This window comes from Ptychodera flava, chromosome 6 (genome assembly GCF_041260155.1).
Source record: "Ptychodera flava strain L36383 chromosome 6, AS_Pfla_20210202, whole genome shotgun sequence".
NCBI lineage: Eukaryota > Metazoa > Hemichordata > Enteropneusta > Ptychoderidae > Ptychodera > Ptychodera flava.
Window position 1 is genome coordinate 18,634,587 of NC_091933.1, and position 144,179 is coordinate 18,778,765.

The following is a 144,179-nucleotide window of genomic DNA, read 5'->3' on the forward strand; positions in this document are numbered from 1 at the left end:
TCCACTTTCTCGTAATCCCATGGAAAGTAGAAAAATTGATATAATCTGCCTAGTAGTCGTTTTCGGGGCAAGGATATGGTGAACAGTTGGACATTCGTTCGCTTCATCGCTTGTCAACACTCCACGCCTGTTGCAAATAATCTGCCATGGCGTAACCGACGCTAAAGTCAAAACGTACCCATTGACTATTGATACCGGACAGATGGTTAAGTTTTTAAAAGCAGAGGGTATGCAGGATCAAAATATCAGAAAATAAAATCTTCTGGGGATGTTACTTTACATTGCAAGTCATTGATGCTATGCTCGGACATAGACCCTCGAGGTTCTATGGCTCGGAGAAGTGTTTTGGCATTCACAGCAGAACAAGGTCGATCGACACTCTTTAGCATGGAGGTAGACTTTAGCAACAGTAAAATTGTGCACAGACACACGTCACTGATATGAAAACCTAGCTTTAACTAATGTTTTACTGCTTGGTAGTGTGCCTTCACGATAAGTGCAGGTATAATGTGATTAATAATGTGATTATAATGTGAAAAAGTCTATAGAAATTTGCCGTGTAAATTTCCTCCTGTGGTACTGTTTGATGCGGACCATCGCTGATGCAGTCAGTCAAAAATAAAGTCGTAGACTTACACCGTGGAGCTAGAAACGGATCTGGCTCCATGCTTACACCGATACGTTGTACCGCTGTATAAGCCGCTGATGATCTATACACGTCCAGATACACATGGTTAAGTGCCAATCTACTCTTGCATTGCACGGCCAAAACCGGTATCGATTTATCACTGTGACAGTCCCTCCTCCAAGCAAGAGACGTCCTTTTCCAGCTCCATGGGTCAACCTATGGAGGTAAGGGTGAGCTATAGTCCGCATAGTGTTGAGGGATTTAGGGTGAGCATATCATGGTCCGCGTTGCCATAATGCTGGCCAGAAAAATTCATCATCAATAATCCCCTCATTACCTACTGTGAGCAAACTAACCTCATTTACACTTCGCCGCGAAATGCATACAGGTGGCGCTTTTCGCATCTGATTAACAGGCGTTAATAGGTGTACAAGTTAGCATCGGCGAATTTGTAATGACCGATGTCAAAATACGGCTGACGTGACCATGCAGGTGAGCTACGACGTGTAAAAGACTGGATCGCGATTGGCAAGATGATTTGATTTTACTTTCAAAAACTGTACTCTCCATAGCTGATACCACTCTACGATTTACTATTTATTGATTTATCTAGCCCGTATTAACCTTTGGCTACGGAATACAGTGTCATATAAATGATAAAATTATGTTTTCGTATACTCAGCACAAGTACGCAATTTGCTTATTTTAAATCCTGCTCCCGCAGGTTGACAACCGGTCTCCTGGTCCCTATACGTAGCCAGAACGACAAAAGACTATCGACAATATCGCAAAAGTATGTTACTTAGTATATAGTTCGTCTAGCATGTTAGAATTAACGATAAGCATCATATTTTCTGCAACAAAATAAAAAAGGATATGTCATGATGTCATGATCTCTCATTTTTGTTAAACTGCAAAAGCCAACTTTTTCGGGATCTGACACAACACAGAAAATGGGAAATGTTTGTTTGGTATGATACTTGGGTCGCCGTATTGGAATTAGTTCAGGTTATAACCACAGAGTTTATGACTTCCAACACCATAAAGAAGGCTGATAATTGATGTTCCACATCAGAGGATACACCAAATATAGTCACAGTCACTATGATAAAAGTCAAAGTTCAAATCCATGGTCGGGGGAAGCACAAATTAAATACACATTCTATCTTCTTATATGTCTTTTCCTTTCGGTGTCTTCATGTTGAACGTAAAGATTATTATACCACCTGTTGGAGGAAAGTCAATTCAGCATTTTGTTTAATTCGCCCGTATTTCGTTTGATGTGCAAAAAGGATAAAAATGTAATGCTGAATGTACGCCAAGTTGCAGGCATTTACACGTCAATTTTCAAAGTTTTGAAAAAAGCAATTACACACTAATCATATGTGAAACTTATGTATAGTTTATATGTGATAAAATTTAATAAAACTGTAATTGAACGTAGAAACGGATCTGAATTAAGAGGTTGTCCACAATAACGTGTTTGGAGTATAAGTTGCACTGCATCCATTACTGCCGGATACCTGTAGAGCATGTGTTCAAATAATATAAATCTCAAGAGAAGCAATTTTGCATTTTGTAGGAATACCCAATTATTTCTAATGTTTCATAAAATATTTTGAAAGCTGAATTTCTTCATCATGGTGCAACTGAATTCCGCTTTAAGCAGTGCACTAAGTCGTTTGCGTTTACTAAATTAAGCAAATTATTTCCTATCGTACTAACCAGCAAGTGAACATCCTGCACAAAAATAAAAAAGACCAATCCATCCGATGCGTTCAGACAGGGTGCTAGCAAATAATGCTCCTGATACTGAAGATACCACTACTGCAGTATACAAAAGGCCGTAATTTGGCCCAGCGTTTTCTTCACCAAAGGACCTGCAGTGAATTGGAGACATGCATACTATTCTCTACATGTATAGATTAGGTAGGCGTTGAAATGGAAAATATTTGGTCCTATATGAACAATTCACCCGTCCGGCGTCTTTTGTAAAGTCAATCTATCAGTTTAGGCAAATAAACCCGACACATATAAACTGTCTATGCATACATTGTCGGCACTGAGCGTGTTACAGTGCCAACGAACTAAAGTCCCTTTGAATACAGCCTGACGACTACACTTTCGATTTGCTGTACTGGGAAACGTGCAATCATCGTATTTATCCATGGAAATTTATCTAAGTGGTTGTCGTTGGAAAGTGGAGCGAGACAGTATATGATTGATCTATATATCACTGCCTCCCTCTAATTGATCTTTAAGTACACTAGTGGTCACTTAACTGTCCGAAAGGCAAAATCAGGCTGAGCTCTACCAAGAGTTGTAAATAGGAGATTACGATTGACACCCTTCCTCTCTTTAAGATTAAGATGACATAATTATGGCTAACGCTGGTCCATATACAACTCTTGTTTAGACAACATATTTGTCACAACTACACAAAGTCAAAAGGAAAAACTGGTATCATTGTTACTTACAGACTATTGTATGTAGACCAAATATGACTTTTCTTGCGTATAATTTTATCTATATCACAGAGTGTAAAATCTAAAAATCAGTGCATCTGATAACGATACCCCAAGACAAACAAGTTTGTGTAACGCCAATAGCAGTGATTGCATTAAAAGGTGCGGTTGCTTCAATACGCTCAGCTAATTATTGCGTAAATACTTTAATTTACAGAAGTGGTATCTTATGTCGCAAGTCACATACCTTGCCGTTGCCATTGGAAAGAGTGGAAAATTTCCAGACCATGTGAAGAATATGGCACACACCCATATAGCAAACATTGCTTTTCCAGCTTCTTCAGTGGCTATAAATGTTACCAGGAACGCAACACTGAACGTACATAAACCTAGCATTGCATCCTGTGACCAAAGAGATAATTATAAATTATTTGCATTAAGTACCAATAATTCGAGATTCTCCTATATACTGTAACACATAACACACACACACACACACACACACACACACACACACTCTCTCTCTCTCTCTCTCTCTCTCTCTCTCTCCTGACACACATGCTCGCACTGTTGTCTTATCGAATGAAAAAGCTCTAAGAATTTACTTAAAATGTCAGAGAAGGACAGACGTTTGATCTCATACTTACACGGAAGGAAAATCTGTCACCAAGGTATCCCCAAAAAACACGACCAAGACCGTTGAAAATCAATGCAAAAGAACCTACCAGAGATAAGAAGTGATCATCATGGATGAAGCTCTGCCCAAAAACCTGAAGTAAAATAGAATCCCAGGTAGGTCAAAAGAAATTAAAGGCAATTGCCCTATATATGTGATTATCGCCCGAATAACGCCATTGACGAAGCTGTATCCAGCTCCAATTTGAAACGTGCGTTAGACTTCACAAAACACCAAATTCGGCAGGTAAAAATCAAGTTACAATGCTGTCGAGGCCCTCACAACATAGCCAGTGAGAAAATCTTTACAGTGTTCAAGATGATTTTCGTTCGTCGATCACAGCGACTTGACTCCTGCTTTGTTTGTTACCGAATGATATTGAAGGATAATAAATATATGTTGTTCTTCATGTTTTTTAAACCAGTTTTGTGGTTTTTAATACAATGCAAGAAAGAATACAAATATATGTCAGAATAACGTTGTGTCTCATATGATCCCCAAACGACAACAATATTGAAACAGTGACCATGCAAAACGTGAATGTAACGACGGAAAGTTTGGTAGATTGATTGGGATGTATAGATGTTTGTTGGTAAGGATTGAGGGGAGATAACCCGAGAGATGGAAATCTCCAATTTTTAGTAGGCTTTTAGACGATAGCGTGTAAGGATATTGTTTTACTTTCACGTAAACAAACATCATATAATAGGAAAAGTAAAGAGTTACATAAAACGCTAATAAAACCTCACACCTTGTACAAAGAGGACACCACGATATCGGTTACTATGTTGAGAACAAACGTGAACCACATTGTCCAGAATGCCCTGGTTCGAACAGCTGCGCTCGATTTCAAATTCCAGCCACTACATTTCGAGTCCATTTCTTCTCTTTCCTCATCGGGTAGAGGGAATAATCTTTCAGATTGATTCCCGCTTTGCTGAGAGAAAATCTTAGAACGGAATCAGAAAATTATTGTTTTTGTACTGAAACATCATATACACCTATTATGGTAAGAACGAAAATAAAAGTATAAAGATTCAACGAAACAGTCTACGAGTATTTCAGACATGGTGCAAATAAATAATTGATAATAATAATTATTTGAGAATAAGCAACTGTTTCTTGACACTAATTTTTGACTTCCCATTAGTTTATATAAATTGGGAATTAATTTTTGAAATACTGTTAGAGGAATTCATCAGGGATTGTTTATCTTATTATAATTGTGCACGTAATTTATATAACAATCTCCTTTAGTGCAGCATCAAAGGCTCATAATATTGCCCAATCTGTTGCCGACAAATTATTTGAGGAGATAAATGAAATCCCAAATTCCTTTAAATAAAAATTCCTGTAGCCTTAGATTGATGACAAGAATAAAAAATATTGCATTGTTGATTAGGAGGTGAATTTCTCGTCGATACTATAAGAGCACTACAAGTACACATAACTATGCTTACTTCATTTTCCGGAGGGTCGACCACGAACAGCGTCCCAATAAGTTGGAGAACTATGTAGCAACCGCCAAGTAACAAGAAACATGTCGGTGTTCTATCTAATATTTCCTTTTGGTTAAAATATCTGTTGGACAAGTAGGTTAAATGTAGGTTGTTATTATGTTGCCTTTTAACAGACGTACATTTTTGTAATAGTTTCAGTGCCATTTCTGTTGACATGCTCATTGCCTAAAATTCTTATTTCACCTTTTTATGGCTAAGATTTGCTGATTCAGTTTTGCTTAAACTTCTCCATAAACATTTTGCTATATCTGAGTCTTAATATATGTCAGAGGTCTTGGGTCTGACGATTCTTTATCTGAGATAACAAATTTGATTTTCTAGAAAATATTTCCGATAGTGCACGATATGATTCCTTTTCAACAATATTCTAGGTTGAAGCGAAGACAGACTGAGTATACGAAAGTGGCTTGGATACTCACTTTCCGAAGGGCGTCTCTGTCGGCGAGAGATTTTCAGGATTTATATATGCAGTCTGCACTTGGTTGAATATAAAGGCCCCGCCACCGTACCCAGCCACTACTAAACCACTAATGACGCCCTTATGCTTCGGAAACCACTGTAAGAGGGTAAGATAAGCATTATTGAAAGGGCTAATCAGTATCACCGTGTTCATATGAATGAATGTATGTATGTATGTATGTATGTATGTATGTATGTATGTATGTATGTATGTATGTATGTATGTATGTATGTATGTATGTATGTATGTATGTATGTGTGTGTGTGTGTGTGTATGTATGTATGTATGTATGTATGTATGTATGTATGTATGTATGTATGTATGTATGTATGTATGTATGTATGTATGTATGTATGTATGTATGTATGTATGTATGTATGTATGTATGTATGTATGTTTGTGTGTGTATGTGTGTATGTGTGTATGTATGTATGTATGTATGTATGTCCGGGGGAACAAAGGTAAGGAACTTTCCTAATTCGAGTGATATGCTCACAAATACTGTATCAAATTTGATGAAACTTGGCACAGATGTTGATCTCAATGACACTAAGCGGTATCGTTTAAAATAATTGCTAATTTGCATTTACATGATGAATTATTGTTTTTATGGTAAATGTCCAGAAAAACTGCATCAAACTTTATGAAATATGGTACCAGCGGTAATCTGTCACTATTAAGTATGATAGGGTGCAAAATGTTTGGCAACATCCTGTCGATTAATTGCTAATGACTCATTTAATGACCTTTTGTAATTAGGATGACGACCTACTCGATCATTCTCAGCCATTAAGCCCCATCTGTATTGCAATATTTTTAATTACAGACCTATTTAATAAAAAGAACTCTATTCTCTCCGAGGACTTGTAATTAAAGCACCCATTAACAAGTGGGGACTGTGTCATCAACGATGACTTGTTGAGGATGTGTTGTCAGGGTCATGTTCCCTTCGTTTGCATAACCACTAATATAAATAAAAAAGGAGCACCTTCATCTCTTACCCTCATTCCGCAAGTGATTGCTGCTCCATATGCCAAAGCGACACCCAAACCAAATATTACTCCGTATGTGATTATTACCAGGTAAAATGAATACTTGATGCTGAAATAGGTTAGGAAGACACCAGCGCTGCAATTATAGAAATAATAGCAATGCTTTGTCGTGAATGCGTAAAAAAGAGGATTTTGGTACTGATTTGTAAGCAAATAATAGTCGTTATGATGTCTTTACGGTACGATCTCAACATATTTGCACAGGTTCAGAAATAATTACACACTCCCGTATCCCTAATCTGCCAGCATAACTAAATATCCTAAGGACGCTGTTATTTCGACTTTCGAGTACTCATCGAGTTTTGCTACCCTCCTATGAGGGTATACTTCTTTTTAAAAGAATCGTATTAAAAGCGATCAGGTTTACCCTCATTGTCACACGAATTTTACACTAGTTTTTTCATAGCAAGCATTAAAGTGTAGGACTTTTTCACCTTTGAATGATACTGCCGATTAGTATAGTCGGGCGTGCTCCTAACGTCTTGTCCAATAGACCACCAAAATACATTAAGCTTCCGTGTGCGATGTTAGCTGTCGCAAATATCCACATTGCCATCTGAAAGTTTGTCAGAAAAAGGCGAAATTAAATGGTAAACTTAAGATACTCATTCAATGTTATAGCTTTGTGAGATAACTTTTAATTATAAGTAATTCCTTACAAATATTAACCAATGTGACCATTTCCGTCCATTCTCCAGATGTTAAAACTCCAAGTCTTCAACTTTAGAACACTCTTAAAGTAAGCAGTCAGTGACGTGTGTTGATTCAAATTAAGGTGAAGTACTACGAATTACGTCAAAATTAAGTTGTGGTGTCATTTTCTTGAAACTTTGCACAAATATTCTTGGAAGTTGTGCAAGTGCAAAAATGAAATAAAAAATGGGGGTCACCACGCTCGTTTCCATGGAAACGGACGTTAAAATGGCGTCCTTAGAAATAAATAAAAATGATATAATTCACTTAAACTAAAGGAAGCAATTATAAAAAGCTTAGCAAAGGAGTTAATTTTCATAAATACCAAGACTTAAGATCCATATCTATCGAATGTATAGTTTTGATGATGTTTGTAAAGAAATGTTAACAGAAGTATCGATTACAAAATGACGATATCAAAATTATATCACTACATAATTTCCGAACTTCCTTCCTGTCGCTTTGAATGGTGTCATTTTGACCAAACTTGGCGATAAAAACTCCTGACATAATACCATTTAGTTTACACTTATGATGAAAGGGTGTCACCACGCTACTTTTTACAACATCTCCAGGTGAATGGGTAATTTGCGCCATATAAACGGGAGAGAAATGTTAATTTTTCGCTCATATTGAATAAAAACCAGCTTCCTAGGGGGTCAAAATATGACAAGGTTAGAGGTCACATGTATTTCTAAGACACTGGGTCAAAAAATTAGGTAAAAGCGCAATTTCAACCTTGACAGGTGATGTTAAATACATGCGTTACAAAATAACCCATTTGCGGCAGGCTGGAGTTAAATCTGCGCAGAAACGTTCTAAGCGTGTTTTTTTCAAAGTTTTTTAAAAGTTAAACACTGTTTTATCTTGTCCAGTCCAAGTGTAAACATGAACCGAAGTGGGTGTGCCCAACTGTACTGTAGTTTACTAATGTTGATTAAAACATTTTTTTCAAATGCAAAAAAGCAATACAAAGCATGGCACCTTCCTCACCTTTGAGACTGAAACATTTTATTTCTGAAATGTAAAGTTGCACAAACTTGTGTCTCACCTCGTATGTAAGATTGGATGGTTTGCTCCGTTCCCTAATATATGAGACGAAGTATGGAGATAGGTTACCTATACAGACCAGAAGAAAACAAGGCTTATTTAAAAGAACAAAGTGACTTCCGTTCGACAATTATTCACTAATTTTGTTGCGAATGAAAAGTTACTGATGTTGTTAGACTTAGTGAAAGGTCACGGTGTCTAAAAACGGTCGACCGTGGACAATTTCCCTCACATTTGAGTACACAGTATACAAAAACCTCGGGTCAGGGGTTAATGCCAGGCTTGTATTAACCCAGTTTAATATAAAGCTGAAAGCATGACACACCTGAATATGAACTTGTACACAGTATCAGAAGTCATGCTGGAATTTTTAACAAAATTTTTATTGAGTGGCGCCTTTCAAATAAACAATGACAGTGGCTTTCATACAATGTAGCAATATTTGTCTCTCAGTACACCCACTGGAACAAACACACTGCCTGCGTAAAGCACATGGAGGTATTTTTGAATATTTTCCAATTAATTCATCAACATTATTTGATGGACCTTTAATATATTCTTAAAATTGCATAAAGTTCAAATGATAGTGACTATGTCTCTTATGTACATCAGAGAGGAATGTATATAGATAAATGGCAAACAGTTATTTCATCGCAGGGTTGCTGCACTCAACGTCAAGTTATTTATTGAGTTGGTGATCGCTATTCTTAAGTGATATCATAAATAATTTTATTAGTATCGTACGAGTTTCAATAAAGAGAATTTATCAGTTTAGTACAAATTTAACGTAGACTGTCTCGTGAAGTTATCAGAAAGACATACGAATGTACCTACCAAAAGTGGACATTGTACCTATTGTGATATGGATCAATATTCCACCGACAACAGCGACCATTCCGCGCCATTTTCTGCGCCTCAGACCAATATTGGACATGTTTGACGCTGACACAGGAGAGGAAAAGACATGATGCGTGTAACGTTTAAGATGTATAGAATGCATGCACAACTGCGGTCTTAGAACAGATTCTACGTTATTCGCATAGTGCTTTATAACGGACTGTTCTAATTAGGGATATATATCTGGATTGACTTGATCAAAAGTGAGAAAACTTGCTCATTGAAGAAACTATAAAGACCAAAAGTCGGTTTAGATATTTAAGAACATCTGATTTATAATTTGTATATTCAACGAATTATCCTAATCAGACATATATATCTTGATTTGCTTAATCGAAGTTGACAAGACGTGCTATTTACATGACGATACTGCGATTTAATATTATTGAAGTCATTTAGCATTTTTATTCACCTAATTACTGATTGCGTATTTAAGGTTCCAAGACAAGAATTGACCATTTTAAACTAACAGTTCTCTAGTGTTTAATAAGCTCAGAACCCCCGTAAATTTTATATTTCGGAAAGCCTAGATATAGGGGAACATTTTGGTTACCATAGTGTCACCATTGTTCACATAACTATCACGTGACAGGTAATTTGCATATCCTTTCAAAAATCGGTTTTCCCTATGTTTTGTTTCAATGCTTTGAGATATGTGGCTGAAATTCATGTGAGTGCAAGCTATCCTACAGGTTTTCAAAAGTGTGTCTCAGAATTTTTTTAAACCTTCTTAAACAGTTTTTCCTAATTAGAGACGTATGTCTGGATATAGTTTACCAAAGTTGACGAAACTTGATATGTATATTTTAGATATTGTGATATTATATTACAAAAAGTCATTTTTTATTTTGTAAATCATCTTATTATACTAATTTACATATTTAACGAACTATTCTAATTAGGGACATATCTTGATTGACTTCATCAAACTTAATGTAACCTGCCATGTACATTAAAGAAAGATAATAAAATATTAATGAAAGTTGTTTGGCATTTTTACATTAGCAAGTTATAAATTTCCATATTTTAACTAACTTTCTCGATTAGGGATTTTAGACTGGAGGGACTCTTAAACAAATCATGAAACTGGCTATGTATATTAATCATGTTTTGAAAGATATTTTGCATTTTATGTCATCTAATTTATAATTTGTATTTAGAATGACGTTTCACCGTTTGGCATATATAGCGTTACGGACCCGAGCAAAGGAAATTACACTTGCTATATAAGTGGTGAGACAGTGACAGCAGTCAAAGAAATTCAGTATTTTTATATCAGCTAATGGCATATTTATACACTTAATGACCTCCTGGAATTAATTTGTGATGGATATTGTTCATGATGTTGATCATAACAATTTGAATGAAGTTGAAAACATGCAAAAGTTTAAATTCACAGACAATTGCAATATATACCGAAACACGTGAGCATTTTCTGTTCATATAGGGCCTAATGGTTCTAATAATGTTCTACACAGGCCCGTTGCTCAACAATTTTCAACAACTAGGTAACTTATTTTGTCTACTTGATTTCTGTTGTCACACGGTAATTCACAGCTTTTTTTCAGTCTGGTTACAATTGCTCTTTTCATGTTGTTACATGTACATGGCTCTGTAAACATGGTTCTACCAGCATTGTTTCTTAAAATCCTTGAAGCAAGAGGGAGAGACAAACTCATCAACATAACAATTAAAGAGAGAAGAGAGAAATTCATAATACAGAGAACACAAAAATTATTGGGAGAACAAGGGGTGGGTAGTGTTCACTCGAGTTTTGAAGCAAAGTTTGACGACGTCGGCTATATCGTATTATTCAGGTGTGGCAGTTATGTCTGGTGTATCCAATACTGCTTGTATATTCTCACCTCCTGAATGAAGAAGAAGCGTTCTTCTCTGTTGCTGATTTCTATCTGTGTCATCCTCTATAAACCGTGTCCTATCTGCATTCGTTGAGAAATCTTTGATCCATCTCTTCAACCGCGTGCCAACACTGTTGGTGTCTCCCTTCGACTCAAAAGGGGTCAGTCCCATTATGTCACAAGTGTTGATTCCAGCTATTTCAGATCGGAATAGTTTTGCAAGAACGTTTTTGCTTTTATTCGTAGCGTTTATCCTCGTCGCCAGTTGTTGAGTCTGCGATCGACAATAGGGACAATGGTATCGGATTCAACCACAAACATGTACAGCAAGACAGATATCATCAGCCACTTGTTTAATCTATTATATATCACTCATTGATTTGATCTATTGTATTACTCAAAAATCCCAGCATGCCACGTACTGGCCAAACATAGATGTTCACGCATACACCTCCAGTCGAAGTTTGCCTCCAAGCCAGAAGCTTGTCAAGAGATACATTTCAACGTGGGCAGGGTATATACGCTACTGAGCGCCGAATTCTGCATGATGTCACTCTTTAGCACGTCTGTGTTCCTTGCTAGTCGAGTCAATTCCACTGTGGATAGGATATTTGGCTATGTAATCGGTGTATGAGATTGTGTTGCTTCAATGATCGGATATCCATGTCAAACTACCGATAACCTATGCTTATAACCAGTCCCCGCTGAAACGGGGATATTGATTTTGTTGCATCTATTCTTGTACAATTAAGTTAGCTTTATCTCAAGAATAACTAAACGTACTGCGATGTAACTGTGCCGGTACCCATACTGTTCAACGGCCTTGTTATTTCAAACGTTTGATTGCATGGCTTACATCTTATAAGGTCATTTGCATACACTTTTGAATTATTAAGCATAAGGCCATACATGAAAATTCAAAGTTAGCACTAAACTTCATTAGACCTCTGAGTTATATTGAATAATACACTAAATAAAATTCATGCACTATCTGGTTGTTGTCCGTTTTTAGTTAATATAGGCTTTCTCGACTGTTCCAAATTAATTTAAATATATTCTCTGTGTTACTTGTCCTTTAACGCAGTTTTTTTATAATATTCATAGGAATCAAACCGATTATATTTTGCCATGTTTCTTATGCATAACATCTATATTGCGTACACATATAATATCACACGGGGTCATGAAAGCCTTACTTTCGCTATAAACATGTAGTCATTATTTATTTACATTGCTGCGTCAGCAATCCACTTGTTCTTCCGGAATATGAAAGTATTTTTAAAGAGACGTTTTAGAACATGTGCTGAAAGGAAACGACAATGTGTAAGTCTCAATGAACTTAATATATCTGATGTAATGCTATTGTACAAACTTTTGTGAAATGCTCGAGTACTACTACAAAATCAACTACTTCAGACTCAATATCGACTGAATCAAAACTGGAGCATTGTTGCAGGGTTTCGATCCTGTGAAGGTGCTATAATACATCAATACTTCTTTACACAACTGTTTTGTCACCTTCAGCTAAGTTTGATTTCACTAGCACTGATCTATATTCAACTGGTTTCAAGAGAAGAAATGAAAGTGCAATGCCTAGTTTTCTTCTCGTTTGTGTGATATCCGTTCCGAAGTGTACAGCTCTGTGGTACCCTGGTCTCACAATCGACAAATTTTGCAGAATTTATCCGAAAATATATGCCACAAGGCCGGTAATTCATATAACATGGCGTCCAATGTGTCATTAAGGTAGCTGAAATGTTCCTATGATTGATCATCCAGCGACCCGAGTTCCGTTGACTGGTGATCGATCAGGGTAACCTTAGCTTGTACACTAATCAAAATTTCGTTACAAACTGTCCACAGAAAGCTTGAGCTTAGGGCCAAAATTGCGATCTTGAAAAATTAAAGGTCAATTCGCTCGTACACTTGAGGTGGGTCTCATAACTGAACAGATTACGGCTCAATTATATCACGACCGGCCGAGCTCATGTGATATTTTCATGAACTTTGTGCTGTTCTCACTAAAATACCACAAACCCGTGGTCTAACCTTGCGAAGTTTTACCTGAGCTAATCAAACAAAGATATTGGCATTATTTTTCACCGGAACTATCTTCGCAAAGATACAGGAAGTGACGAAGTTGTCTAATACATAGTGTGTCAATTAACGTTAACGAATAAATGACAGGTGCCTGCCATTGAGCCCACCTTGAAAACATATACGGGAAACTTTAACAAATTTCCGTGTTTAGATTCCAAAGAAACCATCAGATAAATGATTAAAAATCCTAAAATTGAAGGATAGGCCTCTTCCTCTAAAGCGAGAACATTAAACCTAACACAATAACAAGATTTGCAAGTTTTAATCATTAGCGCTGGAACCACGACATTTGAGCTGAGATTGTTACAATTGGAAACTGTAAAGGAAGTGTGCAAAAATTAGCTGACATGTCAATGTAGGATTTCACCCGTCAAGCAAAACTTGCTGCGACAAAGAAAGACCGCTGCGCATCATATTTCAACAACTATTTTTCGCTTATCTTTATCGGTCAAATTGTCTGTACTGTCCCGTGTTCTTCGTCTAGGCGCGCTAAGTACGAAACATTTAAGATCCTTCAAAGACGTAGTGGGAAGCCAACTCTAACTTTCCTGATGACCTCACCTTGTGCACATTTGATTATTTATCAAGGTTGTAAACATTCCCGTTGGTGTTGATGTTAGTAGCAAATAACTGTCGTAAATCGTAAGCTTTTCATTGTGAAAACTGATTTTGTTAGCGTTTATCATTTTCATTTGGAACACTATTGACCAAAAATTACATTTCTGATATCACTGCACATAGATAACACACTAGTTTTGTATGTTTGATTTAATGCTCGTAGCTCATATTTCTGGCGTTGAGCTTTGCCATAATTGATCAAAAGCTGTAGCCAGCTTAAAGTGACACTAAGGGAAATTTAGGACGGAATACGGCTAGTTTTCAGTCGGGTTCGAACTCACAACATACGACATCCAGTCGCCTAGCGGAGAGGCAGCAGATAGAACCGCTCGGCCAAATCCCCACTCTCAAAAAAAGAGTGGTTCAATAACCGGGCTAAGTTGTTGCATTTTTATGCCTGCGACCACTCCACACGCTGTAAAGTTCTAAAGCATTCACGCTCGTAGACTCACTATCACACATCGCACACAATCTTTAACGAAACAATGAATACATCGCTTAAACTGGGCGAACGACAGTCCCGGGGACAATTCTGTCCACCAGCGGAAATTATCATCAACAGAAAGATGTAACTATGCTTTACAAATTTATAGGTATAGATGAGACACTAAGGTAGGACCAATAGTGTTGAGGTTGTATGATATGTATGATAAGCTGTAGGCAATATTATGAAGTCATTACATGCTATGCTTCGTTGGGTCGTATTGCCTAGGGTGAGGATGCAGGATGCGGCCCACATCGTTACGAGTGATGAGATGACCAAACATGATGACATAGGATAATCTATATATAATATGCCAATGACCGCAATTTGAATGAAACGTAAAAAAAAATTGGGAAAAGTATGACTTTGCTCGACATATTTCCGTATTCTTCCGCTGGAGTGAGCACATTTTATTCCAGCATTGTTTACATCCGATCATTGAGGCCACCTTCGTGAGAGCGTAACTATGTTATGTTTATTCGTATACAAAGGGCTAATGCCACTGTGTATTTTACTAAGTTAACTCATTTACGCTACTGGTGGATAACGCTTACAGGAATATTACTTAAGTTTGAAATCACTTTCATAATGTTGAACTCATGTCAAAATACGGCTGACGTGACCATGCAGAGGAAATATGACGTTTAAAGGACTGGATCACAATTGGCAAGATGATTTGATTTTCCTTTCGAAAACTGTACTCTCCATAGCTGATGCCACTCTACTGTTAAGTATTTATTACCTTATCTATCTCGTATTACTCTTTGGCTACGAAATACAGTGACATATAAGTGATAAAATCATGTTTTCGTATACTCAGCACAAGTACACAATGTACACATGCTTCCACAGGTTGACAACTGGTCTCCTGGTCCCTATAGGTTGCCAGGACGGCAACGGACTATCGACAATATCGCAAAAGTATGTTTAGCTTGTTAGAATTAACAATAGACATCATATTTTCTGCATCAAAACAAAATAAAAGGCCATGTCCTGAGCACTGTCATCTCTCATTTATCTTATACTGCAAAAACCAGCTTTTTTCGGGATCAGACATAACACAGAAAATGGGAAATGTTTATTTTGTTATGATACTTGGGTCGCCGTATCGGAATTAGTTCAGGTTATAACCATTGTTGAACGATAATGACTTACAACTCTGCAAAGGGCGATAATTTATGTTCCATATCAGAGGAAACACCAAATATAGTCGCGGTCAGATGATAACAGTCTTAGCTCAAATCCACGGTCGGGGAAGCGCTTCAACAAATTTAAAAAAAAAACATATATTCAGTCTCGTGCATCGCCTTTTCTTTATATCTCTTCCTTTCGGTGTCTTCATGTTGAACATAAAGATTATTATACCACCTGTTGAAGTAAAGTCAATTCAGCATTTAATCGCTCTATATTTCGTTTGATGTGCAAAAGAGGTATGCTTAATGTATGCAAACTTGCAGGCATTTACACGTCAATTTTCCAAGTTTCTGAAAAACTATTTACACACTAATCATATGTGAAACTTATGTATATTTATATGTGATACGTTCAGGTAAAGTTTTAACTGACCTTAGAAATGGATCTGAATTAAGAGGTTGTCCACAGTTGCGTATTTTGAGTATAAATAGCACTGCATCCATTACTCCTGGAAGCCTGTAGAGCATGAGTTCATTTTGTAGGAATACCCAACTATTTCTCATGTTGCATGAAACATTTTGAGATAGCTCATTCCTTTAACACGGTACAACTGAATTCCGCTTTGAGCAGTACACTAAATCATTTGTGTCTACTCAATTTAGTAGTATCGTACTAACCAGCAAGTGAACATCCCGCACAAAAATAAAAAAGACCAATCCATCCGATGCGTTCAGACAGGGTGCTAGCAAATAATGTTCCTGATACTGACGAAACCGTTACTGCAGTAAACAAAACGCCATAATTGGGCCCAGCGTTTTCTTCACCAAAAGACCTGCAATTGATTGGAAACATATTTCAGTTCTCCACAGGCGTTGAAATACAAACAAGATTGGTAGTAATGTGTATAAATAATTCATAAGTTTTATGATAACGGTCAATTTACCATGTTCTAGCAATTAAATCCGATACATTTTAACTGTACATACATACGTTATTTGCAATGTGCATCTTAGTGCCATCGAACAGCAGATCAGTTTAATACAGCCTTATGACTATACTTTCTATTTGCTGTACTAGAAAAATTGCAATCGTCGACTCGTCCTTGCCCGTGGAAATCAATTGAAATGGCTGTCGTTCTCCGAAAAGAAGAGGGAAGTAGTCTACAATTGATCTTAAAGTCACTGTTTTCGATTCCTATATCAGTCTCAGCCTTGAAGAGGGTCTGTTGTTACTTTGACAGAATAATTGGAAAAGCTGAAGTTCATTTGTATCTCACTGTCCCCTTGTTGTCTACTCTTTTTCGATCTCCCTTTGTTTTTTGCATGCCTATCCTTGCTCTCCTCTCTTCTTTGCTTAAAACTAATGCATTATACACAGCTTCGCTGCGATGTTCAAGATAATTAAGCTATAGGTGTGGTTGCTTTGTCAATTTAATACTGATTAACATCGGACATGTTGATTGAAAAGTCAACTTGTGATCATTATTATACATCAGTGCCTGCTGCGACTGCTGGCACACTTCGCCTGAGTACTTAACATTTTACCATAGCTCAATTGACCAGCCAAACGTATTGTTTATTGGAAACGGGGAAAATTCCCTAAAATATAAGTATGCGCATTTTGCTACAATGACCAGAAATCTGAATCAGGTAATTCCTACAAGCCTGCATACAAAATCGGAGAAAGAGATTGTGGGAATTTTGATTATTTTTGGAATGTTTTGACGTAAAAAGAGCAAATCTTGCCACAAAAATAAAGTTTTTGAGATTTTTTTGCGATTCGTAAAAGAACGAATCATCCCTAAGGACCTTCTTATCAAATTATTAGGAAAGTTTTGACCAAAAACATGAAAAACATACATTACTGAAAAACAATCCAACACACAACAATAACAAATTTCAAACCAATCGGATAAGCATTTCAGAGAAGAATATTTTTGACCAAAAACAGGGCAAAATGCCCATAAATACAAATATGCAAATTTCGCCATGATTTGAACAAACCTGACGATGGTGACACCTAGAAATCTGAATAACAATTTCAGAGAGGAAGATGTATTACTAACAATAGAATAGATTGTCCCAAAAATACAAATATGTAAATGTTCTACCATTTGAAAAAATATGACTTATGTCACCACTAGCAACTTAGATGCATATGGAATATCAGAGCAATGGGTCGATTGATTTCAGAGAAGAAATTCTTTTGCCATGCATTAGAAAAATTGCTGCAAAAATACAATTATGCAAATTCTGTCACGATTTGAACAACTCTAACTGAGGTCAACCATACAGAAATGAATGCTTATTTTCAAAGCAATGGAACCAGACGTTTATGAGAAGAAGATGACGGATGGAAGATTCAAGACAGCGGACAATCCGGCTTCCCAATGAGCTCCGCGTCATTGACAGAGGAGATAAAATATCTTTCAATACTCCATTCGCACAACAATATTGACAAACATTGACATTAAATATACTTCACTATCTTGCGTACTGCTTAATTCATCATTTAAAATGTTCAATTATTCAGTACGAAAAACTATCAAACGAGCAGCTTCAGAGAGGTGTACTTTTAACCCCACTAATGTATATTTAACCTTGGGATGAGCGACTTTTTCAAAGAAATCTTTTACAAAATTTCTAAAAGAGTCCTAAAATTACAATAGTGATAATATCATCATGATTAGTGATGATGAGAACTTAGACGTTCTTGAAATTGCTGTTGAACCCTAACACTGAATTACCATAGATGTATCATTTCATTACTCTTAATGGAAGGACATCCATGTATGCATGCATGTATGTATGCACAAATGAAACAAGGCTCCGATGCAATACAAACATATAGCAAATAGTTGACACTGGAGAACTCTCGTTTGTCCAAGATTTGGCTATTATCTTTACGGTATAAAAGAAATCGTTTTACACCAGAACACAAATTGTGATAATATAGTTGAAATAGCTGTTCTTAGAGATGTTCAAGTTAAAACATACTCTATTCACTAGTTACATACCTTGCCGTTGCCATTGGGAAAAGTGTAAAATTTCCAGAGAATGTGAAGAATATTGCACACAGTCACCCATATAGTAAACATTGCTTTTCCGGCTTCTTCGGTGGCTATAAATGTAACCATGAACGCAACACCGAACATAGATAAACCTAGCATCGCATCCTGTGACCAAAGAGATTATTATCAATTACTGTGTATTACAGATTGTATCAATATTTTGCGAGCGACTATATTCAAGTATATACTCTACTAAATGTCTCTCTCTCTCTCTCTCTCTCTCTCTCTCTCTCTCTCTCTCTCTCTCTCTCTCTCTCTCTCTCTCTCTCTCTCTCTCCTCTCTTTCGCTCGCTTAGTAACACACAAACGCTCATTCATACACAGATGTACATTTTCATGAATTTTAAATTCTTCTCGAAAGCTTTGAAGGTACTTAACAAATTTTAACAATACACAAAAACAGAAATTTGATCTCATACTTACACGGTAGGACAATCTGTCACCCAGGTATCCCAAAAAAACACGACCGAGACAGTTGAAAACGGACGCAAAATGACCTACGAGAGCTAAGAAATGATCATCAAAGATGAAGTTTTGCCCAAACGCCTGAAATAAAGTACAATCCCAGGTAAGCCAAGGAAATAAAGTAAATTCGTGTAACCTGTGCTGTCGAGACATTGACATACATTCTCTTAATTAATCCACTTGTAGTACTCACTTATTTTAGCAAGGATTATTAAGGCTTACAAAGATGATGCTAAAACCCTACTTAAATACACAACTAAAAGACCTGTGTATATACATCTTTTATTTACACAAACGCTACAGGCAATGACAAACATTCGACAGTGTTGAAGATTTAGCGAATTCAAGTTCCATTAGGTTTTTCCTTAATGGATAAACTGAGGTATCAGGATAACTTTATTCAATATGTTATAATTGAAGTCATTTGGTATTCTTTGGTAAATACGGGAAAAAATACAAATATTTGAAGGAATTACGTTATGATCGATTATTACAAGTACTATGAGCATAAGCAGAACGGTTGGCGATATGCTGTATAAGCTTTCGCATGACCTTAAAACGTCAACAATATTGAAAGAGTAGAGTGACCATACAAACATGTGAAATTTCCATCGGATGGTAGGTTAGGTAGATGGGGATGTATGTAGGTTTGTTGGTAAGGATGGCGGAGCGAGATGCTAAGAAAGACGAAAGCTAAAGAGCTGAATAGGCGCTAAAACGAAAGTGTGTAAAAATGTTGTTTTTCTTTCACATTAACAAATATACTGTGTATATTAGGGAAAGTAGAGAGTTACGCAAGAGGCTAATAGAACCTCACCTTGTACAAAGAGGACACCAACACTTGGGTTTCTGTGTTGAGAACATACATGAACCACATTGTCCAGACTGCCCTGGTTCGAACAACTGCGCTCGTTTTCAAATTACTGCCACTATATCTCGAGTCTATTTCTTCGCTTTCCTCATTAAATAGAACGGATTGTCTTTCGGATTGATTCTTGCTCTGTCAAAACAAGATCTTGAAACGAAATCAGAAGAACTATTCAGAGATGAAGGGCAAATACTAGCGTTTTTAGTTTGAAAGCGCCAAAATCAAATTAGAGAGATTCCACGGAACAATATTCGATTATGTCGGACACGATGCAAATAAATTAAATTTCACAGATGAATTGTTAGAGGATCAAATAAACCACTTTTCTGCAACCGATAAGTGACCCCTCTCCCCGATCAGTTAATTACGAAATTGGAATCATTTGTAAAAGACTTCCCAGGGAATTTATCAAGGACTGTTTTCCTCAAAAGCACTGTGTACGTAATTTACCTCCGTCCTCCATGAATTATCTCCCTTCGTGCAACATAAGCAACTCTGGAAAATCCTAAATCCTTTAAATGCGGTTTCCCTACAGCTGTACGTTGATGGGAAGCACAAAATATTGTTTTATCAACATGGAGATTAATTACTCGTTGATACTCTCACAGCTCTACAAGTACAAAAACATGATGCTTACTTCACTTCTCGGAGGGTCGACCACGAACAGCGTTCCAATGAGTTGGAGAACTATTTAGCAACCGCCAAGGAACAAAAAACAATTCGGTGTTCTATCTAATATTTCCTTTCGGTCAAAATATCTGTTTTGAAGTAATTGATATTTAGTTCCATTATCGACGATGAATAAACGTGCATTTCTGTAATAGTTTCAGTGCCATTCTGGTAATGTTGACAAGCCATTATTTATCTCTAGTTAGAACTGAAGGGAAATATTTAGTGTTTTTACCGATAGGCCTATTGTTTGGAAGTAACAAAATCAAAGTAGAGAGATTCAAATAAACAATCTGCGGTTATGTCAAACATGATGCATACTAATTAATGTCGTTGATGAATTGTTTCGGAACCAAATATCTCTGAAAAGTAATTGAATTGATAACAATGAGTTTCATTATTAACAACATCAACTTGCAACATAAACTTCTGTAGTAGATTCGGTGCCATTTCTCATACCGTTGACAAGTACATGCCTAAGATTCTTATTTCATTGTCACTTTCAGATTTGAGATTCCGTTGTGATAAAATAGGTGCATAAAAGTTTTTCCCTATATTTTAATCTTATTCTACGCAAGAGCTCAAGGATCAGGCGATAATTTGGTTTCTCTGAACGGGGTAAGTGAAAGAATACAACACTAGATTAACAACCAATCATAAAATTCCTGTAGCTACTTCTGACAGTGCCGAACATGATTCCTTTACAACTCTACTCTATTCGTTCCCTTATATATGAGGTTAAGTATGGCGATAGGTTACCTGTGCAGACCAGGAGAAAACGAAGCATATTAAAGTACATGCCGGAGGGAGGTAGATGAACGGCAAAAAAATTATCCCATCGCATGGTAACTGCATTCAACTTCAAGTTATTGATTGAACTGATGATCGTCATTCTTCTGTGATGTCATAAATAATTTTATTGGTATCCCATCGGTTTCAGTAGACGTGATTTGTGTATTTAACAGAAATGTAAATGTGGATTGTCTTGTGCAATACTCAGAAAGACAAACGAATGTACCTACCAAAAGTGTAAAATGTACCTAGTGTAAGATGAATCAATATTCCACCAACAACAGCGACCATTCCGCGCCATTTTTGCGTCCAAGACCAATATTGGACATGTTTGGCGCTGACAAAGGAGAGAGAAGGACACGCCGTGAGTAATGTTAAAGATGTATAGAATGCATGCACAATCTGCGACCTAGAACACATTTCAGCAGAGCTCTAAGCTTTCTATGAGAGGGACAGCAAATCCATCGATTTCCATAAGATTTGACCGCAGTAATTTTTCATGCAGGTATTTTGAAAACATATAATCTAGAGCGTTAAGGGAAAGCTGTTCGCTTTCTGCGAAGATTTGAAAAAACAACATTTCTAGTCCGCTTGTTAAAGCAAACATGGCCAATGCAGCAAGTCATCGACGATGGCTTGTCCCCTCCGAATTGATTCAAATGTGTTGGGCACTAATGATCCCTCTTTGGATTGTAATGGTTCTTGTCTCTGATTGGTGAACTACAGTTGATTACAATTTGGGATCAGAGAGTCATTTAAAATTCATTAAATGCTACGAGCACACATAGATCGAAATGTTTCCTCATTGAAAGATATTAATGGTGTTAAATTGGTACAACATATTCCAATTCAGAGGGATTTTTGATGAATATCCAGGGAAAGCCCTAAATAACATTATAAGATAGACTTTTTGAGTGGATTATACTGCAACAATGTTGTGTTTCATAATAACATCCTGTTGCGGGTTGTTATAATAACTGTGGAATTCACGAATCCTCCACGAACAAATGTTTGTAAAAAGAAATCCATCATGATTCAGTTTGTAGTATTGGAGATTACTATTAAATTTCTGTACTTGCAGAGCCTGACGTCTTGCCATGGGAATCATCTAATCATTTTATCTCTTGCTTACAACTGTTAAAGTTTTACTCATCTGGAGGTTACGTCAGACTTGTAAGTGCACCTATATATGTTAACACCTGAAACCCTGTAACTCGAGAACTCGAAGTCGAATTTCATCAGGAAACATGAATTTTGTTTCTCTCTCTCTGGTTTATGCATTTTATCAAGTTTTGCACTCCCCTTGTATGTTAGAAAAACTGAGCTGAAATCCGTGACCTACTCAGCTAGTTTGCAGACATCTTTGGGATGTTACGCAGCCAGCTGCGTAGATCTGTCACAGTTTCCTTACAATTAACATAAGCTTTAATGTAGATCTGAAGGATCGGTATAAAGGTATTTTCTTCCTTTTTTTCTTATAATTTTCTACACCGACTAGCTGCTCGACAATTTTCAGCAACTTGATTGTTCCCGTGTGGTCACACTGACTTTTAAAACTTGTTTCAGTCTGATTACAACTTAAAATTTCACTGACATGTTGTTACATGGCTTTCAAAACAATGTTATGGTAGTATTGTTCTCCCAAAAGCCATAAAAGAAGGCGGAAGGCAAACTCATCAACATAACAATTCATTTCATTGTAAAAATTTCCACGAAGAACACTCGATATATAATGTTCTCTCGTGTATTGAAGCAATTGTTGACAGCGTCAGCTCCCTTGTATTCTTTAGGTATTGCAGTGTTATATAACATCTCCAATATTGCTTTTACAATAAAATATAATCTAACTTAACTAACTGTATATCTTGCCCAGCTGAATAGACAAGCGGGTGCTCTTCTCCGATGTTGATTGCATTGACCCTCCTGGTTTTGGAGGGTCTATGTGATTGCTATCCGTGCCATCTATCTGCATTTATGGAGAAACATCGAATTCGTCTCTCCGAACACATGCCAACACTGTTGGTTCCTCCGCTGGGGACAAATAATGATGTTAGTCCCATGATGTCACCATACAGTATTGATTTCAGCCATTTCAGAATGGAATACTTTTGCCGGAAAATTTATGTCTGTGTGTGTAGCGTTTTATCGTCAGGAGCTGTTCAGACTTCGATTGACAATAGGAAGAATTGTAGCGGATTCCACCGCACGCATGTACGTTGGCCCCTGCACGCCAGTGAAATTATATTTCTGAGAAATACAAACTCTTATTTTTCTAGACAATATCTTTAATATGCAGGAGATTTTATTTTCCCCAAAAAAAACTTAAATATTTGTTTGATGTAACTAATTTTGAGGAACAAAGCTCTATTTGTGACGGACTACACGTTCTAATTTTGACAATACAACTCTACTTTTATTAGGCACGACCCATAAGGGAAACGAAACTCTAATTCTGGTGGACGCAACTATATTTGGCATACACAACCCTCTATTTTTTAGGTTACAACTCCAACGTACTTTGCCTAATTTCATTTTCAAGGTAAGCTCTTTAATTCTTGAAAAAAATTATATTCTTTCGTAAGTAAACTTTTAATGTTTTATAAAAAGTTATGCTTTACAACGATTAAGTTAACGTGTATTTCTGAAGATTTTTTTTTTTTTTTTTTTTTTTTTTAAGATTAAACTTTGAAAAGCTACGTTAATAGCAATGGTTTATTCAGAACACACTTCTCATACTTTGAAAATATTGATTTCAGAGAGGAAAAATTTAATTTTCAAAAGCCAACTTTGGTTTTTCCAAGACTAAAATTTCAATATTTTTCCGAGAATCTTTTTTCTTCCCGAAATAAATTTTATAATTGTTACGTGCAGAGAAACGAACAAAAGGGTGAACTCAGCAGTTAACGTTTAGAGCAAAATTTATTACGAAAATAAAACTAATTGCTAAGTCAGGGATAGAGTACAAGCTTTAAAAGTGTACAGACTACTTATCTCAGCTGGGACGGCAAAGCTCCAGTCTCAGAGTTGTAACAGTCAGTCGGATGAATGAACAGTCCTTCGGCTTGCAGGCTTGTAGTTGCACAAAGTCCACAGAGTAAATCCAGCGTTGGCAGTGAAGGTCTTGAAAAGTCTTGAGAATGACTACTGCTGGAGTTTAGTAACACACAAGAGACACGATCCCAAAAGTCTGACTAGAAGCTGTGCACGTCCCTTTTTATACACATGGGCTTACATAAGGGCATATAAGAACAATCTAGAACTTTTATTGACATGCTAATTACTGTTCTAAAATTATCTCTCTTACACAACTAATCAACTTTCCAGAACATTCCAAACATGACTAATTGAATTCAAGGTTGTGAGGTCATTAAGGGCAGTGACCTTGAGAATGTTCTAGACTAATTGAACTCAGGTCATGATGAGTGTGGGGGGGAAATGACCTACATAACATAATACTCTGGAGAAATCTGGTGGTTTTCGTGCTAAAAATCGTTTATATGACATGGAAGTCTTTTATTTTAAAAATATTTAATTTCTTAAGGACTTTTTCATTTTTTAAAGGAAAAATATATAAGTGAAAATTTTCTTTACACCGGTAAATTTTGATTTCAGGTCTCACAACTTCTGTGTGAGGAGGCGCGCTCTGTCTATTTTACTGACGAAGTCTTTTATGTGAGAGAGTAGTTTCAGGTTTCAACGTGTAAACTTTCTTTTGAAATGACAAAATACATTTCGAGACAGCAAAATACTTTTCTCTTGGCGGCGGAAGTGAAGTTATCCCACAATTCCCACATTAGGGGCCTGTTGTAGAGAACACACTCGGCTATGCTGCATGCTGCACTGAGCGGGTTCAAGTTTATTTCATGGCCTATTACCTCCATGCCTATTTCGACTGACTGACGTTACCTCGGGTAAGCTTAATTCACGTGCCACGTGCCACGCGCCGCGCGCCGCGAGCCATAAGTAGGTGCATTTTCACTCCAATTTAATTCATTGATTCATTTTCATGAATAAATCAACATTCGGGCTTCAACGCCGCCTTCTAAATGCATGAACTGGGGACCAGCGAATGACCAGCGAATTCTGTGCATATGCAGAAAGGGACTCGAGAGAAATTATAGGGAGGGAGGGCCAGTATTTTTCAAAATCACACTGCACGTAAATTTGTAACATTAAAAATTGATCAATCAAAATTCTGTACATTGATTTTGTAGACCATATGTTAAGGTTGCTATATTGCAAATATCTAGGTCCTATGGTGTCTATCGAACTGTGACTGGTATGGGCGTAAGCCTATTGACAGGTATCAATCAAAACGTTACAAACAGGTTTATTTTGTGGACAAGTCCACCATCCTGCCAATTTGTATCAATCAAAATGTTACAAAAACGCTGTATTTTGCACGCGTGCAAGTAAACCACAGTCCCACCACAACACATAGGCTGCGGGTAGGCCTACCAAGAACCAAGGCACGCGATAGGCATACTCGTGTCAGGCCAGGTCAACATTGATTTTCGAAACACGATACAGTCTTGGCCAGTCTTGGTGTCCTAATCACGGGCAAAAGACGACTCTCACTTTATACCTCCATGCGTAAACAAAGGCATTTCCAGTTAACCACTGCACTGTGACGGTAACCACAGACTTTCCTTTCTTGTTCAACGAATTTCAGGCTGGAACCACGGTCCCTCCATAGACGTACATGTGACTGAAGGGCCCACTATCGCATAATGGTGATAAAAGCCTGTCGATTCGATGCATTTTGCAGGATCAGCCGATTTTCAGTGCTGTGGCGTTCCAACGCATAGGGCGATACTATTCGTTAAGGGGCAGAAATCAGCACGTGTTGCAATAAAAAGCCGCTAAAATTAGAAATGTCATATGGACATTCCCATAGAACAAAGTGAATTTTCCCCACTCCAGACATGCCGCATATCAGATCTCGGGGGAATACTGTTGTTGCAATTCAAACTGGATTAAGTAAACAAAGATAGAGTGCGTTATCACGGTAAATACAGGGGAATGTTGATAACAACACCAAGCGGTCTTCCTACATGAATGCTGCTCTCTTCCCTTTCAGTCCATTGCACGTTATGGAATACGATTTTCAGTATCTCTTGTTTGTGAGGCCGGAAATATTTCTACTCTATTTTTGTCTCGAGTAGACTATTTTGTGTTCTAAATTTTAGCATGGCTGGTAAGATTAGTGCTTGTGACAGAAAATCCATGGCTTCAAAAAAGCCATGCTGATGGTTTGCAGTATTCCACAGAATATGCAGCGTTTTGTGACGCAACTCGCAACATTGCGCCAAAGGCGGGAAAATAGAGAAAAACTAAAATTATCAGCCAATAGTATTTCACTTTGTCTTTTCGTCATCGACTTTGAGTGTGAATTGCTTCCGACCTAGCGATCACGTGAACGGATAGCGTATCCCGTATGTCTCCATCTGTAGCCAACTTTTCTACCTACACGCTGTGTTATTACCGTAACATTTGTTGTTCCGCATTACTTCAATTTACTTAAGCAATAATGCACCCCCTCCCGGCCCATAATGGACTCAAGCAAACTTTGCACTTCATAATGTACGAGGCGAAGCCGAGTACATTATGAAGTGCAAAGTTTGCTTGAGTCCATTATGGGCCGGGAGGGGTGCATTATTGCTATTATTTTATAGTTTTGGCAATGCCAGTGAATTGTAGTTGTAGAAAACGAATAAAAAAAGAAATTTAAACTGAGTTTGAATCCAGTGAGCGTCGTCCGGCATGATCAGCCCGGACTCTGTTACACGCGCTCCACACTGCACTGCACTGAACACGCACGTTCAACACAAAAAAATGAGCTGCACTTTCACGGTTCTATTTGGAATTAAAAACGATGTATTTCGAAGGAAATGAAAATTAATTGCATCCCTACCGTCTATATCGAACTTGAAACATCACCTTTACATATCGTGCGATTCAAAAAGCCGACACGGTGAAATGCCAGACATGAAGAAAACGGAATGTTCATGCATCGACATCAGCATGATGCAGCAGCGAGCTGCATGTATGTATCAGCTGATCAATACGATCATTATTATGTCGCTAGTAGTACAGCATTCATTGCAAACGATATCAACAGAGTTCAACAATGATATTCAAATGTTTAAATTTCATTAATAATTGTGACTATAAATTAATTTTCGATGGATTCTTGAGAAGAGCTATTTTATTTCGGCGAACGAGAAAGCTTGACGTAAACGGGTGCTCGAAAGGTGCAGTTGACAAAACACACTGGAGGGTTTCCGTCGCGATATCGTAAACAAGGCAAGGTGAAACCACAGACAAGGAGAAAGATGAATGAAAGTTGTCTCCGATTACAGTCAGTGCATCAGCATTAGGTGGCTGAGATGATAGATCAATGGAGAGTCCACGGTCGTCATGATTGTTGGCAGTATCTGACCTTGGACCGAGACCCAGACACTTCCAGTCAAGGTTGATGACAGCTGCCGTTGTTGGCCTGTTTATGGCTGGTTCGAGTGGCCTTTCACGCTTGCATCGTTTACATAGCCACTGACATACATAATATGCCATGTGTCAAACCCAGTATCGTCAAGGAGTTTGCAAACGTACTGAGTTCTGTTTCACCTGTACGGCAACTAAGCGAACCATGTTGTAAACAAACGTAGTAGTTCAACCAGCGTATCGGAAGGTGGAGTGCATGCTGGGCGCGAGCCAGACAGAGCAGACGACGAGTGCATGCGGGAGGACAAAAAAATTGATAAATCGTACGGTAAGACATTATCGTGCACCATTATCAAGATTTATCGTTTTGTGTATTACATGGTTTATCCGATACTTTCCCTCCTTTTAAATGCGCAGTCTTTTTTTCGTTTTCCCCCAAAAAAACTTATTGTTATGCTCGCTGTGGTGCCGCAATGCTGAATAATGGAATACATTATCAGTAATAATGTATGGATGTGACGTCACAAAATTCACTGGTATTGACAAAGCTATAATATAATAGCCATTTCTGGTAATGAAAACAATTACTGACACCCTTTGCCAAATATCACTGTGATTCACCATCAGTTTGTCAAAAAGATCGCAAAGGTTTTGTGACAAAACAGTCTCTACATGCCAATAAGTTTGAATACAATGAGAACACAGCCGTTACAGGCAAACTTCTTCGCTCTGCGACAACTCGGCTCCGAGACAAAGTCGGCCTCTCTGTATGTAGAGGTGTCGAAATTGGTCAAATTCTAAAGACTTTATTCCATCTAATTAATTTCAATCCCCGACTTATGTAAGTTTGGCGAAACAAAGGTAGTGTTGAGATGGGTATTGTGGTGTTGCCTGAATATACTCTGGGCATGTATAAACTAACGCAATTCCTAGATTCCGTATACTCTTTTTAATTAGGCCCTCCCTCCCTCCCTATAATTTCTCACGAGTCCCTGGCACGCGGCGCGTGGCACGCGGCACGTGGCACGTGAATTAGGCTTACCCGTTACCTCGGGTCAGCGGTTTTAGGTAAACCACCTAAAACCCCGACCCAAGGTTTTTTTCACACAGTGTAGTCAAGATGGGATGGAAGATGTCTGTGATCGAACATTTTTAGACATCTTTGAAGGAGTCGAACAACATCAGCAACTGCTCGTTTGCAGCAATAGTGGTGAAAAAGGTCAAAGGATAGCGATAATTGGGAGGCATCATGGAAAGGATGGTGAGTTCGAGCCCCGGCATGGCTGTGGTGTTGTGTCCTTGAGCAAGGCACTTTATTCCTCATTGCTTCTCCCCACCCAGGAGTGATGTGTACCTGGTAGGACAGAGGTTGTTATGTGTGCGTTTAGCTCTGCTGCGCTTATTGGCTGCACATGTGAGCTGTTGTCTGCTCCCCAGGGAGTTGAGTGGTATCATATTAGGTCCAGTGACCAGGGGTAATAATAATTGTAAAGCGCCTTGATCACATCTACTTGTGGATATGTGCGCTATATAAGAACCAAATATTATTAAATATTATTAATGTCCCTTTAAACGGATGGTCTCTTTTCATAGGATGTGGTGGCCCTGAAAAGGGCCGTTTGGTTTTTGATCATCTAGTGATCGGATCTATACTGCTTTAGTATCAGGCCATGGCCGGCGAAGTATCTCAAACATCCCGTGGATGACATCAATGTCCCAGTTCACGAGTCAAGAAGTCCCTGCGTCCGCGGACGCAGTCTTCTTAGTCTCCGTGACCGGGGACGGGATTGTAATACTTTGGCCTTGTCGATCATCAGTCGGCGTCGCTGGCAGTAAAGATTTTTTAGCATTACCAGGAGTAGCCCTGCGTACAGGTCTATGTGTTCCCGGCGTTATACGGCCTCCACCACAGCCCAGCAACGGTCCATAGAGATAGCTGGCGAGATTCAAAATGGCGATCTCCATGGGTAAACAACTTGTCGAGTACGTTATGTTTCAGAAAACGAGCGGTTTTGGACGTTAGGAGAAGTTAATCGCATCTTTTAGGGGGTCGGTTAGGAGGTAAGGTAGGCAGGGTGTCGTACCTTCAACGCCATAGTGAATGGTATTCTGATCGTGTACACATGTGTACCTAGTCATTTGCAGAGTTGTGCGTTTTTTTATTTTTAACTTGGTCTTTCATATTATTGAATTAATAGAAAACAATGAAATATTTAGACTTTTAGGCCAGAATACCATTGTTCTCTGGCTAAGTCTTCGAGGTCTGAATAGTCCGCACCGTTCTCTCTGTCACTGAGCGACATTTTGTTTGGCTCATATGACTAGACGCCCTCTGACGGCAAATTTGAGAAATCGATTAACAAAATAATTCTGGGCAAAAGGTGTTTTTTAGACGTTTTCTTTGCACCTTTTGTCTCTACTCTTCTTGTGCATTCTTAATACGTGGAACAGGGTAACATTTTGGCGTATTGTTTTCTTTTCATTTCACCTTTAGAATATTATTTTGTCGGCAAAGATATGTGTAGCTATGTGGGTTTGGGAGGATCTAACCTGATAGATACAAAGTAGGTAAACTGTAGCAAAGGAAATGCAATGCTGTTTTAATCATGGTGGGATAGCCTTGATCGGTGATTGGTTGGAAGTTTCCAAGGAAACATCTAGAGGCCGTTGATTGGCTGTGACTGTGGAAGTCTTGGATGAAGTGAGGGTACCACACGAGGTAGCACCAGTCCAGACACACGCTTCAACTGGCTGGGGTACTGTGAGACACCGAGTCCTCCGTATCTACCGAAACAAACAAATTATCCCAGTAACATGTCTATGAATCGAGACGGATCTCCGCATTTGCTTCACAAGGTGGGCTGCCAGAATTCTTAGACCGTATTACTACAGACAAATATATGACAGACTAGCAACAGGCATTTCTCAAGGTGTGAAGCGGTTACGTAAAGCCATCCATGTTTGCCTCGCCTCAGGAAGCTCTCGCCTTTCTTTTCCGAAGAGTGCCAACCATGCACCCTTCCGTAGTTTCCGGATTTTCGCTAATTTTTAAGCGAAAGTGTATTCGGCAAAGTTCGTGTTGTTGTTTTCTTGTTGTGCTGAGCAGAATTGGCGTTTGAACTAAATTTTAAAGTCTTTTATCGATACTGTCAGATTTTACTCAATGGTTTACGGTCAGTCATACCGTCTTTTACACGTTCGTCAAGGAAGGACATGTTTATGAAACTGCTGGCGTATTATGTTTTGATTGGCGTGAAGCAGTGTTTCTGCCCTGAGAGCTCACAAAGTAACTCTGGTTGCTAGGCGACTGGCAGCACGATGCCTTCTTGTCGTAGTTTTCACATAATCTCATTCAATTATCAACCACAAACAAAAGTCTCCAAAAGTTTAACACCTTTAACCGTTTAATACCTGAAGCTCATTTTAATATGAAAAGGCCATAGTCTACCGAGACGACCATGGAACAAAAGGCAAGCCGCGTTGCTAGTCTGTTCTATATTTGTCTGTGGTATTACCTCCGAAGTGGGCGCATGGATGATAGGCAGAGACGAGAAACTTTTACATGACATAGGTAGACTGATGGATTCGAAGCTGCACGACTTTCGTAAATAAGTCAACGAGCGGGCCGATGAGAATCTAAACGAAATCCGAAGCCACCTGAAGTACAGAGAGCCAGGACATTTAAGAAGGAAGGCTGCAAGAAGCAATTCAAACACAATGACCAAGTGATGGACTGTATCGAAAAAGCAACAAAGAAGATTGACGCCAGGAAACTGGAGAAGGCCAAAGAGACACTTTAAGTATGTACAAAACGTATCCACGATAGACAGAAGTTAGTGATGGAAGACGGCAGAGAATATGAAACCCACGAGCTTGCCTGCGATGAAGAGGATGAGAAGAGACTCTGGAAATCGGTTCAAAGGGCTGAGAAACGAGCAAAAGAAGAACAGAAAGAAAAGAGTAACAAATGCAAGAGAATAAAGCACGTTACGTGGAATGTAGACTAAACTAATGTCTTGTACTTGTCGAGAAAATGTTTTTATTATTATCCAGAATGTTGAGGTATTCTGTTAGTCGCTATTCGGGCTAGTACCACGCTAAGAACTACGTCGATGATTAGTCAATAAAGAACAATAAACAACAGAACCAATAATATCCTAATAACAGCTATCTTTTGGAACAATTATATCATAATTATATCATAGTATATCATTTGTTATGATATAATTGTTCCAAAAGATAGCTGTTATTAGGATATTATTGGTTCTGTTGTTTATTGTTCTTTATTGACCAATCATCGACGTGGTTCTTAGCGTGGTACCAGCCCGAATAGCGACTAACAGAATACCTCGAATGTTACACAGACAGCCGTACTTGAAAGAATTTGCTATGCATAATAGGTAGTTGCGCCCTCACAAGTGTTTCTCCTGAAACTAAATTGCGCCCTTAAGAACAGCAAGTTTGACTGATTCTTTCTTTTTCTTTACACAATAGAGCTCACACTTAAATCTATGAAAGCCCATAAGTATGAAAGCCCGTAAGGGACATGTTTGAAAGCAAAAAATAAAAAAATTATCTTGTGCTCACGAGATAGTTTTTTTATTTTTTGCCTTCAAACGTGTCCCTTATGGGCTTTCATAACAATACGATCAGTTTACTTTGTGTAAAAATGAACAAATACAATTTAAAGTTGACATTGATCAAAGTAAAAGTAATATAAAAATACTGGTAGCACATTATATTAATGAATAGAGTACTGTCAACTAATAACAGTAAATGAACTTGACTGTGTGATTGACAAAGCATTATTGTTGATCTCGGCAAGTCGAATTTAGAAGCCATTCAAACCTAATTTTGGACAAGTGAGAGTATAAATCAGATCATTAAAACATCGCTGATTCCGTTTATTATATAATTGGCATGAGATTTGAAATTGTAGTGTCATATACTGCCTCTGAGCTTTAGATACATAAATTTTAAACTGTATGGCCGCAAAATGCAAGGCCTGGAATTTTACTCCCTAGGCTAACCACGAAAGCACGATAAATTATCTTGTGCTCACAAGAAACTATCTTGTGCTCACGAGATAAGTTTCTCGTGATCACGAGATACTATCTTGTGCTCACGAGAAACTATCTCGTGATCACAAGATCTTTTCTTGTGCTCACGAGATAGTTTCTTTGCTCACGAGAAAGATCTCGTGCGCACAAGAAAAGATCTTGTGATCACGAGAAACTATCTTGTGATCACAAGAAAAGATCTTGAGATCACAAGAAAAGATCTTGAGATCACAAGAAAAGATCTTACGATCACAAGAAAAGATCTCGTGCGCACAAGAAAAGATCTTGTGATCACAAGAAAAGATCTCGTGCGCACAAGAAAAGATCTTGTGATCACAAGAAATATCCCGTGAGCACAAGAAAAGATCTTGTGATCACGAGATAGTTTCTTTTTTGCCTTCAAACGTGTCCCTTATGGGCTTTCATATAAATCATACTCAAATGTAGAAAATGTATCTCAAAGGGATTAATTATGCTTTCTTCGGAAAATAATTTCGTTCCATTAAAATTAGTTTTATTCCATGTATTTTAATTTGCCGCTGTGAGAAAATTTGTTTTCCATTCAGAAATTAATTTTATTCTAGGAAAATAAAACTTTTCTTTAAACAATGTAAGTTTGCTACGCTGAAAACATAAAGGTTATACCATCGTGCTCAGAAAAAAATCCTAAAAGTTTTGAGTTGGTCATCTTGTACAATTTTCACTTCTGTTTTACAAAATAAAAATACTTTTGAGAAACAAATATTTTGCTTAAAGTTAAAGCTAAATATATTCTTTTAAAAGTTAATCTATTTATTTTTGTTAAACTTTTTTTAAAACAGTTTACCCCAAAATAAAATTTCTCGTACAGAATTAAATATTTGCTTCGGAGAATTGAAATCTATTACAAATATTTAAGATATTGTCAAGAACAATAAGAGTTCATATTCTCGTTAATAATGTTCCTTGTGGCGTGTAGGCGCCACGATACACATGTACAGTAACCAGACAGACATCATCAGCCGTCGATGGCGGTTGATTTAATCTATGGCCAAAAAATATATAAATAAATAAATTGTGCCAATTCTGTTGAGATAACATGGTTTTCTAAACTAGGGTAGGTAGGCAGGGATTTTGTTTTTCCAAAACACTTTTATTTTTAAATATGCACTTTTCAGGGGGTTCAGGGTGATCAAACACTGGCCACAACATTTCAAGAAAAACGCACAATATATATTAAAGGAATGAAAACATTGAAGACGTCCTCCTTCAAACAAAATCAAATGCTAGGTAACGAACATGTGATTTACGGAATTTTTCTTTCTTTTTTTTACTTCCGTGTTTACGTAGCTCTAAAGAGTTTAGGGTCGGCAGGTAAAAAATAGATGGGTTATCGGAACAGCACAATTTTTTCCTTCGGCCTAATATTCAAAAATCCCAGCATGACATGTACTGCAGTACAGGCAATGCATAGATGTCCATGCATATCATGTCCTCTAAGGTCATGAACTCAACTACAGAAAAAACCCCGTTCGAAGTTTGGTCCAAGTCTGAAGATTGTCAGTAGACGCTGTTTAACGTCGCGGGGATTGTATAATGCTAAGCGCCACATTCTTGCTATCACTTTAGAGCACGTCTCTAAAGGCCCCATCGGTGTCACTGACCTCAAAGGTTCCAATCTTTCATGTTATAGTCGAGTTTGCTGTGGGTATAGGATCTATGGCAGTATGTAAAGGGCGTGTTTTCATTACTGATTAGATCTCCCAGTCCTGATACGGGTAGGCTATGCATTCAAATCCTGATTACACTGGACAAAAGGCAAAGTGAGAGCAAGTTTGGCTGGGGTCACACAGCTCAAAGATACACAAGATAGACCGGTGTCTTGGAACAGTAGGAGATATTTATTACTCATAAAAGATGGCACTACAAAGGTCAAAGGTTTACCCCGTTGAATGAAAAGGCTCTCTGAAAAAGGTGATAAAATGACTGCTGGCTACGGGGTAAAGCCTTGTAACTTAACTAAAACTAACTACTACAAAAGTACTACATCTACACAGAAAAATCCCCCTAGAAATTACAAAGTACGCAATTAGCAAAAAGTTCACATAAACTCTCAAAATGCCATACTTCCGTTAAATTACAAAAGTTCAGCATGAAATTACTGAAAAGATAACATTACAAGAAAATTGTCTTACTTAAGTCTGAGAGTGGCAAACTTCTATTAATTACACAAAACCATGCAAACAGGTTTATTAGGAAATAAACGGTTGGGAGGGAGGGAAATTCGAGCAGGGCTGCTGCTTTGGTACAGTATAGCACCTGTAACTGCTGCTGCTGGCAAAAGCTTGCTGAAATACTTCCAGAAATGCCTGTTTTATACAACCTGACTGCATACTATTGCATATTTGTTTATGCATGCTAAGTTTCCGATTGGCTGGCAATATTGAAAATTTAGCTTAACTTTAAAAATGGAAATGTGACTTTTCCAAGATGACCCCTCCAGCTCCAGGGAAGCTGTCAAAGATTAGCAAAGCACTGTAATGCAAACATGACCATTATAATTTACAATTATCAGAAATGAACTTCATGACCTTCAAAATGGAAATGAATGTAAATCTTTTTGTGAAACCCCCCCCCCCCCAGAAAGCTGCACTAGGATTTGAAACTAGTGAAAGATATATTATGCCATTAATAAATCTGATTGAATACGATATCAAGGCCTGACAGCACTGAGGTAATATAGACTTCAAGTGCCCAAATGATATCAGAGTAAATTTACAAAGATTTATAAGGAGTAAACTTCAACAGACTGTCGCGTTGGTTTGATCGCGAAATTGAAGCAATATACTTTGGCAGATGGTGGGGTTGACACACAGCTTGGCCAGACTTAGCTATAGCTTTAATACGCCAGAGGAAGCCATACGACTAGTGGTCTACAGGAAATGCAAACTATGGAACTTTTCATAACTTTGGAACTGCTCGTTATCATTGCTGAAACTAGAATACGTATCAAAAGTTAACAGAACTTATTGAACTAACGTTCAGTGTTGGTTTTTGTCAAATAGGAAATAGGCCGTGCAAAATTTATCGCATAAAGTACTTCGTTGTGCAGTCATAATGTCATATATTCATAGTTATATGTTGGCAAAAAGTGCGAAAAATGCTGTAATAAAATATTCAATGTTGCGTATTATTTGAAGTTGTAGCAGACTCCCAAAACTTTTAACTCACGTGTTCAACAAGACGTGTTCTACTTGTCTGACGTTCCAATTGCAGCCAAGGCCGAGCCAGGTAGGGCAAACGTCTTGAACATTAGAAGTACATACACGAGAATGGGTTTGCCGACAACATGGACAAATGAAGGTTTGACACATCATATGACTTTCGAAATGAGTTTAGATCGACAGGAAATGACAGTTTGTAAACATCCATGACCCCAGCTGGAAGTCTTTGATTAGTTTGCGATCCTCCATAGCTTGTCAAACACAGTTCGCCCGTGTGTGACAATACAGCTCTAAAGGAAGGTGTCTTTGAACGACAAGGTAGTCTCATAAAAGTTTGTTTGATCTTTTCACGGACGTACTATGCTTGTTATCGGACGAATTTCACTTAAAATACACTACCGACTGCACTGTATGTTGCCATGATACATATCGAAAAAGCCTTCAGTCAGTTGAAAGCATTGTTTTGCACTGAGCAATTAACAGTCATGCCAAGGCTGAGAGTCAGTAGAATGAAATATGTACATCGTATGACAGTCACATAGCGTTTGTATGGTGGGCGTTGTCCGTCGTTTAAATCGACAGCGGTCAGCATAAATTCTGTCACAGTCCACAATGGGCATCGATAACAATGGGTTTGGAGCAAACCCTATGGTTGTGAAATGGCAACATAACAGTACGAGTGGCAGCTACGTCGATCTATTTAGAAACCTGAAAATACAAATTGCCTTAGGTGGGGGAGCTTTGAAAATAACATAGTGCCAAAGAGACGAGGCGCAAAAATCGTTAGTACCAAGCTCACGGAAAGTAAAGCATACTTGGCAAGAGTAAGAAAATGATTTCATTGAAACACCAATATCTAAAATCTCTAATAAACTATCCAAAATGGCAAAGTCGCTCTTTATTTGTAATAGGGCTACACCGCATCATGTTCGGGCACAGGGCGGCCAGGAAAGAACAAACGAACAAACATACATACAATATCATAGAACGTTGAATAAATAAACATACAAACAAAATAAACAGACAAATGTATACACACATGCATATATGTGTGTATATATATATATATATATATATATATATATATATATATTATATATATATATATATATATATATATATAATATATAATGAAAGATATCAACATGCGACGGCAGTACCACTACTCCTATGGGGAAGTATATGTTTGTTTATTTGTTTTATTTATTTATTTATTTGTCTGTTTGTTTGTTTGTTTGTTTGTTTGTTTGTTTGTTCTTTTCTAGCCGCCCTGTGGTTCGGGGGCCTTAAAAACTGGGACAAAAATGTGGCTAGCATTGCTTTTCAAAAGCTGACATATGAAGGGAAGGAAGTCCTGCGGAGAAGCGTTCGGTTTTTATGGGCGGGAAGGGCCGACAAATAAGGGGAGGGGGTAGTTTTAATTTTGCAAGCTGCAAAGCCTTTGAGGAGAATCACGTATTTCTCAAACAGGACATATTAGACTTGCTTAATTTTCAAAATGTCCACCTGGCTAAAATAGCCTTGTTTCATTCTGAGAAAGATGGTTCATTCTGCTGCGTTAGGGAGCCTTCAGTTATTATGAGGTGTGTTATAAAACACTTTTAACCTGGCCTTTATTCGGGCTACAGCGCCCGTTTATTACCCTTAGTGGCCGTCTCTTACCAGAAACACATCGCTATTTCCCTCGACCTACAGCCTCGGGGAATAGCGATGTATTTCTGGTAACGCACGGCCCTTTGGGGTAATAAACGGGCGCTATGGCCCTCATGACCAGTAGTCAGTGTTTAATACTGAAACGAGGCTATTTTGACTGGATGGACATTAGGGAGCCGTCATTATTTATGGCCTGGGGGTCGGAGGAGTCTGAGGGGGGTCACTCAAAAAACGAAAGCTACAAGGGGGTCGCTCAAAAGTGGAGAACAAGAAGGGGGCTACTCAATTTGTTGATATGTACTGAAGCATTTAGTGAAGTTATGAATTAATACAACAATAATAGTAAAGAACAGCAATATGTATGCTTGATATATATATATATATATATATATATATATATATATATATATAGGTGGTTTCAAGTAGAAACTAAAATCTCATTACACTATGTGTTTCACGTTATTGTGATCTTCAGACGAGAATGATCAGCTATTCGACGTGGCAAGCCTTATGTTAGAGGCTAGTACTGAGTACATTTTTCAGTATTTCCTGATTAAAGATTGATATACTTGCCTGATCATTCATGAGAAACGTCTGCTTTCTATATTCTACATTGTATAGGTTACCGATAGGGGAAATGTGTAAAGCAAGCTAATTCTGATTCTATAAAGTTTAAAACCAGTGGAATGCCTTGACAACAAACCCATCTTTTATTGCAGGAAAATAATAATAAATAATAAATGTGAATAAATGTATGTCTGTCGCTATTTTTTCGTTTTCAAAAAATGTAATCTTCATTGAAATCAGTGAACTGGAATATAAGTTTTGGAATACTGTCTCAGATTTCTGTTCCTTTGAGTTTTTTATACGAAAAAAATCTGAAAAAATACTCCCCAAGTGCCACCAAATAACACCATTTTAATCTCTATTTTTCAAAAGCTCCAACGGCAGGAGGGGGGACCCCCCCTCCTGACCCCCCCCCCCGACCGCTTGCGCGGTCGCTTGTGGTGCTTTCGCACCACATCTTCGCCCTCTTGTAAAAAAATCCTACGGAGAACACTGCATGTCATCAGAGCACTGGACACAGACCTGTACATCAGCCCCTGTCACAGCAATGGAACCTCTTTCCGACACAGACCTGTACCACAGGGTTTAATCAGGGTCTGTACAGGGCCTGTCGCAGCAGCAATCCATTTTACTGTATAGATATTTAACTTTCCCGATTTTTTTGGGGGGGGGTCACTCAAAATTTCTGTAGCAGAGAGGGGGTTACTCAAACACGTCATGGTTGGCAGGGGGGTTACTCGAAATTTTGGAGTTTCTAAAGCAATTCCTCCGACCCCCAGGCCGTAAATAATGATGGCTCCCTTCTTGAAAATCGGTTGACATATCTGTGATGTGTGAAGAAAGCTATCACATTGCAGCTTCCCAATTAAAGATGGCTCTCCTGGAAAGTTAAGTTTTGCTTCCCTGCCCCTGCCATGATAAGTGAACCCTCCATATGACATTAGGAAGTGAAACCATCTGATGACGTACTAAGGCTTCGTTCACAAATAACGATTGTGGGGGCTTGAGGAATCGCGATTAATTTTTTTTCAGATCCCCCTCAATACCCTAAAAAAATTTCAAATCCCCCTATACATCATCAAAGTTTTTCAAGGCTCCCCCGCCCCCCAACTATCACAAACCCATGTATCAGTAAAGGATGTGCGTGCAGAAAAAATAAACATGTTCTAGACAACCTGTTATTAGCAGTTTGGAAAGTCATATTCCTAAGGCAAGTTCTTAAATTGATTCATTTTAAACGCACCAGTGAACTTTTTGGATTTATCAGTCTAAGTCAACTTGAGTTAATCCAACTCTGAAACTCTGAAATTTTGGGTATAATAATGACTAATTCGGTTAAAAAATAATTCAATTTAGTCACATATATTAATTTTTACTATTCAAAGTTTTACTTTGTATTTTTTTTTATGGTGAGAATGTAAAATTTAGAAAATCAAGCATGGTGACCCTATCTTTTTTCTTTAATATTTGATTATTCTCATATGTAAGAATTCAAAAAATCCCCAATAACTTATACACTTAATTAGTCTCCTCGGTCTTCCATGTGTTGCTCTCTGGCCTGATCTTGTGTACAAGTATGTTTCACTGTCATGAGCGTTATTTGACCCAAACTCTTCTTCAACTACCATGTACATCAGAGTCAGAGCTATCTCTATCACTGCTCAGGTATGCAGTGACAGTGACACTGCAGTAGCAGGGTAGTATCTGATAGTGACACTACCCGTAGGGAATAGGTGTATTAACCTTGATAATTTTGACAACATTTTTGTTCAGTTTATACAACTGTGTTCTTGTTCTCCTCCCTACAGCATGTTGAACTGTCCAGTATTCAGCTTGCTATCACAGCGTGATGTGTACCATGCATTTGTATCATTCACTGACAACTGACTGTCAGTCTGGACTCTAATTAAATTATCACCTAATACATATTTATATTTACAGGCTTTGTCGACAAACTGAATATTGTGTGTTTGAGCATGCTGTAGGGAAACAGCAAGAAACTGTAGTTGATATATTGCACAGAAATATTGCAAAAGGCATCAACAGTTGCAGCTTCTGCCCTGTTACTAGGCTCAAGTTTGGTTTCTTTTATGATTAGATTTTGCAAGATAAAAGTCATGAAATGTAACAAAATATGGTTCTAGATTTTGTTTAACTATTACAAACATTACAACAATTGGATGACATAAAAATGGTATTCATTTTTCATTGAATTGCCTACAAAAACTTGGAATTGGAAAATATAAAACGTAAAAGGCAACCGACAAATTTTCGAGTTCCCCCTACAGGCAGAGCAAAATTTTCAAGTCCCCCTCCACTACCCCTAAAATTTTCGAATCCCCCTGAATTCCTCCAGCCCCCTAAGCATTTTGTGTGAACGCAGCCTAGCGTCGCAATGTATTTGTGTATGTCTGTCTTTATCAGAGTCATTCTGTTTTTCAGTTTACCAAATTTGTGTTGTTTTTGGGGGGTTTGTTGTTGTTGTTTTCTGTTTTTTGGAGGGACTGTTGTGGGTTTTTTGCTGTTGTTTTTTAAAGACATTTATTGGAATCACCAATCAAGGTTTACAGTACTTATCACAAAGGTGTAACACTCCATTTCTCAATTAGACCTACCAGTCATTGCTGGTATTTTAATCAAGTTCCATCGATGCGTGTGCATTTTTACATTCTAGGTGGCTGCCGAATTTAACTTGTAGCAAATATATATACAGCAAACGATGGTTTCGTGTAATTCATTTTCATTCCATAAAGAAATCCTTTTGCTATGTATAATTTGCTAGATAATTGAAGTAACTGGTGCATCTGTATCTATACAGCTTCACAACAAGAAAATAGAAATCATAAAGTTCGTCCCAATGCTGGCATTTGTCAGTCATGTGCACCTTAATAAGCTTATATACAATAAAGTTACAAACTACACTATACTATGCGGTCTCATTTGGCCATAACCCGCGGTGACGCAACGCTTGGATCAACCATAGACAGTAGAGTGGGAAGCCCCTCTCTACTAAGCTTACTGTCTATGGATCAAGCAACCAACAGACTGTTTTCAAACGAAAGGTTTTGGCGTCATCACATTTGGCGATGACATTAGAGATAGTTTTATGGCTTTTCAACATGGTTTCATGGTAAAAAATGTGGAACATCGTTTGTTTATTATCAATGTGTGTGTGGTGAGAGAGAGAGAGAGAGAGAGAGAGGAGAGAGAGAGAGAGAGAGAGAGAGAGAGAGAGAGAGAGAGGGAGGGAGGGAGGGAGGGAGGGAGGTTCTTTAAAGAGCGCCGCCACAGCTTGACTTGGGTAATAGGCCGTGGTTAACATTGCGCACGTTCAGTAAATAGTAATGGCTGCCTCCATTAGGAAAGTTGCAGCCAAGGGTGTTCTCCTGGGTTCGACATTGAAGCGAACATCAACTTTGCCTAGTCTGTGTAAGTTTTAACATTTAATAATGCAGTCTTAAGTTACCTTCCAAATACACTTGTGGCGATGTTACGACTTTCATATGCCTTTCTCATTTGAGATCTTAGTTACAGCAACGAACACAAAACGCGTTTCAAATTCAACGCTGCGCACAAGCGAAGCGCTCTCCTCACACATGTTCGTACGGGTATACGGCTTGACAAATTAGTACAATCGTAACATTTAAAGTTTAAGGAAGACGTGTGAAAGGTAGGCAATCATATACATGGTTGACAACGCATTTTCGACTTGGATTATGCACTCTTGAATGCTCCTAATACCTTCCTGAACTGAGTAAATCGGTACTCCTGTAGTAGCTCTGCGGTACCGGCTATCATAGGCCTCCCACCACGTGTGTATGGTGTAGTAAGGGACGATTCAGAATTTACTTCCATGGGGGGGGGGAGGATTTTCAGGGGGGGGGGCACCCATTTTTCCCAAGAAAATTAAGGGGGGCCAGACAAAAATACCGCAATCTTTTAGGGGGGGGGCCAAGGAAAAAAATCATCAATTCAATATTTGCCCAGAATTTCTGATCTCTACAAAAGAGAACCATAGATGCTACCTGGGTGACAGATAAACTCAACGTGTTTAGTTAAACTCCTTTAGCTGCCAAATTCGGTAATATTCACAGTGGTTTGTTTTATGCATCTACTGCAGTATCTTGTTCTCCTCCCTGAAGCGTCATGAATGTCCAGTATTTAGCATGTCAACACAAACCATACAGTAAACAGTATACACATATTGACTGGCCGTGAGGGCAACAGCATACGTCTGTACCCCGAGGGACTGTGAGTTACCCCCAAAAACAGACTGTTTCCCGAGGCTGTAGGCCGAGGGAAACAGTCTGTTTTTGGGGGTGACTCACAGGCCCGAGGGGTTGAAGACGTATGCTGTTGCCTTAATGGCCAGTCAATATGTGTTTTGTAACACACCTCATCCATAGTCATACATAAGAACGTACCATACACAAAAGTTGTGGCATGTAAGCTTATGATGTAATATGTTGGAGTGGTTCAGCAGAAAAGTTTTACCCGACAGGGTCGCAATACTTCTGCAAAACGTTCAATGCACCTTTGATTATCGTCTTCGTTCGTTTCGAGTCCTTGTTTGAAACCAGAGCATTCAGTTCTTCTTCAGAAAGTAGGATAAACCGAGAAATTTCTCGACTATCGTTTCGCTCGGCCGCAGACGACATCTTTGTTTACATTCCATTCGCGCATGCGCAAGTGTTTATTTGACGTCAGCGGGCATCATTTTTCGGAACTGATGCCTGGCAGGCAACAGTTCCGACAAATGATGCCTGATGACGTCGTTTACGTGGATCAGCACAAAAAGAACGTATTCCACGTGACTATCAATTGGCGAATTAGAACACAGACTGCGGATGAGGTGTGTTACAATCGGGGTTGTTTTTGTTGAAAAGAGATCTCGAATCAAGTCCAGGCTAGAATTCATTTATCAACAATAACAATGGTCATTTATGTTCACACTGGTATGTTGCTAAATACAGCATTGGGTGTTCTATGTAGTGATAGAATAACAAACAAATGCTGATACACAGAGATGAACATTGAACAAATGCTAAAAATTACAGCAAATATTCAGCATCATCAGGTTGGGTTTACCTTGTAGAGCAGTGTAAAGTGCATGATAAAGAAGTGTAATTTGTGACAAGAGTTTATTTGTGCAAATGTATGCAAATCACCCGATTTCTTGGCTTCTTTGCCTCCCAATTTCAAAATTCCGAAGAATATAACTCCACTCCGACTGGGTCAAATTTTCTGAAATTTCACATTATGTTTTTTATAAATGCTATATAACAAAACGACTATCAATTGGTTTTGTTTGGCAATAAAGCTCTTACATTTTTAAAAAGAGGCATTTTGAATAAGAGGCATTTTAATTTTGTTGATCATGATTTTAATCAATTATTAGAGTGTCAGTCTTTAAACCCCTACAATTTTAAAATGAGGATGGATAATGCCAAATAAAATAGTCGTTTTATTCTACATATACTCTCCTTTCAAGTGAAATATTACATTTCAGAAAATACTGTCAAGTTTTTGACTTAAATTAATTTTTATCATTAATACCAAAATTGAGGTTTTTTACCCCAAATATACACCCACTTCATCCTTTGAGTAAACTACTGCTACCATACTAAACTTTAGAGTCTCTGCTTTTTGAAAATATATGGTATGAGGGAGTTTCCTTGTCATCTTTGATGAGAAATATTGCTTTGAAAAAAACTGTGTTGGCAACATGCAGCTCCACCTTAATTCAAAACAAAACGACTTGCTACTCTGCCACTTCTTAAAGTAACATGGTCACGTTGGTTCTCTGGGATTTCGTCAGTTCAGTGTCTGTGTCACTATTATATTCAGAACCAACACCATCATCATCACTCTCAATGACTCCATTGACAGAGATTTCCAATTCAGAGTCACTGCTATCTGACTCTGACTCATCTGTGACATAAGTTGTTACATCTTTCCCTGACAGTTTTCTTAAATTGAATGAAGGTTGTGCATGTATATGTGCGGTTATAATTTGAACTTTTTCAGCTTTCAATTTTTTTTGTTTTGGTAATTTATGTTTATCAAGGTATTTATCTAATTCTTTTACATTTAAATTTTGAAGGTTCCCACTCAAGAGCAACTTTAACCAGTCATAGTCCTCGTATTTTTTATCCTCTCTTCTTTTCTGCTCCTTTTTCTATGTTTCATTCTCATCAATTTTACCCTTTCTAAATTTTTTAAATGTTCTACATAACTTTTTACAGTGCTTACATCTACTATAAACTTTTTTGAAAATAAATTTATGGCCGTCTCATCTTCAAGTTGCTTTTCAGCGAATAGTTTTTAATGTTGAAAATAAAAATATTATGTATTACTGTCAAAAATATATGGTGAAAAATTTACAAAAGGGTTGATTTTCCAATAATCCTGTATGTGCATCCAGAAGATCATGTGGCTCTGCATCAATGCTATGGTGTCGGATTGTTGAAATATTGTGTACACAAGAAATTTGCTGTAGTCCAAGAAGTGATCTCAGTGTGTATGAGGCTAGGAGAAATATGGATAGGCTTACACATTGTGTATTGATGCTAATACTTTTGTGTCCCATTCATTCTGATATGTATAATCAAAGATTTCTCAGTGGCGACTGGCAGAAAAGGCAAAAAAACAAATTAACATGTATTGTTTCATGTCATCTGAAAACATGTGCATCATGACTATTTTAAGATTAAAGTTTGTTAAAAAAATTTGAAATATGAATGCTCTGTCAATTTGAAAAAATACTGCTGACAAAATGTGAACTTTGACTTACACAGGGTTATCTGCATTTTAATATGAACATTGGATTGTTAATGGAATGAGCAGAATAACATGTGAATTCATGTTTTTGATAAGGTGTTTTGTTCAAGAAATGATCTAAATATTCCTCAGCATTGTTGCTTTCCGTGGCAGCTACTTGGTTTTATGACAACCAAATTAGAAAAAAAGAGAAAATTAAAAACAAGTTGGCTTTCACCAATTTTAATTCCTAATGTTTAAAACTTCACCGTGAGTCTGCATTCAGCATCATCAAATGAAAATGTATGCTGAACTTGTGCATGTACATGTACATCTTACTTTCCAAAAATATCTGGATATCTTCAAATGATGTACAATTAAACTTCAAGATATATATCACTTTGCCAATTATCTGCCTCCTCTGATTTCCTGTTCACCATTTCTAACTGACATCCTTGCTTGTCTTTGTGTGCATCATATGTATCAGTGAGACATAACGAAAAAACGTATCCATATTTAGTAATTAACTTTTCTTCAGAAATTTACAACCAGATATGTTTATTGCTACCCTTTCCAAAAGTGTGCCACTTGCAGTCCCTGCAAATCATTCTTTTTATAGTCACATAACCCTGAAATGATTTGTTATATCATCGATTAAATGTCCACTACAGTTCCTGCAACTTGTTAGACTGGATATGTCTATAGTGTATAAGCATGCATGTATATATTAGGGGGGGGGGGGGGGGGGGGGGCCATGGAAAAAAAACACGAAAGATGAGGGGGGGCCATAGATTTTTTCTATAATTACTAGGGGGGGCCTTGGAAAAAAATCACCCAGAAAATAGAAAATCCTCCACCCTCCCCCTGGAAGTAAATTCTGAATCGTCCCTAAGAGGCCTAGACTATAGCCGGTAACACACAGCCCTGCCATGCAGAGCTACTCCAGTAGATGCATACACAATTTCTGTATTATACATGATTAAAAAAAATCCGAGGTCAGGTTATAAGTACTAGTTCTACGTGAAAGTACTAGGATGGTGTAAGTATCAAAATTAGTTTCACCGTAGCCGTACACAAGCTTTACACAAGAAAAGAAACATTAGATTTTTACATTTTGAAGATACATTCAGGAGGTACGTCAATTTCTGCCATACTCGTATCATTGATGACTAACACGTACAGATGTCCCTCAGACAACCTGAATTTGTTGTCTGCGAGATCGTCATGGTGAGATAAAACCCCTGGGGGGGGGGCCATGGAAATGGTAGGCCATGGAGGAGTGGTAGGGGTGTGCAGCCGCATGTAAAAAAACCCGGGGCCCATTTTAGACCTAAAATCTCGTTATTTTAGGACCCCATTTTAGACCGTATGACCTTTGACCCAGGTCAAAAGTCATAGTGTCAAAATTTGGAAAAACGTAATCGGTAAAAAGCAAGCCTTTGCGTGACCGAGCTACCGGCAGAGCTTACCACTATACTGCATTTACGGCTATGTTGTTGCTGGCCAAGCCATGATTTCCCAAAAACATTTTTGGAAATACTAAAAAAATTGAGTGAAAGAAACTACATGTATCTTTCACCCTCACCAAAGTTTTGTCCAGCTTCTGAAATTATCACTTATCTGCAGTTACAGTCTAACTGGTGGTTTTTTAAATTCCAAACTACAAGCAGCCTCGCCGTACTTCAATAAGGCACTGCCAGTTTTCCCATGGTCGACCTGTTATGAGAGTAGTAGTAGAGCCACTTTGTTTTGATATTTTCTATTGGGCAAAATTCTTCCATGCATGGAATTCTGACCATTAGTGACAGTGTTTTAAAACAAAGTCTATATTTATTTGGCTAAAGCCAGGGGGTCTCTTTAATGGTTCCCTGCCACACAAAAAGATATCGATGCTTATTGAGTGCAGTTCAAAACCCTGCTAGGAAGACGGGAACTGACAATTGGAATTTTGTTCTTGTGTGGCACTCAAAAATCGACCCCATTTTAGACCCTGGTTTACTGTGAATTGATACCCCCAATTTAGACCAAGTTGCTGAAATACCCACCCCATTGGGCGGCACGTATACATATTGACAAGTAATGGAAGTACCACCCCCCCCACCCCCCCCCCCCCCCGGGGGATAAAACTTTACAAGCAGTGCAATGTTTTCTCATTCCAACTCTCTCCTCTGACATACAGGTCTGTGTGGTCATAGTAGACATTTTTCAGCCACAATTTGTGCCAACAAGGAGCCCTACATCAGGTAAACCTGTTTATCTTTATTTTTGCTTACATACATTACTAGATGATTCAAGTGGGTGAATTTTTTTGAAATAAAATCATTAGCAACAGTTTCTCTTGTGTCTTTTGTATTTCATGCAAACTCATTTGAAATTTGGCAGCCAAGGTCAGGTTTCCTAGCAATAAATCATGTTACGTTTGAGTCTACGCAGTAGCGAGTTAGTTTCTTCCAGGTTGGGTGAAACTCTCCTATATCGTGTACATCCAACTCATCTCATTCACCCCACTTTAATAGGTTTCACATGAAAACACAACACAAGTCATCGCATTCACCCCGCTCAGACATATCACAAATCACAGACTTGAACTATGTCTACTGGTGCATTTCAACACAGGAAATAAGCCTTTTTTCTCACTAGAAGCAAATTTCACCATGAATGTGATGATGAGATGCATACAGGTCGCTGTATTATATCGGAAACGGATTGCAGAGCACTTGTCCCCGTGGCTAGTAAATACTACCTGGGTTCCCAGCAACCATGCAATCGTATGAGGGGACAACAGGACTTAGCTTTAACCCTTTCACCCCCAGTTCCCTGTATACAGGTCCAACTTTACCATAGAAAACAATGGAGTTGGGACAAACCATGGTGGTGAAAGGGTTAACCATCATTACCTCTCTTCCCAGATCTGAGCAAAACCACTCAGGTGCAATGCATAGTCCATACCTCACTGTAATTATTCTTCATGTCTTTGACAATCTGCTATTGCAGACATTTTCGTCTTGAATACTATCAAAAAGAAAGTCTATTGCTCTATAGTAATAAAGTATTGTGTTTAGGTCTTTCATCATACTATTATGCGTTGTAACATAGACCCTCAGGTGTATGGTTGTAATAACCCAGCTATGTATGCCGGAGAAGCCACAGTTTCTCTTTCTCGATGTGATGACTTGAGACCCTGAACGCTGAATAACCAACAAAACTGAAAATCTGAGCGTTTGATTTGCTGTGGTATGATGAAAATTATTGGCTACATGCACTTAGCATCTGCAAATTTCAAAATTCAAAAGAGTTTAACATTCATGGCCTTATGTTAACTGTTAGCTGTAGAGTAACAGCTATAGTGTATAGCATCAACATATGTTGCATAAATAATCACCTTATTTAACTCAGTGATTACCTACATAATATTCCAATTTCACACAAAAGATCTTACACATGCTACCAAATACCCCCACTTGCTGTTTGTGTATGTAGCATCTATTTAAGGCTGTATATCCTTCAAAAGTGAAAGACTTAGTTTTGTTAAAACCTTTGTCATGGAATCTTCCAACCATTCTCTTTCAAGATCAAGAATAAACGTTGGTACTAGAGAAACTTATTACATGCCTTGTATATCGAACGTCGCGCGCTCCATAGGATTCAATGGTAACTCGTCGATGATGTCGCGGGCCGCATAGTCATCATTGGACTGAAAGTGAACTGGAACTATTTTCAACTTGACAACTTTTTTATGTAAAAATATCGAAATTTCATGTTTTGCACAGGAAATCCGGTTTTGGAAAATTTTGCAGAAAAAAAATTGATAAACCACATAACAGTAGTTTAAATATATCATTGCGCCATTCGATGATGAAAATCGTTCCATTGCTAACGGATTTTTGTCTAAGATAGAAATAAAGCATTGGATTATCATTTGCCAATAAATCTAAATATTTTGAGTGAAAACTGTGTAAGAGAGGCATGTAATAAAAACATTATAGCCCAAACATGGGACTGTGTACCCTTGGGGCAGGAGACCATTTGCCCTCCTTAAGTCGGGCAAATGGTCATCTGCCCTTGGGCACATATGCCCATGTTTGGTCTATAATAATATTAGCAAAGATTTGAAATTCAAAATGGCCACCATACCTATCTGGACTCCATGGAGAAAAATAAAATTTCGGAAGAGTAAAACTGAACATTTTTCTTACACTAAGATTTTTAAAATGAGCCTCCACAAGTGGTAGATCAGAAAAGAATTGTAAAAATGTGAGAGTCCAAGCATCTGTCCCTGAGGCGTATTCTACCTTAACTACCTTAAAGAACTACAACAGTCAAGTTATTGTAATCACTCTGCAACAGACGATAGACATGACGGCATGAATCATGGTGGTTGGCAAATTTAAGGCATTCATTTGTACAGAGGTTTGGTATAATTATTTGAAATGTTACAGCAAACACATCTCTAACACTAAGTGCGGATGTCTGAATTCAAAAAAACCAAGCCTTTGATCAGACTGGAATAGAGAAATATGTTTCAATGGTAAGACTTTCTAATCAGTTTATGAAAACAATTGCAATCCCGTTACAGTGCATGCTAACACACATATGAGGAAAAGTGAAGATGGTATCACTTTGTCAAGCAGATGAGTCACTTCCTTGGAAATAACAATTTACTTATTTTTTTCTTTTATTTTTCCAGCAATACAAAGCCAGAGGTAGTAGTGTCCAAAAGCGGCAACACTATTGTATGTTACCATCCTTCTGAACCTTTCCCATATGAACACAGTCGAGTGAGTATACACAAAAACAAATTTTACAGAATGACCATCAAATTAAACCCAGTATATCGGAATTCTCTTCAGACAACTCATAATATTTCTGTGTAACCATAGACTTTAGAGAACTGTGGTACAACAAACATTATGTTTCTAACTTACATTTTGGTGCCTCATGGATGAATTATTTGGGAAAAAATTTTAGAGATTTGTAAAATTACTTTCTGCCAACAACCATCACCACTAGTGGTGCAATTAATGATATCACTTTTAGCAACCATAAATGCAAATGGTTTGTCTCATTAAATGACTATTTCCATTCTTTTACCAGCCCATTGCAAGGCCGGACCCAACAAAACCAGAGCAGACTCATGAGGATGTGTTAAGGCGCAGCTTTGTTAAAAACCTTCAGAAGGAGAGGCAAGGACCTGATGAGATAGAATTAGCCAAAATGTTCCACACAACAAAACACAGATGGTTTCCTAAGTGAGTATCTTGCCAACGACAAAATCCAGCCGTGTACATGTACAAGTTTTGCACGCAACAAACTCATTCATTACAAAACCACACAGAGAGTCTGAGCTCTCGTAATTTGTCACACTCTGACCTTAAGGCTTACAACATACAGTAAATTCTGAAAATGAAATGTTTACTCACGGGGTTCAGTAATTTTGCTTGTTCTTTCCAGGTACACACAAGTGCCAAGTATCCTGCATAGCGCTCATCAAATCTACATTTAATAATACCAGTTCTCTGTAAGACTATTTCACACTGTGTGTACCCCATATGTATATTTGTGACGTACCATCTGTGTTTCATGTCAAGCAGTGCAGGTTAACATAGAATGCTACTTTTTCATATATACAGGCATTTCAGTGTGAGAATTTCATGTGATACAGTCAGTCATGTGATGTTTATTATTGATAGACAGATGCTGTTCTCAATTGGTGGACCATTTCGGTTATCCGGATTATCCATCAGGAACTTGTGCATCTAACAATACGGCTTCCCTGCTCATCTTGGAGTATTTATTACAATCCCTGGTGTAAATGCTCAATACTGTTGCTTTCAGTAGCATTATCAAAATATACTGCAGGGGAGGCTGATGAAATGCGCAAATTAGTAAAAATATACCATATTGAACAATTTATTAAGCTTAAAATGCAGGAACATCACACAAGTACAGCTGTTTTGAAACTCTATGCATAACATATCAGACAACATGGACGGTTGGGGCTCCACTGACACGCCCCTGCTGAAACAATGCAAGCCACATTCTCATACTGAGCTTGTGATTTCTCTCTTTTTTTTCTACACTGATTTTCATCAACAGAAATCAAAAGTTGAAATGGCAAAAGAAGAACCCACCAAGAGATCGAGAGGGTTGCTGATGTGCTGTTTTCCGTACGTGTGTGTGTGGCAAGGATCTGAAAAACCACCAGTGGATTCCAAGAGTTATTCATACATTGATATTTCCCTTAAAAACATGTACCGGCGTGTGTGCTGATAGGATTTCAGCAGTTTTCACCGTATGTCAATTGCAGTTGCATGTCATTAACACTTTGCCAGTGGATGGTCACGGTGTCTGTAGTGAGGTATCATACCAGTGCTACCAAAAGGAAAGAACAAGAATGCCAATGTGTAGAGTGACAGCACTTCTTGTGCCAACATCGTGTTTTTGTTCATGTTGACATGACCAGACAAATTTGTGCACATAGCTTTTGTATGACGCTGTCTAAAACTGCAGCTGAGGCAGGAGTAAGAGGACAAAAGAGAACACTGTGATCAAAAAGTTGAAAAGTCTTCCAGAATGCACAGTTCATCTATCAAACCAAATATACTGATAATGAAAATAATCAATAAAGCAAGTGTCCAACCAAAATCTGAGATTATCATGTCACATTGCACAAATACAGCTAATGAAATTCATTCATTTGGTCAAAAAATCCTGACCGACCTCCCCCCTTTCTAAACAAAATATCAAAAGTATGGTGGTGACCAGAGAATAAAAATGTGACCACCATTACTATAATAAATACTTTGATATAACCCCAATGGCATTGTCCTGCTAATGACTTAAGAGGCATGGTTCTCATCCTTATGCATTTCAATCTATGCCAGCAACATCAACCTATTTTGTACGTGTTTGCTGAAAAAATATATGTTCTAAGAATCACTCATGTACAACCTGTACAGTTCTGAACGGTGAGGTCACCATCATGATCTAGTTGTATGTCAGATTTACTTCAGCATGTAAACATTTTGGTTTTGTTTTTGCATTTTTAGCTCCCATAGCCATACATTATGTATATATGGCAATGGAAGCTATTCTTATAGGCTAGGGAAATGTCTGTATGTTGTATGTCTGTATGTCAACATCAAAAACTCCAAAACCGCTGTACATTTCATCTTGATATTTGGTGTGTACATGGATGATGGGCTGTCAATGAGATTTCGTTCAAATGAAGTTGTCATTGCCAAAAATATGCAAATTAAGTGAAAAAATGTAAAAACAGTCAAAATTGAAAAAACTCAATAACCACTGAGCAGATTACATGAAAAATTAGCATGTAAGTACTTTGGGCTGACATGAAATGATTGTGCACATCTTGGGTCAGTATCTTGGACTTGCTATTTTTCATGAATTTTTTTGTAATTTTCTCCCATTTTGGTCAAAAAATCTCCTGCTCTGATGAAACCACAAGTCCGATTGATTTGAAACTTGGTATGGAAGTGCATAGGAGTGACCTTTCCCAAATTTGGGCAAATCGTGGTGAAATTTGCATATTTTTAGTTTACACGTCCATAGACTCCCATGTATAAGGCAGATCTCCATAGACTCCCATGTATAAGGCCACAAAAAATAAAAATTTAGTTTCTCATCGTATTCATATTGCAAAAAGGATGCAGTGACACATTTTTAGTCCCCACGGATGAAGTCCAGTGAGCTTATAGATTGGGTCATGTCCGTCTGTTCGTCCATCCTTGAGTCCATCGTTCACGCATATATCTCGGATATTTTGACAAAATGTCATGTGACCTTGATGACCTTTGATCTCAAATATACATATTTGTCCATAACTCAGTAACCACAAGTGCTACCACCCTTCATATATGGTATGATGGGACAGCTTATGACACCACATATTGTACCTTATTAATTATGCACATATCTAATTTTGAGCGAGCCAATAGAGCTAGAGGTCTGATTTTTGGTATATAGGGATAATTTAGCAAAACAATTTTTTTGACAAAATGTCACGTGACCTCGGTGACCTTTGACCTCAAATATACATATTTGTCCATAACTCAGTAACCACAAGTGCTACAGCCTTCATGTATGGTATGATGGGACACCTTATGACGCCACGTATTGTACCTCATTAATTATGCGCATATCTAATTTTGAGCGAGCCAATAGAGCTAGAGGTCTGATTTTTGGTATATAGGGATAACTTAGCAATACAATTTTTTTGACAAAATGTCACGTGACCTCGGTGACCTTTGACCTCAAATATACATATTTGTCCATAACTCAGTAACCACAAGTGCTAAAGCCTTCATGTATGGTATGATGGGACACCTTATGACGCCACATATTGTACCTCATTAATTATGCGCATATCTAATTTTGAGCGAGCCAATAGAGCTAGAGGTCTGATTTTTGGTATATAGGGATAACTTAGCAATACAATTTTTTTGACAAAATGTCACGTGACCTCGGTGACCTTTGACCTCAAATATACATATTTGTCCATAACTCAGTAACCACAAGTGCTACAGCCTTCATGTATGGTATGATGGGACACCTTATGACGCCACATATTGTACCTCATTAATTATGTGCATATCTAATTTTGAGCGAGCCAATAGAGCTAGAGGTCTGATTTTTGGTATATAGGGATAACTTAGCAAAACAATTTTTTTGACAAAATGTCACGTGACCTCGGTGACCTTTGACCTCAAATATATATATTTTTCCATAACTCGGTAACCACAAGTGCTACACCCTTCATGTTTGGTATGATTGGACACCTATTGACGCCACATACTGTACCTCAATAATTATGCGCATATCTTATTCTGAGCGAGCCAATAGAGCTGGATGTCTGATTTTTGGTATATAGGGATAACTTAGCAATACAATTTTTTGACCAAATGTCATGTGACCTCGATGACCTTTTACCTAAAATATATGTTTATGTCAATAAATAAGTAACCACAAGTGCTATGTCCTTTGTATTTAGTAGGATGGGAGACCTTATGACAACACACGCTTTACCTCATTAATTATGTACACATCTAATTCTGGGCAAGCGAATAGAGCTAGAGATCTGATTTTTTGGCATATAGGGATTAATTAGCAATATAATTTTTTTTTTCAAAATGTCATGTGACCTAGATGACCTTTGACCTTGATTATACATATATATGCTATTTCAGTAACCACAAGTTCTATACCCTCCAATTTTGATAGGATATTAGACCTTAAGATGTCACATCTTGTACCTCATTTATAATGCGCATATGTATTTCTTGGCTGGCCAATACTGCTAGAGGTCTGATCTTTTTTCCATATTTAGAACCATAACTTAGACATGCCGCATGTGTTTCAAATTAGATCTCAACATATACACTCCAGTGATACTTCTTAATGACCAAATTTTCCTGCCCCATCAAGACTAATACTCCTATTACAAGTGGGGACTATGTCATTGTAAATGACTTGTTGAGTTAATGGTTGTATCACAGTATTCGATATATCTAATTCTGTATTTTTTCCATTTTATATTCTGAATAAATTACATTAAACATATTTCACTGTCTCCAGTACATTTCATTTAAGTATTTTCACTTCATGCACTTTATCCCTTTCACACATGTTCAAATATCTGACCAGAGAACAAACACTAAATAGTCCAGGATGGGAGCTACAGTGTCATTGACGCTATTTTTGAATCCTGTCAACTAAAAACAAAGAAAGAAAAATAACATGTTCTATCGTTTTTGTGACAAGCATAGGATGAGACACAAGCCTTTAATTGTTTTGGGGCGTAAATAAGATTTTCATGGTAAATAAAATGTGAAAGGGTTATTCAGTAATGGTTTTCGTATAGGACTGTTTGTGTGTTTGTTGTCTACTCAAAGTGTGAGTAAACACTTTTCAATGCGTGTGAGTGTAGAATTGCCTATGAATTTGGAGTCTTGGCTACACGTGCATTACTGTAGTCCAACATTTCAAACTTGTCTTTCGGCTTTCATAAGTTCATCGTCTCGACGAAGGCCGAACGACAAGGTCCAGATGAGACTAGAGTTATTGTTGTCATGTAATGTGCCTCTAAAAATGGCAAAAATCTCTACAACTTGAGCGGGCTGTTCTACAGTATTTAGTAGAGTAGTGTTACACTGCATTATCACGTATCTGTATGTTTGTACAATGATACAATCATAGATTGACACATGTTAAAAACAAGGTGGTCCAATACTGATCACAGACGTCAGCTTCTCCAGCAAGAGATACAGACAGACCCCCTAGCAAAGCTTCAAATATGATATTGTTCAGCACAGTACCGTTGTCACGAAGCTCCTGCTGGTCAAACGGACCATATAGTACTGCAAAACTCTAGATCCTTCGTGAAAACTGTGGTCTCTTCAGACAAACGATCTATATTGATAAAATTAAAATTGTGGCCAAAGCCTTTCACATCGTTCCGACGTATTCTTCTACAGAGCGGCCATACAACTTTGTAATATCGGGTGAAGTATCATAGCGCCTCTCTAATACTGGTCATGACATGAGCTGTCACATGAGCAAAAAATGACAATCACTGAAAATAAACCTGGTGTAGTCCCTAGTGCATAGTGAAATTCCAATATATCTGTTTTAACTCGTAGTTTAACCTATAGTGAAAATAATTTAATAGTTTAGTGCAGAAATATCGAATTGATAACTCTTCAGTTTGCAAGGAAAAGGTCATCATGTTGATCATATCATTATAAGGCTTACAGTAACGGAGAAAAACGCGGAATTAAGTATAGTCGGAGTCGTACCCGATAACAACTCGAAAAACTTGTCGGGGAAGTTTTGCGGTTTAAAATTATAGCACAGCGACCAGTCCCGAATTTCCGCCAGTCGAGAAGTATCGTGAAACGATCTCAGCATCTATCTTTGGCCATACGGTGGCCGAAGGTGAAACCAGGTTGCGGTGAAGTGAGACACGTGCGACAAAAGTTTCCACATATTGCCGACGTCTAGAATGATCACGGGGAATGTTGTGTTCGGAAAACAATATTTCTATGAGACCAACTGGTTGTGAGAGTAGTGGTCTGCAGGATTTTTCTAGCATGTGTTAATTGCGGGTCGGTCACAAGGAACAACGGCATAGCAAATATCCTGATTCTTTGCAGGAAAATAGTCGCTCTTTACCGCAGGAATGACGTTAGTCTCCTACGCTGGTTCAGCATGAACCCTGGAACTAATTTTTCATTGCTGCCCGTAATACTTTTTCCTCGAACTTCTGATAAGTGCGTGTACAGTACAAGTCGGGTACATGCACCGTCAGTTTGTTCAGTATCGACTTCCAGGAATGTTGTCAAACAAAACAGTGTACGTCAAATACGTGGCTTATGTTCGGCTTTGAGTTACTGTGGTAAACGATAACATGAAGGAGGTTTTTGTACTGGCATGTTTTAGTCGCTGTCGGCGTCTATTTTGTTTACCGTTGAAAGGTTTACTGTTCAACATCATTAAGGCCGTGGGATGCAAACGCTTTTTCTCTCCTAATCAAAAATGTAGGTATGATATATTTTTATGTCATAGGTAAGCAATTGGTTTGCCTATATTCCTTCTTTTTTTATTTCTCCACATCAGTTAAGGCCCCCTTGTGTCCGAGCGACTTATCGTAATATCTGCTTTCCATATAAAATCGCTCAACATTGCCATTACAAAGTCTAGTTCATCTACTTGTTTTTTCAAAGTGTTTGCGCAGGGGAAAGCCCCGGTTTTCCCCTTTTCTCCATACAAGGATATCCGGGACCCAGAAACATCATGGCCACTTGACAGTATATGCATGCAATGCCATGCGTAAATACACTCATAACTCCAAGGCCTATATATTATCACAATAATCGTAAACCCATATACATATATATTTTACACAGTTTCAACCTTTATATCTTGGCGCCATCTCAAAGTATAGCGTTTGTGAAGCCACATTCTGAAGTGTCCGTATCAGAATGCTTGCAATTTACATTTTAGCGCAAAGATAAAAGTCACACGTCTGCAGGCTCTGGCCTGTCCTTAGTTGAACCTATTATTATCATCACAATATTATTGTTGTTGTTGTTGTTGTTGTTCACTTTAATCTAGACTGGTTAAAAACCGTCCATAGGACAAAAAATTTCAAAGCAGGCAAAAATTAAACCACACTACAATACAGGACAAGATTGAACAATCCTCAAAAATCTAAACCCGGCGTGCGGTATAAGCTGTCTCTAGTGATGTTGCAATCCAAAATAGTGAGCATCATACATGAGTAAACTGTCATTAAATTGCAGTCTACGGACAAGGCTAACTATATATACTACAGAAATTGTTGACACGTATTAAAATTAAGAAAGTAAACTGCCTTCGGGAGTTTCGCAATGAACTCTCATTCACCCAAATTTTCACTGCACTGCACTTTTAATATATATTTCCTAGGAAAATTGATCACTCGTATATGAGGGTTACTTTTTAGATACTCCGCACGTATGACGGTGCTGGTGTTCCCATCAACTGGTCTGAAGCCTGGGCCTTGCCACAGAAGCCCCATTTCACCCAACTCCTATGCAAGGGCACGGTCCCTTTTGTTGAGGGACCGTGGCAAGGGTAAACCATGTGTGTATCAGCCCAACGCGTACGTTCTTTCAAGACGCTATACTTCAAGTGATACTTCATGTGGTGCAGACCACTGTCAATTTTATTTATTTATTTATTAACTTATTTATTTATTTATTTATTTATTTATTTATTTCGTGTTGCTAAAAGCGCCGGCTATGCGCTGGCCCATCGGCCGCGGGCACAGGCGTGATGTTTTCTGGGTAGTTTCTAAAAGTATAGTTATGCTACGTTCCGACGTTCTCTTCCGTAGCCTAATCAGGTGATTAGGCTACGGAAGAGAACGTCGGAACGTAGCATAAACTATACTTTTAGAAACTACCAGAAAACATCACGCCTGTGGCCGCGGGCTATGAATTATTGCAGCCATCTACAGTATGTGCACGGTCACGTAAACAGTGAAAGCGCGTCGTAATATGTGCAATGTCATCGTTTACATGGTGTGATGACGTAGGAAGTCACACGACTACCCTTGTAATCATTTCACCAGAATGATTTACACGATATTTCCATTTTCCCTTTACAGCCGAACAGCCGAGTCGATCTACTAACCCCGTGATAAGCAAAGAAGAATAGCCACATATAAGATAAAAGCTGTACTGAAAATGTTGTACTTAGTTTAACGTTTAAAAAACAGTTCGTGATGTAAAAGTCTTGCTCTCGTTGTTTAGGTAAATTTGGTTTCATGAAAGTTCATGTTGATCATACGTTCTGCATCACCACAGATCGAAAGCGGCTATTCGTCGGATAGTAGTTTGTGCTAATAAGGAGGCGTGTCCTAATAACCTCTGACCTCCAGACTGTTATTGCGAATTGCATGTGAATGCGCATGCATCACTCGCAAAATGGCCACCAAGGTAAGTTGTGCGTGTGGCGTGGGCTCCTCTTCTGTGGCACTTTTTGACTGATTTGAATTGTCCAATGAAATGTGTAACTTTGGCAGTTTTAGACATTTGCTTCACAAACAGACATGCAGACGGTGCGAACCTTCAGTTCGAACCGGTGAGAAATTTATTGAATCAGTCGGTGTATTATTACCCTCCCCCCCCCCCCCCCCCCCCCCGGCGATGCTGTGCTCTGCATCCTCAGTAAAAGATGTTCTTCTGGTATAAAGTAGGGGGCTCTCTAATTAGATCTTAGGTTTCGGGAGGTAGGTTCTCAAATTTGTCTTTGTGATGCCCAATTACAGCGTGTTCAATCGTAACATGCACGGTACCGTAATATCGTAATCCTACCTCCCAGTGCAGGCCTGCGGTGCGACCATTGTCGAATAAAAAGCATGGATGGTCGAATGTTGTAGAAAGGCCTGTAAATCGGCGAGTGTGTATGCTTCCCACAGTTTTCGTTTTGCATCAACCCCAATGGTTGATTAGCTTTCATGTTAGTCTGAATTTAACTGCCTCTCTCACTCTCACGTGACACTTCTCTCTCTCTCTCTCTCTCTCTCTCTCTCTCTCTCTCTCTCTCTCTCTCTCACACACACACACACTCTCACAGGCATTTGACTCAATACAAGCAAACCATCACTGATGCAACCAGTATTATTCTATTGCATTAGTAACGGTTTGCCTGCATCGAATCGAAAGCTTGTGCTTTCTCCCTCTCCGAGGCTCTCTCTCTCTCTCTCTCTCTCTCTCTCTCTCTCTCTCTCTCTCTGAACTATTGAAGGACATAATATAATCTGCAATTCCAATCATAGTATCGTAGTTTTTTACTTATCGACGTTGTTTCATTAAACTTTTACCACTACTCTTTTCTTATAATTATTATCCAAGGTTGAAATCGGAGATTGTATCAAAGTTTACAGAGAATGTGCCAGACCTGCCTCAGTCGTCAGTGGTCGCCTGTTGAAATTGGAAAATACCTGCAACTTGAGCACACAGTGGACACAAAGGGATCTGGAGAGATCTGAAAACATCAAGTTTGAGAGGAACCACACCGTCTTGTGCGGTCATAATATCATCAGAAATGATGTTCCAGTAGAGCTTGGTTCAGAGTAAGTTATACTTTTCTCAAGGCTTGCTAAGGCAGTGAGTTTTTCAGAAAAGGGGCAATAACAGACACTGCGCAGATATCTAGCATGGGGTTTCGGTGGTGGGTCTGAGAACACAAAGAACAGTGAAATGTGTATCTTTTATCTAAAACTCTCGTAGGGTCTCAGCATTACAATGATGATGCACTCCATATTTAGTCCAAAAGCTGTAGGTCACCTAGAATAATAAAACTAGTTGATACATCAGAAAGTAGAACATGGGTTTGTAAATTTGTGCCGGTTCTTGATTTTTGGACAAAGGAAATGATGAAATGAGGGCAATGATATGTAAATAGTGACTCAGCAGAAATGCAACACCATCCATCAGTTGCATCAGAAAGAGTGTGCTTTACGTGGAAAATGAAACTAGAGTTGGAAAAGCAATAACTCCAACCATTTCCTAGAATGCAGGAAGTGAGTCATCTGATAAACAGATTTCTTGTTTCTGTACACTTTTGATATGTCACCCATTTTTCGGGCTAGCTCCTATTGGTTATTGTGCTCACTGAGTACTCCATAGATGTCCCACAATAGGTCTGCTTGTAGTTCATTTTGTTATTCAACATTTGTTTTTTGGGAGACATTTTTTTCCTAAAATTAGTCTCAGATGCTTGATGATTCCATGACTGGCATAGTCAAGATGTAAATTCATATCAATAAAACTAAATGAAAAATGCTAGAGATATATTTAACTATCATTTGTCACACTAATTCTCTCTGACCATTATAAACTTCATCAGAATCATACTTGTGATAAATACGGGAGAGCCTGGGGAAGCTAGGTGTTTACGTTTTAAATGACTGAAATACTGAAATGGGGGGTTTTCACTAGGCCTACAAGTGATCTATTCTCTCATATGTATTTTCTCTTATGGTTGTCCAACTTGCTGATGAGGGGGCCATTGATCATAAGATCTGATTAAAAATGTAATTCCTTAGTATAGGGGGAGAGGGTAAGACCCTATATGTTTCGCATGTGTCAAAATCGCAATAAAAATTCTGCTCTAACAAAAAATAAAATTAAGAAAAATGACATGAAAGCAGAACGAAAGGGAACAACTAGACAGAAGAGAAAGAATGACATTACAGACACTCTACATGTACTCGTTGGCGGTTTTGAACGCGTAGACTCAACTGCATGTTCCGTATTTAAATGAGATAAAAAAAATCATCATACGGCTCTGATGCCATATTATCTCAGAATTTATCGAGTAAAACTGGGACACAAATTACGACAACCTGAAAAACAAGCAAATAATTTCAACTCTGATAGAAAAACAGACTACTAGAACATTGAAATGGTATAATTTATGGGTAACATAAAGTTTGTACATATATATTCATGTGTAGATTAAAAGGACAAAGTCGGCCTTTTTTCATGAATTTCGTTTGATACGAGATACTACTTATATTGTTTGATATGTTGAAAGATAATGAATAAATTGGTGACCATACATATATTCAACCCCGATTTAAGACAAATTAAATGAAACCAATGTGAGAATGAATAATTGGTCATCACTATTAATTCTTTCTCGCGCTGGTTTTGTGTATAGTGTCTAAAACCGGGGTTGAATATATGCATGGTCACCCATTCATTATCTTTCAACATGTCAAATGATATAAATGTCAAACAAAATTCATGAAAAATGGCCAACTTTGCCCCTTTAATTGCACAATTTGTGCGTTAGAGACAGGTTGGTATTCTCCATACATGATTAACAACAGTTTTCCTGAAACTATTTTCACCTTAAGTTAATTTGTTTTTGTTTTTAGGGGAGGGGCTTTGACACCCAAACAAGGAATTAAAAGTTGACAACCCTAAGGTGTGCCAATATTTGTAATTATATTTTAGGATATCCAACCATGTTAAATGGCATTGTTTGACCTTGCAATCTGGTTAAGTGAAAGGATGAAGAAATGCTGACTTGTAAATTTGAATCATCAAAATACATGACTTCTAGGCTTTTAATGTTCGTTGATTGGTGTACTTTTTCAGGTTGATACGGAACACTTCCCCTTCTGGCAAACTAACTGCCATTATTCGTAAGGTGATGCCAAAGAAGGGCGACGAAGAGAAGCATTATCTTGAGGTATATTAGTTCTTACTTCAATGTTAGCTTGAGATCTTGTGAAATTTTTCATGTCAGGCAGTGCAGTATTCAGTTTTCCTCCTGGGCCCATCAAGTACATTGGAATATCAAAGAATTATTGTGGAAGGAAATTGTACCGGAAATCAGTAATTATTAAATATGGCTACTATGAATTAAAATCACATCTACATGTTGTTAGGATAGAGCTTTTCCACACTGATACAGTTAGAAAATCGTTGAATTAGTTGTAAATTAGAGACAGGCCAGCCAGTAGCTGCTACCAAAAAAAGCCAAGCGACTAGGGCCTGCAGCTGCCTACTCCCATATCAAGTAGGATTCACTTATGTTGTTGTCGTGCTCATTTAGGTCTGGAGCAAAACTCATAAAGTCAAGAATATTGATCTACTAGCACAGGAAAAACATGGCAAGGTTTATAATCAGGATGGTAAGTATCTCACATCTGTGCTGAACTGATCTTCAATTCTGTGAATGACGTACATGTACTTAATAAAATAAGTTGTTCATTACTTTCTGGGGGAAAAAGTAGAAACTTGAGCCACCTGTTAAAAACAGAATTCAGAGGAGGAATAAAGAATTACTGTACATGGTACTAGGCTGAGCTTGTTACGTTTGTGTTCAAAGTTGTTATACAGTGTTGGTAACAGTCTTGTTATCAAGGTGTATCTGTACAGTCAGTTCTAAAGTACCAGTTGTTGGTGGTTGTATTACAGTACATTTACAATAATGAGTCTCCAGTTTATCGTTTTTCCAAAACAATTTAGTAAGCTAGCTTGTTTTGATGATCGCAGATAGGAAAGTGTGGGCCTTTGCAGTGGTTATGCCAATGTTCTAGAACTTCATACACACACATTTGTGAATGGTGTACAAGTATTTATTGAGTATAGTAATGTATTTCTGTGTGCCAAAATGATAGAACATTCACATACCAAAAGGGAAATTTCAGCATTGTGACTAGCGCACCCTCGGAAAACTTAAGAGATTTTTAAGTAACTCTGATAATGTGAAACACTGCATTATTGATTTGTTACGCTGCTGTTTTGAAGCGCTTTACTTTGAAAGTGTATTTCTCTACATTACAGGTCAGTTTGGGTGCTTGGAGTGGTCATCCAGTGAGAAACAGTTGCTCTACGTAGCCGAGAAGAAACGGCCAAAAACGGTGTCATATTTTGAGACGAAACCAAAGGAAGATGGCGGTGATGAAACTGCGAAGAAAGATGAGCCAGTGAAGGTAAATGTTGATATATGGTCAGAGCTCAGGGATAATTGAACAATTATCAGGACACCCTGTGATAATGCCATGATTTCACTGTTCATGAAACAGACTAGTCTGCAGCCCTTTCAATTTCATGACAAAGTCCCTACACTCATTTTGGTTCGCTTTCAAAAACATGTCAACTGTTCAAACATTCTGTCAGTTTAATTTTATGTAACCAGGTTTAGTGTCATCAATCATTTCGGGTCAGAGGCCAAGGTAATTGTGTGATATATTTTAGCGGGAACATGATCCTGTCACTTGAGTTACTTTGAATGCTGGGATATTTTCCCCAGCCGTAATGAATCACTGTACGCCCAAAGCGTCACTTTGTGTTGTTATTGTTACATCTGTTCTGTACTTCAGGGAGAGCAGTTTGTTTACCAGGATAACTGGGGTGAGCAGTTCACTTCGAAGAGTCATCCAGCAATCTGTATTGTTGATATTGACTCAGAGATTGTGAAGGTCCTTGACAGTTTGCCTGAAGACATCTCAGCCGGGCAGGTAAGTAACACCTTATTTTTGACAAGGGCAAAATTTTCTCCCATATTTTTAGCATAAGCACACAATACAATAAATTACCCACAATTCCATTTGATTTGTACCAATGAAGCATACTTTTCACTTCTGCTTTTAAGCAATAATGTGAAGCATCTGAATAATTCTTTAATAGCATTTAGTAATAGTGCATTTGGACATTTCAGTATAAATTTCAAAATAATCATTAAATAACCATAAAAGTCACATTCTGCAGGTACTACAAATGCCATACTTTCTTGAAGCAAATTATGACAAACTGAAGAGGTCATTCTCTGAGAAAATTTAGCATGTAAACTTTTCTTGTCATTTCCCATTGGGAAAAAATCAATAGCATTTCGTTTCATGAAACAGGTAGCAAATAGTCTCCCTACTTTCCATCACATTATTTTGTATGGCTGACGACACAATCAGTGGAAAAAAATGCTATCTTCTCTCTCAATATGGCAAAACTTTCAATATCATTCAAAATGGGACTTAAGAAGATTTGTGTACTCAAAAGTACGTTTTCAGAAAATTTAAAACGAGTCTATGAATTTCATATTTTTCTACACATTGGAGACATGGCAGACTCCCCAATGAATCTCCACTGGTACAAATCAGAATGAATCATGGGATATCTCCAGTACAGTGATAAGTGGATCATATTCAAAAATTAGACTGACTTACTTTGTACCAGGACTTCTACCAAACAATTCTGTGTGATTGTACTCACAGTTAATACCTGCTGATAAAAGTTCCTACAGCAGATGTTTTTAAAGAATATACAGTAGATATGAATTTACTCCTCCCCACATGTATGCTGTAAGACCTACAGTCAAATGACATTACTTCAAAAGATCTTCACATCTCATCCGTGGGTAACTGTTTTCAACTCTAGTTACAATGTAAACAAGCCTTTCAGATAATGCTCTTCTGTTTGGTTAATGGCAAAAGAACTGTCATGTCATGACACTGATTTTCTCATTTCTTACAAGGCTTTATGGAGTCCCAATGACAAAGGCATTGTCTTTGTAGGTTGGTGGCATGAACCTTTCAGACTCGGAATCATCTATTGCACAAACAGGAAGTAAGAATTCCTCTTTTGATCTGTGACAAACCATCCTTAGTGGAAGAATTTCCCTGTCTGTCATGTTTGAAGATATACACATGTACAAAATCTCAGCACAAAATTCCTCTACATGTGGAATTTTCAATGCATGAATTTTCAATACAGAAATTTTAATCTGGCGTGCCATACATTTTATTTGAAGACTGCCCTATCAACAACTTTTTCAAATGAAACTGAGGATCAGGTGTGTCAATGTTCCATTTACCGGTATATGAAGATAACTTTCATCCATTTTACCAGACAATATTTTCTCATTTTTCTTTCTTCAACAATCAACTGTACATGTCTATTAAGTTGCATCATCCTTCATTCCCAGTACGGTATATTTTACATTTATCTGACAGGAGTGTGGTTTTCCATGCTGATATAGAAAGTGGCAAATGTGGTGAGAATTCAACCCTTTTAAAAATCCTATTGGTGTACATTCACGCAAACACAATACCATATTGTCTCTGTGATTTATTTTTGGTCTCTGAAATTTCCACCTCAAATTTCTTCATATCTGCAATTAAATGATATGAAAGTTTATAAGCTACATGTGCGCTGAATCCAGGATCTGAATCCTACACTGTACACGTGCTGCAAACTGACACTAAATTTTACTCTCAAAGTTTCTTGACATAAAATTTCCATACAGTGCCTCTCCAAATTACCAGTACATATAAGTGTATGGGGTAGTAGAACTCATTAATGTGGCACCAACTCACAGATAACAGCGAGAGTGAGGAAAAATCTAACAATCAACTGTCACTTGACCAAAGTTTGTTCATTGGTAGAAATGCTGAGTGCGGAGAACAAATCGGTGAGATCTCCGAGATTCAACGCTGATAAAACCAGACTGGTGTACCTGCAGAGTAAGATGGGAGGGCCACACTATTCTAGCTGTGAGTTAATGATGGTGAGTCAGCACAAAATTATCAAAACTCCTCTTTCAGTTTATCTCTCATCAAGTCATGTCAGAAAAACACCTTCTCATGTTTGGTCAACCATTTCTTTTAAGAGCTTAAAATGATATAGCAAAACAAGTGATGTTTATTATCAGGTTAATACATGTATCAGGAAGTGTACTGAGAGAGGCATATGGTTATCACTTGTCTGATGCAATAATTCTGTCAGTTACATGTACTTATCTTTTTACTCATGTATCAACTCTCTCATAAATACGTATCAACTGTGTGCACATGTGGTATATGTGGACTGTACCATTGCCAAAATAAACAATTACACACTTGATATTTGTTATTGTCAAGTACACTTTTGAGGCTCAATTACAGTTGGGTAACAAAACAGTGATCAGTACCACCTCTTTTCATTGTGTTTTTAGTACAACTGGGAAACCAAGCAAACTTCAACAGTGGTACCAGTTGTTGACAAACCATCAGGTACTGTACAGCTTTTTTACAATCATAATTGTATTATCGTCAAATCATATAAAAAAGTCACAACTTGCGTACTTTGTTATTGATCACATCTGCAAAAGCCACTGAATAATAAACCAACATGTTCAAGATGTATGTATCAAGGTAAAAATGTAATTGAAAACTGGAAGAATAGAATTGTTCTGCGATGAAATGTTGAAATAATTCCGTCAACTTAATATAGAGCTAGGTAAAGAGTCTGAAATTGGCATAAAGTGGGCCATTGTTTTCTTAAATTCATGTTGGTAATCGCTGCTGTTGCAACAAGTGTTTATTCAATTCTTGATATTGTTGACTGCAGAACCAAGATCGAGACAACAATAGTCAGTTGACACATTTAAATGGCCACAGTTGTAGTGGTTGTCCTATGTGCAAGCTTGCTCATTATAACAGCTGGGCAGTTAACCGCTAGCTGCAGTGGTTTTAGATGTAAAGACCAGAAAACTGCCTCTTCCCTGAAACAAATGTCAGATTATTCCAAAGTAGCTGATATACGTGTAGGGTGCACAGTAAAAGCCAGCAAAGTGGTTACATACATGTACTATGATTCTGAAAATGCTTTGTCATATGGCCATTTCTGAGAACCATTCATTTGTCAACATTTCAAAAGAGAAAACAAATATCCCTTTGAAATCAGCCATCTAAAGCAGACTTTCAGTCATGCTAGACTTGTGAACGGCACAAAATGATAGCTCAGTTTACAAGGCACAGATTGGAGGCACAGAATGATAGTGCACAGTGAAATACACCAGTGAACTTTGAGGGCGCACTTTGTGTATGCCCATTTCAGACTGCTTACATACGGTACATGTACCCGCAACATACAGTAGGTGTATATAGTGTTGGTTAAGGTAACTTAACGGTAATATTGCAAGTCAAAGAGCATTGTCAGTGATCCTCACATACAGTAGGAAAAGTTTTCAAACATGTGGACAACACAAATGAATAAGCAGGAAGCACTCACTCATAAATGTATGTACATGTACTAATGTGCTTCATATACAGACATATGCATGTACTTTACTACCTTGAGTTTACCTTTTTCAGATGCTGATGCCTTTCCAGGGCTGTTTCTTGTAAATTTACCACAACGCTGCTGGTCAACTGATAACATAAGAGTTGTTCTGCCAACAGTGTGGAGAAGCAAACAGGTCAGTGTATGGACACACATCACGGACAAGTACATGTAATTGCTATTCATAGTCCCTTGACATACACTTGTGTACATGTATCTAGGTACACTTTGTAATACATTGTACACTAAGTGATTTTTTTTTCAACGGCTTCTCTGAGGATTTGATGTGAGAATATGAACATTATATGTAATATGTGTTTTAAATCATTGTCAAAAATCATAAATGATATCTTGGATGTCCTTTGCTTGGTGTTCAGGAGTTGATCTCAGTGAATACAGACACTCATAAAGTGATCAGACTGACCAATGACCCTGACATTGGGTGTTGGACCCTCATGATATCTACAATGACTGCATGGCAGCTACTTACAGTTCACCAAATAGACCCTGTACCATGGTAAGTAAAAACAGTCCAACAGCCAGATCCTGTACTCTGGTAAGTTAACACAGAGTCACCATGTCACACAGTCATACTGTAATAGTGAGTAGCCTGTGTTTGTATGGATGTTTACAGTTGGTTTCAATTCGGTGCCACAACTGTGTGTGTGTGAGACCGTTTTAGCTGGGAAAATATCTTCATTTTTATGAGCTCACATTTGGTGTACCAATGTGAGGTTATGGTATAAGCTGAATCAGTTCATTTGCATCTGATTTGCATGTCTGTATGTCTGTATATTTGTTGGTATGTGCAGATGTATGTCTGTCACACACAAAGGCTCCCATACCGCCAAAGCTACCATCTCAGTATTTGGTGTACAGGTAGATGCAGGGGTTAAGAATTGAATTTGTTCAAATTAACACATCAGTGTCAAAATGTGCAAATGAGGTAAGAAAAAGTGAAATCCTGCAAATGTGCAGGAGGCATACCAGTGAGAAACAGGCAAACTCCACTGATCTTGACTCATTTCCTGTCATTGTTTATGAACTGTTACATATTAACAGACCAGCTGCAACCATAGACAGTAGATGGGGGAAGACTGTTTATACTAAACTAAGAGGGGCTTGTTTCTGCTATGCATGTTGCTAAAGTTGACCTCCAGTACCTAAAGTTAGACCTTAATTACTTTTGTCATTCTTGTTTTTCTGGTTTAAATATTTCTTACTGTTTTTCTGGTTGTACTGTGCAGAAATCATTGTCATAACATCAACGTAGAATTTCCTCCACTGAACAGATAGAAACAATATTTATTGTTGATCATGGTAACCCATACTGGTATATACCAATTCTGATCAAATTTGAGCGACACCGTATAGTTGCGGTATTTTTAATCAAATCCTGACATGCTGTTTTACATCAGATTGAATTACAGAATATACACAGAAAAATTATAAAAGAAATTTTTGTCATCAAAATCCCACCCTGATGTTTTTCTTACTATGATGATGAATGCAAAGTCGGTGTATGTGACCTCAAATGTTGTTTGAATATGCCACATGTATAGTATAAAATCTACATATTCTGTGCAATTTAAATTTTATACCTATCAGATAGAGCTGCCAGACGACATGATTTTAACTATTGTGAATATACTTCCAGAAATTATGTGAATGATACTTTTACATGTATTACCATGAAGGATGGTTAAAAACCACAAAAAATCAGATATCATTAGATTGAGTGACTTGCTGCAGCTATGAAGAAAATTTGTTCAAATTCTTTTGGCAGCAAGTGAGTTATGTACTTGATGCCATAAATTCAGTGTACACTATGATTAGATCAGTGCTTGTACAAGGTTTGCCATATGTACATGTACATGTATGTGATGCTGGTACTGTATGTCTTCATTTGACGTACCACAATGAGAAGTAATGTGCCGTTATTCGTTGTTGTTAAGTACCTCATGCACATCACATCATGGTAACTCCATAGCATGTGGATGAAGAGAGTTCCAACATAACTGAGGAGAGACACCAAGCTCTGTTGTCTAACTTTTCACAGGTACTGGGCAAGCTGGCACCAAACGACGATGCACCAGTCAACAGCACTTGGAAACCATTCGATGAAGAAGTGGTCCAGTTCAGTGACATCTCGTGGGAAATCAAATCCTTCAAACCAAAAGTCGATGCCTTGGAGCCAAGATTTGGTCAGTACTTTTGTCCATTCTTTCATTGATTAAACTCTTGCAACCAGATTCCATACTAAGTACATGTACCGGTACATGGAGGTTGAATTCTTACAGTTCAAAATTCACAATATTTAAAAGGGCAGGCATGAAAACTTGGGTGAATAAAATGTGACAGAGAGAACGTGCATTATTCTGACACAGAGATACAGAAGAAAAACTTATTTTTGCTAATTGTAGAGAGCTAATAACAGAACAAGCACCTTTGTTATTTGTCACATATAGTGATGCACAATATGCCAATAGCCATTAAAAAATAGTAAGCTTAGAGCATTTGCAGGAATGTTGCCTTGATTACGGCAATATTGGAAAATATTCTGAGGATAAGTGAACATCTTACATGTATATACATTGTACATGCTTCATATGTACAATGTTCATATGTTCCACATACAGTAAGTATTTGATTGGAAGATTAGAACAATACACGAAAGTGATCACTGCTATTGTGTTTTATTATCACAAACAGAGACTTTATAAAAATCATGAAACGATGCATGATCACTGCTAGAATTGATATACAGAGTCGTACATTAACCAAAAATTGTACAAGGGAGATTTTCAGTCATTGTGAAACAGTCCAAGTTGCTGTAGCTGCATGTTGAGTTGAGATGAGTCAATTAAGTGTTATATTTCACAATTTATATTGCACATTTGGCAATGTAGAAAAACCGGAAAGTGTTGTTTAGGAATCATGGGTATATGCATGTACAATTATTTCTGTAAAAAATTTGATCTTTCTGTATCTTTTCTCGATAATGATCATTTCATCCATTTCACAACATATATTCTTCACCTATCAAAGTTTTTGATTAAAGAATGTTATACGTGCTGTACATTGGCTTGGATGTTCCCAAAGTCAGTTCTGACATTTCACTTTCTTGAAATGTTGACACAGCCGGGCTAGATTATGAAGCAGTCCTACTGAGACCGACGGAAGCAAAGAATTCATCAACTCCTGCTCCACTGGTAGTGTGGCCACATGGTAAGTTTTTAGAAACCTAAAATGCATTCAATCTCTACTGTGCAGGGCATCAGCAAATCTGCAATATGAAATTTCAGTCATTTGGTTGTTTTCCCCACTATTCCACTTACATGTTGTTAGCTTCATCGTGTCAATTGAATCGAGACTTACATTGTACATCATGTAACTGTTTAGTGATCATTTCACGGATGAGTTTGTAAACATGTATGCAAGTGTAATATGATAGTATTCATTTATGCAAACATGTATCAATAATAGTGCACATAAACGCACCTCAGATTGTGCCTCACACGGAACACCATCTAAGATCACACCTGTTGATTTCTTTACAGGTGGACCTCACAGTGTCCATCTTGCAGGATACAATCCCTACCCAGCCACCTTGTGTAGACTTGGTTTCTCTGTGCTGCTTGGTAAGGAACATATTTTTCAAAGCTACATGTACAGTGTGTGTACCGTTAAGACAGAGTAATTAGTGATGTGCATAGTGTACTGCTGTTGAAATAAGTTTGTCTTGTTTTACAAAATGAGGGACCAAACAATTCTTGTATTAAGCATAGCCATCCCTTTACTTCATGGTTTTTCTAAACATAATGTTTCTATAAATGAAATAATGCATTTTCTTGTGTAACTATTTTATTCATAGTGAACTACCGTGGGTCCATAGGCTTCGGTCAAGCTGGTGTCTACTCATTGCTCGGCAACATAGGATGTCAAGATGTACACGACGTACAGGTGTGTTTTGTGTATGTCCCATTGAGAACACACATTAAATATATGCACGCACAGAAACAGGAAACTATTCAACCTTTTCAGAAAGATTTAGAAAAAAACTTTGGACCTTTCTTGTTGAATCCTTTTCTGCTTTTATTTCAGAATGTAGTCGATGCATTAGTAGCAGACGGATTGGCAGATGAGAACAAGCTGTTTCTATGCGGTGGTTCCCATGGCGGTTTCTTGGTAACACATCTGATTGGTCAGTTTCCAGTAAGTAATCCAATCTCAGACAAGGTTGGAATCCTCATGTATGCTACCCCAGGATGCAATATTGCAGTGTACAGATACATGTACTCTATACAGATATGACTATTATATGACACAGTAAATAAATAAAAAAGCCTCAAAGTCATACAAAAAATGAGAATTCATTCACAGAGTTGTAGCTGTATTTTGAATTGCCAAAATCAAGATAAAACATTGTCCCATATTTGTGGAATCCCAGACACCTGTATTGTAAGGAAGTAACAAAGATGTATTAACAAAGTGTTGCAGGATAAAACAAGATCTGGTTTACCATTTTCATCATATCTGACTTGCATTACTCAGTGAGGTTTACATGTATCTATGGGTCAGTGTGGAGCACCGTAAAAAAAAATGTTGTATTGACTGTGTGTGACTTTCATTTTTTTCTTTTCCAGGGCAAATATAAGGCTTGTGTGGCTAGGAATCCAGTTGTTAATATTGTGTGTAAGTCACGGTTCATTGTTCGCCCTTGGCTTCTTTGAAATAAGTACGTGTCAATTTCGAGAGGTTGCTATTTGACTCACATCTTTGGTTTAAGCAAAATGCAGTGATGTCATCACACTTACTGGGATGTCACTACATGTAGGCTTGAAAGTAGACTGCAACATTTGGAACATTGCCAACTGAATGGATTGGGGAACAGACCGATGAAGACGGAGAGATGGGAGGAACTGTTTGCCAGCTGTAATCTACACTACTGATGAATAATATATCAGTGTATCAGTGACACTGTCTCACAATCACTTTATTGCAAGCCAATCCCTAATACTGAGTATGTCCTTTTCAGAATACGTCATCTTGAAATTGAGAGAGAACATCGTTTGCAACCAAAAAAATATCTTTTTTGTTCAATTTTTTTTTTTTGAATGTGCTCTCCATGCTCATACGTGTACAATACTAGTGGTGTATGATAACAGACATATAGGAAGCTTTCATCTTTTTTTTTCTTTTTCTTTATACATTAGCAATGATTGGTTCAACTGATATCCCTGACTGGTAGGTTTACCTTTCTTTTAGTCAGAATTGCATTTAGCAAAATGATTTTCTCCGTTTTAATGTATCCCATGGACTTTTTGTATAACTCACATCATTACACCTAAACATTTTAACAAAGGAAAGGTCAGAGACTTACAAGCCTTAGCAAGTTACTGAAGAGGAAAAGTAGACTGTATCTTTACATTCGACAGCTGATACACAAACTGTAAACTGAGACAGTGAGATGTTCAGAAACAGCATGACGATACTGTCATCCTAAACAACACATCATATACCAGTTAGACTCATGCATCTTACCCACCCCCCCCTACACCCCCCTCCAACACACACATATATTGCTTTAATGACTGAGCTGAAGTTCACTGTGAACTTCTTTGATAGGTGCATGGTTGAAAATGGTTTAGAGTATGACTTCAAAGATTTGGCCAACCCCAAACTCTGTGAATCACTGTTGACAAAGTCACCGATACACCACGCGCACAAGGTAATGTAGCTTCATTTTCAAGTTTACAGACGTTCTTGAGGGGGCGCTGCACCAAACATGCCTGTTGATCAAAAATTTAATGAAAGCCCTGTAAAGAAAATCTAATTTATGCAAAAGTATGCAAATCATTCAGTTTTGTGGCTTATCTTTTATCCCAATGTCAAGATTTCCAAAGGATTTAACTTCACTCTGGCTGGGTCAAATTTTCTGAAATTTTCACATCATGTTCAATAGATGTTCTATAACAAAAGTAGTATTTTGTTTGGCAATGATGTTCCTACATTTTGAAAAAGAGGCATTTTAATTATGCTAAATCATGATTTTAATCACTTTTTTGAGTGTCAGTCTTTCAACCCATGCCATTTTAGAATGAGGGTAGATAGTGCTAAACAAAATTGTAGTTTTTTTAGCTCACATTTGGTGTACCAGTGTGAGGCTATTTCTACGTACACTTGTCTTTCAAGTGAAATATTTCATTTCAGAAAATAGTGTCAAGTTTTTGACTTAAATAAATCATTAATACCAAAATTGAGGGTTTTTACCCTAACTATACACCCATTTTATCCTTTGAGTAAACTATTGCTTCCATACTTAACTTTAGATTCTCTGTTTTTTGAAATATATAGTATGAGTGGGTGTCTTTGTCATCTTTGATGAGAAATATAGCTTTGAAAAACAAACTCTGTTGGCAACATGCAGCTCCACCTTAAAGTGAAAATTGACTTGATGCTTGAAAAACCCAAGACAGTGAATATAACGATTTAAAACAGACTCTGGAGAAGTTTCTTATCTTTCACATTATAAACACCCTTGATGTTGATGTATCTCACCAACAAGCCAGTATTGCAATGGCAATTGCACAGCGGTAATTTTACAAGGAATACTCAAATACATGTACGTAGTGTTCAACTAGAGACATTTAATAGCTACAATGTAGCAAAGTTCATATCCAATGAAAATTGTAGCTTCTTTGTATCTGTGATCATTACCAATGTTACTTTATGTTTTGAAGATAGCCTTATATACATGTATACTTTTGCCAGATCTGTTGTAATTGTTGAAATCTGTTGTAATTGTTGAAATCTGTTCCTTACTTTTGGCAGAATTCCTCTGAAACTGATGACAGTATTTTGCCATGCTAGCAACAGATCTGATCTGGAATTTCTCTGTTTTATACCTATAGGTGATAACACCAACCATGATAATGCTGGGTGCCAACGATGCAAGGGTGCCACCAAAACAAGGTCATGAATTCTACAAAGCCCTGAAATCCAGAGGGGTCAAAGTCAGGTCAGTGAAATTTGTCACATTAGAATCTGAAACATTGCCTTCGCTGCTCATCTTTAGTTCATTAATTACCGGTATCACTAAATTTTGACAGTCTTTTGATTACGTACTGTGTACGCCTGTGCAAGTGTTACATGTACCTTGGTGGCCAAATAAGCAAGCAACCATGGTGAGAACAGACAGTTTGGCCATCATAGAGTTACAGTATACAAGCCCCTGTGTGACAAATGCCAAATTCTGCCTTTGGTACTCACAGCACTAGATGGCGCTTGTTACAGTAAATCTAGACTTCGTGCTACAAAAAATATCACAGTTGTTCTATGCATACAGCAACCATATTTGCATCGCAATGTTCCTACAATGCATATTCTTTGGAAAACACCTAGCAACTTTCATCAGTGATATCATTATACAATCAATATGACTACAGTGTTATGCACAGTCAGTCTTTCTTACCGCCTTCATGACCAATCATTTTGTCAGTGACAATTAGTGATGGTAAATACAATGTTTTTCTTTGAAATAAGTGATTCAGTTGCATGACCTTGAACTTACAATGGGGAGTGCATGTTTGATTTTTGCACCAGTAAATGTCTGTTTGAAAATACTCATATTCATGTGTCAAGACCCATTGAATTCATGCCACTTTACCCAAATTGGAATGGTTTCATCCATGAAGGGATTTTTACTGGGAGATTTTTAGCACAGATAGTACACCACAGACGTAGTTGACTGTCCCTCATAAAACACTGATCAAAGTTCTTCGCTGTTTTCCTGGAGATATTGAAACATTGTGAGGAGTATTGGTAGGGACCTATAACAAATTTGGTATGCAAATTATTATGGCAGTCGCTGCAAATAGCTGTGTAGTCATGTGTGTTCATTTTTTCATCACAACTGAATGATGCAAAATCATCTTTAACTCTCCTGTTAATTTCCGTGATGTCAAAGTCCAACCAAACTGTGAGATCAGCCATTATGGTAGACTGTCCGATAAAATATACAAGTACAGTTTTAAGCATTGTTTATATCACCTGTTTACTGACATAGATTACATGGTCTAGCAAGTTACCCGAGACTTTGCATACTTCATGTCGTCTCATCACACACATTAATTTTGATATAAATTATACCACCAGTGTGCGCATCAATTTCTGATGATACAACTTTCACCAACTTCTTGATGATACAACTTCCACCAACTTGATCGGTTTTAGTCTGTACATCAGACACTATGCTCTCTAATTCCAGACCGTGTGAAAACAGTGAAAATGGCCAGATGTCAAAACATTGTATAAATTTGATTTTTTACATTTCTTATTACATTTCTTATTTCACAGACTACTTGTGTATCCCGAGGATGAGCATCCGATTTCGAAGGTTGATGCTGAGGCTGACGCCATTGTCAACACTTTCAAGTGGTACTCTGAACACCTAGGATAAAGTGACAAACTCTTTAAGCTTGTTTCTTTCAAAGAAACGAGCAACTTAGAAAGCTTTAATGCCATTTTGTTTCATTTTGATCATAAGTAACTCTGAATCATGATTTCAAATCATGAAGTAATTGTGTTAATCATCGTAATTTTATCTTTAAGGTATATTGCAATCGTATTGATTTGTATAAATTAAAGGCAATGCAAGTATGTGAAGTCTGGAATTGCTAAAAATACCGGCAAATGACAATAGATCTTTGAGGGTGTATATGTTATTGAACGCTGCCATAGGAGAGTGGAGAGTACATGTAGACTTGAGTGTATTCAGGCCCTCTGCACAGGCTCCACTTTCAACGTTTGCCGTGAACTGATAATGTTTGGCAATTCCCAATGTCAAGTAATTTTACATTGAGTAAAGCAAGGTACAATTTGTGATTAGTTCTTTCAAATGATGTTTTTTTTTCCATTTACCATCTCAAACCAAGTGTGGGTAAATTTCTGGAAAGGGCAAAATTTAGGCATTGTTCAGATGTTGATGGTGACAATATAGTATTGTTGACATCTTCTCTGATTTCACACAACCTAATTCACTTGCTGTGTGACAACTTGTTTTGACATAATCAGTGGTGACAACTCTTGTGTAATTTTGAGTGTTTCACATTTTGGAGCCCACATTTATAGGCTATCGATATGCTAATTATATGTTTTACTAATATCTTCTGTAATCACTTCCCCCCCCCTGATGTTTAATAGAAGCGGCTTCTGTAATAAGAATGAAATGGCATCACATGGAATTTCTGACTGCAAAACCTGACATACAATGTCAATTTCATCCACAGTCAAAGTTTAAGCATTTTTGTCATGCATCGTTGGAGCATACAATAACACCTATATTTCTGACACTATATATTGTCATTGTAAACATCTTTTATGTTTAAATCCTCTTCCTGTGTTTTGTAATTTGTACGTCAGACATCTATTGACTTAAAATAAAGAGAACTTGCATGGTTAATAGATAACAGCATTTTTTATTCGCTGATTAGCGATTATGATGAACAACACTTTCCCATTGACGTCATTCGCCCATTGCGGGAGTATCAGCCAAACATGGCCAGCTCAGACATACTCTCAGTTCTATTCACTCCTTGCTATAATTTTGATGATGATTACAAATCAAGTCATTTCCCGTCGCAAAGGCTCTGAATTTGGCAGTTTAAGTTGTGATAAGCAAGCATCCTTTTGAACAAGATCTACAATTTATGTTCAAAGGGAGGGGGTTGTCTCGTTTGCGGCTGTGCGACTTTCTTGTCCACACAGTCCCTGTGTTGTTCATAAACACTCAAATTGGCAAAGAAATGTGTAGAAAAAATCAGCATTTGATGCATGTCCATAGTTCACCAGTTTTGTAGCTTTCCAATCACTGCAAGAGTTTGCCAAATAAACGTTGGTTGTATCCCTTCGTTTATATAAAACTACTACAGTCGCGCACGGTCACCAGTTTCAGTACGGCCGCCGTTTTAAAATTGTGTGTATGCACGGCAAACATGACAACCCGGGATGAGCCGGGACATCGAGGGAAATGGCTCATTGCGCCCTCACAGTCCGACACCCATTTGCTCGAAAGTCTCTTCCTACCTCTATGTTTGCACCAACACTGTATCGATATAATACAACATATTATCATGTGCTCATTTTGTTAATGTCAAATTTACCGTAAGCATTGATAAGATCAAATCATGAGTGACATTTAGCTGAAATAGCGTAAGCTTTCCTTTTAATGCTAGTTGAAATTTGGTTCTTCAGAAGGTGCCGTCTCTGAAATTCATCAAATTTTTTAGAGCGACGAATACGCCTACCCAAAATAATGTTGAACATCGACGCCTCACGGGCGAGCTTAATCGTATTCACATCATTACGCAAGTAACGTAAAGAAAGATATTTTTCATAGTGCACAACAGGAACTCTGAATACAATCAAAGGAAACGTTAGAATTTTCCTAAATGTGGTAAAGTTATTTTGCTGTGAACATGAGCAGTGTGGATTGCCACGAGAGAGGACGGTGCGTCAAATATGGAATTACGCGTGCTGACATAGGTGAACTAGTCCACGGCTCGTCTCGGGTTTTCATGTTTGCCGATATTCACAAGGGATGTTGGGATATGTTGTGTATAGCATCTGACTTGTTGTATGGGTCCCATACGCACAGCCGATCAACCCCCTCCCTGTGAGCTTTAAACACCAATATCATGAACTCATGCTCATTAGCCGTGGCAGGGACATCTTACTTTATTGAAAAAGAGAAGTTACTATACTGGAATGTATCCACACATACCTGTGCTTCCATAAAAAAACTTGACTACTAATTTTCACTGCTTATCACACCAAAATCCTTCCTGTTGAAATAGTTATGTTCCATTATATTACGTGTGTTTGGGGTGAGAATACGTAGATTCGTTTAACTTTTGTTTCTCAAAACTGCTCACACATGTTTAAAGGGATACAGTCGTCGGAACTGCGCTCAAAGGCCGTATGTGACCCATACGACCAAGGTAAACACTGTAGCCAAGGTACAATTGTGATTGATGAAAGTTAAAACATGTTTGTCATAATCTACATATTATAGATTGGCATATAGATTTATATACATGTTTGTCATAATCTACATCGTATATTTTAAATGTAGCAGCGATGATGATAAGGTGTATCTAGATATCTTGCACGAAACACATTGTTTGTAAACAAGAAAATCGCACAGGCGCAGTTCCGACGATGGTTTCCCTTTAAGGTAACGAATATATTACCTCAATTTGTGCAGAGTTGACTGTCGCACACAGAAAATCTGAGGCTTGTCTTGAAGATTCATAATGTCACGATCAGTGTTGTTTATATACACTGTTGAATGTAAGTTCCCAGCAATTGGCAGTTAGTTGGAATATAAGAAGTTTCAGTGACATCTTTCAGCTGTTCAAAGACACGTTGATTTTAGACTTTACTACTTTGCACCACAGAAAGTCCCCGCTTTTTCATTGTTTCCCTACAACACTCAAGTAACATCTCAAACATTAATAATATTGTCACCAGATCTATTCGCGAGAGTGATGACCATTGTCCATCCTACTTGAAGACAAACGTTTTGTATTGCCACCGTAGATTCTGCACGTCCGGGTTCAATGATTCCAAAGTACTGACTGCAATGTCATATTTCTGAAATATCGATTGGGGTCTCTGCTCAAGAAACGAGTGTCAACGAAGTGTGCGCCACCACGGAGCAAAAGCGTGCGATTCTTTTGTTTCTGTTGGCCTGCAAAGTCCAAATACCCGGTATCTCCTACAGGACTCGGTTCAAATCATTAATAAACAAACATTATGACAAAAATTGTGAATTTCCAAACTCACATGCCGCAGAAAGTAAATAAACAAGCGGAAACTAGTGACACCTTCGTATTTAGTAAAGTATATGTTGAGTAGGCCATGTAAAATCAAACTACCCAAAACATTTTGTAAGGCTCATTAAAGAGCTCGCACCGCGGTGATACACCTACCTAGACTTCATCCTACATCACAGAACCCGATACGAGACAAATTCCTTACGTACGAACAAATTCACCATAATGTATTTCATGGTAGACTTAGTTCAAATCTCTGGTTTTTCAACGAATTAATGGGATGAACGCGATGATTTTTGTTCTGCTTTCACATGAAACGTGTGAGTGGGGTGAACGCGATATTGGGGGATTTCACCCGAAATCACAGAAACTAACTCACGACTGCGCAGACTCAAAGATAGCGCGTCCCATATCGCTTGGAAAACCTGATCTCCCTGGCTGCCAAATTCCAAATAGGTTTTTATGAAACAGAAGCGACACGAGAGAAACTTTTGCAAGTGATTTTATTTTTTTTAATTCACCGACTTGAACCAAGTCCAGTTCCATGGTTAAACGCTTTCTATGAAAACAGGCTAACTTCAAACCTCCCGAGATATTGTGGCATGATCCACTTTCCTGGGCATTGACTTCCGTGATTTACCGTTTTTGTTACGGCTGTCAATACTCTCAAAGGATCCAGTCTCTCCATGATCTCCCACATTGCCAATTCTTCGTACGGCGACGTGTGTCAGTTTTATTTTATTATTTATTTATTTATTTATTTATTTATTTATTTATTTATTTATTTATTTATTTATTTATTTATTTATTTATTCATTCATTCATTCATTCATTCATTCATTCATTCATTCATTCATTATCCATGCATTTCCTCGTTGACTCATTCATTCTTTCATTCATCCATTCATTCGCTCATTCATCCCTATACTTGAACGCACGTGAAGGAACACCAGACGACTGAATGTTATACGCAGTCGCAGTTTGTTCCTGATGAGCAACTCTTCAGAAATCAGAACAAACATGTTATATCAATGGCGGAATAACTGACAAAAACCGTAAAGAAACATGCGCGCTTTTTAACGTAAGCGTTAAGAATGCACGTGGTTTTATTCTAATATCATAATACTGAAATTTCAGCGTTCTCAACGTTCACGGGAAAGATCTCCACGTTGTCAGCAAGCTAGCGACAAAAAAACCTTTAAATTAAAATTTACATCAATATTGAAGTTACATCTCTCTCTCTCTCTCTCTCTCTCTCTCTCTCTCTCTCTCTCTCTCTCTCTCTCTCTCTCTCTCTCTCTCTCTCTCTCTCTCTCTCTGTATTAAAGTTGCAATACACACGACGTTCAGTTTGCTATCACCGTGAGCGTAAATTTAAATGTAATGAACAACAAAATGAAGTACTTGAGATGCATTAACGATGAAACAGAAGTCTGAGTGGATAAAATCATGTTAATTTGAGGTGAATCCGATTAGAGTGTGTAACGACTCATGTCCCTGCAGCAAAACTATTTTCCTGTCAGCAGTTGTCATCCTATACTCGCCAAGTAAATGGAATGAGCGAGCACACTGCACAGAACTCTGAGACAGTTCTCGGAGACAGCATACATGTCGGACTGCGGTAGGAACGGAAATGAGATGGGCTTGAGTGTCCAGACTTCGTTGACCAATGTAACTGACATGTATCACGATAAGACGGATTTGAAGATACAACACGGTTTAGTAGAGAAGCTGGGTTAATCTAACCATATTGATTTTGCGCTTCGATTCGCTGTCAGATGTGACTGACAGGGATAGCCAACAAAGCTGTTCGTGCAAAATACTGTTTGTACGTCATTTCTTGACGAACGGGTAGGCACATTTTTCCGTATCACCGAGCGGGGAACGGACAAGAGCAGGTTTTCCTCGTCAGCGGGAGGCGGAATTTCATTCTGCTGCTCACCTGACAACTCGAAAAAGACCCACTATTGCGGGCATGGAGTTCGATTCGGTTGTTGGGGGGATTTTGCTAATAAGCAGAGGAAAAGCATGTGGCAAATAGATGTGTGTGTGTGAACTGCGAGGTTTCTCGAGAGAGAGAGGGGGAGTGAGGAGATTTCCTGACGGGGAATGCGTAGCTGAGGAGGGATAACATGGGCACGCGGGGGGATCGACCATCAACTGCCTCTGATCAGAAGGCCAGCATGAAACAGCAAGAAAACTTATTTTGAATAAGTTGCAGATGAAACTACAATGCAACAGTTTTTGTCCGGCACCATTGGCCTTCTTTCTGATTCTTAACAATGTAAAAGTTACAAGAGAATCGTAGCATAGACAGATAAACAAATTAAAACAAAGCATCTCACACGAAATACGGAAGCTATGCTAGTACACAAACGTTCTGTAAAATCGGCTGCCATACCATGAATGCATTGAAGGTATTGGATGTGTCCGTCAAACCTCCTGCCTGATACTTCAAAGAGGATGGTTATCCAACGCGGATGTTACAAGGGCACCACCGTCCACATCCGTGCATTTCTAAATTTCGCACATCATTTGTATGTTAATCTGGAAATTCTATCATGTAACTGGACGAAGTCCAACGTTGCCCGATAGTAATATATACCCTCGTCGACACGCGCGCGATGTCGCCGCCCTATCCCACCTAATAATAATCACTATAATAGACCATTCTCCCAGATCGATCGTGGAACGATCGCGGAAAATTGTTTTTAGGCTTTCCGTCTTATTGCTAAAGGGAATGCCGTTGCAATTCCGTGATGTAGATTTAACAATGCGAGACAAAAAAAACACGGAAATAATCGAAACATCTGTTTTCCATTGAAGCTGTCTGTGATACTGTCTGAGAGAGATTCACTTTCAGATTACGACCTGACACTCCGTTTTGTATCATTTACAACAACAGTTGTACATATAATGCGAATGTGCGCCGCGATTGTTTCGCGGTCAATTGAGTTGCCTGGCAAGCTCTGCCTATCATGGTAACCGATATTGCTACGGAAATGTGATCCACCATCGCACATGGAAAATAATTTGATAAAAAAAGACCTGAAGATGACTCTCAGACACGGTATGAGCGGAGATAGTATCTCAGATGAACTATACGAATAATGACTTTGCGACAAAGGTAATACAGCAGGCGGTGCAAGTTTTAGAGATGTGACGTGAAATAGACAAGATAATAAACGATTATGGCGGACAGTTAAAGGTCAAACATTTCATACGTGGCCGGTTTTACATTGTGGCGAGGATGATCCACCGACGGCTGTTCGATGGCAATCTAGAATATCAAATCTGGGTCATACGGTCAGTACTTTTAGGGATAGAAGTTATTTCCTGCATTTGATGGTGATGAAAGATCAGCGGCAATTAGTTTTAATCCTAGGATGAAGTGCGTGCGTCAGGAATAACATGCAAAATGACGGTCTGTATAGTTCTTAAGTCTCTGAGTCGAAAAAATTTCAACGTGACATTTTACGGCTGTCACTGATGAAGGAGGTAGCTTAGCCCCTGTCTTCTTTGAAAGTAGTGATATTTTTTACTGTAGGCGCGGCGAAATTAGAGAGTGTAATGTTGAAGTGGTATCAATGATATATAGAGTTTATGTGTTTTGAAAATGATATTGAAAATCACAGGTAACCACAGATGAAAATGAGCTATAAACAAGAAGAAAAAGGGTAGTAGGGTCTCTGTGTTTGACAGTACAGTGCTCCAACATTCTTCTGTTGTGGAAGTAAAGATTTCACCTACGAAATGGTTAGTTCAGTCCAGAGATTTACTGATAACAAAATCATCGTCTGCATCAGGATCAATCATCAATGATCGTCTCCCTTGGCGGGACGACATATCGCCGTTTGCCAGGGTTGACACGAGAAGCAGCGTTTTCCAACTGCTTCGTTTGGTACAAGCGATGGCGCTATAGTCTGACTTAACACATGAGCTATTACGTAGTGTAAAATGGTTTTATTACATGCTTCAATGTGAGTGCAAATTGTTGCATTGATTTGAATAGGAACATCCGGGCAGTTAGCTGGCAGCGTGAACGATGTACGGACCGGTTTCCATAGTTATCGTGTCCGATGAAGTCCTTCGACTGGACGTTTCCGACGCTAGACGTTTTCGACGTCAAGGTATAACGCGGCAAATGTAAAATATCGATGCGCACACTGCTATTTTGACTTCATTAAAATCTGCTTGGTGCTGGTCGACTATAGTAAGTTGTTTGAGAATGCCCTGCATCATAAGTAAATGTCATATAGCGTTAACTGTGAAGAGGCATGTAATAAAAATATTTTTGCCTGAATACATGGGTTTATGTGCCCTCGCAGCAGGAGACAATTTGCCCTCTGCCTTCGGACAAATTGTCACCTGCTCTCGGACACATAAACCCATGTATTCAAACAATAATATATATGTTGGTGTGGTACAATAGATGTGATGTGATGTGACATAATATGGTATGGTATGGTATGGAATATGGTATGGTATGGTGTGTCGTGGTGTGGTGTGGTGCGGTGTGGTATGGTGTGGTGTGGTATGATGTGATGTGATATGATATGATATGATATGATATGATATGATATGATATGATATGATATGATATGGTACGGTACGGTATGGTATGGTATGGTATGATATGGCACGACATGACATGACATGACGTGACATGACATGACATGACATGACATGATATGATATGATATGATATGATATGATATGATATGATGTGATGTGATATGATATGATATGATATGATATGATATGATATGATATGATATGATATGATGATATACGGTGAAATGTAACGGTTACATGCTGTGACATTTCATTAATGTGACGTTCCGTTTGTCACTACGTCGCTTCGAGATATGAGACACATCGCAACTGAAGCGTGACACATGGCTGCAACAATGTAGGGAGGTCCATGCAGATACGATGCATCAGAAACCGAGTCAGTTTGATTACTTGTGGTCAAAAATGTCTCTTTAAACATTTCCAAGTAAAATGTTTTCCTGTGTATACCCAAGGCAACATTTAGTTGTCTCTGTCAGGAAACGTTAACTTCACACACGTTGCTTTTTCTTATCCCCGTAGGATTCAGTCAAATTCCAAAGGTTCTCTAATTGACAGCCACTAATTGCAAAGACATTAATTCCATCGCTCCGTTTTGCAGGCTTTCAGAACACTCACGCATTGTGCATTATAATACACAACGCCTGTCACGGTTGATATAATATGGCCTACAAACGCGATGTCGTAGTGATATTACCGATGAATGAGAGCGTGTATGGAGAGCACTTCGAACCGACAGTAAAATATGACGGACAACGGGTTTCTCAACAACTGAAGGCTTTTTTTCCGATCACGGGATCAACCTAACACGAACGGTTGGTTGTTTGAAGCTGCAACGACATTACTTGTTGGCTTTGCATTTCACAAACACACACACGTTTATTATTTGTACTTGTGTAGTTTGATATTGTTTTATAATGCTATTCATATACTGCTCCGCGACACTGAATCGAGAGCTGTACTTACCTGAGAATGAGAAGACACACAAGTAATATGTAATATATATATATATATATATATATATATATATATATATATATATATATATATATATATATATATAATTATGTGTGTGGGGTGTATGTGTGTGTAAATGATATTTGATGTATAAAATGATATTCGATATTGATATATTGATATTTGATAAGCTTATATATATATATACACACACAATAACAGGAATTACTTCATTATCATCTATCATTTAAGATATTACTTTATACTTTAAGTAATACATGTGATTGTTAACAACATGTACAACGCTCTGCTTTAAGCTTAGCACTGAGCAATGTACTCTCCCTCGAAGATATCTGTAAACTCGGGACATATAACTATATATCTCATGTTCACTTGAATGCGTGATACACGAGTGTGGATACCAAATATACGGTGGGGAACGAAAGAGACAAATATGTTTGTAGTTACAGGGGGCGTCCTCATGTCTGGCAATGGAAAGAAGTCAGCATGGTTTCACTTTGGGAAAAATGACCGAGTTAAAAATATGCATATTGGGTTAAGGCAGTATGCGCCTCGAAAGTGAAAGACTTAAACTTTTGCTCAAACTTTCCTTAATGAAACTTTCAACCATTCTCTTACCAAATCAACAATAAAATTTGGGGGTCACCGTGCAAAGTTTGGAACTAGCGAAACAAATTACCCAACATTTTGAGATTCAAGTGGTCTTATGTTTTTTTTAGGATTTGAAATTCAAAATGGCCGCCATTCCTGTGTAAACCCTATGGGGGAAAATAAAATTTTGGATTTTCGAAAAAACTAAGACCATGAAAGTTTTTCTTTTGCCAAGAGCTTTAAAATGAGCCCCCACAAGTGGTAGACCAGAAAAGAATTGTACTCAGAGTCCGACTATCTGTCCCCGAGGCGCATTCTACCTTAAAAAGGACGCTATCATACATAGCAAGTGAAGTGAAAGAAGCTATGTATAAAATTGCCAACGTCAACATGAGGATATTTTTCACCGCATGAATTAACAAGCTATCGCCCCTCTGGCATTCTCGATTGATTTTTTGATTCCTCCGTGGCCGCAGCTGAAAGATGAATGTAAGCCAGCCGCATTGAAGGCAGACGCTGACGTTTACTTCGAATCTCAGACAACTACTTCAATGCATTAAAGCGTTCATTAGTCAGACTCAGGAATTAGCGCAGTCATCGTGTTGAATGGTGTTGGAATTCGATCCAAATACCAGTTCCTTCCTCAACTTCTATCGCTGTAACAATGCAAGATTCTTGTTTTAAATGTTTCAGCCTTTGGCAAACAACACACTCGGGAAGGCAGATGGCTGCCTGATACATTGCCTGTAGTCAGTACTGTACTGTACTGTACTGAAATCTTGATTCAAAATACACAAACCCGCGTGCCGATGGGAACTTGCAATGATTCGACCCTCCAAAAAATTTCAAGCCCGTGTTATTTCTGAAATTTGCGACTGTCCAAAGACCATGAATTAGACACATGTAAATAAAAATCAATGTCTATGGGCATACAGAGCAATGCTTGCAGCATTATATCACGACTTTTCTCTGTTGACAGTGTGAGAGATGCCAATATAAATCAAAGTCTAGTGGATTTCCTGCTACAGGAAGATTGTACAGATCGCAGTATGTCTTGGAATTACTATGACATCCAGCCCGAGAATTGGCGATGAAACATGCCCCATTCTTTGATATGACAGCGTAACACTCTAGTCCTGATCTGTCCGTCCCTTTGGACAGTACAGGTGACAGACGGCAAGAACGACTCTGTGTTACAGAGGAAAGGAGATTTGCTGGTCCAAATCGTTAATACATCGGCCACAGAACGTCGCAAACTCAAGACACGTAACCCGACACACTGAAAATAACGTAGTTCGACAATGACATTGCTATTTGATGCAATGCACGGGTATAGATGAAGACACGCATGAAAAGGGACAAATTGACCATGACATGAATCGATTTTCTCACTGAAAAGAAATCATCAATTTTCAAAATCCCCCGAGGCTATTTCTTTCATTGTTGACCATCGATGAATCAGCGACTTCTCTGCAAATCAAACGCATAATGTTGGCGTTCCATTGATTCCGATTTATGAATTTCGTCATAGTGCGTTTACTGTTAACAAATGGTCGATTCTGATCGAAAGTACAGCACACGCTGTATTGAATTGAGAAGAAAAGATGGGCTAATTATAGCCAAATAGTCGCACCTGGCAATCGAGAGACCCGAGCCCAATTGCTAACCTCACGTCGCACGTTATTTACTCGACGACACACACCTATTGAGTAAAAACTGCCCGCCATAGCGTGCGATATCACCATGCTTACTGACCGAGATACTGATTCTACTCTACTATACTGCATAGGCATAACAGTGAAATGGAATGCTATCAGAGTTATCTGGATGATGCTGGCATGCTGACACTGAGTCTCACTACGTGACGTGCCTTTTAGAATGGATCGGAACTTTTTTCTCGGTTTGCATTTTTTTCTTCTACCGAAAACTGGGGGTTTTCGACATTACTGTATCACGCTTGACTTTGAACTCTTTCATCGTCTTGACAGTGCGGATATGTAAATGAATGAATAAATGAATGAATCAAGAAATCAACGAACGAATGAATGAATGGATGGATGAATGAATGAATGAATGAATAAATGAATGAATCAAGAAATCAACGAACGAATGAATGAATGGATGGATGAATGAATGAAAACAAAATGGTACAGGCTCGGCAGGTGGTTACCAGGGTAAGTTTTGTTACTGGGGCCAGATACAGACCTTCGTAAGGGAGTGCGACTTCCGAGACCCTTGCAAGATACACACGATGCTGCAGAAGTACCGAACGTGTAAGGCGTTTTGCATTATCTGTTTCTCCAAAGATTGATGCCCCCGAAACACTTAGCCCTCATAAATTGCAGCATATAATGAACACTCAATCGCCAGAGGCAATATGTAGAATACAAAACCGTACCTTTTTGTCTTCTTAGGTGGACGTTAGCGATGCCGTTGTTTTTGACGTTTACATTTGTTTGTTTGTCTTCTTTTCTTTTCTTTTTCTTTTAATTTTTTTTTCATTTATTTATTTATTTTTTTTAGGGGGGAGGGGAATAATCATGATTATCAATGCAATTCATTGCTTCACTCAAACAGAAATTATGGCACAAAATATCTAACTCGTCGACAATTATCAGTGTCTAAGACGCATAGTTATTGATGAAGAGCTTCATCTATACGTTCGGACTATGATTTCAATGGTAGCCGTTTGCATAATCGCACAACACCACGGCTCGTTCATGCAGTCTGAAACGATTTTTTATCATCGTGAAAATAATGCTAATATCGTAAATATTAACAATTTCTCCATCTTATATTATCTATACAAAACGTACAACAATATGTTATCGGTTTTAAACATCACAGACTCATTTCGCTTCCGCAAAATCAAAGACAAACACGGGATCGGTTTATAAAATCCTTTTTCTGAGCTCAGAAGAAAATGTTTTTTTTCTACATAATAACAGCGAGCGGTTATTGGCCTCGTAGAAAAAATTGCATACGACTCGCTGTCCTAATTCACCCACATTTGAAAAAGCTTTCGCTCACACCATGGAGCCACCAAAAGACGGTAGGCGATAGCGCCAGGTTGTATCGCTCACAGTACCGCAAATTACCATAGTTCAGTGACGTGTCTGGGTACGGATAGAGTGCTTGTAGTCTGTTCATTTCGATAAACTACATGTAGAAACACCGGGAGAATTGTCAAGCGCGGACTATTTTCTGCTCGTTAAATTGTAAGCGCATTAACGGGAGCTCCATAATCTTATCAACGTAGGTTTATCTGGTCGTTAGTCGTAATTTGCAATCAACTTTAGTGAGCTCTAAATCATGCCGTGGGCCTGATTAGTAGAAGTATTGGAAAGCTATCCCTTTGCAGTTTTGTTAGGCAGAGAGAGAGAGGGGGAGGAAAGAAAGGTAGGAGAGAGAGACAGACAAATAGACAGATAGATACAGAGGAATAGACAGACAGACAGACAGACAGACAGACAAATAGACAGACAGACACACACACAGACAGACAGACAGACAGACAAATAGACAGACAGACACACACACAGACACATACAGACGGACAGACAGACATACAGGCACACAGACAGACAGGCAGACAGACAGACAGACAGGCAGACAGGCAGACAGACAGACAGACGACGGACTGACAGACAGACACAGATTGTTTCTACAACGAAAGTAGGCAACCTAAAGGAAAATTGTGCAGCACACTGACTGCCGTCACGTAATGTTTAAAGAAGCACGGTAATCATTACACACTGATATGATCAATCAATAAGAAGCTATAAACATCCTGTCCTACGCTTTAACTTAACAAGTTCAATTGTAACAAAATTTATCGTGCGTGGTGCTTGTAGCACGCACAGTATCCCTCGGCGACAAACTAACAGTTTCAGTGAATTCATCTCGCTGACAAAACAGAACAATCAATCTCGAAGTTGATTACATTAACGAATGAATAAATGTTTGGTTGAGTATGAACTCTTTCGTTCATTGGAACTCTAATAAATTTGTCCAATTATAAATCTGTGTCGCAATTTACAGCGCCCTTTCAGATTCCTCAAAGGTGTATCGTTTGCGTTTTCGTATGCGCCTTCACACATGAAAACATAAAACAGGCTTCTACATTTTAAGCATTAGATATTATTATTTTAACATTTTGATGGTTTCTTTTCCTAATTTAGGTCATCGTGAACCAAACAATAGGTCAGGTCGTTTCGCTTTCATGTCATCAAACGCTGAATCTCTGTGGAATTTCGATAGTAACTTTGATTTTCATATCTCGTCGCTTCACAGAAATCGTCACTATTCTTCGTTCACACTAGTCTTTTCATTACAGTGACAGTCAGAGAGAGAGAGAGAAAGGACCGTTTATGTATGACGTGTAAGGTTAAAGGTCATCGGTAGTGAAACGGACAGACCATAGTACGTCTGCAAAATTAATGACAGAAATTCGATGATATTTTTACAGGGCTTCTTGAAGACTACAGAGAGAGACGGTTTGCAGAATATAGTTTGGTCCAGAGGGAATGTTTTACATGACCAAAGTTATAATGTATGCATGTAACGCGGTATGATTCGGCTGTGTAGCGTTTAAACGGATCGTTTAATACTCGAAACTCTGAAACGCGGGAAAATTCTAAAAGCGAAAGCAGAAGAAAGATTCGCAAAAAATGATGCGAGCGACAATTAAAGCCCCTAATCTTTATATTTCTTTACATCCTCTCGAAGAAAGTTGGACAGTCAGGCGCTCGTGTTTATCGCGTCCTAAATTGGGGCACGACGTTCTTCAGACTCATGGAGTAGACCCTTGCACGATAGCAAGATAAAGACAACACCGGAATCATTCAAATATTTGTAGATGTCTCTCGTACTTGTTCGAGTAATCTAAATCCAGAGACAGAATTGTCTTTCATTATAGACGGGAACTTCCTGTGTGATACCCCTTGAAATAAACTCCACGTCATCTTGAGTGCACGTTTACTTCGCTCAGTAATTATCTTAGAGATCGAAGATGCTAAATACAAGTTTGCATATTCCACCCTTCCAATTCAATTCCCTGACCTCAGAATGATTGGAGTATTCGGGCCATCTTTTCCTTATCAAATAAACAGACACGATGGAGACCGGTTTTTAAGGTATCATATTTCGAATTCGTCAACCATAGAGTCAACCAGCATTTTTCCGTTACAGTTATTTCCGTCATTTTATCTGCACTTCAAAAACTCTTGTACTCGTGTAACCCTATATTTCCATTACATTACATTACATTACATTACATTTCCATCAGTACCTCATGTTGATGCTTGGATTAGACATGTTGATGGATGTAGCTCCCTCGCCTCATTAGTCACTTGACTGGTGTCTGTCGGCACACCTACCATTATTCTCCTAATTATGTATGTATGTATGTATGTATGTATGTATGTATGTATGTATGTATGTATGTATGTATGTATGTATGTATGTATGTATGTATGTATGTATGTATGTATGTATGTAAAGTATGTATGTATGTATGTATGTAGTATGTATGTATGTATGTATGTATGTATGTACGTATTGTACGTATGTATGTATGTATGTATGTATGTATGTATGTATGTATGTATGTATGTATGTATGTATGTATGTATGTATGTATGCACACATGCCCACTAACACATACATACATACATACATACATACATACATACATACATACATACATACATACATACATACATACATACATACATACATACATACATACATACATACATACATTGAAATATAGAACTTTGAAGAAACGAGGTAATGAAGTTGGCACGAAAGAGTAGGTTCATTTAGCAGGATATCTGAGGGTAGAGATCTTTCACAGAATACGAGAGAAAAATTAGGAAAGACAGCAATTTACGAGACTCATTCTTGAAGCGAGTCTGGTGACAAACGATAGCAAGTATGACATGGCAATCACTCTCCCATCATTCATTTTCTTTCAGGCTATATTTAAGTCTATAATTGCAATCAGTCATGCGTTTAAAATTGCGTCGATTGAGTCGGAGTATTGCAGGCACCCACATCACGATCACTACGACAACAACGGCAATTATTCTTCTATCGCTGAGCATCTTGTTCATCACCAGGATTATGTGGTGAAGCAAGATCGACATATGCGCGTATGTTGTCGGCATAAGCCACTTTTTCTACCCGATCACGGATATACATGTATGTTTGAATGCCTTGATTTTACATTGCTCCAAGCTCTCCCTTTACGAGCCGCTGAATCAAGTCTTCAGCAGAATTCAGTCTTGGAATGCCTTGTTCAAATCCGTTTAGCTCAAATTTCTACAAATTAAAAAAATCTGCCCAAGGCAAACCATAACTGCTGCCATGCCACAACACATTTCAACAGATCTTTAATGCACAAGTGACACCGGCAAATTTACAGAAATCTCCAAAATGAAGGCACCTCAAGTTCTTCAATATTTTTACAATGTGATTTATAGCTAATTAAACCAACGACAAGACACAATAGATTCACCGTCAGTCGTGATCGGTCTCAATTGAAAGCCAGGTTAGCGGGCTTTCCCACAATATCACAACAAGAACGATCATCGCAAAACGTCTGCGAACAAAATTTGAGAAGACAAACTCTCGAGTTGGCTACAAAGGCCCAGGTATGTTCCAACGAATTAAAACTGACGGATACGTGCTCGGTTGAAATACAAATGTCTATTTTTCTAGTCCGATCAAGCATAGAGTATTCTGTTCATTATTACCGAGTCGTGACAATAAATAATATGCACGCAGTGATGGTGATGAATGCTATTCTTCACTTCACTGGGTAGCGTCTTTATAATCTACCTTTTCGCACATCCTGTTAATTGTTGCGATCTCATTCAGTCAGGTAAAAAATCTCTCGGGTGCAAACAAAACAACCTTCATGCGGAATCCACTCGCAAAAACGAAATGTTGTTCATGTTGTCAATTGAAACCGTCAAATAAAAACCGAGCAAATTCAGTCCTTTAAAGGTTTTATTTCTGTTTTTCGTACTGTCATTATAATTCGCTCGCGGCTAGCTTTGTCAAGGCAGTCGTTGGCTAGCGAAATGAAATGAAACGGCTTACAGTCGCCTAGTTGCCAGTCACTGGCGTGTGTTGATTACTGGAAGGGACATGAGTTGTAGTTATTATGGACTGAATGTGCTGTCCCGTTCTCAAGTTACATGTCTACTAACGACAGTTCTTGAAATATCTACGGATAAACTTTTGACGTCATTGGCTTAGCCAAGACGCGCATTTTGATTGGTAGATATTGACAATATAATGTAAATGTACTACCGAACCTGAATTTATTTCGAAAACGCAATGGATGGTAGCAGACTGCTGTAGACACAACGAACACAGAGAGTATTATGAGGAAATGTTAATGTACTCAAGCGTTCCCAACATATATGCGAGATCATTTGACCAGACTATGTCACAAAAACTACCATTGTAAGAGAAAAAGCAACATTCAACGAGCCACAATCCCTAAAAATCTTTAATCTGATCAAGGGATAAGTTGCGGTAGCCGTTGGGAGTACTTTCGTCATTTTTGCTCCGCAAGACAATCATTCTTTCCTCTAGAGATATTTAAATATATACATAGTATGAGTGTTGTCCTTACAAAGTATGGTGTATAATACCCAATGTTCTTGTCGACAAAAGCATGGCCTCAGAATCCGTTGTCAGCAATAACACAAGACTTCACACACATACAGGCTCTGTTCACATGTCGGTCACTAGGTACATACTATATAGTGTTTGATTTCACTTTCTTTTCTTTTCTTTTTTTCTTTTTTTTGAGTTAAGGTAGCTACATACCTTTTAGACACTTTCAGATTTTTATTTTTTTCTCAATTGAACACGTCCCAAACCCCAATAAAGTATACATTTTCTAAAAGCCCTGATATAGAACAAGAACATTTTCTTAAAACATTTTTAGAACTCATGTTAAGTTACAGCTACTGCAGCTTAAGTTTATTTATTTCTGCGTAGGAAACTTTCCTTGACAAACATTGCAGAGTTTTAAACCGTGACGTCACTGTACCAGCGCGGCAGTTTCCACGAAGGCATCCGTATACATGCACCTCCTACACACACGCACGCACGCAAATAATTCACGCACCTTGGGAGATTGTTTACTCAGGCGCCAGACATTGCTCCGAGATGCTTATATTACAGTGTTTGATTTCCCCTGACCGTTGCCTAAGTGAGAATTTGTGTTTTTACAAACGAATTAAGAGATCTTCGATACAAGCCTGCTCATTAAAGTTGTCTGTTCTTGCTGGCAAGGTGATGCTGTTACGCTAAATTTGGAAACGTGGTATTCGAAGCCAGATGGGGAAAGTCGGTACGTGTGTTGGATCAAATCACAGAGGAGTTAGGAGATGTTACAGCGGCATAGGAACATCACTACAGTTGCAAATCAAACATGCGTAACTTTTCATTAGTCCCTTTGAAACATATGCGCCCCAAACATTTATAAGTATTATATATGTAGTGGATGAGCTGAACGTCGAGTAGTAAGCGTATACCATCTAGGTTCACGCGGCTTTACTATATCCTTGATGCCATCCTTATAATTTCTATCACTATATCTATTTTGCTTAAATGTTTTCCAACAATAAAATTGCAGCTTGCGAAGAGTGACATCGAGGAATAGTCCCGTACGTTTTAAAGGCTTACAATCTCCGTATCACAAAAAATGCCAAGTCATTGATGTGAACGTGTCAGGGCAAATGTTGGTTAAAGGAGTCAGATTAAATTCGAATAAAACGACCGATGAAAAGTCTTACTATTCTAAAACAAACCCCGCTGTAAACACCTATACCAAAACCCCTAACCTATATCAAAATTTTATTATATTTATTTATTTATTTATTTATTTATTTATTTATTTATTTATTTATTTATTCATTTATTTATTTATTTATTTGACGGGTCATTGGGCCCAAAGGCCCAATAACAGACTCCGAGAAAATAAATACAAACAAACAAAACAAGCAGTACAGTATCAACAAACATAACATATTGTAGAACTTAAGAACGAAAGATATATGCGTGACTTGTGACCTCGTCCAAGGTCTGTGTCAACACGTGACGAGAAAGGTCAGTAGGACGTGAACAGCGATACAATGATGCAATTAGGAAATCGTTTTATTATTATTACAATTAGTATGCCATATTTGGCGTGCATTGTGTGTGAAGATTATTAGCTTCAAGGGACAATACAGTAGCCTTTGATGATATTGTCATCATTGTTGTTCACGTATTCAGAAACATTCATTTTCCTGCTCTCCCTAAAGAGTGTAATTAAATACAAGCCATTCGCTCAGTAAACATAACATGCTGTTCACAATATTTAGGGGCCCAAGCCTACCGGCTGGGCCCCTATTGGTTTTATAGGAGTTCAATATTCTTCTTCTTCTTCTTCTTCTTCTTCTTCTTCCGCTCTTTTTTTGTCGACCTAGAACTCAATCACCGCTTACCGCAAACTTCTGAAACTTGCAGGGCTAATAGGTACCTATGAGATCTCGTGCACCTGGGTATAGAAATTTCGAATAGTCGCGCGACCTGGCGGCCATATTGGATTTGCGAAAAATACAGATTTAATTTTAAAAATCTTCTTCTCCAGAACCAACATACAGATTTAGCTGAAATTTTACTCATGTCATCCTTAGAGTGATCTCTTTCACGTTTGCGAAAGACGTTTGGATCGGTCACGTGATTTGGCCGCCATCTTGGATTTTACGAAAATCGCAATTTAATCATTAAAATCTTCTTCTCCAGAACAAACACACCGATTTAACTGAAATTTTACTCATTTAACTGAAATTTTACTCATGTCATCCTTAGAGTGATCTCTTTTAAGTTTGCGAAAGACATTTGGATTGGTCACATGATTTGGCCGCCATCTTGGATTTTATGCGCATATCTAATTCTGAGCCAGCCAATAGAGCTAAAGGTCTGATTTTTGGTATATAGGGATAACTTAGTAATACAATTTTTTTGACAAAATGTCACGTGACCTCGATGACCTTTGACCTTGAATATACGTATATGTCCATAACTTAGTAACCACAAGTGCTACACCCTTCATATTTGGTATGATGGGAGACCTTATGACACCACATCCTGTACCTCATTAATTATGCGCATATCTAATTCTGAGCCAGCCAATAGAGCTAGAGGTCTGATTTTTGGTATATAGGGATAACTTAGCAATACAATTTTTTTGACAAAATGTCACGTGACCTCGATGACCTTTGACCTTGAATATACGTATATGTCCATAACTCAGTAACCACAAGTGCTACACCCTTCATATTTGGTATGATTGGAGACCTTATGACACCACATCCTGTACCTCATTAATTATGCGCATATCTAATTCTGAGCCAGCCAATAGAGCTAGAGGTCTGATTTTTGGTATATAGGCATAACTTAGCAATACAATTTTTTTGACAAAATGTCACGTGACCTCGATAACCTTTGACCTTGAAAATACGTATATGTCCATAACTCAGTAACCACAAGTGCTACAGCCTTCATATTTGGTATGATGGGAGACCTTATGACACCACATCCTTTACCTCATTAATTATGCGCATATCTAAGTGTGAGCCAGCCAATAGAGCTAGAGGTCTGATTTTTGGTATATAGGGATAACTTAGCATTACAATTTTTTTGACAAAATGTCACGTGACCTCGATGACCTTTGCCCTTAAATATGAGTATATGTCCATAACTCAGTAACCACAAGTGCTACATCCTTCATATTTGGCCGCCATATTGGATTTTACGTAAAACATGCAATTCCCACTGACACGTACAGTAACTATGAGATGATGTTCAAAATCATACTTTTCCAAGATCGAATTTTGCACATAATATCATTAGTGCAAGATCTTTCAACCATGTTATCCGCTTGGGCCCCGCCAACGCTGCTTGCAGCTTTAATTAATATTGCTTCCCACAAATTCTAGTCAGGACTAACATACAGCTATAACAACAATAAGACACAAATGTGGGCTCGGTTGATTTGTGAAAGACTTTACATTTTGACATGGCCCTTGGAGCAGAACGATTGAAGAATATATTTTAGAGAGAAGAGAAATATTTTAAATACGTATCCAATATTTCCACTGCTTATAGAATTTTTACAATGAAGGAATGGCTCACCATTGCAAGAGACACATTTTTCAATCAGTCGAACGAGCATACAAAGTTGGAAACATTGACGTATAAGTAAGCTCCCGACAGGCCAAAAGGTCCGGTTTTAGTTTAGATTACATCAATTCTAAAACATCAACGAACCGTTAACTATGTCAAATGTGAGGAAAGAAGTGCAAACCGGGCGTGTTGACCTCAAACAATCCCTTTAAAGCAACACCATAAACTAGAGTGAGGACTACGTTGGTGGTCCTGTAGTAAAAGCCTGTTGTAATCTTTTCATTGGTCAATTATTTGTACATTTCGCTGAAATAAACTAAACTGCCTGTGTCACATGTTGGTTATGTAAATGAGACCGACATTTGACAAGGAGAAAGCCTTGCATTCAATTGTGATTATATCGTGATCTTCTTAATCTTGAAGGAAAATATGTTTAAACGTATGTTGTTCATGATCGTTGTTGTCGTTGACGATATCGCTGATTGTTGTTGTTGACGATATCGCTGATTGTTTTTGTTGTTTGTTGTCGATGATATCGTTGTCAGCATCATGTCTGCTGAAACTATTTTCACTTAAATATTCTCGATCATGTTATGTTTTTATCATTAAATGGTGTCTACTGACATTTTGTCGCGATATAGTTGATTCTTTCACTTATAACCAAAGTAAAACCGATTCCCTTTCATGTACTGTCGATTAGGTCGTAGCGGTCACGCGATCAAATACAGTGTATTTATTTTGCTAAATTTTTGACCTAGCTGTCGCGTGTTTTGAATTACGTTTAATACTAGGCCCGTGTCTTTTCATCATGTACATGTTGCTTGGCCGTGGGCTAAGGCCGCGTTCAAAAAAAGTGGTGAGTGGGGGGGGGGCTGGAGGAATTCAGGGGGGGATTCGAAAATTTGTGGGGTAGTCGAGGGGGGACTTGAAAGTTTTGCTCTGCCTATAGGGGAGGGGGACCTGAAAATATTTTGACACCCAACATTTTGATGTTGTCCAATGGTTCTAATGTTAGTAATAATTAAACAAAATCTAGAACCGTTTTGTCATATTTTATGTCTTTAATCTCGAAAAAGTCTAAAAATGTATGAATGCCATTCAATTGTCGTAGAACAAGTTGGCCTTGTAATGGGGCAGGAGCTACAACTGTTGATAATTTTTCAATATTTCTATGCAATGTATCAAACACAGTTTCTTGGTGTCTCTCTACAGCATGCTGAAAAATACAATATACAGTTTGTCAACAAAGCCTGTTTGTCTAAATTTTGGTGATAATTGAATGATGCAAATGCAGGGTACACGTAGGCTGTGTTGGCAAGCTGAATACTGGATAGCTCAACATTCTATAGGGAATAGAACAAGAACACAATTGTATAAACTGAACAAAAATATTGTCAAAATAAAAAGTTAATACAACTACTGCCCTGCTACTAAATACTGGCAGAGACAGTGATATATGTAGCTCTGACTCTGATGTAGTTTAAGAAGAGTCTCGGTCATAGGACACTCAATTGACAGTGTAACATACAATTACTTGTACACAAGATCCAGCCAGAGAGCAACACATAGAAGACTAGGGGACTAACAGTTACCATGGATTTTTGAATTCTGGCATATGAAACAATCAAATATTAGAGAAAAAAGATGGGGTCACCATAATTGATCTTATACAAATATACGATGAAAAGTCAGTTTTTCTAAAATCACTTAAAATCAATATATAAAACCATTCATTTCAAGTTCATGCAGTGAATGAAATTTTCACATCTCATTGTACCAATAACACAAAAGTAAAACTTTGAACAGTAAAGACTCTAATTTAAATGGAAAAATGTGTGACTAAATTGAATCTTTTATTTTTTATCAAATTTGCCATTATTACACCCAAAATTTCTGAGATTAAAACATTAATTTCATGGAATATTATATTCCAGTATTGTCAATTTTGTAAAACATTTTATAAGTGGCATCTAAGTTGTATATGTCTTGTACTTTTGAAAAAAAAATTTTGGTAGGTCACTGTGCTCATTTTTTCACAATTTGGTTGAACGTAGCTAGGAATACACAATTTTCATACTCTGTCATGATTGTCATTTTGTGTGCTTTTCAGCTGGTGCCATTGAACTGGCCAGAGTTGGATAAACTCAAGTCGGCTGAGACTGAGAAATCCAAAAAGTTCACTGATGCATTTAAAAATGAATCAATTTAAGAACTTGCCCTAGGTATATGGCTCTACAAACTACTGATAAGAGGTAGTGTTGAACATTTGCGTGCAGAACGACACATTACATGTTTTTTTACTCTGCGTGCATTCCTAATAAATATGCGGCTATATGGTAATTGGGGGGACTTGAAAATATTTGAGGGTATTGAGGGGGGACTTGAAAATTTTTGAGGGTATTGAGGGGGGATCTGAAAAAAGATAAGATTTCAATCGCGATTCCTCCAGCCCCCCCCCCCTCACCATTTTTTTTGGACGCGGCCTAACGGCATAAGTTAGTTGCCCGGGGGGGGGGGGGCTGAGAGTCGCCCAAACAACAATCTGGTTTTCGGCACAAAGCCGTCGGTAGGCCTAAGGAAAGGCCAACAAAGAAACTGTTCCTGGTCCTAGACATTCAGCAATTCAGCGACGCGGTTTTCTTTTCTGTTTTTTTTCTTTTTTCTCCTTTCTTTTATTTATTCCTAACATGCTGGTTTGGAACTATTGATACAACAGTTATTGTCTTTTATCACTGGCTGCATAATACTTCCGTTTTCTTTTTAGCTTATCACGGACATGCAAACAGGATAGCTGTACTGATGGGTATGTATGTACCCCCCCTACCCCCATCCCCTCAAACAAGACCGACATGACGCGCAGGTTTTGAAATGACCGTGACGCGCGCGGTGACCGAAAACGATCTTTTTTCGGTTTTTTTTGGCCAAGTGTTTTAAGGCCCGAGGGAAGACAAAAGTATATACTGTTACCTGAATAGTGCTATTCAATATCTATTTCGCAACATACGTCATACAATTTCCTGGCCGAAAATCGAAAAGGTCCTCAGCTATCATCACTCGCCTTGGTCGCAGAAGACACTGCTATCTTTTAAGCGTTCTAGAATGTGCGCATGCGTAGACAGTTCTTTCAACAGTTGTTCCGAACTATTAACCAGTTAACGATTTTGGGAAACAGTTGACCGGTAACTTGCTCTTTGCGTGTACCAGGGTAAAATGACGCATACCACGTGACTGTAAACTAACGAATTACAAACGAGAGTTTGCATGAGGTGCGTTTATACAATCTGGTCTGTGACACTGGGATGTTTACAGCTTACTAAGCGGTTCCATTTATCTCTTTGTTATACGTATTTATATTCGTAGGTTTTCATCAAGAAGACACGTGCACGGTATGGTGATTTTGAACATCCACGCTGAAAATTCATTTTCTGTCTCGTGACAAAATTACCGACCATGTCCTCCAGGCATATTGAAATCATCACTTTGCACGATACAGCTGAAGTTTACTTTCTGCATGCGATATGCGCAATTATGTGCGGATCGTTTTCTCGAGTTGATGCGGAAGAAAGTGGCTTGCAGGGCAAATGTTTATTATGCATGCGGTGAATACCAACATGTTTTTCACGCACACGCACACACACACACACACCACACACACACACACACTGTGCAAAATATACACAAGAATATATGTAAACTTTACATCTTCACTATTTCAACTTTCTCAGTAGTACTGAGTAATCTGTGTTCTTCTATCAGAGTTCAAATTATGATTTTATGGTGTTTTTTTAATTTGCAGTAAATTGTGTCCCATTTTCCCCATGAATGCTTAGATATCGCTGGGTCTGAGCCGTATAATCACATTTAGTACGCAAGCAAATACGTGCTCCTTGTCTTAATTGTCATTCTTTATTTCTGCCATGGTCAGAGCAGAATCCTCATTGCGATTTTGACGCACGTAAAACGAATAGGGTTCTTATTCCTCCCCCTAGAATTACGTTTCCAGTGCGTCAGCTTTTGTGATCGACGCTCCTTTAGCCTCCCCCCCCCCCCCCCAAAAAAAATAAAAATTGTTCTGGTCAGGCCGTGTTTTCAAAATTGGTGCGACGATGCGATTTTTTTTTATTTTTAATTTTTCCACCAAGGCCAAAAAAAGAAAACTTGTATTTCTGGCCATTGCCATTTGGCCAAAGTGATGCGGTGATACAGTTTACATTTTCAATCCATCTTGGTTTGAGATCTTTTCCATTGATTGAAAAATCTCCTCCTTGAGTATTTCAGTCATGAATCAAAGTGGTTTGTATAGGTTGCGTATATTTAATATGGCCCGACCGCAATATTGAGAACACATGGTGTACCTTGGTGGTTGTCTCTAGATATTTACAAAAAGGGTAAATTTGTGTCTCATTCAACTAAAAGTAACACAGGGTAATCTGAAATTTCTGGAATGGCAACTATACATCCTGAAAGTCATTACATCATGGCAGTATGAAAGAGATGACATTATACAATACATCCATACATGTATATCATAACTATCGGTCGGTGAACCCATGGTTAAAGTTTTTAAAAGTCGTTATGAAACAAAATTGCTTTCACAATATCCAAAGCATTTGTTGAAAATTTTATTGGTTTGGAAACACCACAGAGATATCTGAAAGCATAAATAAGACAGAGAAATTTAATAACAAATACATTAAAAACAAGGCAGTATTGCTGAAGGCAATGAGTACTTGGGCCGAGATAGAGTAATTTTGAGGACAATACATACTACTATTCAAATATGGTCTTGAATTTCCTCCAGTCAATTAGGCATTTGATTTACTGGTTATTAAACGAAGCAATCGCATGACAACGGCAAAATATGTCTAGCAACTTTTGTGTAGTTTGAGGCAGGGGTTCTTTATTTATAGTGAAATTGCTTAAACTCCTTAAATATTCAAATTACAGCAAATTTCTTTTGTTCTCGATGGTAGATGTCTAATATTTAGATGGGCATATTTAGATTTCTACCCTATAGTTATCCCTATATACCAAAAATCGGACATCTAGCTCTACCGGCTTGCTCAGAATTAGATATGCGAATAATTAATGAGGTACAATATGTGGTGTCATAAGGTGTCCCATCATACCAAATATGAAGGATGTAGCACTTGTGGTTACTGAGTTGTGGACAAATATATATATTTGAGGTCAAAGGTCATTGAGGTCACATGACATTTTGTCAAAATAATTGTATTGCTAAGTTATATCTATATACCAAAATCAGACCTCTAGCTCCATTGGCTCGCTCAAAATTAGATATGCGCATAATTAATAAGGTACAATATGTGGTGTCGTTAGGTGTCTTATCATACCAAATATGAAGGATGTAGCACTTGTGGTTACTGAGTTGTGGACAAATATATATATTTGAGGTCAAAGGTCATTGAGGTCACGTCACATTTTGTCATAATAATTGTATTGCTAAGTTATTCCTATATACCAAAAATCAGACCTCTAGCTCTATTGACTCGCTCAAATAAGAGATGCACATAATTAATGAGGTACAATATATGGTGTCATAAGGTGTCCTATCATACCAAATATGAAGGGTGTAGCACTTGTGGTTACTGAGTTGTTGACAAATATGTATATTTGAGGTCAAAGGTCATTGAGGTCACGTGACGTTTTGTCAAACAAATTATATTGTTAACTTATCCCTATATACCAAAAATCAGACCTCTAGCTCTATTGGCTCGCTCAAATTAGATATGCGCATAATTAATGAGGTACAATATGTGGCGTCATAAGGTGTCCCATCATACCAAATATGAAAGGTTTAGCACTTGTGGTTACTGAGTTATGGACAATACTGTATATTTGAGGTCAAAGGTCACCAAGGTCACATGATATTTTGTCAAATGTCTGAGATATCTGCGTGAACCGATGGACTCACTGATGGACTCACGGACGGATATGACCCAATCTATAAGCCCCCTGGACTTTATCCGTGGGGACAAAAAACTGTGTCACTGCATCCTTTAGGCAATATGAATACGATGAGAAACTAAATTTTTATTTTTCTTGGCCTTATACATGAAAGTCTATGGAGAACTGCCTTATACATGGGAGTCTATAGAGGTGTAAACTAAAAGTCCTCTAGCACGGCCAAATTCGATCGCATTGTGAAACAAATCGACGTGCATCTGTATGGGGTTGGGTACTATTCTTGTGCAAAGTTTGAAAGAAATTGACCAGGGCATGTCTGAGATATCTGCGTGAACGGACGGACGGACGGACTGACATGACCAAAGCACAGAGTAATATTATACACAGAGTGGCAACAGCTATTGTTTAAGGCGTGAAGCGGTTACGTAAGCAATCCATGTTTGCCTCGCCTCACGAAGCTCTTGGCTCTCTTTTCCGAAGAGTGCCGACCATGCACCCTTCGGTAATTTTCGGATTTTCACCAATTGTTAAGCGAAAGTATGTTCGACAAAGTTTGTGTTGTTGTTGTCGTGTGGTGCTGATCGGAATGGATGTGCTGGCAAAAACGGGAGTGTTTTGAGCTTCAGGAAAGTGGATTTTACCGTTTTAAAAGTTCCTCTCATATTTTTATGAATATATAATGAGTGTGTTTGAACCAAATTTGAAAGTCTTTTATCGATACTGTCTGGTTTTACTCAATGGTTTACGGTCAGTCACACCGTCTTTTACACGTGCGCCAAGAAAGGACATGTTTATGAAACTGCTGGCGTGTTATGTTTTGATTGGCGTGAGGCAGTGTTTCTGGCCTGAGAGCTCACAAAGTAACTATGGTTGCTACGCGACTGGCAGTACGATGCCATCTCGTCGTATGTTTCGCATAATCTCGTATAATTATCAACCACAAACCAAGCCTCCAAAAAGTTTAACACCTTTGAAGCTCATTTTAATATGAAAAGCCAATAGTCTACCGAGACGACCATGGAACAAAAGGCATGCAAGTGTTGCCACTCTGTCTATGATATTACTCTGTGACCAAAGCTACAACTCCCCCAGGACTTCGTCCGTGGGCACTAAAAACAACGCAACAGTTATTACAGCTACACCGGCGGTAGGTTCATATCCAGAGCCCCGTACGGTCTGCCGCCGTCGCTTGAAAACAATCTCATAAACGTGGCCATATGGGCAACTGTGTATGAGCAGCTGGATACTTGACTTCCCGGAGAAGGCGAGCTGTCACGTTCAAGCTCAGGATTATTTGTCGATCAAATTTCAGTAAATTTACCTTACCTAGATGAAATTTTGTCTATATGCTGAAATTTCGCCGAAGTTTGACAAAATTGCATCGATCTTTCAGGTTCATACCCGACATTTTTGAGTTTTGAGTGCAGACAGAAATAAGTTTTGAGGCAACATGGCTGCGACCCATGTTGACCCCTAGCCCTGCGTACGATGCTATGTGCTACAGCTAACACACAGCATCGTACGCAGGGCTAGCGAGAGAGTTGCCGACATTGACGGTTATTTACGAGAAGTGAATAAAAGACTGTCATTTTTGGAAGCGATCGAGTAGCTGAGGTAGGCTGGGATACGACTTGGGCCCAAGAACGCTGAATTTCGGCAGTAATTTGGCTTTTTACGTCAAGTCCCAAAATGGATTTGAAGTCACCGACCCTACGTACGCGTACGGGTCTTTGCAGGGCTGTGGTGAGCGGGGCGATTAGCTGTAGCGGAACACACAGGCTCGTACGCAGAGCTAGTTGACCCCAAGTGAAAATGTGTTCGCGATCAAATCTTCCTATATTTTTTTCAGAATTTTCGACAAAATCATTGCTTCTTACATCTTTTGTAAAATATAAAATATTAAATAAAAATGCGATGTGCCATGTCTCCAGATTTCTAAAATATCGTTCGTTGACCGTTCGACGGAATACTCATTTCGCAAACTTGTGACGCAGTTGAAATTCAATACTGACCGCCAAATAATCTTAATGAGACCAGATCATTCTAGACATCCTCCAAATTATCCAACCTTTCGCGTTAGAGTTCAGCTCGCTTAGAGGATCATAACATTCTTCGGCCTTCGTTTAGATCGACCCTAATCTCTCCCATTTAGGAAATAAATACACAAGCTACCTTGACAGAACTTCGTGCACCATCCAGGACCAAACACACTACAAATCTGTCTTGACGTCATCATCTCCTTACATGGTAATCGGCATACCGTATTTTTTAGCAAAGGAGACACAGAATACGTCGGCGTATTCAGTTTCAAAACGTATTACATTGTGTGATGTTGTCAAAAAAAGGTAATGTTACTGCTGTGGTATAAATTACAAAACACAAAAGTTCAAATCAGTTTATTTTGGACTGGCTTTACCCAACATTTAATATTGTTTCTTATGCCAGATTTGACCACGTGCTTACTGGCGACCCTTTACATGCAAATTTTGTGTCAAATGGTGTGTTCTCCTGGAAAAACAAACGTACGATTTCTATATGAAGGAGGCGAAATTTGCCCTCAAAACTCGAAACCACCCCTTTATGGGGTGTACCTAGCTATTTTGAACGAGCTTCTCGAATCTGCAGCTCTATTTCGAAATGATGGTCTGGTTTTCTCAGCTCAAGGATAAGTGTTCTCCATCGCTGTGGGCATTACTATTCTCAACTGGGGGTACAGTTTCCAGTCGTAATGTTTTTCATTGTGTCCGGGATATAAAACCTTTCCTTTTCACAATTTTACTTCGATTAACACTAGTCCACATCTTGTCAGCGATTAAACATGTTTCAAGTTTAAATGTTAAATTCTGGTCTCGAGCCTCTTGTTCGACCAAACTGAAATTACCCCTCCCACTTTGGCTCGTCCAGTGGGTGTAGCAAGGGTCGTGCCATCGCCTAGGAAACGGAGGGTGCATTAATTGTTGAATTTCGATGCACATTTTGATTATATTCAGAAGATTTTGTGGCAAAAACTCAGATAGAGAAGCATTAATATTCACATCTCACTTATTCAAGACTGGCTGAGAGCAGCACTTCCATTCAGTTAACATCATTACGCCATTTATTATGCCAAGAAAGATGAAGCCAAGACATTTTGCCCTCCCTGGTCTCAGCCAGGAATGGTTATACCTTACAGAGTTTTTTCCCACAGAATGAAAACAAATGTACTTGGGCCTCAGCCCAAGTACAATAACATTAATATTTTTTTCCTTTCCAGTAACCCAATCCAGAAACAGACAGAGCGATCTGTACACAGACCGTCTAGTCTATGGTCTGTATAACACTTGTTTATTTGTCATATTCACATTGTATTATATTACCATGCCCTGCCCGTCGCATTTTGATTGGTCGAGCTGAACCATGTGACCACACAGTAATAGTTTGTTTACATGCCCGTGAATAAGAATAATAAGATTAACAACTCAAAGTATCGTAACTTTACAGCTCAAACGTAAATCATAATCAATCACAAAATAAAATGGAGCACTTGTAGGTCAAGTTGAGATACTTTTTTCTGAAAACATCTCCGGATTTGCCAATTTTTACAGCGCGCGTGACAGTGCGTAGCGTATTGCTCAGTTTCTGGGGCCCAGTTGTCGTTCGCTCCGGAAATTTTCGCAAATTTTGACGGTTTTCTCGGGTTCGCTGATAATATAATGGAAATAACAGACTCCGCTCTGCCCATTAACGTTTATTTGTGGGCGCGGGCTCGAGGAAGCTCGCCCTTGCCCACAAATAAACGTTAATGGTCAGCGCGTCGCCCGTTATTTCATAATGAAACATATGTCTCCCACGAGTAACATATATAGCCTTGATGTTTATGCACTTTAAGTTACATAACCGGTGTCCCATAAGGCACTGCATATAAGTTGATCATATTTGCGGCGGTTCGAACTTCCATGACCTCGCCAACTTACATGAAAAATGTAATACAAGGTACATGAGTCGATGGTATGGTGGGCCCAGCCCTATTACACTTACACCTAAGGGTCTGGTCAGTTTCTTAGGCCGGGGTGGATCCATGGGGTCACTCTGTTTTTTTACTTTAGTGAGATATCTGGATGCTTGCAAGTCAAACTGAAAGTCTGTTTTGCAAAGCGTTCTCATCATTATGAAATCTGCAGTTTATATACAAAGCATGACAGAAAACCTCACCTTTTACTGTTTTGTCTACTAGAACTCAGCATACCTTTTTTGTGTTTTCCAACAGGGGGTCAGCCACTATGATGCCCGCAGAAAATAATCCACCGCCTCCCCAGGCTGAAGAAACTGAACAGTCCCTAAGTTTGAATTAAACCTTGGCTCACAGGTGGGAGTAATCTATACAGCCTTGGTGTTTATGCAGTCTAAGTTACACAACCACTGTCCTTTGAGGCATTCAATCATCATTTTAATCAACCGTAGTCTTTCTAGGAAAATACAATCTACGTTACGCTACGCAGAGCCAAGAGTTCACACACTGACTCGAGACACAGGCACTTGAATTTAACGACAGTTTTTATTCACGTTCAGAAAACACTACTGGGATTATGATGGGTACCAAAGTTTGCATTTTGTTTGAAAACAAAAACACAAAAATGCTTCTTTTCATACCTCCAAAATTGAATGAAATTCAGTCAATAGCGAAGACGCGAGAACATAGGCACCACTACACTTACGAATGTTTAAAGCTTTGCTACTGTCATTCTTACCTCGTTTCGTCGTACACGATGTTTGTTATTTTATATTATAGCCATGGATTAGTCGCCATTATAAATACAGACTGTTTTAATCAGTGTAATCTAGGTATGAGGCTAAACTCGATTAGTGCCTATGGTAACCATTTTTCAGTCTTTTTCTCATGTGACGATTTGTTATAAGTTTTTTCTGTACTATAATCGTTTGTAGTTATGGGAATATATTATTATTATTGTTGTTGTTGTTGTTGTTGTTGTTGTTGTTGTTTTTGTTGTCGTTGTTAAATCCAAGTAGACCAACTTTCATCAAGAAGGAGTACTATTTCGGTAGCACTACTGTACTAGACATCTTCCTACCCAAACTACTGTGCGAAGTGAGGGACATATGCTGCCTGCCGAGCGACAGGTTGCTGGAAAATTTGTTATTTTGTTTCGGTATCTCTACATGTGTAGTTTCTTTTAAATTGACTTTTTTTCGTTTTCTCTGACATTATTTCCACAAGTACGTAACTTAAACATAGGAATAGTTCGTTAAATAATGCAATTGGAGACTAACTAAGGTAAATCTGGAAAATGATGTCTTTCAATGTCCGTGTATGTACGATTAACGTCACAAGCAAAATTCATAACATTTGGTGCAGGCACGCCTGAATTGGATATACGGAAAATTTAATTTTTTTAAAACGTGTAAATTACCAATTATTTGATATAAAACTGTAATATGCCTTGCATTTCGCTCAAATGTTGGTATGACCAATATCTGTACCAAGTTTCATCAAAATTTGGTGCGGCCTTCGTTGATATATTTATTCAAATCGAAATATTATTAAGTATGAAAATCAGCGATAAGCTGATGAGAAACTGATGTACATGTCATTACTACTTTCATGTATTTGTATCAACAATACATATAGCATATTTCATCAACTTTTGGTCAAGGTATACAATCTTTTTCATCAAATTAGCGGGAAAAAAGGTATATGAGCAGCGATGAAATCGATGTCAGTCAATGTTCTTTACAATTTCTGCATAAAAGCATCCATGTTGATACACCGAGTAATCCCGCGCTCGGGCCCACAAAAGATTACACAGTGTACTTACAGTGCAACTACAGAAAAGACTATACTATACACGTTGTGTACATAGAGTGTCATATACATTGCTGTATTAGCCGCTAAGCCTTACTTAGGGCTCACTCAAAGTGCAACACCATGCGACTTGTCAGACGCGATGTGATCAGGAGGAACGCAGACCAACATCTCTTTCACTGCTGTTCTCATCAGTGATTTCGTCTTGTTGTGGTTACCAGGGTTATTATCCCTAATTGTGAAAGTTCGTCAAATACCCGAATGCTTGACGTCATTGACATAAAACCGCTACATGGCCTTTGACAGTGTCAAATATTTGTGTGATCAGTATGTCTAGCAAGAGTCATCAAATTTGATGCAGTTTTTCTGGGAATATCTGATTTCTGAATAATAACTTATGCTAATTTGCAGCAATTCTGCCGGCCGCACCCTCAAATAAACTAGTTGTTTCTAGCCATTTTCAATGTACCAGATTTTATTCCGTAGAGAAGAGTAATTCTTCAGATATTGCGCCAATAGAGTCAGGCATGTAAAGTTGTGCGACAACGGCACATTTGTGCGAACACACCGACTAAACATAAATGCGAAATGGTAGAATGATGTTGCTATAAGCTACAAACGTCTACTCTATCTACAGCTCTCTCTCTCTCTCTCTCTCTCTCTATATATATATATATATATATAGAGAGAGAGAGAGAGAGAGAGAGAGAGAGAGAGAGAGAGAGAGAAGACCTGCGTGCCACTACACTTAAATTGATGCTGGCATCCACATTGACGAGTCGACCGGAACCTAAAATGCATTGTCTCACACTATGAACACATCTGCTGCAGAGGCCATATCGAGGACATCGATTCTATCTCTGAAAAGTGTGTTAATTCGTGAAGATCGCATCACCCCTTTTTTCAACGAAAGACTTACTCGAAGTGAATTATTAAGAGCATCCCACTAGGTATCTTAAAACCGGTCCATAAATGGAAACAGAAAAAGACACGCATTATTTAGTAATTACAAATTATGTATAGTCTATGTTTGCGAAATAATAGCGGAAATCGTGTTTGAAATAGTAATAAATAATACAAGTCTGGCTGTCTCACCATCGCACACTTTACGCTGCAGGCAAGACAAAAAATTACCCCGTGAGCACAACATGGTTTCTATCTATTACTTGTATCTAGAAGAACGGCAATCATCTTTTCGCACTAGTTCCCTCGTGCCTTCTAGGTCAAAGAATGATGAAAAAAACACTAAATATTTGAAAAGTGTGTCAGTCTCGCGCGACATGGCAGGCACTCAATACCGTAGAATATTAGCCTATTTAATCACAGTGTAAAGGTTAGTCCATAAATTAGTAAGGATCACGTTTAAATCAATCAATTATGAAATTGTTCTAGTCACCAACATACAAAATGTATGTATTTGACCCATGCGCTCTCGAAGAAAACTGCTCGTTGCCAAGATACAAACAAAAGACACCCGACTATTGAATATTAATCTCGGATAATTAATGAGAATAGACGCGTACATATTATTACTGTCACCGTTAACCTTTTAGTCCGCCGCCAGCGCAAACTAGCTAATATATGTATCGTTTAATAATTTAGCACTGGGAAAATGAAAAGAAAATTAAAATTTTACATGAAAAATTCGTACAATTGATCGGTACTAAATGGACTGCGCAATTCACTTTCAGACAGGATATCACACTGACGACTCAGGCACATTTTATATTTCATTTCACGCCAATAAATCGTATTAGTTTAGGACGTCGAAGGAAAGCAATCCCCATGATCGATGCCAGCTATATGTTCCGTCCGACACGTCAATGAGAACGATGTCTTGTTCTCGGCTCGAGTCGTATGGATGTACCTCCAGCACAGCGCTGAATTTCGCGAATACAACAGTATTCACTTGCTTCAAGGTAGTATGCGCCCCGAAAGTGGAAGAATTAAACTTTTACTCAGACTTTCCTCAAAGAAAATTCCAACCATTTTCTTTCAAAACTAAGTATAACAACCGGGGTTACCGTGCACAATGTTGGTACGAGAAACAAATTACCTCACATTTATCGACAAATGAAAGTCAAAATGGCCGCCTAGCCTGTGTTTACTCTATTGAGAAAAAATAAATTTGTTTAAGTTTCAATAAAACTAAGATGATGAACACTTTATTTACTCTTAGAGCTTTAAAATTAACCAACACAAGTGGTAAACGAGAAAAAGTATTGTGAAATATAGAATGAGTCTCGAAACTGAAAGTTTTTTTGCGTTTTAAGGTAGTATGCACCTCGAAAGTGAAAGACGTAAACTTTTGCTCAAACTTTCCTGTATGAAACTTTCAGCCATTCTCTTACTAAATCAAGAATAAAAATCGGAGGTCACGGTGCAAATTTTGGTACTAGAGAAGCAAATAATCCAAGATTTACCGATATTTAAAATTCAAAATGGCCACCATGAGTCCCTGTGTTAACTCTATAGAAAAAAAATAAATTTTCGATTTTCGAAAAACTATGCCAGTGAAAAGTTTTCTTACACCAAGAGGAGCTTTAAAATGAACCCCAACCTGTGGTAGATCAGGCAAAGAGATATAAAAGTTCGCTAGTCCGAATATCTGTCCCCGAGGCACGTTCTACGTACCTTAAAGGTAAAAAGCGTCTCGAAACTGAGTTTTAAACTTTTGCTCAAACTTTCCTCAGGAAACTTTGAACCTTTCACTTTTATAATCGGGAATAATAATTTCAGAAGAAGAGGAACCCGGTACCAGAAAACCACCGGTCCGATATTTGGAACTCAAATGGCCGCTACTGTTGCCTAGGAGAATTCATGCGGGAAACTGTTCTATTTCACTGACACAAGAAAGTGAAAAATTCATTTACTGCTTCAAAAGAAGTCGACGTCCCGCAAAACTACTAGTAAAGCTCCGAAAAGTATCGTGTAAAGTCATAAACCCTCGAGGGTCTGTGGTAAAGTAGAGTGTCTGGAAATGTGTCCCCGAGGCCAGTTCTATATCAGTGCCCTACGACGCCTACGCCCAGAATACACCGTGACTGTCATCATAATTAAGCGCGGATTTCTGCTAATCCCCGTTGATATATTTTAACAATATTGAGTTTCAATAGGTTTCAGCATCATCAACCACTGCATTAATTCGATGCAGCTTGCATTTCGTCCAATTTTCGTCGAGTTTGTGTCATGTATTACCTTAATACTTTGCCTGAGGCCGTCTTCTTAAAATCTGCAAACGTCTCTCCCCGTAATCAATACAAACTTAATTTCAGTTTTGAAACTTTGATCTTTGTCGTCACAGTGACGTAAGAGGAAGATTGCAACCATTAGAGTGGGTGGCAAGCGCATGTGAAATATTCTGACATCATTGTCAGTGAATTCTCTTTTACAAAGCAGGTTGTTTGCCTTGAAGAATGACTCATACCAGACTCATACAAACAATGTAAACTTCAGAGATTGAAGGTGTTAAGCAATCAATAGGGTCAATTAGCGTTACACTGTGTTTGCGAGATTTTGCCATAATATTTGATGAGCGAGTATGATTTAGCGGCACGATGGTGTTTTTTATAAATACATACATGCATCAGTAGGTTGATGATTGGACGGGATATTGAATCCAAAAGCTTACAGCTTGGATTTGTCGTTAAGAGCGGCATTTTCCGCGTTACAACTCACTACTTCTCAGGTCAATTCAGATAGTATGCCTGGGGCGCATCCATTCGTGTTGCCTGCCCATCCTCTCAAATTATCTGCTAAAAACTATAACAACATGATTTGACCGTTTCGCGGGTGAAGTCGCAGCGAAAAAACTGAATTGACACCATTACTTTAAAGACGCCCGTCAGTCGATACAATATTTAAAAAAATCATGTTCGCGCAATTTCCGAGCCCGTGCAAACGAAGTCAATAAACGGCAATCTCGGCCACACGTCATCATTCATGACTACTTAGGGTCATATTTTGTGTCTCAGGGTCCTAATTGCAAGCGAACGCGATGAACGCATCTGCGTTCGAATTTGACACTCTCATTAAAATTAAGAAGAACTGACAGGCAAAGGAAATTGTCATCGGATTGATGTAAACTTTCTGTTTAAAGATATTAATATCTTCTCAGCTAATAACGCTAAATCCCAATGGTGACAAATTAAAGAAAATGTGATCGATGCAGTATGTTGATCGATCATAAGCGCGACAAAACACTTTTAACGCCGCGCTAGTTTGCAGAAATCCCGCCAGGCTTTATCTTTTATCATTAAATCCTGAATAAAGATCGTGTTTCTTGCCTTACGGACAGCGTTAACAACATTAATTCGTGCAATGGCATGCGCATGCGTGTAACATGTCAGCATTTTATAGTATGACTTATAGACACGGCGACAAAACTACGTTTTTCTGAAGGCGTCCGAGGATTAAATTCGTCACTTCACGCCTACAATACAATAAAATCCTGCAGTTCCGCAACGATGCAAGTTTGATCCTTCTTGGAACAAAACGAGAGCATTTTAAGTAGTTTTTATTGAGACTATGATAATTAGACCCAGTGACTCGTTTTTGTGGTTATTATGTTTATGCAATTCTGTACAAACTTCGGTAAATTTGGAGTCGCCGGGGGTTTTTTATTTCATCCAAAGTTATCGTTTGGCTTATTTTTCCCGTTTGGATCAATAATAGTATACAATCATTGCAATTAAATAAACTGTAGATGAATGAACCAGTCAATCTTACGCGAAGATAATTTAACAGTGTCGATGTCTTTTGCAACCGAGGTTTTATGCCGCGCGTCAACCAAGATTGCATCACGTACGTTTCTGATGTCGGTTGTATTTGAAACTGAGTTCATCGCTAGCCTGAGCTAACCAAAACTGCCTACGACATCGAAACAAGTCATTCTACACATTGTTGATTGTTAATGAGGTGGCATTGAGTTCTGTACGCAAACTTACGTATAACGCCGACGCATACTTATTACTTGGACAATGAAAATTAATGTTCTCGTAAAAAAATCACGCCAGAATGTCGCGTACATATTTGTCATCACTAGCTCAATCTGTGACGGAGTGAACTTTGTTTTGCAGGGTTTACGCGCATCATACGCGTAGTTGACTAGACTTTTGCTTCAGATACAGTACAAGGAACTAGCGTTGGTGCAAATGGCCCAGAAGAGTTGTACATATCCTGTATTTCGGGGTTTCATACCTGTGGGCGTCGCGTGTTGGAACGCAGGACTTTTATGAGCGATCTTACGCATCATGTTCAAACACCTACAGCAATAGGCATGCCATGCGTGAAAGCCAGCCGAAGAAATTCGCCGGATCACGTTCGGCATAACTAAGAGGAGAAGGCAAAAAGATGAAAGTTGGAGGGAGAAGGGACAATGATACGTGAAAACCACGAGCTATCGCATGACAAGACCAAATAAATCATTGCAGAGATCAGTGTTGGTCAGAAAACTCTGACCCTCGTTTTGGAATACAGGATATAAACTTCACGCCAATCGACTGGCTTGGCAAATGTTTGTGTAATGTGGACGGTGTACGTTTCCATACCGAGTGCTATTTGACTTACCCTTTTACAGGGGGATAGATAGGTTGAAAACGATACATTTGGATCAAATACACAATATCGAAGCGAACTTTAGACAGGGACACTTCATATGTCAAAAGTTGATGATTATTTTGCAAACACGGTGCCTGGCTCCGCGGAGTATAAGGCCAACTCGAAAAGTCGAAAGTTGCTTGAGGCTGATACATAACCCAGTTTTCCTTCTCACAAATTGAAGATTTATGTCTAAATTGATGCAGTGTGTTACTTGTCTTTGTTTGGACGTGTATTTATAAACCACAATTTTTCATCGGTTCAACTGCGGGACTTAATTTGTCGTTTTAGTGTGGTTCGTCATAAATTTAATGTGGCAATGATTGGGAAACGGAGATCGTCGCGTCAACACTGTGGTAGGCCGAATTACACCAGTGCCGGTTCCGTACAATGTGATCAGTTTGTAGAAGAACCATGTGGAAAGATGCCACGCCATTCTTACTATATTCTCAGGGAGATGAAACTGAGAGTTGTTTGGCTACTTTGCCGCCATTGGTCGTTCCCATTGCTTTCACCGCGGACGAGTGCATCATCAATTTTGTCCCCTGTAGTGCGGCCGGCCTTGCCCTGAAAAAATGTGTACATTCGAGTAGGTGCGTGCGCAATGCACATGCGCGTGTCTTGTGTTATATTTCTTGGCATAAAAAACCTTATATTGTACTCTGGATTTAGAAATGAGAATATGTTAGATAGTCATCCGTTCGTTAGATGTGTTACCATAGCATCGTGGTCACATGATCTCGTCATGGAGGAAGTATTCACTCTGTCAGAAATTTGGTCTCTCAATTTCCGGAGCTTTTGTTAAAAACTTTGACGATGAGCGCGTGTCAAATTTAAGTTTATCGGATGGGCATCGACCTTTGCAGAGTGGCGCACCTCTAAAGGTACATGTAACATTTGCGGCATCGGTACAAGTTGAAAATGTGACGTACTCTTTGCTGTCAGTGAATGTCCTATGGCCTTTGAAGCATCCAATCACTTTACAGTAGAATTCAAGCTCAATTAGCAAATTGGATTTCACGCTTGGTACCCCCGATTCTGGTATAACGCTCGCAGGGTCAGAACTTTGCCTTGCGTTGGGAGTCAAGCAATCTCTCTCGACTTGTGACGCGCGTGAGCAAAACAACATTTTAGCTAAAACCCATAGCTGCTGCTGCTGCCGCAAACGGGGACCGTGTAATGAGAATGTTGTCGCCTTGACGTATTACTCAACCAACTGCAATGCGAACCCAATATGGTGACTGTTGATTCAAGACTAAAACAGAATCTCGTCCCGACCGATGGGGTCGACGTGACGTCATACTTTGATTACTATTCCACGTCTATGATCTAAATGGAGCACAAAGGTCCGTCGTTCCAAATTGAAAGCAAATTTGAGAAGCACATCTGTGTGACACAGGTGCAATAAAGAAGTCACTCCAATGTCGTCGCACCATGGATTTTTTCATCAATCTAGAAGTTTGATTCGCGTTTCCAATTATCTTCGGACAACTATTATCGTATTTTTGGATTACTCGAACATCTGTGAATTACTCAGTCAAGTACACTGGGTTGTAATGCAGTCTAATGGAGACACATAACTTGTTGTCATGACAACATGGTGCAAAGTACAACGGCCGTTTTGTCGGTGTGAGTACGATACTTTTGCACTCACGTATGCATCGTATCATACTGTGTGAAAAACATGAAATTTAGCAGTATGGGATGCGCGAAAAGACAAAGAAAAAGACGAATAAAGCTATCAAAGCTAGAGATCTCAACCACTCATGTTTAGTCCTATGAAAGACTGTCTCTGCAAGTATTTTGATCGAACATACAATAATACCAAGCATTACCAATAAATTCATTAGCATAGGGGTCGCCAACATCTCAATTCTTAAATGACAAGATTTACAAGATTGTTATCAATTCATGAATCAAAATAAATCGTCTACTTTAGAGCGAGAACGGGCGAACTTTTTCATCAAAGACGTAACATCTAAATTATCGACTTATTCTAACTTTGCGTGGGTTCCTATTAATTCTTTGATTCAAGAAAATGAGTCGAGGATAAATGACATTTTTTCATATGTAAAGACAACTGTTAATCAGTAGTGATAGTATATGAGTCGTATGTTATCGAACATATCTTTGTCATTTTAATATTTATCATGGTAATAGTAATGATAATATAATAAAATGACGTAATATTAAATTCGCCTGTTCTCGCTCTGAAGTAGACCATTTATTTTAATGTTAAATTGCTAACATGCAGTAAATCGTATCATTTATCTTTCATTATTTAATTGTGTGGTTTTAAGATTGCTGTCTGAGATAATACATGAACTCTGGTATTTTCCCAGTCGTAAAAACATGGTTGTTAAGATCTGTCTCGGAAAAAAAAAGCTAATTAGAAAAAAGTAGAGAGTTTCCATGGTTGACCCGTTTCTGACCCGGGATGTGGTTCTGTACTTCCTTGCTGCTATACTGTACACTTGGGCTAGCGTCTCCCACTCTTTGTCAACTTCGATGACCCTTCGTCGATATGGCATACTTCAGCAATTACTGAGCCCGTCACGCTGGAAAGATATCGCATATAACTAGACTAAAAGGGTGGCCGTCATGCGGGGTCGATTCTGTACTGTCAAAGAGGGGCTGCTCCTACTAGGCATGTATCCATACAAGCGTAAATGCTGAACCGACATGTGTCTGAATGCATTTGCGCACAAAACATTGAAGCACATGTATTTGGTGATTCGTACTGGAACAGGCGACAAGAATGAAAGATTGACGCAGAGAGTTAAGAAGAGTTAAGTGGAGTAGACGGATTTGGACCGATTTTTTCTACTACTGTTAAGTAAACAAAGCTGAGTTTGCGAAGAGAAGAGGTCGATCCCTTAAGTATGTCTGAAACGTGTCACACTGGCAAAACACGGGAATTGACAGATCTGCTCAACGCTATACACCGCGTCGTCAAACTGACTGCAATCAGTGTAAGCACTGGCCCGTGGGTCAAAAGGCCACAGGTTGAAAAAGTTGCACGGCGACCTCTGCATTGACGAGAACCGAAACTCGTGAACAGTTCACCTGTTCAATAGACCCAGCAGGAAATGCATTTATTCGATGTTTACTGTATTCAAATACGAGCGGTAGGCCTAAAAGTTGAAGATATGGGAAACCGATCAGACTCTCCAGCTATGGTTAGTTTCAGAGATATCTCGGAAGGAGAAAGTTCGTTTCGGAGTCGACAGGGTGACTATTTTAGACTAAGTGGACCGAAATAGAGCACGAGGGGACTGCTTGCTGGGACGATTTTGTGTGCACCTATAACTGATCGATATCACGTAAACCGAAAAGGTGTTTGTCGCTGCCTTGCCCGTCCTCATAGGGAAAAACTAGAAACCCAAGATTTTGTCATTTACAGGGAGGTTAGGCCGGAGTGAAGCGGTCAGAATATCGCCAAGGATACGGTTGAACATAATAGGTCAATGTGACATTTCTGTCCTTTCCTAAAAAATAAACATAACAGCACTAATATTTCCAGTGCTCTCTTGAACAAATACATCGATCATTTAATACCTTGACAAGCCAAATAGTATCGTCGATAGGAACATTACAATGCATAACACAGATTGATACTTCTGTTACTTGTGAACCAATAAATTCTCAGAATTAATTAAAAACTTTACAACAATTGTGGAATTCGCATGATAGATCGATTGTGTAACTTAATACAATATATATATATATATATATATATATATATATATATATATATATATATATATATATATATATACGTGAACATAAATACATACATACATATATACAAAATATGTGGTGTTTTAGTGTGCGTATCTGTATTTACATGCATGTCTGTGTACGTGATCTCAGCCCCTATGTCTTCCTTATCATAAGTCGTATCTTTTCTGTGTTCTCGCTTTTTATGTACAACCATCAACAACTCGGTCCATTCTGTTGATATCACTAGTCGGGGTGTCTATGTTACTAATGTTACAAATGCGAGTGAGTATTGGAGCGACAAGACGAGTTCAAGGTTCACAATTTGAGGTCAAGTTCATCCATTGCCGACCTCTAAACAATTTTTTTTTGGTTCGTGCTCGGACTACGATGCTCGACAAGATGTGACGTAGTCTTCACATTGCACGCTACGAGCAGAACGGTCCCAAATCCCAAGGCAGAAATAAATTAATTGGATGCATCTTTTGAAGTGCTCGACGCTTGGGATAACCACATTGGTAGAGCTACACTCATCAACAGTGATGACAATCTGTCGCGTTGAGTGTTCTTCATGGCTGGGCACTGCGGCTTGCTAGCAATACTGAGTGACTGGCGAGTTAGCCAACTTTGCATTGGCTCGGAAACGAAGCAACACTGAACAATAGCCCGAATTATAAAACTTCATGACGTTCGACAACGGCAAAAACTTTTATGTAGGATGCGCTTCACGGCGAAAAGAAAGCTCTTGTCGCGTAGAATATACAGAAAAGGGTTGACCATGGAATTGGAGTACTGCATCCAAAGCGCTATGTCGTAGATAATTACCGGTGTACAGTAAGATCCACACGATGCGTTCACAATGCTGACGATTTGCCATGGAATCCACGACAAAAAAGAAAAGCCCAGGAGGATCCCAAGTGTCGTCGCTGCTTTCTTGTCTCTCGTAACACGATTGTAGCGAACGGCCCTCTGGCTGGGCGTGCTGTTGGCGATCAGTGTGGTCGTGTGGTGTCCGCCTCTCCGCGAGAGGAAGACCGTCGTCTGTAGATCGGTGGATTCGGTTTGCGAGTCGAAGTCGTTCACCGGCGACGTCCTCACTCGGTGCCGAAAGTTGCCCAGCTCCTTGGCGCGTTTCCGAATGATGTAGTATATCTGGGCGTAGAGGACGAGCATGATGATGAACGGGAAGATGATGGTCATGAAGGTGCTGGTCAGGGTGTACGGAACGTTGTCGACCCACTCCACGTCGCATGTGTCGTTGTAGTCGATGATGCTGTATCCAGTCACCGCTTCCCATAACAACGTCGCTGGAACTTCGGCCATAAAGCCGCAGACCCACGCCGCGGCGATCATGCTGATGATAACCCGTTGGGTTCGGACAGGTCTGTAGCGCATAGGCTGTAAGATGGCCAGGTAGCGGTCAATGCATATCACCGTCATGTTGAAAACTGACGTTGACGACGTGAAGTAGTCCATTGACAGCCAAAACAGACACACGCCCTTGCCAAGAGTAAAGTCCCCTTGGAGGGTCTCCATGGCCATAAAGGGCATGACCATGAGACCAACAGCGATGTCCGTGCCGGCCAAGCTAACGTAGAAGTAGTTGGTGTACTTGCGGACATTTTTGGTGGTACAGAATGCGATGATGATCAAAAAGTTCATGGTGATCGTTACGACCATGATACTCGCCAGAACCACGGCCACCGTGACCATTTCAGCCCTGTTGTAGTTTCGCTCTGGAGTTTCCAGTTCAGTGTCATCCTGGTCGTAATAGTTGAGGTCAGAATCGTTGATGGCCGCCATGTTTCAGTCCCTCTAGGATGGACAATGCGGCGGTGTTTTCTACGCCCTTTTGATATTACTCACGTACATACGCTAATGTGGCAATGAATGAACACACACGAAACGAAAATTCCACGCCTGGCGGTGCAACTCCTAGAGACGCATTTCGCTGATCTCCAATGGCCTTTATTACCTCGCCGTTCAACAAGAGGGGAACAGAATCTGCCTACCCTCCCCAATCTTCGTAAGTTCGGCCAAGTACGGAACTATTTAGAAGGCAAATCCCAACGTAAACTCACAAGATGACCGGGACAACTCCGTGAGTCCAGACCAACACAAATTGTGACACGCAGAGCACACCGTAAGACGCCCACTGACGCGGTCCTAAATCCTCTGGAGGAATGAGCGACTTTGTTGGTTTTGATGTAGTAATTTACGCAGGCAGATAGATGGGGTCGCCTGAGGTCACACGCATCCCATCTTGGCTTGAGTTTCTTTCAACCCGTTCTTGGACTGTATGTGGGCGTCAGACAAAAAAGGCTAGCCTATCTCTGGCGGATGCAAGGCAAGACACGCCGATGTCGGGAGAACGATCTTCCCTTTTCCTTACAACTTCGAGGCCACGTGATAGGAAAGAGTGACATAAAATGAACGCACAATTCGCTACTGAGAAAGGCAGCGCGGCCAATCCCCCGAGCTGTTTCTGGTGAAGGACAGTGCCTGATACGTCACATCAATACCGTCCTATTGTCAGCGGCAGTGGAATGGATCTTGTCATGTCTTCCGCTACTGCCAGCACCAGTCTGCGATAAAGGTCGATGATAGTGTGGTCACCGCATCTTCATACATCCTAAATGACTAACCTCTATTAATTTTCATTACAGCTCCCATGCACTTGTACTTTTTCCCCCAAATTCTAAGATCCGCATGTTTAAAAATCTTCGGCGCTCGCAACCTCTTTCGACATGACGGTCTGTGGTGCCGGCAATTCTACTGAATCCAAACCTCTTTTCCTTGGTGGGATTCTTCAGTGCCAGGCTTGGATGGTAAGGTCCGTCACACTGAGGACTTAGACTCGCGCAAATATGACAGGCGAAAGGGATCCAGTTTTCTGGTGAAGTAGCGCATTCCCTGACTCGATCTTCACTGCTTTTTGCCTATTGATCGACGAGGTCACTGGAGCAGACTTCGGTGGCGTTAATCATCGATATGTGTTCGAAAGGTCTGTGTGTGTGACAACAGTGAACGATGAAATAGTCTGAAGATCACGTGATTTCTAAACGAGTAATGAATAACCAACTGCCATCCTATAGATGTCAGTTACGTTCACCTTGGACGGACCAAAGTCGAATGTTGACATAATTAATATCACTCTTTGGAAAGCGTTATCTTCATTAAAAGTAAAATTACGTTTGTTGATGGCTGAACCACGAGCTTATCAGGAAAAAATAAAATGTTTATTTTGCAACTACCGGTGGCCAATCCATCGTTCGTTTCCGTTGTTTCAAGAATTGTTGACGATCTGTTTGATATTTTAGTGGATAATTAAACGAGGTAGCACTTCTGCAGTTTAATTATGTTCACTTACATCGTTACAGCGATATAGCCAATTATTAATTGAATGAAAGCGTGTGAATCAGACTTGCCTTCCTTAATAAATTGTACACACAAATCCACATGCACATAATAATCATGTTACTGTTTGCTCGTTCGTCTGCAATCGGTCCGTTGCGACGATTGTTCATTTTCAACTGGCGTGAGCACTCTCACAACGCCAAGGTGACGAGTCCAGATCTACTCGTATATTGAACGGCAGCCCAACACACCCTACACGACGCTTCTAATATACACGTGTCTACATGTACACACGTCCACAGTTTGCCCGCCTATTGAAAGTAAACCAATTAGAACGTCATTTTCGTTGTATATGGAATAAAAGCCTTCATGCCAACTATTAATTACAGAACACGTCGGAAACCTGTAATTTAGCTGCAACAAGAGGATAAAACTTGCACTTAGCGCTTCGCGAATTTTACTTAAAGCCCGTCAGACGATTTAATCTGACCGAGCGTAAACGGCGTCGATGCTTCTGAGAACCGTAACACACTGCCCGTCAAATGTATCGCCCCTGAGCTCTCCTGTGCTATTCAGTTTCGCATCGAACACTTTCAATGCCAATGAAAGCTTGATGAGGTTGTATTCATCGGCCAAAAGCTATTCATTTCGGTTACACCTGTACCTAGCGATTAGTAACATTCTTTATTTATCACTTTCTATCTCGACAGACATGGTTCGATGTTTATCGATCTGGTGTCAGCGGAGCGCATCCAGCTGACGACTTCTCTTCCTGCGTTGATCTTCTTCTTGCTTTATCGCCTCTTTGTGTGCGCCCTCTTCAAAGCGCTCGCTTTACCCGTCGTGGTTTTGCTTCAAACCTCAGAAACTGCTTCAAGCGCAACTAAAATCGTCAACGTCCACGATGACGTCAATCACGTTTCCAGAAACGGCATTATCGTCACGAGGACAATCGACAGCGCGCGTAGTCGCTTAGTAACCACAGAAAACGGCCTATCACGACTTTCGTTTCATTGAAGGGTCGAATAATCCTCGATGGATTGTGCAAAGTTTGCCTACATAAGACCAATTTTCTCCAGTACGCTCTAGCTTCGACCTAATTAAAACCAAAATACGAGAAGCTCTTATTAAATTTTCAACAACGCTGATAACAAGTTCTGTGGTTGTCATTCGTTCAAGGGTCAAAAAGTTCAGCAGCATCCCCGCATGACCTCCACTGAGACCTGTTTTGTGAGGGAAAACAGGACCGCGTAATCTGCATAATTGCATGTAAATTCGAGGTTAGATCTTCAAGAGGGTCGCAGTTGCTCAACTGACAGGGGCCGAGGTCACTTTATTCCATCATCTCTAGAGCACTTCAGTTAATATCTTGATAAACGAAAACTTCAACAACGGTCGCTTTACCGGATGCGAAATGGCACTTATCGGACAGAATTTGATATATCACGCCTTTCGAAACACAGCGGATAATTTTAGATTTCATATCTGAAGTCTGTTTTTAGCTTGGCTGTTATCTATCACCCACTGCAAAAGCCACGGGTTCATATGGGCAAATTCCCTCTGCGAACAATTACTCGGGAAAATATCTGCATTAAAGATCAATATTTATGATATCTGAATATATTAATGCGCCATATTTACATAACGTCGTCACTGTGCTTGTTTCAACCGCCTGGTTTACTCATTTATGTCTGTTAACATCCTGCAAGCCCGTGTAATTGCCAGACGTTCTAGTCGACTCAGCCACGGTGACTGAAGGAAAACCTTAAAGAGCTCGTGCTCTTCTTTGTGCTCTCTGCCTTTGAAAGCTAGAAGTTTCTTTTAAACCGTTGAGCGCCAAAGTCAATTTATGTTGCCTTTAAAAAACATACCCCAGTCAATTTTTTTTTCAGATTTTTGTCAAAATTTTGATAAAAAACTATAGCAGATGAAATGTGATGTCCATTTGGTCCAAAATTATCCAAATATTACAGAAAAATTTATAAAAATTGGTAAAATGTTGCACTAAAATTTTGGTGGGAAAAATTATAGCACTCAAAGGGTTAATCTCACGACCCTTTTCCCATACTAGCAGTGCATGTGTAAATACAGATAACCGAAGCATAAAATCTGGCCTATTTGACCCGCATTGAAAAACTTCCTGCCAGCTAAGGTACACTCCTCGATAATGGAAGTCACGCTTCAAAACGCGGCCATTCAAACCTGCGACACTAGGTCGAGATAATTTCGAGATGTTTCAGTGATTGTTCTTCGAATGAAGGACTAAATCATAATAATGGATTCGTTATCTTTATTAGCTAGTAATATGCAAAATTTTGACCCGTCATTGACTGGGGTCTGTCAATCTCTGCTGCTATTTTTAATATGATTATGTCAGTGAGTTAGCTAAGTTGCTGGAAGAATTAAACTTTGAACTGTCAATGGGACGTATAAGATGTTTTCAGGGCCACAGGGGCGATGGATGGAAATTACTACATTTTGAAGAATAACTGCCTTTTTTTTCAAGCAACGCCATATCAATAGAGAAATGCTCAAAGGGGGTGCCATCGTACATTTGATGGATATGTCATTGATAATCACACACGTAGCGGTAGATTTACAGATAGGATGATAAATTAAATATTTTCACAGAGATTTGAAGAAAGTACCGGATATTGGGGTCGCCCTCTTCTCCCTACACACATTGACACGGTGAGGTATAGACTTCCCAGCGAACACAGATGTAAAGAGTGTGGTGAGAAACATCAATGGCAGAACCTCATCGATTTCTAAATGGGATGTACGATAACAAACATTATATTTAATGGTGTGTAAATATGATTCTATTGATACAATTATCGTCATTCGGTCATCAATAATAAATTTCGTAAACATTAACTTGTAATACATTTTATCGTGGATACTCTTTTGCGGGCGATGTGAGCCCGATAAGATTGTGCAAATAAGCTAACAGTTCTGCAGAAGATAATTCTCTTGATGAATTTTTGCATGCTAAACCGTACCGTAGATGGCGCTATAGAATTCATCCAGGTGCCAATGTCATCATTTAATGCTGGTCTGTCGAGCAGAACAGTTGCTGTACAACACTGAGCAAGCGCTATATGCCTTTAGATATGATTGTAAACAAAAAGCGTCTGAGTTTGTTGAAAAAATTGTCTCTCGGTAACCATTATATCGTCTATAATTACTGTACTGTGTGGCCAGGTTTTGTTTCGCATTGGTGTACTGCAACCCTCACCAACATTTAATCGCAAGATTGGAAAGATTTTTCTGCAATAATAAATGTCATCAGAAGTACTATAACGTTCAGCTTGCTACATGTTAGGAAACAGGATACAATTGAGTATAGCATGCCATTTTATCGTAATATTATTCCGGAAAAGCGACTGTGGTACTCAATGAACCGTGGGGACAGACATTCAGCCTATCATATTTCTACAGTACTTTTTTGACCTGCAACGTGTTTGGGATCATTTTGAAAACTGTAAGAGTAATTGAAAATGCGGGGTTTGTTTTGTTTTGTTTTATTTTGTTTTATTTTATTTTATATTGTTTGTTTCGGTTTGGTTTGGTTTGGTTTGGTTTGGTTTGGTTTGGTTTGGTTTGGTTTGTTTTGTTTTCTATGGAGTTTGTTTTGTTTTCTATGGAGCCCAGTGATGATGGCTATTTTGAATTTAAAAAAGTAATCGGTAATGTTCAGGTAAATTTGTTCCTCTGGCATCATAATTTGCACCGTGACAAATTAATTATTTTTTTTTCATGAATGAGACACTTAACCGTTTTCGTTTGAGTAAAAGTGTAGTAAGTCTTCCACTTTCGAGGCACATACCACATCAAAAGGGCAGAGTCTCCCTTTTTACCTTTTTTGTGATATCAAGAATACAGGAAAAGCTACACTCAATTATGTACAAAATGTTAGTGATATATACATGTAACTGCAAAAGTGTCAATTTGAAAATTACCCCTTTCATTATTACCTCAGGTCAAAATGAACCTCTTCCATTCAGAATTACTTTCCTATCATGATAAATTGTCAAATGTAAGGCAAAACTGTTATTCGAATCATCTCATTACAAAAGCTCGCACGAGGTCCAAACTTAATGTAACAGTGCCAGTATTCAGCCGTGCACGGTGAGAGATGTACATTGAACTTGATTTTTTGGAAGAGACCGTAAAATATTTCACTTGTCAGGCTGTTAGTAGAGCTGAGGTTTTGTACAGTCGGTCCGTTTTTCAGCATGTTTCAAGTAGTCAAATAACGCAAATAACTTACATCTCAAACAAAATTCATGAAAAAGATTAATAAAAGAGCGACTTTTTCCCTTTAAGGTACAAATCAAACACATTTTAGACATCACTGAGTTGAAATTTTTAGAAATTAAAGTTAAGCCTGCTAAAAGTGGTCATGTCCTAGGAATTTCAAGTCGCAAAATATATGAGCGAAGGCTGGATTGGGTTTCTTCTGTTGGCTCGGGGATCACATCTTTATTTATTTATCATCCTTATAAACTGCATTAACTGAGTCGTTATGATCGTCTTTCAACAAACCTCCGCTGACCGATCGATGAACTTTTCGTCTAGTAGCTACTCGAAGGGCGCTTATTACCATGTGATATAAATGGGGGTTATGGCCGGCGCACGCGTTGCCAGGGGGAGTAAGAGGAATTAATGCAATGATATTAATTCTAATAAGACACTTAGACAGCGCCTTAGAGGCGTGATTAAGAAAACATGGGTTCATTGACCCCGTTTTTGCAAGTTTCTGAAGATGCTGTCGGCAATCTTTGCATTATTATGACGACAGTTATATATGTTCTATCAAATCAAACAGAATTTAATTACAGAGAATGAAATACTTCGCATTCGCAGGGTCTTAAACAAGACACAGGAAAGAACGGCTTTCTTATTAGACTTATCACTATTGGGTTCTCTATTGACCGTTAGTCACCATCCGTGTTATCTCCCGGGTCGGACAGCTTGATAATATAAAAGATGCATATTTTTCAGACTGACCGATGGAATAGGATCAAGGGTTAGGATTTCCAGTTTTTCAGATCACCCACATTCAAGCATTAATCCCCGTGGACGTGACTAATGTTATAAGGGATGATTGATTAAAGGAAGTGGTTGTCGGTTGAAATTGTGTTCTCATAACCAGCTGATGGATGCGCATTACCTTGAAAGTTCAGTTCACCCAGTAGTTCTTACGACAGAGGATGGCTCGAACAGCTCGTGAAGTCCAAAAGAGGGCGTTCCTATAGAAATTGTCTGGCATTTGTTTTGCTTAAAGGGGGTAGTCGTCGGAACTGCGCGTGTGCGACTTTCTTGTTCACAAACAATGTATTTCATGCATGATATCTATATGCATCACTTTAACATAGCTGCAATATATAAAGTTTACGATATTCATTGTTGAGAAGCATTTTTCAATTTTCATCAATCGTCAACGTACCCTAGATACAGTATTTACATCGATCGTGGGGGTCCCTGGCAACCATTAAGCAGAGTTCCGACGACCACCCCTTTAAAGTTTTATTTGTGGACGGCTCTTGTTTAAACTTTCTTACTTCTCTCCCAACATAAATACGTGTTCTTGTATCAATTATGCCTTGTTCGTTATAACCCTTTGATCTAAACTTTTTCCCACCAAAATTTTAGTGCAACATTTGACCAATTTTTTTTATAAACTTTTCTGTAATTTTTGTGATAATTTTGGACAAATGAACTCAACATTTCATTGCCAACAGTTTTTTAGCAAAAGTTTGGCAATAATATAACAAAAATTGACTTAGGTATATTTTTAAGGGTGAAAAAAATTGACTTTGGCGCTCAAAGGGTTAAGAAGGTACCCCATAAGCTTATACTATGTGGTTACGTACTGTACTGACTGAATTCGGTAAACACAGGAATTAATTCCTCTACGTTTCTGCAGCAAAATCAAATTTTGTTAATTGCTTCACACAAGAAATAGACAGAAAAAGTTAATGTCCCTTGCATTCTGCAATTACTTAATAAAGAACTACTGAAAAATATTCAAGCCATTGAACCTGAACAAATTTAAACACAGATAAACGAGCTTAACGCATGGCTTATTATCGCCACTTAAGGGAATCCATGCTTGTTTCACGGTAACCGCGTTCTATCTTTGAAATCAATTAAGTAATTTAAACGTTAATTATTACTGTCTTTCTGCATGGGCCTTGTTGAATACTATGTCGAAAGCTGACACCAATAGTTATAAGACATGAGAATTTCGCCAAAACCAGGCTCCCTTGAAAATAAATCAAATATCTAAAACAAGATCTATTATGCAAAAATTTCACCACCAGATTAATTCATCTAAAATTTACAAACATCTACGATGTATATAGCAGTCTTCTTTCAATTTCTTAATTCTATGGGATGTTAAAGTGACCCAGATTATGAACACACGAGTTCGGTTTTCGAAGTAGAAATTACCCAACAAGTACAGAAACCAGTATTAACCAACGTAAAAGACCTCTAATTCTCAGAACACATGTTGTATTAAAAGAAATGTTATATTCAAATGGTTAACTTTGTTTGACCCATCCTGTGTCATAGCGATCAAAAATTCGGTGTTTCAGCTTTCCTTCTTTGAGACTCAAACCCGATTGAAATGACTCCAAGTGTCCGTTTCCGAAACAACCGAAAAAATGCATTCGTAATGTTACAACCAAAGGAAGCTATCGAATGGACCGATGGCCGGACATCATCCTGTACAGAACTATACTGCCTTTTTTGATCATTACAATCCGAGCGACGTAGCTTGCAGCCCGAATTGTCCTACCTGAAAGTTCAATATTATATACTATCACAATATTGAAGCAGTTTCGCATTGAACCGAGGAATTTCAAGGCAGATTTATCAATTCGAGATATAATTCAAATCGACAGAAGATTACAGCGGAGCTAGTCGTCCGTATCCCGCTTCCTCTCCGCGGTATATAAAAACCTCATCTTCATTTCAGTCACGTTCGTACTTCTACAGTGAATCCATAAAACGGTGAACTTCTTAAGCAAAAAAGGGCAACCGTACTGTGCAATGACCCGGCGTCGAAATTATTCAGTCACAAATTATTCTCGGTGTATCTCCCAGATGTATAAGCATTTAGTCATTGAAAAGAATATTTTCACCCCACGGAGACGAAAGGGTCACACACTGAGGCGACGATCGCCTCAATTCAAATCCTTAGTGCATTGTACAATAATGGAAAACAAAATTTCAAATTGATACTTCATTGAATTATTGTGAGGAAAATATTGAAACGCCCTCCCACCTTGCATTCCTGCTGCCTCGTCTTAGTAATGTTCCTTTATAGCTTCCCGTGTGATACTCATTAAGGGCTCCCCTCCCTAGATTGTGTGATCCCCGTAATGAAAATCGTATCCGAGAGCTAAAATAACCCTCCAGCCTCCTCACTATAGGCCTAAGCTCATTCTGTAGTTATTTGTAATGAAGCATGCCCATGCGGGTTACAATTGACGTATCGCAATTGTTCCACCCGAAAACAGGTTCTTTAAAAAAACGATCGGTGTCTTCAAGGACGGCGCGCCAGTTACAGAGTTAGGTGTGTGTCTCGTGTATATGCAAATTAACCTGTAATTTACATTGTGGTGTTGCAATCTGTACCATAGTATTTGACGTGTGTCAATATGATGTGAATGACCCGCAGGTGTATGAACCGTTATACAAGATATCGGGACAAACATGAAAGAATGAGTTACCGCTATAACAACTGTAACAACAAAAAGTACACTGAACATAGTTTCTACACAGAGCAAAATAAAGGTTTTGGTCATTTAAAGAAAATTCTTTGTTGTTTTTTTTTGAAAAACCTACCAGCCAGCCACGGATAAAAACAAACACAGACACTGAAAAACACACAAGTGTAATAACATAAGCTAATTTTTATTTGGTTTGATTTAGAAAAATAATATTTGTGTTTGTAATAGTGTTAACATTGTGTTTGATTTCTTCATTTTCCCTGAAAACCTACCAACACGCGAACGGCAAACAAAGAATTTATTTACAGCGCCTTTAAACAACAAAAAGTACATTGAATATAGTTTCTACACGGAGCAAAAGAAAGGTTTATTTATAGTTCTCTTTCATATCGATGTTGACAGATATCTGCAACATGAGAGTTTAATATTCTGTAAATCTTCGTTCCGATCACAATCTTTGAGCAAAGGTTAGTATAAGTGTGCAATTACGTTCAAGCACGCAAAACCTTTACAGAGTTGTTTTATGGAAGGAAGGGTACAATAATGCACAACAGAAAGCTCATCAACACTTATTTCCTTATATTATGAGACGTAATCCGTATGATGCGATCGAGACAGAGCCGTAGGTTGGTTTTTCAACCTCGACATTTTTGTTGTAAAACTTTCAAATCACAAGTTTATCACTCAAAATCCGGATAGAATCGTAATTTATTGTGCATGAATTACATCTGCTATAATGACTGACTCATGCAAAATGACCTCGTGGGGGCGCTCTGCAAAAGAAATTGGTGGATATGTAAAGCTTCGCCGTGGCAGTACACTGTGCCTGTCGGTCAGTCTTCAGATCAGCAGGAAAACTGGAGAAATTAAGCATCATCATTCACAGCAGATATTTAAACGTGCATGGAATATTTGCATACACACTCTACGACGGCGCATGGCATTGCCTTCAAACTTTACATTACTCCATGATGTGGTATAACGTTTTCACAGGAGACGCAACCGCGCGGCTCTATCACAGAATTGGGAAAAACGTACGCATGATGCATTCGCAACCTCTAAAACCGACTGAAGATTTGAAAGTCAAGAAAACAAACATTACATTTGAACTTCCGTAAGCAAAAACAAGGTATTATATCAGAACACGTTTATGTACCAAGGAGCTATTCTATGGAAAACACAATGGGAACTAACGTGGGATAATTGGATGGTGAAGTCATGTCGGATTAATCTGCAAATGTAAGCTCATCTGCTTTTCTTTTTAAGTTATACACTTGTTTTTTATGAGTAATTTGTAATATTGTAATATTCAACTAAAGGGCACCTAACACTTATGAGAAATTTGAAAAATATGAGGATCCAATTATCCAAAATTATATTGTGTTGGAACAAATTTGAACTCATACTCTTCACTGAAAAACCATGTAACATTTTTTAAAAGATTTTTTTAAGAGAGAGATTTAGTCTGAGTCTGTACCAAATTTTTTATTTTTGTCATTTATTGTCTTTGTAATTACATCCTGTCAGTTGTTACTTCTCAGTGCTGTGTGCATTTTTAGTGTTTTTTTAATTTTGGGGGGTTGTTTTTTTTTTTTTTTTTTTTTTTTGCATTATTGTTTCTGAGGGCCGGGCCCCTGGGAAGATTAGCGTTAGCTAACAGTGTTAGCCTGAGGTTCGTCAAATAAAGTCTATTGACTGAACGACCGACCGACCGACCGACCGACCGACTTACTTACTTACTTACTCACTCACTCACTCACTCACTCACTCACTCACTTACTTACTTACTTACTTACTTACTTACTTACTTACTCACTCACTTACTTACTTACTTACTTACTTACTTACTTACTTACTTACTTACTCACTCACTCACTCATTCACTCACTCACTTACTTACTTACTTACTTACTTACTTACTTACTTACTTACTTACTTACTTACTTACTTACTTATTTACTTTCTTACTTACTTTCTTTCCTTCCTTCCTTCTTTCTTTCTTTCCCCATGCTGACCAGCCAAACTTCCCACGACATGATGGTCGATATGATAGTGAATTACGTCGGTTATTGTCTACAATCAGGGTACTGATATCAGTACCACAAGATTGGCCTACTCTTCACAAACAGGTGTGTTTTCTGCCAAGCAACCAGTCCTCTAGACTAATGGCTGTCTGATCATTCACTAAGAAGTGTTAGACTTACCTTGACCATTTTCTTCAAAATAAGGAGAAAACAAGGATGGTACATTATCACATACAACGATGACATCATGATATCTTTGAGGAACATGTTATGCACAAATGGACTGGCCATGAGGCTAACAGGATACCTTTGTTGTCTTGGGGTCTGACAGTTGCCCCAAAACAATTTGTTTGGCCAAAAGAAATAGATTTTTTAGGCTGACTCTTAGGTCTGAGGGAAAACAAACATATTCTACACCAAAATATCGATAACATTTGTCAGGCTCATCATATCACTGAGCAACATGTCGTTATTTTATTTCATTATTATTTGTTAAATTATCCCCGTCTCTCAAAAAGACAAGCAAGGCTTTTAATGGTAATGAAATATGGTCAAATGGTAAAAATATTAATTGTAGTCAACTTTTCCGCATCTACCTCCCCGGCCAGTAAGAGGTCGTTTACGAACCTTCACCCACGCCTTCTTTATGCAAATGGAATTCGGCTTTCCCGGCAACATTGAAATAAGAGTCCCTAATACCAGCATATATTTAGCTTGACTCGAGTATGTAATGTTTACCATAAAATAATTCCATTGATATGGATGTCTTTTTGTCTATTATACTTTGAATTAAAGCCATATTTACCTTTATTGGCCTAACGGCACACAATGTGATAAGAATATCATTTGAAAGAAAAAGGGAAAAAGGCCAGTGCCCTCACACTTCAAGTTAAGATTTATGTCACCCCATTTGCCACAAACTTTGTCTACGGTGACTTGGAAAATAACGAAATCTAAATAAATCCAACTATCATTCTGAGGAAGACCTAAAATATTCAGATCATCTAGTGTATTGGAGAAGGATGCTTAACAGCATCAAATGTTTTTGAAGACATTTAAAAGCGCAATCTTTCTAACGTAAACGATCCTGCACCGTAAATAAGTTTATATTCAGATACGAATCACTATGCCAATATCTATGGTTCCCAGATGAATATTATTTTTCTGCGAAAGTCAAACCTAGCACATAAACACTTATCGTAGAAGAGAATCATAGACAGTAGAACGAGAGCAAATGAGTACAAAGGTTGGTACATTGGCGGTGCGTAGTTACATCTGAAGTTTGCGAGTACGTATCAAAGTTGATACAAGTGAGGTGTTTTGATAGATCTGAAATTTCGCCGAAGAAACGTAGGTACTTATGTCGATAAAGGGGTGCAGAGTTAAATCTCAAATTTATAGTTTGGATCATAAAGTTCATAGGTAAGCAAATATGTAAGTTGATACAGGGCGTGCAGAGTTACATGAACGATGATGATCTCAGACTACGTAAGTCCCTACAGTGAGGGTTGTATGTTGATAAGCTCTGCGTGGCAGGGCTCATCGTCCGCTCGCACGGCTCGTTAGCCAGACAGGAGCTTCCACTAACCACGGAAGCATCCAGCTGCCCGGAGAAGAGACCTTGGCAAGCGAAGATGGGCAGGGCTGTGTGTGGGGCAAGGCCGTATAACGCCGGTGACACACAGCCCTACCACGCAGAGCTATAAGCTTATGTTGATATAGGGGATGCGCTATCAAAGCCATTGTGAGGTGAAATTCATGAGAGACCTGAAAGTTTTACGCTTAAAATTTGAATTGTGTATGTATTTGCATATTATTTTCGGCTACGTCGACTATCCGCCGAATCATGTGACTAGCTACTTTAATACAGGTTACTTCTAGCGCGGGCGACGGCGCTATCAACAACACACTTTATATGCCCGTCACGCCCAGGGTTTATTGAGGGAGGCTCCCTACCCGAATAAACACCTTTTACACGCGAAGTTGAATTTATTTCTCAGTAGAGAGCTATCTCACAAAAAATCTTGCGCCTCTTAGGGACTGGTCAGTTTCTTCGGCCCGGGGGGGGGGGGTGGATTATTTTTTGTCGACGTCAAAAAGTGGCTGACCCCCCCCCTATTCCAAATTTTGAAAACAGGGTGACCCCCCCCCCCGGCGCGCGACATAGGTAAAACAAAAGGCGGACATAAATTATATATATATAATATATATATATATATATATATATATATATATATATATATATATATATATATATATATATATATATATATATATTACATTTTAAATTTTACATATATTTATATTTTAAATAGTCATTCTATCTTTTAATGAAATTGTTGACACGTCAGTTGTAAGATAGGAATTCAAAGTGTCAATCTTAAAGTTTGAATACAGTATATTTTGAATGAACTGTATTTTGAATGAGCTGTGAATGTATTTCACACTTTCTATGCTTAACCAGATGTCCTGAACTGTTGTACAGAAATGGATGTCAATCATTAATATCGAATGGGAAAAAGCAGTGAATCAAAAACTTAGATGGGTGTTAAGACTTGCCAACCATCCAATAAATCTCCTGAGGAGCCATAGAGAGCTTTTTGAGCCAAATCTGATGTGTATGGTGTCTGAGAGGACCTTTTCTTGTAACATTGAAACCATAAAAGCACGGTTAATAATGACAAAAACTGCCCTTTTTAACTGTTATTTTGTTCATAAAAAAGCATCTTTCTACAGAAAACCTGTGACACAAAGGAAAATAATTGCATCAATGAAAAGGAAAGATAACTTGTCATTTTTCTATCTCTAAAATAAGTCACTGTATCAAATATATATTGTGAAATATTTGTGCATGTTGCTTTCACATACTGAATTCTCATAGAGAGAACAGAAAAGTATCAGGAATTTGTCATCCTTTTCATATGAAATGCAGATTTCATAATGGTACACTTTCACTTATCAAACATCAAGATATCTCTGATTTATGAAAGTATGGCACCCGAAGGGCTCGCCGAAATATATGAAACATCCTGATATCTCTGAGATATATGCCTTGTATATTAAAAATGTCTCGTATATTAAAGTAATGAGCTTAAAGAGCACGCTAAAAAATATTGAACATACAGATATCTCTGATGTATGTATGCTTGATATGTTAAAGTTGAGCGTGCTGAAAAATATGAATGATTATTAAAGTTACGCGCCCGAAGGGCGCGCCGAAAAATACAACTGAATGATGAAATTTGTGGCTGACACTAGCATTTTAGGCAATGATGAGCCTGTGTCAAAATTCAAAAACACACTGACTCCTCCTATTGGGCATTTCAAAAACATGTTGACCCCCCTATCACCAAAGTCAAAAACAGGGTGACCCCCCCCCCCCCATGAATCCACCGGCCCCTAGGCTGAAGAAACTGACCAGTCCCTTACTCTGGAACAACGCATACGTGTCTACGCTACGGTCAACTTGGGCTGTACTCAACCACCCCTAGACTGAAAACAGATGTTGGTCGGAAAAGGTCGACGTCAACATGCTTGCTGACATCTCGCTGCCGTAATTCCACACACGCGGCGAGTTACACCGTGTCACAGACATACTAACTGTCGTAACGACGTCACAAGTGAAAACATATCCCATATCCCAAATTTAAAATACAGCAGAATAAGATCACGTGATACTCGCATTGTCGAAATCTCTGCTTTACGTCCCACTCAGCGCCGGTGACATCCTCCGTGTAATGGTCACATAGCTTGCTATGTTTTGCTATGAATTTTCAGTCGGAGCATTGTATCTTATTTATGTCGTCGACCCCAGAAATAGACACTTTAACGCTTTAAGAAATTGAGAGAGTAAAAAACATTTGAGAGGTCATCGCACTAATCACTCCATCCATCATTTCAATGTGAGTCACTGAACACCGTAAACTGACTGTGTTCAGTAATATTACCGTAATTTGTGTCCTGTATCTCGTGATTTCGTAGCTTACTCTTTTACCAACCACTACTTTGCTTTGTTTCTGTGATCGAAATCCTGCTGAGTGATGAAGGCGACACTTTTGAATGCGTCATCGCAAAGAGTTTGTACAGCGGCTTCCTAGCACGACATCGACGTGATCTTGGTAAATTAAAACAACGTACATGTCAGTATATGAACGCCGTGCACAGATGTTCGCAAAGTTGAAGAATTGAACTATAGAGGGCGAAACCACCGTCGTGATCCTTATATTTGGGAAGTGGCAAGGTGAAGAGTTCGGGGAAACAGGCACCGTTTCGCACCTTGTGAGTCGTTGGGGCTATGTTTAATGATAGTATAGAAAGCCCATTTAATCGGTCAGTCATGGTGTCCTCTGATGTTCTCTCGTGCCTGGGAAATCAATCAGAAATGCCGTTTCTACGGAAGAAACATTTTCCAGTTGTTTTCTTTACGGACGCTAAAGAATAATACAAAAACACATTGGTTAATATAAGGACCACAATCGCATGCTCTCTAATCAGTACATAAAAGAATGCTATTACTGCCCTATGGTGTACAAAATAGTGAAGTCAACATCCTTTATACTACATAAGATGTACGTTGAAAGTCTCTTTGTCGCATATTTTCCATCCTATGAAAGGTCGGACAAAACCGTCCCTTGATCCGTTTCAACAAGTCAGTCTACCTTTTCTCTCAGCTTTTCAAAATGTAAGACTGTTGCGTTTCATTGAAGCTTAACTAGCAGCCCATCTGTTGTTTTCTACAGTTATTCCGCCTGTAGAATATAGCTTCTTGTCAGACTACCGAAAAGGTGTCGAAATGCCAAGTGACGCAGAGTTTCAACTCTTCAGCACAGCATGTATACATCTTTGTACTCTCAAATGTACTATAATTGGCTGCGACTGAATTTGCGGTCTAGACAAGAATCCATTCGTCAACAATAAAGTTGCACGTTAAAGTAGAGCGCGCCTCGGGGACAGAGATAGTCGGATTGTCAAATTTCTACAATTCTTTTCTGATCTACCACTTATGGGGGCTCATTTTAAAGCTCTTGGAGAAAGAAAAACTTTCATCAGCTCAGTTTTTCGAAAATCCAAAATTTAATTTTTCCCTATGAAGTTAACAAGTTATGGCGGCCATTTCAAATTTCAAATATCGCAAAATGTTGTCTAATTTGTTTCGCTAGTTCCAAACTTTGCAAGGTGACCCCGATTTCTATTGTTGATTTAGTAAGAGAAAGTTTTATTCAGGAAAGTTTGAGCAAAAGTTTAAGTCTTTCGCTTTCGAGGCGCATACTAACTTAAACACAATGTGTTGTGTTTGCAAGGCCTAATCCTTTTTTTTCAATTTTCACACCTAATTAGGCTAATAGAGAAGAGAGCATGTACAATGAAAAATATTTCAAAAGTTACTGCCTTTTTCTGTGATATGCGTGCGGTGAAATATTTGCTTTTCACGTTATGTTCCTATCTCATTAATCCGTCCTTGGATATATCAAAATATTAATCAGCAGCGGTTAAAGATCACAGGTTATGGTTGTCACTGCAAGGTCTCCGAGTGGGATCATCGATAACAGCTTCCAGTATTACGCATAATGCTTATTTAACGTCGCCGGTCCAGCTGTAGGAACTCATCCGGGGAGAAAGGAAAATATCGAATATTTGTACATGAAACACTCGACTAACTTGTTGACATGATATCGATCGACGTGACGAAGAAAACTGGGAAATCGATCCCGATTTTTCTTTCTCAACGGATTTTCCCCTTCAATGGCGTCATATCGCCATTGATCGCTCGATCGATGTAATATAAGTGTAAGATAAGTTGAATTCTTAAAATTCGAATGCTCAAATGAGAAAATGCTGATGTTCAAATAAAGACCTATTTGTTGTGACTCTAAATATATTTTTCTTTATTTCTGTTCCGTTCGTAAAGTAGAGTATATTGTTCTATCCCACCAAAATTATGTCACGCTGCCCGATATCCGCCTTGTTGTAAACACACTGTCAATTTCAGAATGTGACATATTGTCCGATAATATTGTTGACAGGTCGTGGATTCTAGTGCGGATTAGAATTCATCTGTTCACAATAACATAATTGCACATTGTAGTACACATTATGTTGGCAAGGCAACTACTTCGCATTCCAACATACTTTTAAGGCGAGAAAATGAAAATACACTTCTGAACTAAAGTAATAAAAACATCATCAAAATTACAACTTTTTTCCCTTTCGTTGACACGCACAGGAATAATGCACAGTGAGCGTTCTGGACCGAGTATGCGTGAGCCACTAACTTCTCGCCACAAAACCAACACAAGGCCCGTAGAACTGCAGCTATCAAGTGTCGGATGTTCCGGCTCTGTGAGTTAATTCCAATATTGACGACAATTTTGGTGTACTGGTATTCCACAATTTGTGAAAAAGGCCGACATGACGCAACTCCAATGCGGTATTGGCCACAAAGTCAAAGAAGTATTCTCGAATTTGCTACCAGTGGCAAATCCGCCCTAGAGTATATACAATGGATTGAAGTGTCGAGCAAGTGGGGCATTATGCAGTCGTTTGGACATTGATATTAAACAGTCACGTCAGTGTTTCGTTTATTCCATGATGACAACTTTGATTAATCGACATCCAAAATATTTAGTTTCCCCGACGGTAACTCGGCCAGTGTGTGCGGGTCGGACCAAAAGGGGTCATGGAAGTGACCGGGGACTGGGTTAAATACGCATTCGACGCATGGTAGATATTCGCAATAATGAATTTGTGACCGACAATACTTCGCTGGAGGTAGAGGAAGAGGAAAGGATCAATCGTCCCAGTAGATAATGACTAAACGGGTCAATGTCACCGTTAGTGTGTCCTGATGTTCAGCATTGTTTTTCTTGCTGCTTTCCGAAACTTATCCGATACATGTGAAAGGTCAGCCGCAAGGTTGACTTTTGTGGCGTTGTAAAACCAAGACAAACAAACACATGACTTGGCATGTGGCAGAATCGTGTAAGATGATCATTTCGCATACACCAAGACCGTGGTCAATATCTGGCCATAATAATTTTGAAAATTACGACGAAAGTCTTGCAGTGTCTGAAGGAGACACGATATTAGGCACGCTGCCAGCAACCGATCAAGGGCATGGGATGACGCGTTCTGTACGACCGCAGAATGACTTCATCGATATCGCCAAGAAAGACGCTTTCCCAGTGCACAATAATGGATAGTGAAACAATTAAATATATGTCGGTAGATTTTGGATTTTTTTGAATTACGTCAATATGGACAGTACAATCGTGTACCACCTGTTCTATGATGCCATTCGTGGAGCAACGATTTGTCAGTGAGCTATTTCACTTCCAAACGCGACGTTATAGAGAGAGAGATAGAGTTTGACCGACAGTCTGGCAGGCAGGCAGAAAGAAAGAGGGGATGGGATTGTAGCACGTTGAGAGAGAGGGGGAGGGAGGGAGAGGGAAAGAGGGGAAATCTTGTAGGATTCTTTCATCTTTTGTGGAAGGGACTTCGTCGGAATCGGTGAAATTAATTTTGAAGAAACTGTACCTTAAATTTGTCACACATGCAAAAGCTGTAACTTGTAAAAATGTTTTCGTTATCTTTATATAGACAACTCATACATGGCTTCCTTATATCCTCCCCGTTTAAAAACCAAGCGTTAGCCCTTCACAAACAGAACGCACTGTGCACAATATACAACATTATTGTTTACAAGTGAAGTTCAAGTCCGGACTAGAATCTATTCCTTGAATATAATAGCGCATATTGTACGTATATAGATCAAGTTGAACACTTGGAACTTAGAAGTAACTTTGATGATATTGATAAATCCATATGCCACTTTTGATAGTTTATTAAAAAACGACAAAATAAACACTTACTGAATTAATAAGAAAATAATAATTACGCAACACAATGATTTTAATTCTCACAAGGACCTCTGTTTGTTCATTCGCTTGCCCATAGACCCTCCAAGGTGATTTTGGTTGGTCTATGGCTTTCCTTATGTTGCCACTACATCAGTCTAGATGGAAACGTTTTTATCGCTATAAAAACAATTCGCATAACAATGATCTCGGATTTGACTTCAAGGTTTTGTGTCGTTATTGTTGTTATCTGCTTTGTGTGTGTTTATTTTTTTAGATTAACGAGGTTCAATATATAATAATTTTCGAATCATTCTGTAAAAATGTCATGCATGGTATGTATCGGGTAATTATATTTCCCTTTCCTAAGGTTACTGTATCAGACGGACAGTCCGAACATATTTTGTTTCTATACATGTATAAATCAATCCAATTCTTTTCCAATATCTCTCCATTCGTGATATATATTTAACCGGCGTAGATGAAATTCACAAGGCAAGCCATAGACCCTCCAAAATCATTTTGGAGGATCTATGCACAAGCGAATGAAGAAATAGGACCCTCGTGAGAATTGAAATCATTGTGTTGTATTATTATTTTCTTGTTAATTCAGTAAGTTTTTATTTTGTTTTTGTCTTTTTTACATAAATTCTCAAACGTGGCATATGGATTTATCAATATCATCAGATCCCTTTACTTTAATAAGAAATGCTGGACCTACAGTATGGTTGCATTGGTCAGGGCTGAATGCAGGCAGACACAAGGACCGCTCGTAAATGCCCCGTACAACTTCACACATGTGTAAAGCAATAAAGTCGAAATAACAGTCTACTTATAGACAAAGCCAAAGCATATTTATGTTACAATAAAACTTTAATGCTACTCGAATCTTCCGACTAGCCCTCTGGTAATTATATCAACCTTGGTTCATGCCCCCTCCCCTCCTAAAACACAGTGTCCTCATTTTCTCATTTTCCTCATCGTGGTTAAGGTAGTATGCGCCTCCAAAGTGAAAGACTGAAACTTTTGTATATGTACGGTATTATATATTATTGCCTGAATACATGGGTTTAGGTGCCCGAGAGCAGGTGACAATTTGCCCGACGCCAGGAGGGCAAATTGCCTCCTGCTGCGAGGGCACATATAAACCCATGTATTCAGGCAATAATATTTTTATTACATTCCTCTTCACTGTTAATGCTATATGACATTTAGTTACAAGCAGGGCATTTTCAAACAATTTTACCATTATCGACCAGCATCAAGCAGATTTTAACTTTTAATTAAACAGTCGGATTCCCCCCGGTCCGTACGCTTAGTCTACTTTGACGTCGAAAACATCGAAGGGCTTCACTGGCCCGGGTAACCATGGAAACCGGTCAGTACTTCGTTCACCGGCCCGCTTACACCCCGGATGTTCCTATTCAAATCAATGCGCTGAATTGCATTCACCTCGAGGCATGTAATAAACTCCCCTATAATAAAAAAAGACTGTCTCGAAGTATACTTTCCTATGATGAAGGAAGACTCTCACCAAATAAAATTCTTTACGGGTAGTAGGACTAGGGGGAGAGCTAATCGAAAGTGTTGATTGAAAACAGACGACATAAAAAGCCAACCGGTTTCAGTTCCTTGTTTCAGGTCCCGTGTGTACGGTCACCGAAAAATACTTCTCTTTTATCTTCTTCTACGGGAAAAAAATCTACGTCATCTTTTTAAATCGATCGAAATGCCTTTATCCTGAAATTCCTCATCGGCATTTCGTCTTATTGTGCCTAACCGTTTTCTTACCGAGATCTGTTACAGCCCCGTTTTCTATTAAAGCCACGTGAACTCCAAGCTTGGTCGCTTGAGAATTTTCGTTACGTCTATATAGTATATATGTCGTTTTCCTTCCAAAGAATTTTAAAATATCCGGTCTTTGACTTGCCAACACTGTGTATAAAATGCATCGTCATTGTTGACATATGTTACCTCATATCCTCAGGGGAAACAGACACATGAAGGGGCCATAGCTGACAGATACACAGGCTGTATTAACACGCATACTGTATTGTACTGTACTGTACTGTACTGTAGTGAATATACCAAGAAACTGTCACAGTGATAAATAAACAGAAAAAAAGATGGTAAATAAACAGAAAAAAATGATAGAAAAACGAACGTTACAATTGCTCGGGCATTAACGTTTCCAAAGCTTAAATAAACAATCTCGTGGTAAGTATTTCAAATCCTATAATTGGATACGTCTTGGATACCACCGAACTTAAACCGCTGTCTCCAAGACTGTCTGAGCCGCACGTGCTCGGCTATAAGAGATGTTTCCTGATTTGACCTTTGGCCCTTGATAACTCCCATCAAAGCTCCTTGACTGGTCTCCAATACTTTGTGTTCTATTCGAAGAAAACGTGTTATTGGTTTCGTGATCGGCAGTGGAGAGTCCCTACTGGGTGTCAACGAACACTTCTGGCAACGGTAATGTGATCGAACTTCAGGTTTCTCGCCGCGGCAAGTGACTAACACTACTGGAGGAAGCAAGTTTACTCATCGGATGTGGAAACTTCTTTCTCACGCCTTTTGTAGATGTAAAACGTTACGACTTTTGATGACGCTGTCTCTTCTATATTACCTAAATTATTTACATTATTTTATAATGTCAATGGACGTACGTATATACGTGGGACTTATTGAATCGAAGCTACTTCTCATTCAGGAAGTAAGAAGTAAGCGAACACAAGGATGTACATTTCAGGCTAAAACCTGACCCATCGTGTTTAACGACCCTGACCTAATACGTTTAGCTTGAACTTCAAATTCTTACACGTGACTTCGGGTCGCAGCCACCGTCCGATCGGAGAGGCTTTGCTGAGTGGGTATAGAAAATATCGCCTACGGTCAAGGCCCTTTTAAGCAACTCTTGGCACGCGAAAATGGGTCGTAGCGACGAAACTTTCTACACCCACCTCTATACAATGCAAGATCCGAGGTACATGAATATTCCACATTGATTAAGGGTCATTAGCATAGAATTTTAATACCGAAACAATGCTCATTATTGTAATCTGCATATTTGAATATCATTATACCTCGCATCTTGCACTAATAGTCCACCCCCTATTTCTTCGAAGTCCAAGATCCAAGAAACGCACGGGTTCTGTTTTCAATTTGTTATTGTTGTTGTTTTTTTACTTGTTTCTCGTCGAACTAAAACCTGAGTTTGACTATTTTCTTCTTTGATGTAATGTTACGAGAAGTACTATGGCCTTTGTTATTCTCAGTATTCTATCTATACAGGGACGGAGCTCGTTAAAGGGGCAAGAATGGTTTTAAATTCATGAGAGACACAAACTTCAATTCATCTGTTGTTGTTCTTCTTGAATTTTACTCTCTTTCTAATCTCTGCTAGTCACAGCTAAAATATCTCATGTGTATATATATATATATATATATATATATATATTATATATATATATATATAAAATAACACAAAATTACTTCAAGTACAAAGTAGTGGTATCTGTTACTTAAGTTTCATGCATCCTGCAATCATCAGACAGATGAAGTGAAAGTACAGACTTTCACTTCATCTGTCTGATGATTGCAGGATGCATGAAACTTAAGTAACAGATACCATTACTTTGATGTAGGTATGTATGCATGTTTGTTTGTTTGTATGTAATATGTAAAGCTGTGTATGTAATATGTAAAGCTAGGATTGTGCCCCCCCCTCTCTCTCTCTCTCTCTCTCTCTCTCTCTCTCTCTCTCTCTCTCTCTCTCTCTCTCTCTCTCTCTCTCTCTCTCTCTCTGTTATGCAAATCTTTCAGTTATAAGTAACATTTTGCAGGGACGTTTAAAACTCACGCTTTCTTCAAGTTTTTGAAATGGTATCCTGTATCCATTGCACGGACACTTCCCCTCGAATTAGGAGAAACGTGAGTTCGTTTGTGTATCGCACCATGATAGGTCGTCGGGTAGACGAATGATCGAGCCAGTAGCTGGAACTGTTATGATGACATATTTTGACTACTTTTGTTTTGCATATCACGTGTAAGTTTTTGTTCTACTCCCAAAAGTATGTTGAAACACTTACTATTTCAAGTTAGCTTGCCATCACAACGTCTATATGAGCAAAATGAAGTATCACTGTTTAATTTTGAGTTCATGTCCGGACCAAAACGTCACTTGTCAACAATAACAATGCAGCCTACACACATGTACAGGTTGAGCTGACACGCTGAATACTGTGTATCTCAACATACTTTACCCAGTGCAGTGGACTTTAAAAACAAAAATAGTGAGAATAGTTATCAACCATTACATCTGATGACCCTTAATGTACTTATATCACAAGTCAAAATACTTTAAATTATTGGTCGGGAGATGTAGCATGAACATCGGTACGACGGTAGACATGGGATCATGACGTCATGATTCAATGAATCAGTATTTGTAATATTAAGTAACCAGCACATGTCATGTGTTTAGGTAATGAAAGTTGTCACATGAACAAACAAGTTTAATGAAAGCTCAATTCCAAATGATTTCAAGAGCTTACTACAAATTACAAAACCATCAGAACCAAAGGAGTATGATTAAATAAACTTACAGAACTACAAAAAAGGAATTTGAAGTATGAAATGCTTGTAAGAAACGTACATGTGAAAACCAAAATAATAGTATGACGATATGATATATTGTGATATTAAATTATCCATGAGTAAATGACACTTCAATCGAAAATTGTAAATAAATTTCATATCAGATATAAAAAAGTCAATTCAAATGTGGTATATACATATATATATATATATATATATATATATATATATATATATATATATATATATATATATATATATATACACGTTTATACGTATATATGAACTACCCAGTCGAATCACTATTTAATTGAGTTGCTACAGTAGATGCTCGAGTTTTACTTTTGAACATTTTTTCTCTCACACTTGACCTCGGCGAGTCAGAGTTTTGCCTACACGATGACCGACAAATAATACGTTTCACGGCGAATCTGAACTCTTGTCTTGAACATATATAAGAATGGATTGATCATGGAATTGGAGTACTGAAGCCAAATCGCAATCTCGTACCACAGGTCCGAGAACAAGTACTTTCCGGCGATGGCGTCGGCGATAGTCGTCACCTTCCATGGCAACCAGGTGACGAGAAAGACGCCCAGCAGTATGCCGAGCGTGGCGGCAGCCCGTCTCTCTTTTGCCTTCTGCCGGGCTAGGATAGCTTCCACGCTTTGGCGAGCGTTCTGGTTCGCCACATCGTCGTTGTTGACATCGTTCTGTAATTTTATCATATTAACAACTACAGTCGAAAGTTGCCGAAACCGTGCAAACTAGACTTTCGTCGTCCGTTTTGCTGTCCCTGCATTTTTGCCCCCGCCATTTCGTTGAGATCTGTCTCAGCTGTCCGCTGATCGTCGATACAGTTTGTTCCCTCCCCTGTTGCTTCTTTTACTGTCTCCGCCCCGTCATTTGGGTCGGTGTCGGTTGGCATGGATACGCTTTGCAAGGTATCAGTTGACACTGCTTGATTTGCATAACAATACATGTTGTTTTCACGGCCATGGTCCTTTGACTTGTCCTCAAGTTCACCCTGAATCGGCTCACTAATCCGATTTCCAAAATTACGTTGGTTCT

The 144,179-nt window shown here is 38.6% G+C and overlaps 5 protein-coding genes and 2 long non-coding RNA genes across 8 annotated transcripts in view; 3 read left to right on the top strand and 4 right to left on the bottom strand.

Annotated features, from left to right (window-relative positions):
• Positions 1 to 15,719: 15,719 nt before the first annotated feature.
• On the bottom strand, positions 15,720 to 18,806 carry LOC139134285 (uncharacterized). The gene is made up of 3 exons (XR_011552768.1): positions 18,653 to 18,806; positions 16,314 to 16,468; positions 15,720 to 15,870 (listed from the first exon to the last, which is right to left on the bottom strand). It is a non-coding gene; the product is annotated as an uncharacterized lncRNA (long non-coding RNA).
• Positions 18,807 to 21,375: 2,569 nt separating this feature from the next.
• On the bottom strand, positions 21,376 to 36,288 carry LOC139134286 (uncharacterized). Its single transcript, XR_011552769.1, has 3 exons — positions 36,215 to 36,288; positions 21,731 to 21,837; positions 21,376 to 21,467 (listed from the first exon to the last, which is right to left on the bottom strand). It is a non-coding gene; the product is annotated as an uncharacterized lncRNA (long non-coding RNA).
• Positions 36,289 to 41,740: 5,452 nt separating this feature from the next.
• On the top strand, positions 41,741 to 52,004 carry LOC139135049 (large ribosomal subunit protein mL42-like). The gene is made up of 5 exons (XM_070702237.1): positions 41,741 to 41,856; positions 47,366 to 47,429; positions 49,874 to 49,964; positions 50,281 to 50,435; positions 51,283 to 52,004. Exons 1-5 carry the CDS (start codon positions 41,772 to 41,774, stop codon positions 51,338 to 51,340), a joined length of 453 nt encoding a protein of 150 aa, XP_070558338.1. The 5' UTR covers positions 41,741 to 41,771; the 3' UTR covers positions 51,341 to 52,004.
• A 6,547-nt stretch (positions 52,005 to 58,551) lies between these two features.
• LOC139135060 (acylamino-acid-releasing enzyme-like) lies at positions 58,552 to 76,777 on the top strand. The gene is made up of 22 exons (XM_070702254.1): positions 58,552 to 58,685; positions 59,604 to 59,824; positions 61,860 to 61,953; positions 62,320 to 62,398; positions 63,054 to 63,202; positions 63,593 to 63,730; positions 64,741 to 64,832; positions 65,219 to 65,259; positions 65,651 to 65,772; positions 66,199 to 66,256; positions 67,340 to 67,443; positions 67,685 to 67,824; positions 69,367 to 69,511; positions 70,449 to 70,535; positions 70,868 to 70,948; positions 71,182 to 71,270; positions 71,412 to 71,522; positions 71,954 to 72,002; positions 72,524 to 72,554; positions 72,936 to 73,038; positions 74,222 to 74,328; positions 75,666 to 76,777. Exons 1-14 carry the CDS (start codon positions 58,674 to 58,676, stop codon positions 70,455 to 70,457), a joined length of 1,404 nt encoding a protein of 467 aa, XP_070558355.1. The 5' UTR covers positions 58,552 to 58,673; the 3' UTR covers positions 70,458 to 70,535; positions 70,868 to 70,948; positions 71,182 to 71,270; positions 71,412 to 71,522; positions 71,954 to 72,002; positions 72,524 to 72,554; positions 72,936 to 73,038; positions 74,222 to 74,328; positions 75,666 to 76,777.
• LOC139134239 (acylamino-acid-releasing enzyme-like) lies at positions 70,738 to 75,768 on the top strand. The gene is made up of 8 exons (XM_070701152.1): positions 70,738 to 70,749; positions 70,868 to 70,948; positions 71,412 to 71,522; positions 71,954 to 72,002; positions 72,524 to 72,554; positions 72,936 to 73,038; positions 74,222 to 74,328; positions 75,666 to 75,768. Exons 1-8 carry the CDS (start codon positions 70,738 to 70,740, stop codon positions 75,766 to 75,768), a joined length of 597 nt encoding a protein of 198 aa, XP_070557253.1.
• A 41,431-nt stretch (positions 76,778 to 118,208) lies between the features above and the next one.
• On the bottom strand, positions 118,209 to 119,330 carry LOC139134240 (5-hydroxytryptamine receptor 1D-like). The gene has a single exon (XM_070701154.1). It carries the CDS (start codon positions 119,328 to 119,330, stop codon positions 118,209 to 118,211), a length of 1,122 nt encoding a protein of 373 aa, XP_070557255.1.
• Positions 119,331 to 143,024: 23,694 nt separating this feature from the next.
• The window catches only part of LOC139135050 (muscarinic acetylcholine receptor M5-like), a 7,625-nt gene continuing 6,470 nt past the window's right edge, over positions 143,025 to 144,179 (bottom strand). For both annotated transcript variants that reach the window (XM_070702239.1, XM_070702238.1), the window contains exon 2: positions 143,025 to 144,179. This exon is cut by the window's right edge and continues 1,699 nt beyond it. In XM_070702239.1, the coding sequence (XP_070558340.1) occupies positions 143,845 to 144,179 (335 nt within the window). In that variant the 3' untranslated portion in view covers positions 143,025 to 143,844.

Excerpts from the sequence above, each read along its gene's own strand:
- LOC139135049 (XM_070702237.1), top strand. The coding sequence starts at position 41,772 with ATGGCTGCCTCCATTAGGAAAGTTGCAGCCAAGGGTGTTCTCCTGGGT. Across the intron at positions 41,857-47,365 it reads ATCAACTTTGCCTAGTCTGT|GTCTGTGTGGTCATAGTAGA; the intron begins GTAAGTTTTAAC and ends TCTGACATACAG. Across the intron at positions 49,965-50,280 it reads TCCCATATGAACACAGTCGA|CCCATTGCAAGGCCGGACCC; the intron begins GTGAGTATACAC and ends TTCTTTTACCAG.
- LOC139135060 (XM_070702254.1), top strand. Across the intron at positions 63,203-63,592 it reads AGAAAGATGAGCCAGTGAAG|GGAGAGCAGTTTGTTTACCA; the intron begins GTAAATGTTGAT and ends TCTGTACTTCAG. Across the intron at positions 66,257-67,339 it reads AGTTGTTGACAAACCATCAG|ATGCTGATGCCTTTCCAGGG; the intron begins GTACTGTACAGC and ends TACCTTTTTCAG.
- LOC139134239 (XM_070701152.1), top strand. Across the intron at positions 70,949-71,411 it reads TGGTTTCTCTGTGCTGCTTG|AATGTAGTCGATGCATTAGT; the intron begins GTAAGGAACATA and ends CTTTTATTTCAG. Across the intron at positions 74,329-75,665 it reads TCCAGAGGGGTCAAAGTCAG|ACTACTTGTGTATCCCGAGG; the intron begins GTCAGTGAAATT and ends CTTATTTCACAG.
- LOC139134240 (XM_070701154.1), bottom strand. The coding sequence starts at position 119,330 with ATGGCGGCCATCAACGATTCTGACCTCAACTATTACGACCAGGATGAC.